The sequence below is a fragment of the Hylobates moloch genome, unplaced genomic scaffold (assembly GCF_009828535.3).
Source record: "Hylobates moloch isolate HMO894 unplaced genomic scaffold, HMol_V3 SCAFFOLD_23, whole genome shotgun sequence".
Classification (NCBI taxonomy): Eukaryota; Metazoa; Chordata; class Mammalia; order Primates; family Hylobatidae; genus Hylobates; species Hylobates moloch.
The window spans coordinates 6,656,512-6,800,690 of record NW_026652298.1 but is presented as its reverse complement, the minus strand read 5'-3'; the positions used below and the strand labels follow the sequence as shown (position 1 = coordinate 6,800,690).

Here is a 144,179-nt window from a genome sequence, read left to right as displayed (position 1 = left end):
GGAGGAGGCCAACCTGTTTTATTACAACCAACTCTTCATGACTATGAAACCATCTCCATGAGAACTAATGCAATCTTGCAAGGAAGACATTAATCCCTCTGAATGACCCCATCACCTTTTAAGGGTCCCACCTCTCAACACCATTACATTGGTAATTGCATTTCAACCTGAGTATGGTGGGGACAAACCACACCCAAACCATAGCACCACTTCTACCCCACCAGGCGGTCCTTTTCCACCCACCAGCAGGGAAGGTAGTAAACACCAAGGCCTGCCTACAGGGGTCTTTATCTCAGATACACTCAGGCAGCACCCAGGGGTCACACGTGGCCACCTGCTCAGGCTCTGAAGGTTCTTTCTTTATCTCTTTTTTAGACTATTTATCTTCCCACATATTTTGCTTCTCTTCCTGGCTCCACACCCTTTTGTCTCTGTAATCAGATTAAATTCAACCACCCCTGATTTTTAGCAATCATAGCCTGCCACAACTAGCATTTGTTCATTAAAAAGAGTATGTGCATTTCTCAAAGCAAAGTGAAGAACTGTCCTCGGTGGGAAAGTTCCTCAACAACAGTTATGGATCCTAATGCTGCCTCTCTCCACAACTGGAGTGGGGAAAACCTACAAGTCAAGGGTCCTGTGATTCTTACTATAGACAGCAGAGTTACCATGAAACCTCTAGTACACCCTAGGAAATTCCATATAAAAACATACAAAAACAACAACAACCCAAAGAAAACCCCTGAATTATTCAGTCAATGATTATGTATTAGTTTGTTTTCATGCTACTAATAAAGACATACCTGAGACTGGGAAGAAAAAGAGGTTTAATTGGACTTACAGTTCCACATGGTTGGGGAGGCCTCAAAGTCATGGCAGAGGGGAGCAAAAGGCACTTCTTACATGGCGGCGGCAAGAGAAAATGAGGAAGATGCAAAAGCAGAAATCCCTGATAAAACATCAGATCTCGTGAGACCTATTCACTACCATGCGAACAGTATGGGGTAAACCACCCCCCATGATTCAAATTATCTCCCACCGGGTCCCTCCCACAACATGTGGGAATTATGGGAGTACAATTCAAGATGAGATTTAGGTGCAGACACAGAGCCAAACCATATCATTCCACTCCTGGCCCCTCCAAATCTCATGTCCTCACATTTCAAAACCAATCATGCCTTCCCAACAGTCCCCCAAAGTCTTAACTCATTTCAGCATTAATCCAAAAGTCCAAAGTCTCATCTGAGGCAAGGCAAGTCCCTTCTGCCTATGAGCCTGTTAAATCAAAAACAAGCTAGTCACTTCCTAGATACAATGGGGATACAGGTATTGGGTAAATACAGCCATTCCAAATGGGAGAAATTGGCTAAAACAAAAGGATTACAGAGCCCATGCAAGTCCAAAATCCAGCAGGGTGTCAAATTTTAAAGCTCCAAAATGATCTCCTTTGACTCTGGGTCTCACATCCAGGTCACACTGCTACAAGAAGTGGTTCCCATGGCCTTGGACAGCTCTGCTCCTGTGGCTTTGCAGGGTACAGCCTCTCTCCCAGCTGCTTTCAGGGACTGGTGTTGAGTGTCTGCGGCTTTTCCAGGCACACAGTGCAAGTTGCAGGTGGATCTACCATTCTGGGGTCTGGAGGATGGTGGCCCTCCTCTCACAGCGTCACTACACGGTGCCCCAGAAGGGACTCTGTGTAGGGGCTCCAATCCCACATTTCCCTTCTGCATTGTCCTAGCAGAGGTTCTCCATGATGGCCCCGCCCCTGCAGCAAACTTCTATCTGGGCATCCAGACATTTCCATACATCTTCTGAAATCTAGGTGGAGGTTCCCAAACCCCAATTCTTGACTTCTTTGCACCCCAGGCTCAACACCATGTGGAAGCTGCCAAGGGTTGGGGCTTGCAACCTCTGAAACCATGGCCCAAGCTCTATATTGGCCCCTTTCAGCCATAACTGGAGCAGCTGAGACACAGGACACCAAATCCTTAGACTGTGTGCAGCATGGGGATCCTGGGACCTGCCCACAAAACCATTTTTTCCTCCCGGACCTCCGGGTCTGTGATGGGAGAGGCTGCCACAGAGGTCTCTGACATGCCCTGGAGACATTTTTCCCCATTGTCTTGGGGATTAACATTCAGCTCCTTGTTACTTATGCAAATATCTGCAGCCAGTTTGAATTTCTCCTCAGAAAATGGGATTTTATTTTCTATCACATTGTCAGGCTTCAAATTTTCCAGACTTTTATGCTCTGCTTCCCTTTTAAAACTGAATGCCTTTAATAGCACCCAAGTCACCTCTTGAATGCTTTGTTGCTTAGAAATTTCTTCTGCCAAATACCCTAAATCATCTCTCTCAAGTTCAAGTTCCACAAATCTCTATGGTAGGGGCAAAATATCTCTTTGCTAAAACATAACAAGAGTCACCTTTGCTCCAGTTCCCAACAAGTTTCTAATTTCCATCTGAGACCACCTCAGCCTGGATTTCATTGTCCATATCATTATCAATATTTTTGTCAAAGCCATTCAACAAGTCTCTAGGAAGTTCCAAACTTTCCCTCATTTTCCTTTCTTCTTCTGAACCCTCTAAACTGTCCCAACCTCTGTCTATTGCCCAGTTCCAAACTTGCTTCCACATTTTTGGGTATCTTTTCAGCAACACCCCACTCTACTGATACCAATTTACTGTATTAGTCTGTTTTCACACTGCTAATAAAGACATACCCAAGACTGGGAAGAAAAAGAGGTTTAATTGGACTTACAGTTCCACATGGCTGGAGAGGCCTCAGAATCATGGTGGGAGGTGAAAGGCACTTCTTACGTGGTGGCAGCAAGAGAAAATGAGGAAGATGTAAAAGCAGAAATCCCTGATAAAACCATCAGATTTCGTGAGAACTATTCACTACCATGAGAACACTATGGGGGAAACTGCCTCCGTGATTCAAATTATCTCCCACCCTCTCACAACATGTGGGAATTATGGGAATACAATTCAAGGTGAAATTCGGGTGAGGTCACAGAGCCAAACCATATCAGATTATTACATTAAAAGGTCCTACATGGGTCATAGTATTGAGTTAGCTGGTAAGAGAGACCAAGAAGGATGAGTTACAGTCCCTACCTGAGTCTTATAGTCCAAAGAATGGAGTAGACAGGATTCTCAATTTGGTTTCTCAATTCTCAAAATGTGGTTTCCAAACCAGCAGCATCACATGGAATCTTGGGAGAGATACAAATTTGCAGACTCTAGGCGAGACTTACTGAATTGAAAACTCAGGGTATAGTCAGCAATCTGTGCTGTAACAAGATCTCCTAAAACTCTCATACATGCTAAATTTTGAAAGCTAGTACAGCTGACACTTGAAAAAAATTGAGAAACTATCATACAAATGCACAGTCTATATTACAAGGCAGTGCAAAAGTAGGTACTTGCTTTGCCTGAGCTACAGCTCAGGTCTGGAGAGCATGGTTTTGTTGTTTTATCTTAGCCACCAGGTGCTTTCCTCACATTTCACAGGCTTGGGATGTTGGCAACAGAGTGAAAATGTAATGGCTAATAGTGTACAAGACTCATGCAAGTTTTATTTTGCCTGGCTATGTGATATAAAACCACAGGACTGCAGGACCTCAGGCAATTTGCTTTCTTTGTTGCACCAGAGGGCTCCAGTGGGCTCAGAGCTGACTTCTGATGGGCTTTGAAGTAGAGAGCAAGCAGCTGGAAATTTTTCTTTTTGGAGACAGGCACTAGCCAGCCTTTACAGATCTGCTCCCCAATTCTATTTCCATTAAAGATAGACTGGATAATTCAAACTAACTCTTCTCCTGAATTGAATTTTTAAAAGCTGGATGAAATATACAAAAAAAAATTGTAAAAGGATCAAATAGCAAGAGAGTGAGGAATTATTTGGCCATGATCTAGTAAAATATAAAAATTCAGAGAGAGGGACCCACACCTGGGCTGCCTTTGTCCTGAAGAGACAGATAAAAGGAGAGCAGGACTTTTGACACCTTATGAGAAAAGCAGGGGGAAAGGCAGCATCTAGACCCTGTTAAAAGGGGACTCCAGTGCTTGGGGTTGGTATGCTGAGGGCTGCATCCTAGAAATAAATGCAAACTGCAATTAAACCTGCTCTCACTTGCAGTCTGACTGTATGTCATTTGTGTGGCCCACAAAGTCTCAAGCCCTGCAATTAAATTGATGTGATCCTGGATTGTACTTCCAGGTACCTCCAACACCTAGCAGAAGCAAAAGAAAATTCTCCTTGGGAAAAAATATATTCTAGGCCTCAAATTATTTCTACAAGAAATGTTTTCAAAGACAATGGTCCAACACCCAATAAAATATAACCAGTCCTCAAAGAGACAGTGCAACATGAACAACAACCAGCACAAATGGCAGCAGAATTGTACACACAGCTAGTCCAGATAATGAAATTATGAGACACAAACTATAAAACTACTATAATTAATGTGCTCAAAGAGATCAGAACAAAAACTGAATGATTTCAGCAAAGAACTGGAAAAGGTAGAAAGTTACATTGCAGATTTGAAAAGGAAACAAGTTGAAATTCAGGAACTAAAAAATACAACAACCAAAAGTTGAAACAGTGTAGTGAGTTATCAGCAGAATAGGGGAAGCTGAAGAAAGAATTAGTGAACTGGAAGATATGTCACAAGAAATAGAATGAAACACAGAGAGTAAAAGGAATGGTATGTAGGAAGGAGGATAAGAGACATAAAGGCCACAGTGAGAAGATCAAAGGTAGGTTAAATTGGAGACCCAGAAAAGAGGAGAGACAATGGGCCAGAGCAGATATGCTCAGGTGACTTCCCTTTTCTGTCAGACAAGATGATCACTTTCATGGGGCTCTTGGGAGTGATTCCACACTACCACTTAGTGGCAGACATTGTGCCTGAAGGGGTTAGAGAGGGACCAATAGCATTTATCCATTTCAAATAAATATTTCTTCAATCAATACAATCGAAATGCTTCAAATACTTACATTATTTTCTCATGACTGCTTCAAATAATAAATTTGACACCAGTGCTTAGTTACCACATTATCCAAAAAGAAACACTCTAATTAAATGTATCATGCAGGGCCAGGCACAGTAGCTTACACCTGTAATCCCAGCACTTTGGGAGGCCAAGGTGGGAGGATCACTTGAACTCAGGAGTTTGAGACCAGCCTGAGCAACACAGTAAGACCTCATCTCTACAAAAAAATACATAAAATTAGCCAGGCGTGGTGGTGGACACCCATGGTCCAAGCTACTATGGAGGCTAAGGTGGAAGGATCACTTGAGCCCTGGAGGTTGAGGCTGCAGTGAGCTGATATATATATAATATAATATATATTATTATATATTATATAAAATAATAAATATATATATAAATTCATCGTGTACATTTATATACTATGTCTGAACAAATCCAGAAGACTGGGAGAAGGGCTTTGCGAGACTTGATTTGAATGGGTATTATCAGCTGAATGAGCACAGTTAAGAAATCTTTTGGTGGCTGTACCTGAAGGGAAAGACAAAGGAGGATCCAACAGCACAGTCTGTCCACTGTCCTCACAATCAGGTACCCAGGACTCAGGACTGGACTCCATCCTGAGATGGCCTTCTGGCAGAAGCTATAGGAACTGCAGACCGCTTTGCTACACATGAGACAGAGGATAGTTCAGAGGTGGCAGTTGGCAGCCCCCCAGTTCATCAAGGAACACAGCTTGGCAATTGTTCAGTCAAGATTTTAAGAAATGAAGCAATCAGTAAGCAACTCAGGAAGAGCAAGCAAAGAACCCTGGGCACACCTTCCAGGGGAGAGCCTGCAGCAGAGGCAGGAGCCATTGTGAAGCAAGTGTCCATTGGCACTTGAAGTGGATACCCAAGCCTGTGAGTAGTGAATTGTTATTGTCCATTTAGCTTCTTCATAACTCATGAGCAGGTGAGTCCTAGTAACATACAGGTGAGATATTTAGGAATCACCATAGAAAACTGAGATCCCTGGGAATGTTGTTACTGTAGTGTATTTACTCTGCACAGAGACACAAAGATCAATTGTTCATCTGACCAACTTTTCCCTCCAGAATTGAATGCGACATTAAAACACAGAAATACCGCACAGCCTTTATTTTGTGCTCAAAACACTGTCAAAGGCAACTCCTAAACAAAACAGAAGGCTGTGGAGGAATAGGATCCACAATGTACGTAGAAATTTCTCACTCAGTTTTTATTTTCTGTTGTATTTTAGAAAAAGTCTAATGCAAACATGAGGCCAAATTCTGGTGAAATACAGTAAAACAGCCATTTAAGCATGTTTATGCTATAGATTTCAGTTTTAGGCCAATAACTTGATAAGAATGATTTAGTTGTTTAAAACATGGCACTAATGTGTTCTGCCTTTAGGGCATGTCAAAACCTAAAACATCACCAGAAATAAGATGTTCTATACTAATTAAAAGGAATAGTGCTCTTAGTCGAAAAGAAAATTTGTGATTTCTAAAGGAAAAGGTACATGGATTAAATGAGTTCTTGCTGTTTTTTAGTTTTGACAAAACAGTTTATTTTAGATCTAAACATCCCACTGCCATACTATGAGTCTAAAAATTTTTGTATATTTTAACTAGAAAGAGAAACTAACCAAAAATAAAGAAGATAAACAGATTCACTCAATAAAGTCTCATTTTCCAAGCAAAAATACAGGCAAACTATATAAAAAAAAGGCAGAAAAAGCAAAAGCCTAAAATGTTTGCAGTTCCAACAGTTTCAATGTACCTAAATGAGTGTTTGTAAGAAAAGGAAGGTCTTGCTATCCAACGAGAAGAGCTCAAGTCAGGTGGCTCCAAAATTCAGGTGGCTCAGCTCCTATCCCAGTGATACAAACAGCCTTCAGCCTAAGGAGCTGATTGTAAATGAAGACTGATCACATTTGGCTCACACCTGAGCACGGTAGCCATGTTCTATTCTAAGAGGCACACATACTAACCCATTTCATCTTCACAACAACTCTATGAGGGAGGCAGTGTCATGACCCCTGTTCTACAGGTAAGGAAGCCAAGGCACAAGAAGTGTGCCCCCTGCCTGTCTCATAGTGGTGGGCACCAGGCAGAAGCCTCTAGTCTCTCTAAGTCCTCCAGAGCAGGGCTTCCCAAAGTTTGGTCAATGCACCTGCCCCGGGGGGAAACCATTTGTTACTGAATTGTTTCTGGTAGTAATGCAATGTTTTTTTCAAAACAAGAGTAAAAGTTTATTTAAAAGCTTTAGAACAGTGAGTAAAGAAAAAAAAAAGAAAAGTACAACTTAGAAGAGGGCCAAGTGGGTGGCTTGAGAAACCAAGTGTGCCAGTAATGGTAAGTCTTCTAAAGCTTTGATAGCAATTTGACAGACTATTATATCTGTTAAAATCAAATAACTTTTTAAGTGGGGCTTGTATTGGATTTTTTCATTTCATTTTTTACGAAGGCAAAAATTTGTTTTCACACAAATATCAGTCTGTGATGGATTGGGAATTTTGTTAAAGCTGTTCCTCCACCACAGAGAGTGTGAGGAGCCCTGATTCCAAAGCTCAGCGACTGCCCAAGTTCAGTGCTGATGAGAAGGACCCGACATCCCAACTGTCTTCAGTAGGAACCATTGCTAACGGCAAAGCATGTGTCCCAGGACAGAGCCACTGCCCCTCAGAGAAGGTTTAGGGGCTACAGGAGTTAGTGGTGCAGGGTACGAGGTTGGCCATCTCCTAAGTCCTCTTTGGTGACCCCAAAATTTCCCCCACTAGTGTGTGTGGAAAGTTAGAAATAAATTGTGCTTCAGCTGCTTGAAGAGCCCTCATTAGAGCATGAATACTAACAGTGACTCTGACAAGGTCATCTAATGCCTCCCCTGTCCCTTGGGTAGGAGAAACATGAGGAGACAAGGTACCATATTCCCCAGGAACCATAGCATCCTGCTGTGTGCACCTCCAGACCCATTGCATTAGTCTCTCTGATCCCAAAATGCCTCTCTCAGTAAATATGCTTTTTGTGTTCATCCCTCTTGTAAGGCAGGACACAAATGCACCAACCCTTCTCCTCAATCCAGCAGGGAAGGGGGAGTATGATGAGGACCCTCAACATATGAAGCAGGAAAGGCTTAATTTGAGGCCCAAAATGGGGCTGCAAAAGTCCCCCGCACCTCAGGGAAGGGATAAGGAAGACAAAGCACAGACACACTGAAGCCAGTATCTCTCCCACTCTGCTTTGTTTTCCTAGAAAGTCAGTCCCAAATAAACTATGATGCAGCTGTTGTGTCTCCACGGCCACAGCTCACCACAAAGCCTTACGTTTACAGAACCATAGTGGAAAAGGTTTCAGCTGAGGCACTGGGGACAACAGGGTGCATTTTTTAGTGGATGAGGCGGGAGGAGGCTTTGGAGAGGAGTCAGCTAAGGCCAATAATACGAAGACATGGGTTGTTATGTTTCATGGAAAGTGACAGAGAAAACCCAGAGAGATTATTCAACACTTACAAACTAAAACCAAGATCATCTATTGCTACCTTTAAGAGTCATGGCCTGAAAGGAAAATACCACTGCCCCTGCTTGACAGAGTAGTGATAGCAATAAGGCAAGATTAATATTAAGGCTTATAGCTCTTTATAATTCACAAAGAGTTTTTGCACACATTATCTCATTAACCCTAATATCATCCCAAAAAAAACAAGCAATGAGTTTGATTAATCCTCTTTGAAAAGTAATAATTAGTAAAAAGGAGAAAACTTAAGGCATTTTGCCAACTGTCTTGACCAAGATCACACTGTCAGTAGGTGGCAGAGTGGCAGCTGGCACTAGGACATCAGATTCTTTTTCCAGGGCAGTTTATGAGTCAGCTATTGACATGGTTTGGCTGCATTCCCACCCAAATCTCATCTTGAACTGTAGTTTCTATAATCCCCACGTGTCATAGGAGGTACCTGATTGGAGGCAATTGAATTAAATGGGGGCGATTACCTCCATGCCGTTTTCGTGATAGTGAGAGAGTTCTCACGAGATCTGATGGTTTTATAAGGGGCTTTTCCCCCACTTTGCTCTGCACTTCTCCTTGCTGCCATCATGTGAAGAAGGATTTGTTTGCTTCCCCTTCCGCCATGATCGTAAGTTTCCTGAGGCCTCCCCAGCCATGCTGAACTGTGAGTCAATTAAATCTCTTTCCTTTATAAATTACCCAGTCTCAAGTATGTCTTTATTAGCAGAGTGAGAATGGAGTAATACAGCTACTTAATTCAATTTTACTCATTTCTTGGCTTATGTGTCCTAGGAGGTCTCATTTTGTCAACTACTGTGAAGTCACTCTGACTTGGAAAATAAATAATGATATTAATGTAACCTAACCAAGTACCTATTACCATACTAATTGGAACACACCAAAAATTGTGTGTGTGTGCATGTGTGTGTCTGTGTAGGTCTGCTTGGCATAGTCTGTATAATCTATCTAGCAACTTTTTACTGGATCAGAATTCAAAATTGACTCATAAAGACCTTTATATCAACGTATTTTTGATAACTATCTGATGAACGAATGAATGAATGTCAGAAGGAATACTAGCAATGATCTAGCCTGGATGTTCACATCCTGGGGAGCAAACCAGAATTACCTGGGGGTCCCCCAACTATTACCACCACCACCACATGCAAATGCACACCAGGGGCCCACCACTGGAGACTGTGAAACTACCTTTGCAAAAGTTACAACATTGAGAAAATCATGACAGTGAAAGAGACCTGACCTAACCAACTCCATCTTGCCTTTAACCTCCAAACAGCCCTTGGTCATTCCTGGGCATGGGCCGAACTAACTTTGGGAGAAATTTAGTTTATAGTTCAAATGATAATAGTGCTTCCCAAAATTAAACTACCTTTGCTAAACTAATAAAAGGCCACAAGTTTAGGATTATGAGAGGGGCTTAAATTCTGCTAAATGTAGGCATAGTTAAATGATTACCAGTCACTGTTCCAAAGGACACAAGAATTGCAGTTTCCCCAATTATTAGAACCTAAGATTGGCCTTTTAAGATGTCTTTTCAGCCTTTTGCATGTCTGACAACTGGATGACTCCACCTGGACAAGCACCTCCTCTGTGGCCCCCACCCAGAAGTGGACTCAGCGCATGAGAACTGATTTCCCCACTCCCCTGATTGCATCCCCAGCAAATCAGCACAGCTCACCCTGCTCACCAAACTATCCTTGAAAAACCCTAGCCTCCAAATTTTCAGGAAGGCTAATTCTGGTCTCCCGTTTAGCTGGCTCTACATGTATTAAACTCTCTCTATCATAATTATCCTGTCTTAGTAAATCAACTCATCTGCGCAGTGAGCAAGAAGAACCCATTGAGCAGTGTAATTAGTCAGGGCTCTCTGGAGAGACAGGACTAATAGGATAGATGTATATATGAAAGAGAGTTTATTAAGGATATTGACTCACACAATCACAAGATGAAGTCCCACAATAGGCTGTCTGCAAGCTGGGGAGCAAGGAAGCTAGTCCAAGTCCCAAAACCTCAAAACTAGGGACACTGACAGTGCAGCCTTCAGTGTGTGGCCCAAGGCCCAAGAGCCCCTGGCAAACCACTGATGTAAGTCAAACAGTCCAAAAGTTGAAGAACATGGAGTCCGACGTTCAAGGGCAGGAAGCATCCAGCATTGGAGAAAGATGAAGACGGGAAGACTCTGCCAGTCTAGTCCTTCCACATTCTGCCTGCTTTAATCTAGCCACACTGGCAGCTGATTAGATTGTGGCCACCCAGATTGAGAGTGGGCCTGCCTCTCCCGATCCACTGACTCAAATGTTCATCTCCTTTGGCATAGACACAGCCAGGAACAATAATTTGCATCCTTTAATCCAGTCAAGTTGACGCTTAATATTAACCATCACAGGCAGTTACAAATGTGATCTCGTAAAAGAATATGGGGTATGGTGATCTAGTTGCTTCAAATCAGATTCAGAGGTGCACTTCTAGGCTCACTTCCAGGCTCACTTCTTCATTTTACAAATGAGGAAACAGAGGTTACATGGTCTGTTCAAGGCCACACAGCTCATAGCTAAATGACACCATAACCCAGTACTCTGGGCTCTGATGGCACCTCAGCAGCACTTACCAGAAAGCATCACGTGGTACCAAGGCCCATATGAGTCCTAGCTGAAAAGCGCCATCTTCTTGCCTATAACAGCTATATTTGACCACTTCATACAAGCAAAAGGCAACGTGCCTTCTTCCCCCGCCCCCCACCAACTTGGATAAATTATGCAAAGTTTTACTTTGAAAAAAATAAAAAATAATAATTTAATTATGCAAAGATATCCCGTAAAGAAAATGTGGTACATATATACCACAGAATACTACACAGCCATATAAGAGAAGGACATCATATCCTTTGCAGCAATATGGATGACGCTGGAGGCCAGAATCCTAAGTGAATTAACACAGGAACAGAAAACCAAATGCGGCATGGTCTCACTCATAAGTGGGAGCTAAACGCTGAGCACACATGGGCATAACATGAGAACAATAGACTGCTAGAGGCGGGAGGGAAGAAGAGGGGCATGGGTTGAAAAACTACCTACTGGGTACTATATTCACTACAGGGCTGCAATATACCCATGTAGAAACCTGCACAGGTACCCCCTGAATCTAAAAAGTTGAAATTAAAAATTAATAAATAAAATTTATATGTATATGTATATGTGTATATATATATATATATATATATATCCTGGGTACTAATTCCCAGAGTCAGCAGAGACAATAGGCTTAGGTGATTTAGAATAAAATATCCAGCCAAACAAAATTTAGCCTCTGCCTATATGGAACGTCCCTCAGGACAGTGCAAGGTCACCCCCGTGAACATGCTTACTTGAATAGGACCCCTAGAGTTCTCCTATCACCTGGAGGGCAGGAGGAGGTCTTGGCAGAATCTGTATTAACTTAGAGACTGATACGGTTTGGCAGTGTCCCCACCCAAATCTCATCTTGAATTATAGCTACCATAATTCCCAATTGTTGTGGGAGGGACCCGGTGGGAGATAATTGGATCATGGGGGCAGTTTCCCCCATACTGTTCTCGCGGTAGTGAGTAAGTCTCGGGAGATATGTTGGTTTTATAAGGGGAAATCCCTTTTGCTTGGTTCTCTTGTCGCTCTTGTGTGCCTTTCACCTTCCGCCATGATTGTTAGGCCTCCCCAGCCACGTGGAACTGTGAGTCCATTAAACCTCTTTTTCTTTATAAATTACCCGGTCTTGGGTATGTCTTTATCAGCAGTGTGAAAACAGACTAATACAGAGACCCAGAGGGTGGAGACCTCCAGCTCCTCATCCCTCAGGATGAAGGAAGTGAGCTGTTCAAGCCGCCTGTTCCCTGACGAGGTGCGTGGTTTTGGAGATCAGTGTTAGCAGTCTTTGTGGGAGGCACTAGGAGGGCTCCCTGTAAGAAGTCCAGAGTGCGGAAACACTGAGTGTGGCTGTGAATGTGCTCCATGAGAAGACGGCAGATATCGGAACGTGTGGAGGAAACTGAAAAGTAAAGACAGCGTAAAGATTGAAACTACCATTCAGGTAAAAGCAGCCTGACAGCAGACATCCCTTTTTAGAGGATGTTTAACAAACACATCACGTGTTCGGGAAAACAATCTTTCGGCCTTACTAAATTTTGTGCAGACGCTCTTCCGAACGGTGGTTTGCTGCCCCCTAGGGTTCGTTTTTTATTTAAAAAGTTTAACACACCCTGATTGGAGTCTTTCCTTTTCTTCTCGGCGTCTCCAAAGAGAATCATCCTTGACTGTCACTGCAATAGCCAAATTAAACCACAAATTATGTGAGATTAAAAGCATGGGTGTTTTTATCAACACAGAGCCCCTACATGACAGTTGTTTAGAACAGAAACATGCTCTTTTTGCCTCTCCTCCAGCCACCACCCACTCCACTGCCGTGATCAGTAAGGTGGGAAGGAATCCAAAGGGCCGTAGGACAAAGCCAGAACCACAAAAGTCACCCTTTCTGTCCCTCCAGCAGGGACTTTTTAAGGAGAGGGCAACTCCCTACCTGAGGGAAGCCATTAGCTATCCCGGAGGTTTCCAAACTGGTTACTAGGGGAGCAGTGTCTAAAATACATAGTTCTGAGTCTTAGCTCCAGCGCTGTCTTTTAAAACATTTTATGTTTTTATATACAAAAAGCCTTCTTGTATTAATTCTTTGTATTTGCATTTTAACAATGTGCGTATGTCATTCTATATATAAGTTAAAATTACTTCTTTAAGAAAATGACCAATATGGCATTTCTTGTTGGACACCAAATTTAAACATTTTTATATATGCTGCTCTATTAGGCAAAGGTGATACTGATGCTTTCTCTGACGCCAGGGAGTTTCCAAACCTTGGAAAGCTCTTTGGCCCCCTCTGCTGGTGAGTGATACACTTGTAAAAGAATATCAAAGTCCACTACTGGTGCCTTAGCTAAGAACCCCACCTAAGCTGACAAACATTTGTTGAGGAGTTTCATTTCTATGAAAGATCCCATTAAGCTCTCTGGGTGTGTTCTGCATTCACTGCCTAAGTCAGAGGAAGAGCCGTTTCCATTTCATGTTTCTGTAAATTCTAAAGGCCTTTTCTTTCTTCAGCCAATATTTTCATATGCTCAACCAAAATCTTTTCTGGAACTCAAAGATGCCTTTCTCTCATGCTGGAACTATAAATAAAACACCAAATACAGGTTGAGCATCCTTTAGTCGAAATTCTTGGAACTGCTTTGGACCAGAAGTATTTGGCATTTCAAAACGTTTTGGGTTTTGGAATTCTTACATTACACTAGCTAAGCATCCCCAGTAGGAAAATCTGAAATGCCCCAAGGAGCATTTATTTTATGCTGGTCAGCATTCAAAAAGTTTTAGATTTGGGGCCTTTTGGATTTCAGATTTTGAGACTAGGCATACTCAATATGTAGTAAATTTGTGACTTTTTCTTGCTTATCAGGTAAGTTCCAGGGGACAGAAACAAGCTCTCTGAAGACTGTCATTAATCTTTGCTGTCCGAAGCTACCTTCTCCATCTCCTGCTCACCTGGGAGGACTCCCTGGAGGAAGCCAGGAAAGGTGAAAATCCACGTATCTCTTCACATTTAGAGAACAAAGGGAATTCAAGAACAATTTTATGGATTTTCTTTGTTTTTTATTAATTAAGACATGCCTGTTTTAAATTAGACAATAATTTTTTAAATATCCTTCAGATTATAAAATGTAAATTGTCATGGCCTCTTTTAAAGGCAATTCTACAGAATATACTGTAGTCTCTCTTTTTTTTTTTTTTTAAGTTTTTGTAGAAATGAACTCTCACTATGTTGCCCAGGCTCGTCACAAACTCCTGGCCTTAGCAATCCTCCTGCCTCGCCCTGCTAAAGTGCTGGGATTACAGGCGAGAGACACCACACCGGGCCTGAATCTACTTTAAAACTATTTTTCAAATGTCATACACTATTACCCAGCAATTTTACTAGTGGTGTCTCTCCTAGAGAAACATAAACATGCGTTCAAGGAGGCTTGTACACGAGTGGCCCCTGTGGCACTGTTTCTAATAGCTAAAAAATAGAAACAGTCTTAACTGCCCATCAGTAGAGGAATGGCTAAATAGATGGTTATTTGCTAAGGCATCCTATGCAGCAATTAAAAAGGGATTCGAGAGTTTACATGTACTAACGTGGACACATAACAAAAAAGAAAACCACTGTGGAGTGAAAAGGTATATTATAGAAAGATCCATACAACGTGGTATCATGTATTTTAAAAAATTCTGAATTCTCCCCATGTACATGCAAATACATTCTGAATACTCCCCATGTACATGCAAATACATTCTCCCCATGTAACCATGCAAATACATTCTGAATACTCCCCATGTACATGCAAATACATTCTCCCCATGTAACCATGCAAATACACAGAAAATCTCAGGAAAACCACATATAACAAGGGAGGGAAGAGGGCCGGGAGTGGTATTTAATAGGGCCAGCCTTGGCTCTAAAGTTTTGTTTTCAAACGTAATGGCTTTGTTAATTACTTGAGTAATTTAAAAAGGTAACGACCTCTCTACCGTCATCCAATCACATCTTCCCAAAAGTAATCACTTTTAAGAGGCTTTCATAACTTTCTCTGTGCTCATACAAAGATACACAAATACAGATGTGTTAGCAGCAGTGAACCCATATGGGTCTGCGGCAACTCAATTCTTGCCTCCTCAGAGCAAAGAATACATCCAAGGAGCATAAGGCAAGTTTTTTGAGCAGGAGTGAGAGTCTATTATAAAAGTTTTAGAGCAGGAATGAAAGGAAGTAAAATACACTTGGAAGAGGGCCAAATGGGCAACTTGAAAGATCCAAGTGCCGTGTTTGACCTTGGACATGGGGTTTTATATATTGTCATGCTTCTGGGGTTTTGTGTCTCTCCTCCTTTGATTTTTCCTTGGGCTGGGCTGTCTGCATGTGCAATGGCCTTCCAGCACTTGGGAGGGGCTGCATGTGCAGTGCACTTACTGAAGTTGTACACATGCTCATTTGAGGCATTTTTCCCTTACCAGTCAATTGTTCCTAGAGGAAGGTCATATACCGGTTAAACTCTGCCATTTTGCCTCTTAGTGAACATGCTTGAGCCCACTCTTCCAACTCCCAAGATCTTATTAGGAAGCTGCTGATCACTAGCTTCAGGTATTTTCTATCTGTTGGAGACTGCCTTCCGCTGGCACCGCTGTGGTCAATTATTATTGTAGAAAGACAGTTTAACAACCACCTGGCCATCATCTGATGGTCGCCTGACATTCCTTTTGGGGGGCTCTCCTGCCTTGCTCATGTCTGCCTAGCTACCTACCCTCACATATGTACATTAGGAGCATGTTGTTTAATTTCCATGTGTTTGTATAGTTTTCAAAATTCCTCTTGTTGTTAATTTCTAGTTTTATTCCATTGTGGTCAGAGAAAATGCTTAAAATTAGCTTAATTTCGGCTGGGCACAGTGGCTCACGCCTGTAATCCCAGCACTTTGGGAGGTCGAGGTGGGTGGATCGCCTGAGGTCAGGAGTTCGAGACCAGCCTGGCCAACATGGTGAAACCCTGCCTCTACCAAAAATACAAAAAATTAGCTGGGTGTGGTGGCAGGCGTCTGTAATCCCAGTTACTTGGGAGGCTGAGGCAGGGAGAATCACTTGAACCCAGGAGGTAGAGGTTGCAGTGAGCTGAGATCGCGCCATTGCACTCCAGCCTGGGCAACAGAGCAAGACTCCATCTAAAAAAAAAAAAAAATTAGTTTAATTTCCTTGGATGTTTCAAGACTTGTTTTGTGCCAGGCACAGTGGCTCATGCCTGTAATCCTAACACTTTGGGAGGCTGAGGCAGGCGGATCACTTGAGGTCAGGAGTTTGAGACCAGCCTGGCCAACATGGTGAAATCCCATCTCCACTAAAAGTACAAAAATTAGCCGAGCATGGTGGCACATGCCTGTAGTCCCAGCTACTTGGGAGGCTGAGGCAGGAGAATCGCTTGAACCCAGGAGGTGGAGGTTGCAGTGAGCTGAAATCACACCACTGCACTCCAGCCTCGGTGACAAAACGAGACTCTGTCACAAAAAAAACAAAACAAAACAAAACAAAACTTGTTTTGTGGCCTAATATATGGTTTATCCTTGGGAATGATCCAAGTGCACTGTAATGGGGCCTATCTCTGTCTTTAGCTCTAATAATATTTGCTTTATATATCTGGGTGCTCCAGCGTTCAGTGCATGTAGATTTAAAATTGTTATATCCTCTTGCTAAATTGACCTCTTTATCATTATATAGTGACCTTCTTTGTCTCTTCTAATTTCGCCTTAACATCTATTTTATCTGATATAAGTATAGCTACTCTTTCTCTTTTTTGATTTCCATTGGCATGGAATATCTTTTTACATTCCTTTATTTCAGGCTATTTGTGTCTTTATAGGTAAAGTGTGTTTCTTGTAGGCAAGAGATCACTGGGTCTTTTTTTTTTTTAATCAGTTCAGCTATTCTATGTCCTTTAATTGTTTAGTCCATTTACATTCAATGTTATTATTGATAAGTAAGGACTTACTCTTGCCATTTTGTTATTTGTCTTCTGGTTGTTTTGCAGTCTTCTCTTCCTTTTTTCTTTCCTTTCTGTCTTCCTTTTAGTGAAGGTGATTTTCTCTGGTGATATGATTTAGTTTCCTGCTTTTTATTTTTTGTGTCTCCATTGTATGTTTTTTGGCTTAAGGTTACCAAGAGGCTTGCAAATACTATCTTATAAACGATTATTTTAAGCTAACAACTTAACACTGTTTGCATAAACAAACAAGCAAGCAAAAGAAAACTAGTAAAGACTGATGCCTTAACTTCATTGTCCCACCTTTTTTTTGTTGTTTGTATTTACATCTTATTGTACTACCTATATTGAACAATTGCTGTAGTTATTTTTGGTGGGTTCATTGTTCAGTCTTTCTACCTAAGTGTAGTTTATACACCACAATTACAGTGTTATAATGTTTTGTGTTTTTCTGTGTAGTCACAATTACCAGTGAGTTAAGTACCTTCAGAGAATTTCTTATTGATCATTAGCATGTCTTTCTTTCTGATTGATGTACTCCCTTTAGCATTTCTTGTAGGACAGGTCTGGTGTTGATCAAATCTCTTAGCTTTTGTTTATCTGAGAAAGTCTTTATTTCTCCTTCATGTTTGAAGGATATTTTCCCCAGATATACTATTCTAGGATAAAAGGTTTTTTTCCTTCAGCACTTTGAATGTGTCATGCCACTCTCTCCTGGCCTGTAAGGTTTCCACTGAAAAGTCTGCCATCAGACATATTGGAGTTTGATTTTATGTTATTTGTTTCTTTTCCCTTGCTGCTTTTAGAATCCTTTCTTTATCCTTGGCCTTTGGGAGTTTCATTTTTAAATGAAGGTAGTCTTCCTTGTGTTAAATCTGTTTAGTGTTCTATAACCTTCTTGTACTTGGATATTGATATTTTTCTCTAGGTTTGGAAGGTTCTCTGTTATTATAGTTTTAAATAAACTTTCTACCCCTATCTCTTTCTCTACCTTCTCTTTAAAGTCAATAACTCCTAGATTTGCCCTTTCGAGGCTATTTTTTAGATCCTGTAGCCACGCTTCTTTTTTTTGTTCTTTTTTCTTTCATCTCCTCTGACTGTGTATTTTCAAATAGCCTGTCTTCAAGCTCACTAATTCCTTCTTCTGCTTGATCCATTCTGCTGTAAAGATACTCTGATGCATTCTTCAGTATGCCAATTGCATTTTTCAGCTCCAGAATTTTTGTTTGATTATTATTAATGTATTATTTGAGACGGAGTTTCACACTTGTTGCCCAGGCTGTAGGGCAATGGCATGATCTCAGCTCACCGCAACCTCAGCCTCTCAGGTTGAAACGATTCTTCTGCCTCAGCCTCGCGAGAAGCTGGGATTACAGGCATGTGCCACCACGCCCAGCTAATTGTGTATTTTTAGTAGAGATAGGATTTCTCCATGTTGGTCAGGCTGGTCTCAAACTCTCGACCTCAAGTGATCCACCCACCTCGGCCTCCCAAAGTGCTGGAATTACAGGTGTGAGCCACTGCGCCTAGACAATTATTTTTAATTAGTTCAATGTATTTGTTAAATTTACCTGATAACATTCTAAATTAATTCCTTCTCTGTATTATCTTGAATTTGTTTGAGTTTCCTCAATACAGCTATTTTGAATTCTCTGCCTGAAAGGTCACATATCTCTGTTTCTCCAGGATTGCTCCCTGGTACCTTATTTAGTTCACTTGGTGAGGGGGTCATATTTTCCTGGCTGGTATTGATGCTGGTAGATGTTCTTCAGTGTCTTGGCATTGAAGAGTTAGGTATTTATTGTAGTCTTTGCAGTCTGGGCTTGTTTGTACCTGTCCTTTTAGGAAGGCTCTCCAGGTATTCTAAAGGACCTGTGTGTTGTGATCTAAGCTGTATCTGCTTTAGGGGGCACCCCAAGCCCAGTAACACAGTGGTTCTTGCAGACTCATAGAGGTACTGCCTTGATGGTCTTGGATAAGATCCAGAAGAATTATCTGGATTACCAGACAGAGACTCTTATTCTGTTCTCTTGCTTTCTTCCAAATGAATAGAATATCTTTTTGCTCTGAGCCACCTGCAGCTGGGGGTGATGTGACACAACACCCCTGTAGCCACCACCACTAGTACTGCACTGGGTCAGACCTAAAGACAGCTAGGTCTCACCCAAGGCCTGCTGCAACCACTCCCTGCCTATGGCCTATGTTCAAGGCCCTGGAGCTCAAGGTCCTGGGGCTCTACAATCAGCAGATGACAAAGCCAGACTGGCCTATGCTCTCTTTAAGGCAGCAAATTCCCTCAGGCCCCAGGTAGGTCCAGAGATCCCATCTGGGAGCCAGGGACTAGAGTCAAAACCTTTAGGTGTCTACCTGGTATTTTACTGGACTGTGGCTGAGCTGGCACTCAAACCACAAGATGCAGTTCTTTCTACTCTTCCCTCCTCTTTCCAAAGGTAAGGGAGCCTCCCCCAATGATTACCACCAACACTGGCCCACAGGGAATACTGCCAGGCCACCACCAATGTCCCCTTAAGGTCCAAGTGCCTTTCAGTCAGCTTGTGGTGAATGCTGCCTGGCCTGGGACTCACCTTCATGGCAATGGCTCCTCTCTGGTCCAGGGCAGTTCCAGAAATCCCATCCAAGAGTCAAGTCCTGGAATCAGAGACCTCCAAGAGCTCATTTGTGTTCTACTCTCCCGTGGCTGAGCTGGTATGTAAGGTGCAAGACAAAATCCCCTTTGCTTTTCCCTACACTTTTCTCAAGTAGAAGGAATCTTGCCCTGTAGCAACCATAGCTGGGAGTGTTGCTCATTCTTGCCTGAAGCCAGCAAGTCTCAGAGGCTCACCCAAGGCCCTTGATGTAGTATCTGGGTATTGCTGCTGGTAATTCAGGGCCCAAGAGCTCTTCAGTTAGCAGGTGATAAATCTTTCCAGGACTAGGTCCTCCTCTTCAAGGCAACAGGTTCCCTTCTAGCCCAGGATGTGTCTAGAAATGTCATCCAGGAACTAAGGTCTGGAAAGGAGACCTCACAACTCTGACTGGTACCCTATCCTGCTGAGCTGGTTTCTGAGATGCAAGACAAAGTCCTCCCCATTCTTCCCTCTCCTTTCCGCAAGTGGAGGGAAGTGGTCTGTTTTGGGACTGCAAACTGTGCAGCCTGGGGTTGGGGGAGGGGTGATGCCAACACTCCCTTGACTGCCCAGGTTGGGGTCTCAGTAGATCACATGCTCCCTTAGTCCACTGTCTCAGCCCAGTTCAGCACTAGAACTCACCTAGGAGTTTCAGTCCTTGTGGCCTAGACTGCCTTTCAAGTTTACTTAGGGCCCCAGAACACTTTAGACCACAGTGGCGAGGCTTGCAGGAACTCAAATTCGGATCCCTGGGATCAGCAATTCCCCTCTGGTTAGGTCTGATTTAAATTCTGCCTCTGTGGTGGGCATCAGCTGAGTTTGGTCCAGTTTTGTTTTCTGTTATAATAGGGCAGCACTGAGTTCAATGCCTCACAAATGCTGCAGTCTCCCTCTCCCAAGAACATCAAAACACTTGCCACACCATGCCACCACTGCCAGGGGTTGGGGGAGGAGTGGCTGTATTAGTCCATTCTTGCACTGCTATGAAGAACTACCTAAGACTGGGTAATTTATAAAGAAAAAAGGTTTTTTGGCTGCATAAATATCTTCTTTTGAGAAGTGTCTGTTCATGTCCTTCGCCCACTTTTTGATGGGGTTGTTTGTTTTTTCTTGTAAATTTGTTTGAGTTCATTGTAGATTCTGGATATTAGCCCTTTCTCAGATGAGTAGGTTGTGAAAATTTTCTCCCATTTTGTAGGTTGCCTGTTCATTCTGATGGTAGTTTCTTTTGCTTTGCAGAAGCTCTTTAGTTTAATTAGATCCCATTTGTCAATTTTGGCTTTTGTAAAAACACATGAAAAAATGCTCATCATCACTGGCCATCAGAGAAATGCAAATCAAAACCACAATGAGATACCATCTCACACCAGTTAGAATGGTGATCATTAAAAAAAGTCAGGAAACAACAGGTGCTGGAGAGCATGTGGAGAAATAGGAACACTTTTACACCGTTGGTGGGACTGTAAACTAGTTCAACCATTGTGGAAGTCAGTGTGGCAATTCCTCAGGAATCTAGAACTAGAAATACCATTTGACCCAGCCATCCCATTACTGGGTATATACCCAAAGGACTATAAATCATGCCGTTATAAAGACACATGCACACTTATGTTTATTGCGGCACTATTCACAATAGCAGAGACTTGGAACCATCCCAAATGTCCAACAATGATAGACTGGATTAAGAAAATGTGGCACATATACACCATGGAATACTATGCAGCCATAAAAAATGATGAGTTCATGTCCTTTGTAGGGACATGGATGAAACTGGAAACCATCATTCTCAGTAAACTATCACAAGGACAAAAAACCAAACACTGCATGTTCTCACTCATAGGTGGGAATTGAACAATGAGAACACATGGACACAGGAAGGGGAACACCACACTCCGGGGACTGTTGTGGGGTGGGGGGAGGGGGGAGGGACAGCATTAGGAGATATACCTAATGCTAAATGATGAGTTAATGGGTACAGCACACCAACATGACACATGGATACATATGTAACAAACCCGCACATTGTGCACATGTACCCTAAAACTTAAAGTACAATAATAATAAAAAAAAGTTTTAATTGACTTAAAAGGTTCTGCAGGCTGTACAGGAAGCATGGTTGGGGAGGCCTCAGGAAACTTACAATCATGGTGGAAGGAAAAGGGGAAGCAGACACATTTTACATGCCAGAAGAGGAGGAAGAGAGTGAAGGGGGAGGTACTACACACTTTTTTTTTTTTTTGAGATGGAGTTTCGCTCTTCTTGCCCAGGCTGGAGTGCAATGACACAATCTCAGCTCACCACAACCTCAGCCTCCCAGGTTCAAGCGATTCTCTTGCCTCAGCCTCCTGAGTAGCTGGGATTACAGGCATGCGCCTCTGTGCCCAGCTAATTTTGTATTTTTAGTAAAGACGGGGTTTCTCTATGTTGGTCAGGCTGGTCTCAAACTCTCAGCCTCAGATGATCTGCCTGCTTCAGCCTCCCAAAGTGCTGGAATTACAGGCATGAGCCACCACGCCTGGCCTGCTACACACTTTTAAACAACCAAATACCATGAGAACTCTATCCAAAACAGCACTAGTGGAATGATGCTAAACCATTGGAAACCACCTCATGATCCAATCGCCTCCCACCAGGCCCCACCTCCAACACTAGGGATTACAATTCAACATGAGATTTGGGTGGGCACACAGATGCCACTAATATCAATGGCATTAATGATTCAAGATCATTTTTCCTATGTCTTCAGTGCCTCTTTCAGTGATAAGAAGTTAAAACCAGGTATTGTGAGTGCTCACCGGATTTTTTGTTCTTATGAAGGTGTTTTTTTACACAGATAGTTGTTAAACTGGTGCCCTTGTTGGGGGAATGATAGGTGGAGCCATCTGTTCTGCCTTCTTGCCTGTCATCTTTTTAAATTTTGCAATTTTTTGTGATCTTTCTCATTCTAAATATTCTCTTCTTTTGTGATTTTTGAATTTTCCTTAAAGAGAGACCCCCAAAATGCATACATTTTAGGCTCCACAAAACACATATCACCCCAACAAAACTGGGATGGCATATTCATTTTATATAGTTGCTTTAACAAACTACCACAAATTTAGAGGCTTAAACAATACATATGTATTATCTCATAGTTGTGTAGGTCAAAAGTCCGACAGGGGTCGCACTAAGCTAAAATTAGTGGCAGGGCTGCATTCCTTCTGGGGGCTCTAGGGGAAAATTGGTTTCTTTTTCCAGATTCTACAGGTTTCCCCCATTCCTTGGCTCATGGTCCCTTTCTCCATCTTCAAAGCCAGCCACAGCAGTTGAGTCCTCACATCATACTGAGAGGTGACAGTGTGCTGGCAGTCCTCACAGCCCTCGCTCGCTCTCTGCGCCTCCTCTGCCTGGGCTCCCACTTTGGCGGCACTTGAGGAGCCCTTCAGCCCACCGCTGCACTGTGGGAGCCCCTTTCTGGGCTGGCCAAGGCAGGAGCCGGCTCCCTCAGCTTGCAGGGAGGTGCGGAGGGAGAGGCGCCAGCAGAAACCGGGGCTGCACGCGGTGCTTGCAGGCTGGCAGGACTTCCGGGTGGGTGTGGGCTTGGCGGGCCCTGCACTCGGAGCAGCCGGCCGGCTCTGCCGGCCCTGGGCAATAAGGGACTTAGCACCTGGGCCAGCGGCTGTGGAGGGTGTACTGGGTCCCCCAGCAGTGCAGATCCACCAGCACTGCGCTCGATTTCTTACCGGACCTTAGCTGCCTTTCAGCGGGGCAGGGCTCGGGACCTGCAGCCCGCCATGCCTGAGCCTCCCACCCCCTCCATGGGCTCCTGTGCAGCCCAAGCCTCCTGGACGAGCGCCACCCCCTGCTCCACGGCGCCCAGTCCCATCCACCAGCCAAAGGCTGAGGAGTGCAAGCACACCGTGCGGGACTGGCAGGCAGCTCCACCTGCAGCCCCGGTGCAGGATCCACTGGGTGAAGCCAACTGGGCTCCTGAGGCTGCTGGAGATGTGGAGAACCTTTATGTCTAGCTCAGGGATTGTAAACACACCAATCAGCACCCTGTGTCTAGCTCTGGGTTTGTGAATGCACCAATCGACACTCTGTGTCTGGCTACTCTGGTGGGGCCTTGGAGAACCTTTGTGTCGATACTCTGTATCTACCTGATCTGATGGGGACGTGGAGAACCTTTATGTCTAGCTCAGGGATTGTAAACGCACCAGTCAGCGCCCTGTCAAAACAGACCACTTGGCTGTACCAATCAGCAGGATGTGGGTGGGGCCGGATAAGAGAACAAAAGCAGGCTGCCCGAGCCCCAGTGGCAACCCGTTGGGGTCCCCTTCCACACTGTGGAAGCTTTGTTCTTTTGCTCTTTGCAATAAATCTTGCTACTGCTCACTTTTTGGGTTCACACTGCAAAGGTCTGCAGCTTCACTCCTGAAGCCAGCGAGACCACGAGCCCACCGGGAGGAACGAACAACTCCAGACGCGCCACCTTAAGAGCTGTAACACTCACCGTGAAGGTCTGCAGCTTCACTCCTGAGCCAGCGAGACCACAAACCCACCAGAAGGAAGAAACTCTGAACACATCCGAACATCAGAAGGAACAAACTCCAGACACGCCGCCTTTAGAACTGTAACACTGACCGCGAGGGTCCGCGGCTTCATTCTTGAAGTCAGTGAGACCAAGAACCCACCAATTCCGGACACAATATCACTCTGGCCTTCTGTGGTTATATTTCCCTCTGACTCTCCTGCCTCCCTCTTCTGCTTCTGAGGACTCTAGTGATAACATTGAGCCAACCTAGATAATCCAGGATAATCTCTATTTTAAAATCAGTTGATTAACCATTTTAATTTCATCTGCAGTCTTAATTCCCTTTTGCTGTGTAAGGAAACATATTTACAGGTTTCTGAGATTAAGATAATAGATTATTTGGGGGCTTTTCTTCTGCCTGTCATTGAGGGTGTAATCCTGGATCAGGCATCTCCACACCTACACCCACACCTGTACCCACACTCATTCCCAAAGGAGGAGGCCATCAACAGAAGTGAAAGATAAACTTCAGGAGATAAGGCAAGGTGTGACTGGGTGAGAGAGAGAGACCTGATGACACTGAGATCCTGACTCCACCTCCTGTTCTACCTTGCTGTTGATCAACTTCCTTGGCCACTTGAGCAAGCTCAAGTTCAGTTCCTGTCACTTGCTACTAGCAGAGTCCTGATTAATACAGCAGTCATTCATTGAGAATCAGCTATGTGGCAAGACTGTGAAATATCTTACAAGTACTTGTTTTTACTGCTTATAACTACTCTGAAAAATATTATTTTTTGCATTTTAAAAATGAAGAAATCAAGGGTGAAGTACCTTGCCCCAGGTCATCCACTGAGGCTCAAATCTAAGTCTTCCCAATGGATGTTGGCAGTTTATACAGTTAGCCCTCTATATCCTTGGGTTCTGCATCTGCTAACTCAACCAACCATGATTCAAAAATATTATTTAAAAACCAATGAAGGAACAACAAAAAATAATATAAGTTACAAATATAACATTACAACCATTTACATAGCATTTATATTGTATTAAGTAGTATAAGTAATCCAGAGGTGATTAAAGTATATGGGAGGATGTATATGTTATATGCAAATCCTATGCCATTTTACACTGTTACTTGAGCATCTTTGGATCTTGGTATCTGTGGGGGTCCTGGAACCAATCTCCCATGGATATCAAGGAAGGATATTGAAAATGAACCTCCTCCTCTGTAGGTTTCTTATTTCTAGAAGTCCTCCACTAGCGTTCCAGCAACTGTGGTTGCCTCAAGGTCTGTCCTGTGCTTCTTTAAGCCAAAAAGATTGCAGGTTTTCTCTTGGGGTTTTAGCTGTTCCTGATTAAGGCTTGACTTAGAGGCCATGAAAACAGGAAACTCAGCTAATGCCATTTATTTCTTCCAGGGCCAACTCCCCGCCTGATTTTGCTGGGTGGTCTCTCTCCAGTACACCACTTCTGACTTCTCAAACTGTATGACAAACTGCAATTTGAATGTCTTAAATTCAACATCCAAAGCTGAACTCTTTTCCCCTGCCCCCAAAAATATACTCTTCTTTTTGAATTCTTATCACAATGGATGGCACAACCATATAAGCCAAGTACAGTGCAGGCATCCTTAACATCTTCACTCCCTTACCAACCAAACCCTATTGATCTGTCTCCTTAACATCTCAACTTACTTCCACTACAATGACCTTACTTCTTTTTCATTTCTTTCTAGTAGTATTGCAACATTTTAACTGCCTCCCTGTTTCTTAGTTTACCCCCTCCAATCTTTTCCTTTTTTAATTTTTTAATTTTTAAAAATAATAGAGATGGAGTCTCACTATGTTGGCCAGGTTGGTCTTGAACTCTTGGCCTCAAGCAATCCTCCCACCTTGGCCTCCCAAAGTGCTAGGAGTACATGTATTAGCCGCTGTGCCCGGCCCAGTCTTTTCTTCATACTGTGGCCAAAGTGTAACCTTCAGTAGTTCCTCGGCCTCCAGGAAAGCATTCCAGATGTTTAGTTAGAGTCTCAAGGTCTCTACCTGCCTTTCCACCTTTTTTTTTATTCTGTATTTTTTGTTTTGTTTTGTTTTTTGAGACAGAGTCTTGCTCTGTCACCCAGGCTACAGTGCAGGGGTGCAATCTCAGCTCACTGCAACCTCTGCCCCAGGGTTCAATTCTTATGCCTCAGCCTCCTGAGTAGCTGGGGCTACAGGCGTGTGCCACCATGCCTAGCTAATAATTGTATTTTTAGTAGAGACAGGATTTTGCCATGTTGGCCAGGCTGGTCTTGAACTCCTGGCCTCAAGTAATTCTCTCACCTCAGCCTCCCAAAGTGTTAGGATTACAGGTGTGAGCCAATGCAACCAGCCTTTCTAGCCTTTATCTGTTCCTCCACATACACTCCTCCAGTGCCATTCACACACTAGCCCCTCTATTGAAACACCCTATCTCCCACCAAATGGCTAACACCTAATTGTTCTTCAGAACAAGGATCAGATTATTTTCCTTTCCTTTTTTTTTTCTTTTTTTGAGACAGGGTGTCACTCTATTACCCAGGTTGGAGTGCAGTGGTGCAATCATAGCTTACTGTAGCCTCTAACTCAAGCAATCCTCTCACCTCAGCCTCCTAGGTAGCTGGGACTACCAGTGCATGCCACTGTACCAGCTTGAATCAGATTCTTCTATTGACTTGCTTTTATGCGTGTCATAGTGCTCATGATGCTGCCTAATTAACTTTGCTGTCTCCTTACTAGATGAAGAACTTCGTGAAGGATGGGCCTCCTTTTTCAATATCTGTGTTCCCAAATACAAAAATATTCCCAGATACACAACAGCTGAAATTACGTATTAGAGTCCATAAATATTTGTTGAGCAAATGAATGAAACAAAACGTTTAAATAATGGAAGAGTGGCCATATTGTAAATGTAAATGTACTTCCTTGGTGGATGTCTCCACCCCAGACTTTTCCTTGGTTACAGAATTTTAGTTCTCCTAACCTTCACTTTGATGAACCTCCAATATATATATATATGTGTGTGTGTGTGTGTGTGTGTGTATGTATATATGTATGTGTATATATATACACATGTATTTATATGTGTGTGTATATGTATATATATACACACACATTTATATACACACACATATATATATCTCCAGGTTCTTCACATATCCTTGAACCTGAATCAAACATCCCTAAAGCAAGTATCTCACTCATGGTTCATTCCAATATAGTGGCCATTGATTGAATGATCTGAAAGACTTTTTTTTTTTTTTTTTTTGAGAGAGAGTCTTACTCTGTCACCCAGGCCGGACTGCAGTGGGACTATCTTGGCTCACTGCAACCTCCGCCTACCAGGTTCAAATGATTCTCCTGCCTCAGCTTCCCAAGTACCTGGGATTACAGGTGCCCACCACCACGCCCGGCTAATTTTTGTAATTTTAGTAGAAACAGGGTTTCACCATGATGGCCAGGCTGGTCTCAAACTCCTGACTTCAAGTGATCTGCCTTTCTTGGCCTCCCAAAGCGCTGGAATTACAGGCGTGAGCCACCATGCCCAGCCTGAAAGACTTTTAACAGTTTGGAGAGTAAAAGGAACTCAATACATCTGCAGTATGTCATTCAATTTGCCAAATTCCTAATCATAATTTGGAAGAGCACCCACATTTTTCATATATCTCAGAGTTCCCTTTGAATATGGCCACCCTCACTCTTTTGATTACAAGTACATGCACCTATAAATTCACGAAGTAAGAAAAAAAAGTGCATATATTTTGGAAGAGGCATAACAAGAAAAAAACACTAAAACTAAATGAAAATAGAAAATACAAAAATATGCTTGACATTCCTAATACGAAATAAGTATCTGCTCTCAAAAGAAATGCAGATGCGTAAGGAAGTAAAGTATGTAAAGTCTTGAGTTAAAGATTGGAGATAGCTTAAGAACCCTGCCAGGTATATAACTCATTTCTCTTATCTAAAAACTAACTAATAATGAGAAGCACTTAACATTTTATGGCAATGTGAAAGAAATGAAAGAGTATGATAGATTGGTCGGCTCAATGAATCTAGTGAAAAATTATATAATGAATAGAATAATTTCAACCTGTATCAAAATAAAATAGGAGATGGAGATGGAATTCATCCAAATAATTTGTTTGACATATGCAAGATAATTTGAATCATAAGAAAAGTATTTTTAATACAAAATGGCAACTAAAATCCAAACTGGGCTCAAGGTTCTAAACTAACACATGCAGTATTTTTTTCTAAGTTACTTTGCAATATAATGCCACCTGAGGGCACCAAAGCATTAAAAATCTTTTTGTCATATTTTCTGCTGAAATAAAAAGTTCAAATTCTTTCAATGAACATTCATTAAGCAGTTATATGTTTTTTTGGTTTTGTAGAAACAAGGTCTCGCTATGGTGCCCAGACTGATCATGAACTCCTGACCTCAAGTAATCCTCCTGCCTCAGCTTCCCAAAGAGCTGGGATTAAAGGCATGAGACACCACACCCAGCCACTGTTATGGACAAGCATCTGTAATAAGGACACAGAGATCAATGAAACATAATCACTGGCCTTGGTCAGTGAGGTCAAGATGTGAAGGGGGTGGCCTTAGTGCCACAAAGGAGAATGTCATGGTTTGAGTTACTTATTGTCATCAGGTATAAGCACATCCAATCTCATTGACAGTGGTTCTCCAAGTAGGGCCCAGACTCCTAGAAGTTGCTGAGATCCTCTTGGGGTTGATTAAGGTCAAAAAAAATTTCATTATAATAGTAAAATATTTTTGCTTTCATTTTTTTAATGCATGTAGAGTGGTATTTTCCAAAGGCTATATGACATGTGACAATGTGGTTGCTATGCTGATGATATGGTTTGGCTTTGTGTCCCCACCCAAATCTCATCTTAAATTGTAATCTTGTAATCCCCACGTATCATGGGAGGGACCTGGCAGGAGGTAATTGAATCATGGGGGCAGTATCCCCCCGCCGTGCTGTTCTTGTGACAGTAAGTTCTCATGAGATCTGATGATTTTATAAGGGGCTTCCCCCTTTGCTGGGCACTGATTCTCCTGCTGCCCCGTGAAAAGGTGTCTTCTGCCATGATTGTAAGTTTCCTGAGGCTTCCCCAGCCATGCGGAACTGTGAGTCAATTAAACCTCTTTTATTTATAAATTATCCCATCGGGTATTTCTTCACAGCAGCATGAGAACAGACTAATACAGCTGACTAATGGAATGTATGCTTCTAAATTGTGTTTTTAAAGAACTCTCCAAGAGAGTAAATTTAGGATATAAATTTGTGCACTTTCAGAGATTGTTTGTTTTCTGTACTTCCATAGGGCTCTTACAAACTATCTTCAGTAATATCACTATGATTTCTGTAACCTTTTTGTCCAACAAATTGTTATTTTGAAACTCAGAAATTTTTCTGAGTTTCTATAGAAATAACACTATTTAATACACGTTGATGTCTTATTTTGCAATATTTTAAAATTCTTAGAACTTTTCTAATTCTTTAATTTTTACCTAAAATATTTCAGTTTAATATTTTATACTAAAATTAGCAGTCAGGCACAGTGGCTCATACCTGTAATCCCAGCACTTTGGGAGGCCAAGGCAGGCAGATCACTTGAGGTCAGTGTTTGGGACCAGCCTGGCCAACATGATGAAACCCGTCCCTGTTAAAAATACGAAACTTAGCCGGGCATGGTGGCACATACCTGTAGCCTCAGCTACTCAGGAGGCTAAGGCAGGAGAATCACTTGAACCTGGGAGGTGGAGGTTGCAGTGAGCCAAGATTGTGCCACTGCACTCCAGCCTGAGTGACAGAACAAGACTCCATCTCAAAAAAGATAAAAAAATAAAAAGTTAAATTAGCAAAAATAGATTTTTATTTTTATTATAGTTAAGAAGATAAGTAAGCTAAAAATAAAGATTAGAAGAGGCCAGACACAGTGGCTCACGCCTGTAATCCCAGCACTTTGGGAGACCGAGGTGGGTGGATCACCTGAGGTTGGGAGTTCAAGACCACACTGACCAACATGGAGAAACCCCATCTTTACTAAAAATACAAAATTGGGCGTGGTGGTACAGGCCTGTAATCCCAGCTACTCGGGAGGCTGAGGCAGGACAATTGCTTGAACTCGGGAGGCAGAGTTTGCAATAAGCTGAGATCACACCATTGCACTCCAGCCTGGGTAACAAGAGCGAAACTCCATGTCAAAAAAAAAAAAAAAAAGAAGACGACTTGTTTTCTCAATCAATAGCTGCACCATCAATATCTAAAAATGTTCAAAGAATGAAATTGACACCACAGTGTTTTCTAACTCATGGGAAAAGGGAATTTACTTCAAATAAACTGGGAAAAACTATAAATAAACAAAAAGTATGAGGAAAGCTATTGTGATGGTTAATTTTAGATAACTTGTCAAATTAAAATTTTAGTTGCAAACATGAAGACTCAGTTAATAGCTCATCTGCAGAATTGTACTTGCTTTACAAATGGGCAAATCTACGTATGTGGCTGAACTTGCTGTTTTACTTGTATTCATGTGATGTCAGCACCAAACCATTATCAAAGAATATCTTCTTTTATGTGAATACTTGTCAACAAACATAAGTGATGCTGAAATAGTCAAAGCACTAAATAACCTTTTTGAATCACAAGGTGTTTTACTGAAACAATTGTGTCAAACGTTTGCACTGATGGTGCACAGGAAATGGATAAAACTGCTGGTGTCTTAACATGAATCAAAAGTATTCATGATGGCACCAAAGAATATTAGTAGTCATTGTATTTCTTAGTGCCCAGGTATTTAATAGTAAAGGAGAAAAAATGCCAGCTTCACTTACAGATGTTCTGTATAAAACAGTAAAAATTATTAATTGTATTAAGTTTCAAACCTTGGGAACATCTTTTTCATATTCTGTGTGATGCAATGGGACATACACCTAAAGCTACATATTCTAGGTCATATTACTCATATTTTGCTATTTAGAAAGCATGAAGCAAATAAATTACACTAGAACATCTAAGGGAGTAGTTTACATGACTTGTGACATTTTGATGAGTTGCAATAAAAAAATGACAATCTTAAAAGTATGAGTCAACATGGCCAGGCATGGTCTCTCACACCTGTAATCCCAGCACTTTGGGAGGCTGAGATGGGCGGATCACCTGAGGCCAGGATTTGGAGACCAGCCTGGCCAGTGTGGTGAGACCCCATCCCTACTAAAAATACATACAAATTAGCTGGGTGTGGTGGCACACACCTGTAATCCCAGCTACTCAGGAGGCTGAAGCACGAGGATTGCTTGAACCCAGGAGGTGGAGGTTGCAGTGAGCTGAGATCATGCCACTGCACTCCAGCCTGGGCGACAGAGCAAGACCCTGCCTCAAAAAAAAAAAAGTACGAGTCAACAAATTTCGTGTACTTAAAACTATAAAACCAAAATTTAAAAGGCCATTACAGTCATCTTGGTCAAGATTTTCCCAAATGCAAGATCCTCCACAATATCTAAGAAGATTGGTCACACATTTCCTGCTGAAACACCACCACTACTCATTCCCTTTTAAGAAAATCATTTTTTAAAAGAATTCTGGTAGAAAGATTATTTTTCCCTCAGCGAAGTGGAATCTGCGTCCTTTCAACATGCTTGGATCACCCCTCGTTGCATTCCTCTTCAATGCAACCCAGCCTGCTTTGAGAGATACGCAGAAAATGTAACTTCTCCCTATAACAACTTCCAAGTCAAAACTTCTTGATTTGATATAGTGGAAAGAACATTGCTATAGAACATTGCTAGATTTGGAAGCAGAGCGTTTGAGAGGTGATTAGGTGGCTAATCACTTTGAGAGGGATTAGTGCCTTTTTACTAAAGGAGACTTTGGAGTCTTCCCTCACCCTTCCATTAGGTAAGCAAGTGAGTCTTCTTCAGACGCTAAATCTGCTGGCGTCTTGATATTAGACTTTCCAGCCTCCAGAACTGTGAGAAATAAAGTTCTGTTGTTTATAAGACATAGACGTTACGGAATTTTTGTTATAGCAGACTGAATGGACTAAGACAAATACTGAACTGGGAAATTAGACCTCCTTCAAGTTACAGCGCACTCACACCTGCAAGGTGACTTTGAGCAAATTACTAACTTCCTTGAGTTTCCGTTTATGAAAATGGAGAATAATAATTCTTTCAACCACACCCCAGCAGTTGGTGCAAAGCTCACTGGAGAATATGTTTAAAACTTGTTGGCAAACATAAAAATAGTGTTCATCCATGCAACATACATTTATTTAGAAAGACACCTTGCTAGATTTCTTTCCATGGAGCCATACAGAATTTTAAAAAGCTACTATTGCTGAGCATTGACTATGTGCCAATGGCTCATTCACGGTTTCACCCGTTTTATAAAAAATTCTTTCCAACAATTTAATGGCATAGCTCAAACAGTATTCCATTTTATACCTAAGGAAACTGAGGCACATACAAGCCAGGTAACTTAACCCAAGTCACACAAAAACAACCTAGTTAGTTCCTCTTTTCCTAACATCCCTTCAAATACTGGAAGACAGCTTTCCTACCTACTGACTACTTGCTTTATCTTTGGGGACCCCTGCACACACATTTGTCTTTTACTCAGAAGAGCCTGGCCAGAGGCCTGGCTCAGAATCCTGGAGTCAATTGGTCACTGGACCTTTTGAGACCCAAGGATGCCTCTGCTAATCAGGTTCAGCAAGACAAACATCTGTGAAGTAAATGCAACCCAGCCTGCATTGAGAAATACGCTAGGATAATCTAACCTCTGTTTATAACTACCTCCAAGTCAAAAAGAAAGGCTTGAAAATTTGTCAAAGTTAGCAACTGCAATTTCGGCAGAACATTTGTACACCAAATAGCTAAATCCCAAGGCTAACAACCAGTGTTTTTTTTGTTGGTTTTTTTTTTTGATTTGGAGTCTCACTCTGTCGCCCAGGCTGAAATGCAGTGGCACAATCTCAGCTCACTACAACCTCCGCCTCCCGGGTTCAAGCGATTCTCCTGCCTCAGCCTCCCAAGTAGGTGGGACTACAGGCACCCGCCACCACATCCAGCTAATTTTTGTATTTTTAGTAGAGACAGGGTTTCACTCTGTTGGCCAGGCTCGTCTCAAACTCCTGACCTCAGGTGATCCACCTGCCTCGACCTCCCAAAGTTCCGGGATTACAGGTGTGAGCCACCTCGCCCAGCCTCAGTGTTAGAGTGTTTATTTCTCACTAATGTCACATCGTAATAAACAAAAGTGATTTTTATTTTTTCACACACTAAAACTGGATCATCCAAATGACTATTGGATGACTACCTTCATAGTAGTCACTTTGATGGGCTCTGCATTTATTTAATAACACTCATCATAGTACCAGGCACACAGAAGGCATTCGGTCAGTGTAGGAATGATTCTGGTAATGCTGCTGTTGCTTAGAGCATTTTTGGAATTATTCTTCTGATGTGTCTTCTGAAGTCAAAACATATTTTAAGTATCTTGTCTGTTTTTTGTTTTTTTAGTTTATTTTTTTTTCTTGTTACATCTTAAATATCTTTAATAGTAGCAGTTCTTGGCCTTAGAGGACATGGCTTAGCAAATTGTAAAATTATTTCTCCCATTGTGAAACAAACCACAGAAAACTACATTAAACATATAAACTCATTACATTTTTAGAAATGGCAAAAGCACCTATTCAAAAAGAAGTATTTTTTCTGGACACAAATTTTCAGGTACTGAGAATATGCGTAGCTATACAGAAAATCCAAGGCTTGTCTTCCCTGGACTTAGTTATATATGGAAACAGATGTAGATAAAATAGAGGATGTTTCTTGAGGCAGGACCACACTTTTTATATCTTTGGGTGTCTTCATCCACTAGCACTACAGTTTGTTTATAGTAATTGCTCAATAATTAATTAATTTTCAGTATAAATTACTTTGGACAGGGAATAGAGAATAGGCTTATTAAAAGAGATAGAAATTACTTATTAGAACCTCATCTTTATTTGTGAGGTCTAAAATTATGTGATAGCGTATTATTGAGGGACTGCCTTAGGCAATGTCTCTACTTCAGGTCAGATCCTTGTTCAACCTTTCCCCCATCCCAATATGCCAGGAAGTTTGCCTCTTTCATTACTAACATATACTCTTCTAGATGACTCGTCACTTAAAGTGACACCTGAATGAAGTATTTACAAGTTTTCCCTCCTCCCTTACCCTGCAGTTTTAAGCAATTATATGTATGGATCTTAGTGTTACTTAAGGGTCTTTAAACAGAAGAAACATTAAGACTGATATTCCAGTTCTAACATCTTTGATGGCTCCCCACTGCTTGCGGGATAAAATCAAAATTTGGTCAAAATGGTAGAGGGTCCTTCATGACTTGGCTCCTGCTGTGTCACCAGCCTCATTTCCCTTTCCTCCCCTTCCACCTATACTGAACTCCAAAAGGTTTCCTGAACCCAACGGGCTATAGCGTGCCTATTGTTAATCAATCATTAAGACCAAATGATGACATCCTCTGGAAAGCTTTCCCTGAGCTGTCCTACTATGCTGTATGCTCTGTACACAGCACATACTGAAAAACTCATTGCAGTAGTCTGTCCTACGAGGTTGTGATCAATTTCAGCACAAGGGTTACCTTTATTCTTTGTACCCTCAGTACAAGGCCTAGCCTAGCAGGCCCTTATTTACTGACTTGATTGCTTTAATCTGGTAAAAGGAGAAAGATTTATACAATCTAAAGAGAAAGCAGAATATTGTTTTAATCTGGAAAGTTGCAGTTACAAGAAATATTTACTACCAAAGAAATCACTGATCACATTTTAATGTAACTAGTGAAGGCCTTCTCTATTTACTCATCATCATGGATCAGATCCCTTCTCATGGAGGTTGGACTGACTGGGCTATTTGAACTTCATTTAGCCCTGCCTCTAGCTAAGTCTAGGAGAGTTCTCAGTGCTTCCTGCAGCAACTTGTTCTTTATTCTTTTCTATGGATTTAGATATCATGTGGTACCTCTGGAGTGGTTTCACTGGCTGAGGACAGTGTTTCCTAATTCCTAGATTTCAGGTCCAGTACTCTGACTTCACATCTTTGCCCCATCACAGAAATCTTTCCTTCATCCCCACCCTAGAAAGAATTTGAGTATTGCCCTCTGTGCCTAGTTGTTAGTCTGAAGCATGTGTTACTGATAAGATACTAACTTCATCACCTATAGCTTTCTGCTATCTGAGCTATTATGTCTCACCAGCATCTACTCAACTTTAGTACAAACCCCAAAATTATAGCAACCTGATGCCTTCTCAAGGCAACTTCAATACCAAACCTTGGCCTCTTGTTTCAAAGCTCTTAACCTGTTTTATTATTTCCTGTTGCTGATAAAGTGATGCCTCTAATTCTCAATTCATGTTCATAACAAAGTGATGAAATGCTCTTCGCCAACGTCTCCACTTTGGAGAAAAATGAGCTATAATTTCCACCAAAGGCAGGCAAGGGTCTTCTGTTAAAATAAATGGTCCTTATTACTGTTGGCACAATCCAATCGAGGAAAAAAGACAGTTTTTATCCTCATAAATACTCAAAGCAGAGAATGCTGGCAGAGTCACAGAAGAAATTACCTCACTTTTGGAGGAGAAAGGGAAGCAGGTCTGTCCTTTGAAAACTATCTCCATGTTTCACAAGTTTTCCCACTTTCTCTGTAAAAGTCTCTATATTGCACTGATAAATTTGCACTTCTTTCCTTGTGATTTAGGACACACTATATTTTATCCTGTGTGGACACATTACGATCATGTTTTACAAACAGGAAACAATTGTCTTAAAAGTTAAGTTTACATTCAGAATGTCTGTATTAAAAGAAAAAAAGTTAGGCTTTCAAATATTGCCCCACAACTGGGCAGGACAGGGGGAAGCATTTTGCAAGACTGAAAAATCACACAGGTAATCGTATAAAGATCAAATATGACAACTCAACTTTCACTTTCCTTGAGTTTCCAAAGGCCTAGTTTTTAATGTTTATAATGAGGACCAGCAAACTGCTGTCCCTACTCAGCTGGTTTTATTGGAAAAGACACACCTACCTGTTTACTGTCTGTTGCTGCATTGGTACTATTAGTTGAGTAACTGGAACAAAAATCACATGGTCTAAAATATTTACCATCTAGCCCTTTACAGAAAAAGTTTGCCAACACTCAGTTTAGAAAATAATCTTCAAAAAAGAAATTGCAGACATCTCACTTCTCAGTAGCCAAGTTCTTCTCATTCTGTCAAATGACTCACTCTAATACTCAATAAACCAAAATAACTTTTAAAAAGCTAAACAATGTCAGGACATTAAGTCCAAATTTGAGGGAGAAAATATCTCTTAACCTCACCAAGTCAACTTCTCATAACGCAACTGTACCTCCTTATTACAATATACAGATTGACATTTCATTGTTTTCCCTTCTGATAGTTTTTGCTTCTCTCCACCCATTAAAGAAAACCACATTAGGGTCGGGCGCAGTGGCTCACGTCTGTAATCTTAGCTCTTTGGGAGGCTGAGGTGGATCAGTTGAAGCCAGGAGTTCGAGACCAGCCTGGCCAACATGGCAATACCCCCATCTCTATTAAAAATACAAAAATTAGCCAGGTGTGGTGGCACATGCCTGTAATCCCAGCTACTCGTGAGGCTGAGGAGTAAGAATAGCTTGAACCCGGGAGGCAGAGATTGCAGTGAGCCATGTTCATGCCACTGTGCTCCATCCTGAGCAACAGAGTGAAACTGTCTCAAAAAAAAAAAAAAAATCAAATGGCATTAAGGCTACAACAAAATTATATTCCCTAGTGAGGAAAGGTACATTCTGGCATCTAAGTAAAAATTACATACATAATCATACACAAAAGCTGACACAAACATACAATCTCATTTGCTCAAGATATCAATGTCTACCAGACAACCAGTTTTAGGATATCAAGTGCCCAATTTTAAAAAGGTTAAGTAACTGAAGTAAGGCAAAAGAGTTATATACTCTTGCCAGACACGGTGGCTCACGCCTGTAATCCCAGCATTTTGGGATGCTGAGACAGGAGAATTGCTTGAGCCCAGGACCGTTTGAGACCAGCCTGCCTGAGCAAAGTAGCAAGACTCTTGTCTCTTTAATAAAATTAAAAAGTGAGGGGAAAAAGTTATATACTGTTGTCACAATTCTCCAGCCCATTATCTTTTTTCACCTTTAGCATTCCAGAAAACGAGGAAAAACCTTGAAATGGAGTGCGAGTATCAAGTTAAGCCCTTGCTTAATTATGTGCTTACCTACCTTATTTCCACAAAAAGCATAAAGTGATATGACTAGCAAAGGCAATTCTATTTTGAAAGATTTGAAAGCATGGAAACCCATTCTTCCAATTAGTTCACAGGACTATGACTTACCATTAAAGTTCAATGATTACATTTCAGATCTCTGATAAAACTCATTTTAACAGCTGAATAAAATCAAGCTTAGGTCATAACTGAACTTAATGCCAAACAAAGCAGACATAAAACAGTTGTAATTTACTGTGAGAACTCAAACGGATGTTTCACACTATTTACAACCACTTAGAATAGTACCTGCCTATTTAACAGCAGCTAATTTTTTAAAAAATAGGTACTGCCTGCTACTGGGAAAGGTCCAATTGAATTGTCACTAGTAGCAAATTAGCTAAATTTATGGAACACCTACTGTGAACCAGGATTTACACCAGGTGCTTTTCATTATTGTTTTCATCCTCACAATAACACTATCGAATAGATATTAAGTTGCCTATCTGGATTAAAGTCACAGCTAAAGCCGTGCGTAGCAGCTCACACCTGTAATGCCAGCACTTTGGGAGGCCAAGGTGGGCGGATCATGTGAGGTCAAGTTTGAGACCAACCCGGCCAACATGGCAAAACCCTGTCTCTACTAAAAGTACAAAACTTAGCTGGGTGTGGTGGTCACTCCTATAATCCCAACTACTTGAAAGGCTGAAGCATGAGAATCGCTTGAACCTACAAAGCAGAAGTTGCAGTGAGGAGAGATCACGCCACTGCACTCTAGCCTGGGTGACAGAGCAAAACTGTCTTTAAAAAATAAAAAAAGGCACAACTAAAAAGGGGCAAAGTGTAGTTTCAAGCCCGAGTGTGACTACTTCCACCATACTGTACGTTAATACATTGTAACTGGTTGCTGGACGCAGTGTCTCATGCCTGTAAATCCCAGCACTATGGGAGGCATAGGCAGGCGGATCACTTGAAGTCAGGAGTTCGAGACCAATCCGTCCAACGTGGCGAAACTCCATCTCTAAAAATATGAAATTTAGCCGGGCATGGTGCTGCGCACCTGTAACCCCAGCTACTTGGGAGGCTGAGACATGAGAATCACTCAAACACAGGAGGCAGAGGTTGCAGTGAGCCAAGATCATGCCACTTACACTCCAACCTGGGCGACAGAGTAAGGCTCTGTCTCAAAAAAAAAAAAAATGGGTTTTGGGGGCAGGATTTTTAAATATTCAAAAGCCCAGGCCATGCCCCAGTCTAATTAAACCACAATCTGGGGTGTTGGTGGGGGCGGGGGATGGTTGACACACTGGGGAAGCTCCCCAATGATACCAATGGTGTAGATAAGTTTGGGGCCCACCACTACACATGCTCTTATATATTGCAAGTTAGGACACTGCTGCACTGAACATGCTTCAGCAGTGTCCTTCAACCAGACCTAATGATATATTATAATACATTGTACCTTCAATCATTGTGCCAGAGTAGTTCTACAAAACAAATATTCCATATGGGTAGGCAGAATGAATTTAAAGTGTAAGTTAACTGTACAAGTGAACAAAAATTCACAATTACAAAACCTCTTAATTACATTCTCAAGTCCTAAACTACAAATTTTTCAGGTCCACGTGTCCCATAACTATATATATTTATATATGACAAAAGTCTCGCTGTCGCCCAGGCTGGAGTGCACTGGTACAATCATGGCTCACAGCCTCTGCCTCCCAGGTTCAAGCAATTCTCCTGTCTCAGCCTCCCAAGTAGCTGGGATCAGAGGCATGCACCACCACACCCAGCTAATTTTTGTATTTTTAGTACAGACGGGGTCAGATGGGGTTTCACCATGTTAGCCAGGGTGGTCTTGAATTCCTGACCTCGGGTGATCCTCTCGCCTCAGCCTCCCAAAGTGCTGGGATTACAGGCGTGAGCCACTATGCCCAGCGCCACAGTTAAATATTAAAACAACCACAGCTCTCCTCTGAGTCCCATCATTTTAAGTGCAAGCATTCAGCCCTGCCTAAAGAAAAGAAATATTAAGTAGCAAAACAAAAACCAGAATCTGAAGCATCTCTGCAGCATCTGGAGGCTTTCAGGGGTTTTTCTATTGCTTGATATGTCCTGTCATTCCCCTAACAGCCAAATAACTTTTATAACCTCAGGAAACATAACCATCTAAAAGTTAAAATATCCAACTCTTAGTGATAATCATTTAAAAGCCCTAGTAACACATCCCTTATCGTGTAAGCCAAAATAAAAATCTCACTTTATAGAAATATTTCACAAGTGTGTATCCTTTCTACCCTAGTTATCTTTTTTTTTTTTTTTTGAGACGTAGTCTCACTCTGTTGCCTAGGCTGGAGCACAGTGGCACGATCTCAACTCACTACACCTCTGACTCCTGGGTTCAAGCGATCCTCCTGCCTCAAGATCCTATGAGTAGCTGGGATTACAGGTGTATGCCACCACGCCCGGCTAATTTTTGTATTTTATTTTATTTTTTTTTTTTTTTAAGTAGAGACAGGGTTTCACCACGTTGGCCCAGGCTGGTCTCTAACTCCTCACCTCAGGTGATCTGCTGACCTTGGCCTCCCGAAGTCCTGGGATTACAGGTATGAGCTACTGCACCCAGCCTACCCTCATCATCTAGATTCAACTTAGTTTGCATGATTATGGAGCATGTATGTAGACTCTAATATCAGATTAGGGATGATGACAGATAGGGTGTTAAAACAAGTTATTTAACAGATTCCTAAATTTAAAAGGTTTATATAACCACATTCTAACAGTATATATAAACACTAGCAAAAAAGGACAAAGTATTTTGGGGGAGAACAAGATCCTTTAACATACTGAATTTTGTTAATATAAATCTGATTAAGTCAAGCTTATTTTAGATTAACACACTATTTCAATTTTAATAGAAATTATCTGCAGAAATATTCTAATCCTTATACTAAAATCAACCAAATAGTTTTTGAAATGCTATTTTAAATCGTTACCTTAAGAATTTTGCTCATTAATTACATTTTATACCAAAATAAAATGGGAGGGGTAGAGAATTAGTGACAGGGACTTAAAAGGAACCAAGAAATCTGGGGGAATAATAGATTGTGTTCACTTAGTTGTAGGTCAAAACACTGTAAACTGTATGTTTTACCTGTGTGTTCAAGTCAATTTATACCTCAATAAAGTGTTAAAAATAAAAAAGCTGCAGAAAAGATGAGTTTGAAACAGCCATATTTGCTTTTCAGACTTCCATGGCCTAGTTCTGAGTTCAGCAATTCCACATTAGATCTATAACTAGTTTCTGTGCTTGTAGGCTCTCTTTAAAACAATATGGTCCAAGCTGTTTATCAGCTGCCCATTATTTAGAGAGCAAGCTAAAACTATGTTAAACTTTAACTGTTCTCCTAAATTACGTGTATGGCTCCAACCCCTCATAACCAAGCTTATTAATGTCATTAACTTAATGCATAGAATAACCATACCACTGTACTTTACCATATTTATAAGGAGTAAATTACTAAACACATTCCATATCACAATGCATGAAAGCACAATAAACATGAGTTAACTGCTGGTAAATGGGAATTAAGGCAGAAAAAGCTGAGTATAAGAAAGATGCCAAAAACCAAAATTACAGAATCTTTTCTGAAAGTAGAAAACACAGTAAGGTGGATCTCAAATGTAAACCACATTCCTCAGGTTCCTTCTAGCTTGTTTTTGGAAATACAGGTTGTATCTGATAGATTTCATTAATCTATTAAGCAAATAGTACAATCTAAGAGTCTCAAAGACATTCAATATGTGATACCGATAGCTTTGTCAAAGCATGCTTTACATTCTCCTGTGGCTAATTCTAACTACATTTAACTTTAGCTGATTAGATTGAATTGTAACAAATTATATAGTAAAAACCTTATTTTAAGTATAAGGTCTATTTAATATTTTATTACCGTTCTAATTCTTCCTCAAGTTTTGTGGGAGTGTGCTAGTGCGTTGTTTTTAATTTCCCTGTCACCACCAGTCTCAGTGGGAACAAAAAAAAAAAAAAAAAAAAATACAGTTTCTGGTGAAAACTGGGGAGTCCAGGTAGGGTATTTATGCAGAAATAGCAAAAACACTGCAGCCATCTGAGAAAACACCGTTTTAAAAAACAATAAACACTTAAGATTAGATCTGACATAAAACCTCAAGTATTTTGCTCTAAGATTATGCTCTTTACAATTAGAATATATTTAAACATAAGGGGGAACTAAAAGCAAATGGGGATAAACAAAACCAGAAAAATCAAAATACAAATATACAGAGCCAAAATACTATTTTCGTCAGCAGCAAAACAGAAACAATTCCAAAGTTAATGTGCAAATGAAAATAAAGTCGTTAACAGTCATTCATTTAATAAACTTGTGTATTTGATATGAAAACGCTTATCTTTCCTTTTCTGACCTCGGAAAAGTAATCACCATCTTTAGTAAGGTATTACTTTTAAAAGTATGACTTTAACAAGTGAATAAAGCATGTTTAGAGTATGTTTATGTTTAGAAACAATACCTTGAACACTACAGAAAACAACAATATTCTGAAAATCCAGTTTATTTTCCATGTCGTGGACAGATCCAGTCAGTGTGATCAGTTTTTCTGCGTGTGTAATAATTTATCAAAATAAGTTTTCTCACAAGACTCTTTTTTCATCAACTCTGAAAACCCTGGTCTGACAATATACCCCAATAAAGCTTTTGAAAATCACCTCTTAAAATTTGGAAGAAAATGTGGCAAGTCTTTTCCTGTAACATTTACTGCACTACAAATGGCTAAAGAGCAATTTATGGTTTAAAAGGTGAATAGTACAACAGCTGAGTTCAGGAAATTGTTTTAGTGCACTTTGCTCCAGTTTTAGCCAACATGCTACATTTTCCTTTTTGGTTTTTTTGTTTTGTTGTTGTTTTTTGGGGGGAGGAGAGGGGGACCGCACAAAGTGGACTTGAGGATTTCCATTGTACGAAAAAGATATGACTCTGCAAGCAAAACAGTGTAAGCTGCCTTTTTTCTTAAGACCTGGACATTTTAAGACAGAAGCTTTGCAAAACATTACACAATTTTTTATTATTAAATGAGAAAATCTCATTTGTTACATCGTCACATTGCTAGTCAGAGAAATGTTGCAGTGATGAAGAAAGTCAATGTTGGACCAACCCAAGTCCTCATTCCTACAACATTCATTTACAAAGAAATAATGTTCAACACAGCCCAACAAAACATTCTTGGTTCTCTTCATATTGAAGTCCCCCAAAAAAATCCTCTTCTAATGGGGTATTTCACTACATAAATTATAGTTCTTCATTTTTACAATTCACCCCAAACTGTATGAGAGATGTATCACACTAAGATTTCTAAAGTTGTTAGGAAATCCTTCACACATCGTCGTCATCTGATGTATCACTGCTACTTGTCTCTGTGTCATCATTCTCAGTTGTGGGTTTGAAAGTGCTGTTCTTCCACGGTCCAAACTTGAAGTCACAGATCAGGCCATTTTTCAAAATACCATTTTTTCTCAGACCATTCTTCTGTAACTAAAATGTTAACATCAAAATAAATAAATTATCCCTCAAGAGTTACAAACCTACTGTAATAATACAAGCATGAATATAATAAAATTGTATTCTACCCCAAAAACTCCACAAGTAATGGTATTTCCGAAAAAATTCTGGATCCAGACAAAGTAGATGTGGGTAGATGTGAGTAATAATTGTCACACTGATTAAGGTACTAAACTTTCCCACATTTTTATTGCCTCAAGTGACAACTGTAATAAATACCTTCAGGGACTTACCAGAATATAATCAGAAACCATTAAGCTGTATCTGTTATTTTTATTATTCTGACCTAAATTAATACACCCCCCCAATCTGCTTTGTTCATAGTATGTAAAGTAGAATGAGGTATATAAAGTTACAAAATCGTCTCGTCTAACCAGAGATGAAGATATTAGAAAAAATACAGTTCTCTATTTCTGAAAATGAGAAATCAAAACTAAAAGGTTGGTAATAAGAATTGAGTCAAAAGATCATCAAAGAAGAAAAAAGATAGTTGGCCAAAATCAGAATCAACTTAAGGACAGAAAACAAGCCCAGTGTAGTGGCACAAGCCAGTAGTCCCAGCTGCTCAGGAAGCTGAGGCAAGAGTATTGCTTGAGCCCAGAAATTTGGGGATGCAGTGAGCTATGACCGGCCACTGCACAGAGTGCAGACCCCACACTCTGATGACAGATGTGAGATGACAGAGTGAGACCCCAACTCTTTAATAAACAAATAATGGATTTGAAAAAAAGCATCTCAACTTCCTGACGCTCTAACAAAAATTCCCTAATACTCTTTCAGAAAGGTAACCAGGGAGACATTAAGCAAGATGTTTTAGAATATGAAATACTCTTGTGCAAAGGATAAAAGGTGAAGTTACTTAAGAAGCTACTAACACTCTCTACTTCTTATCACTCTTGCTCCTCCCCTAAAAAAGCCAAAAAAAAAAAAAAAAAAAAAAAGGTCTGGAAAATGACTAATCATAGACATCACTTACACTAACTATTGTACACCCAATAGTTTAAAGAAGTCACTATTGCAGACTTCTATAAAGTCAGTTTAACCAGGTGCAGTGGTTCCTGCCTGTAGTCCCAGTTACTCCAGAGGCTAAGGTTGGAGGATCACTTGGCACTCAGGAGTTCTAGAGGCCAGCTGGACACCATAGCAAAAGCCTGTCCTCCCTCTTTTTTAAAAAAGCAATTCTGACCTATCATGATAAATTCCTAAATGTCCCCCACGCCATGCTTACATATATTTATATTGTTCTAAATAAGGGCAGTGTAAAAGTGAAGTTGTATGATTCAGGTTTTCTTACCTGTTCACTAATAACTTGGAATTCTCTCATTTCATCCTCAGTTAAGGGAGCACATGTTTCATCATTTTCACTGTCTTCCTGCCAGCCCATTTCCTTTAACAATCTGAAAAGGAGAGGAAATTAAGTTTAATGTAAAGCTTACCCTGAGTAGGACAGTGTCATTTATATTATGCATAAGAAAACATGATCCAGGATCCATTATACAAAGACCCCAAGACACATCAAAAGGATTTTTGAGCTCAGGCTTTGAATATCTTTCTGAAAATGAATAAACAGGTAAGATTAATAAACTGATATTAAAATTAGAATGAACTCCTTGACTGCTTAATCTTTGGTGTCAAAGGCTCTTCAGGCTGGAAACTTTTAACAGATTTGTGAAGCAAATCTGCTAAATTCTTATACTAAAAGTAACAGCAATATCTCCACTTTTTCTTCAGTACCACCGTATTTCTGACTACTCATTAGGTTTTCTACTTGGGCGGTCATCAACACTGTAGCAATAGCTACTTCACTTGATTGGGAAACCTCCAAGCTTGTTTCTTATATGGCCACATATCTTGCATTGATATGAAAGGGTTTGTTTTTAAAAAATGAAATCCCTAAGTACTTCTGTTACTCCTACAAGGAGTCTTCAAAAAGTTCATAAAAAATGTGTATCATGGAAAAACTATGCAAGAATTTCAAGAAAAAAATTCTGCACCAAAATAAACTTGTGCTAACTTGTGATAACATGTTTCAACAGAATCTTGTTTAAGGCATCACAAAGGGTAAGACATCAGTTTGGGAAAAGCCCCTATCAGATCAACATGAATTCTGCTAAAATCAAAGCAAGAACAAATACCAAATTTATGGCGAAACTTGGGTGGAAGAATAATGAAATCACTGATGCTTTACGAAAAGTTTATGGGGACAATACCCCACGGAAACAAGAAATTTCAAATAGATAACTCATTTTAAGAAAAGATGAGGTGATTCTAAAGAGATGAAGCCCTCACAGAAGCAGCAGATCATCTCCATCAATTGACAAGGAAAAAATTAATCTTGTTAGTGCCCTAACTGAAGAGGACTGACTATTAACAACAGAAATAGCCAACACCACAGACAAGACATCTCACTTGGTTCAGCTTACATAATTCTGAATGAAAAATTAAAGTTGAATAATTTCCACTCAATGTGTGCCCAGACCATCTGCAGACAAAAATAGAGCTTTCAATAGAAAGTTTAAACAAGTGGGATCAAGATTCTGAAGCACTTCTTCAAAGAACTGCACATGGCTTTACCAGTATGATCCAGAAGACAAATCACAATCAAAGCACTAGCTACCAAGAAGTGGAAGTGATCTGCTCAAAGCAAAAGAGGACCACTCAAAAGCAAAGGTCACGGCAACAGTTGTTTGGAAGGGATAAACACCAGTAACATCTGCTTATTATGAGAGTGTTTTGAGAAGGAAAGCTAAAGCTTTAGCAGAAAAATGCCTGGGAAAGCTTCACCAGAGAGTCCTTAACCACAATACTCCTGCTTATTCCTCTCATCAAACAAGGGCACCTTTGCAAAGTTTCAACGGGAAATCATTAGGCATCTACCTTTCAGTCCTCATTTGGCTCCTTCTGACTTCGTTTCCTAATCTTAAATTTTAGAGGGGGCCCATTTTTCTTCAGTTAGTGTAAAAAAGACAGCACTGACACGGTTAAACTGCCAGGGTCCTCAGTTCTTCAGGGATGGTCTAAATGACTGGTATCTGCTTAAAAAAGGGTCTTGAACTTGATGGAGTTATGTTGAAAAACAGAGTTCATAGTTTTTATCATTTAATTACATTGTTCCACAAACGCTGAAGTCCCCTTATTTACACCTACTCATCTTTTAACTTGCGCCTGCTACACATTAGCTGCTTATAGACTTTTAGACCTTTTTTCAAAGAGTCTCACTATCTGAGACCTTGAATAAAACGTAACATGGTATCCACATTTTACAGATGAACAATCAAGATCATATAAGTAAAATAACTTGCTTACTTGAAGGCAAAGACAATTTTGGTTTTCTGTCTCCCAAATTAATATGTGTTGCACAGCACCTAGTTGCTTCTGAACACAAATGTCACAGCATTAATCATTTCTTCTTTCATTCCTTTTAGCCACGACTTCTTCCAATGCACTATCTTTACTCTTTAATCTGGATGGCCTCCTTTTGGAATAGCATTTCCATTCACTTTTACCACTCAATGCCACCTAATACAGAGACTATTAAATCTAGACTAGCAAAATGATCTAACTGCTCTTTTGCTGGATCCAAACTTTTACCTGTTTTACTTTTATAAACTGAATCGTAACTAAGCAATAATGCAGATGGAAAAAACTATCAACTATTATGAAAGAGAATATAACAGAAGGCAAGTATTTCTACTTCTCCACCAGAGGCTGTAGCTTTTAACTGTTCCTGAAATAGCTTTCAAAATAATCTAGTCGAGCATAGTGGCTCAACGCCTGTAATTCCAGCACTTTGAGAGACCGAGGTGTGAGGATCACTTGAGCCCAGGGGTTAAGACCAGCCTGGGCAACAAAGTGAGACCCCATGTCTACAAAAAAAAAAAATAAGAAAAAATAAAAACAATCTGTGTTTCCCCTTTCCCCCATAAACATACAAACATGTGCCACATAACTATATTTTGGTCAGACAACTGCACATATGATGCATAATCCCAATGAGACTGTAATACCATTTTCTTACTGTACCTTTGTATATGTTTAGATATGCTTAGATATACAAATACATACCACTGTATCATGATTACAAATACTATACAATATTCAGTACAGTAACATGCTATATAGGTTTGTAACCTAGAAATAAGTCTACACCATATAGCCTAGGTAGGTAGTAGGTTATACTATCTAGTTTGTTTAAGTACACACTATGAGTTTCACGCCATGACAAAATCACCTAACAACACATTTCTCAGAATATATCCGTCATTAAGCAATGCATAACTGACTATATTACTGTAACCCTTATCTGTACTTTGCTTTTTCATTTAAATTATTCCTTCCCACTCTCCTTCAAACTATTGCCAAATCATCCTGATACCGGTTTCACAACTACTATCCTCTGATAAATATTTTCGGTGGCTTCTCACTTTCTAAAGAACAAACTCCTTAACTGTGTTTGTGCCACGGTCACAAATTTAAATTCCTCAGTAGAGAAAATCTAGGATTAGAAGTTAGAAGACCTGGGTCACAGTTCCTACTCTATCACAAACCAAGTATAAGACATCTCTAAAGTCCTGCCTTTTCAATATGATCTTTAACTTCAGTGAATAAATTGCCCACTTGTGTCGAAATATCCCACTTAATACCCTTAAAACAAACTAGGTATATACACCATTCTAACCATGTCTTTACATCCCTTCTTTTTCCAAAATACTATCTAGCACGCTTGCCCTTATTTATGTCTAACCCTTTCAAGATTTAATTTAGGTCCCAATTAAATCTTTGTGACTAAGGCCAGGTGTGATGGTTCATGCCTGTAATCCCAGTAATTCAAGAGGCCAGGGCAGGAGGATTACTTGAGGCTAGGAGTTCAAGACCAGCCTGAGATATAGTGAGACCATGTCTCTAAAAAATAAATATTTATACAAATAACTATTTTAAAAACAAAGAAAGAAAGAAACCTCTGACTGGTACCCAAGTCATAATGATCTCTATCCCCAAACCCTCTGAATTTCTTTGGCATTTACTTCCACTAATTTGGTGCTTGCTTAAACAAGTTGACAACTGTACCCCTCTGATGTTGAGGCTACCCTCAATACCCTGATAAAGTTGCTAAAACTTGACAATGAAACTAAGAATGATCTATGTGCCTCAGTATTGAATATTTCATATTTTAATATTTGAAAATAATTATCCTTAAAAAACCTATCACTGGCCAGGCGCAGTGGCTCACACCTATAATCCCAGCACTTTGGGAGGCCAAGGCAGTGGATCATCTGAGGTCAGGAGTTCGAGACCAGCCTAGCCAACATGGTGAAACCTCGTCTCTATTAAAAATACAAAAAATTAGCCAGGTGTTGTGGCGGGTGCCTGTAATCCCAGCTATTCCGGGAGGCCAAGGCAGGAGAATCACTTGAACCTGGGAGGTGGAGGTTGCAGTGAGCAGAGGTCACGCCACTGTACTCCAGCCTGTGTGACAAGAGTGAAACTCCATCTCAAAAAAAAAAAAAAAAAAAAAAAACCTATCACTGCCCCATATTATCAAATTCAACTGATATGAGTATTTATATGTATATAACTTAAGAAGTCACAAAGTTTACAGAAAATATGAAGCAATGGAAAAGAAGTAACATTCCATTTTGACAGAGAAAAAAAAAACCCTAAAATCTAAAAGAAGCCATTAACTCTCTTAGCTTAGAGTGGGGAAAAAGGTGTTGATATGTCTTTGAAACATTTACAAACACATATTCTACTTAAACAGTCAAGGAAACTCAAACTAAGAAATTTAAATAAAAACAGTTCCATATCAACTAGCACCTTTACTTCCTCCCTTTTCTGTCTTAGGATCTTTTTCAGCAAGTGCAACATTTCTATAAAACTATCCCTCTATTCCAACTAGCTGCTACCAAATCTGAAATCTTGAATCCACAATTTTATTCTATTCTTGGCAAATAACAAAATGTTCTCATTGTTTGCCCCCTTCATCTTCATGTCCGCACTAGATAATGGTATTCCTATGCATAACTAATTCTCTCTTTTTATAGTTTAAACTATATGGTTTAGGGGGAAAAAAACTTGGTTAAAACTTTTAAAGTAACCTAAATATAAAAGTATCCACTGTTTTAAAAAGACAAAAACAATGTAATCTATAAAGTCTCAAAAAAAAATTAAAACATATATACTAAAATAATCATTCAAGTAAGTCATTACTGATACTATCTCTTCACGCAGTATGGGGTGTTTTTTTTTTCCCTTCCCTCTAGAGCTTACTCCAATTTAGGATGTTTCTGTCTTTTATATATTTTTTGAGATGGAGTCTTGCTCTGTCGTCCAGGCTACAGTTCAGTGGTGCTATCTCAGCTCACTGCCACCTCACCTCCTGGGTTCCAGAGATTCTTGTGCTTCAGCCTCCTCAGTAGTTGAGAATACAGGCACACACTACCATGCCTAGCTAATTTTTGTATTTTTAGTAGAGATGGGATTTCACCATGTTGGCCAGGCTGGTCTCAAACTCCTGGCATAAGTGACCCACCTGCCTCAGCCTCCCAAAGCGCTGGGATTATAGGCGTGAGTCCTTGTCCCCAGCCGGATATTTTCATCTTGATTTGCCTTAGTTTCTAAATCTCATCTTCTCCATTTTCTCCTGTTAGTAGTCACAGAGAACCAAATTCTGTCAAGTTATGAGACTAAAGTCTCTCTTCCATAGTCTTCCTAAATGAAACAAGAAGCCACCAAAATGCTTCCTGCACTAAATATCTGCTTTGCAGATTAAAAAAATAAAAGTTAAAACATTAGATATGTCTATTAGGGGTTATAAGAAACATTTTCTAAAGGTATGGGCCAACTGTTCTTTTGCTAAGTACTGAAGAGAAATCGGAAGACAAGTTATTAGGTGACAACTTTCTCACTATGGCCTTAATGGATAGATTCTGTGAGTTAAAAAATCTTTTATCTGTATTCTTTTACTGCCTATGCTCTATCTCCTTAAGAGGCAACTCATCTTTTACTATCATTAGAATATCTGATATGTTTATGTTTTATTGTTTTATTCTCCTTTCTACACACACGCCTTTTCTCTTTCTACCAATTGTGTGACTAGAAATATTTCAATGATCATTGGTGAGAGTGCAAATTACCGGAATGTTTTTGGATAACATGGCAGTAGCTGATTATTTTAAATATGTATGCCATCTGACCAATTAAATTCACTCCTAGTAATCTGTTACCTACACATTTATACAAATATTCAAGAATATAAATATAAGGATGCTGATAACAGCATTATTTGGAATAAGAGGGGGAAGAGGAAAGAAGAGAGAGGAAAGGGGAAGAGAGGAAATGGGAGAGAAAGGGAAAGAGAAGGAGAGAAAAGAGAGAGAGGACGTGAACACATATAAATCTTGATCACAGGAAAATAGTTTCACAATTTATAGCCATACTATAGAAGAGTGGCTTCAAATGGCAGAGGGGGGAAAACAAGGTGATTCACTAGAATGATCGAAAAAATTCTGAAGTATCTATTTATGTCCATCTTTTTAAAAAAGAATTCATGTTTGCTAAATTTTTTCTATTTTGACGTTTCAGCCATCACTCAAGCCTATCAGTCACAAGTCATAAACTGTATTATGTGGTAGCGTGAAGTGCCACAATTTGGGAAGCAATAAAAATAGTGTGGTTATTTATTCATCTGTTCACATTAAATGTACAATAAATTATACTTTGAACAAGTTAATTTATAGATATTATCTGATTAAGTTATTTATAAATTAATCTAGCTAAATTAATTCTCAAATGCAATTATCACCAGCCCAATAAATTATTTTAGGAGAAAGGTCCAAATACAAAACTTACTCTTTTTTTTTTTTTTTTTTTTTTTTTTGAGACAGTCTCACTCTGTCACCCAGGCTGGAGTGCAGTGGCACGATCTCGGCTCACTGCAACCTCTACCTCCCAGATTCAAGTGATTCTCATGCCTCAGCCATCCGAACAGCTCGGATTACAGGCATGCACCACCATGCCCAGCTAATTTTTGTATTTTCAGTAGAGACAGGGTTTCACCATGTTGGCCAGGCTGGTCTTGAATTCCTGACCTCAAGTGACCCGCCCACCTTGGCCTCCCAAACTGCTGGGATTTCAGGCGTGAGCCACAACGCCCAGCCTACAAAATTAAATGCCTACACATTCACATACAATAGTTACAGCCACATTTAAGAAGCAAAACAGGACATGATTTGGAGAAGGAAAACAAAAATAACCACGAAGATAAAGTAATAATATATGATTAAAGACAGAAAGATAAAGATTTATTCTGAAGGAGCAATCTAAGGGAAAAAAAGCGGGGGGCGTGGGGCAGGGCTGGGCATGGTGGCTGTAATCTCAGCACTTTGGGAGGCCAAGGCAGGAGGATCACTTGAGCCCAAGAGTTTGAGACCAGCCTGGGTAACATGGCGAAACCCCATCTCTACAAAAAATACAAAAGTTAGCCAGGCATGGTGGTACGCACCTGTAATCCCAGCTGTTCCAATGACTGAGGCAGGAGCATCATTTGAGTGGTATCAGTGAACCATCACTGTGCCACTGCACTCCAGGCTGGACAAGGGAATAAGACCCCGTGCCTCAAAAAAAAGAAAGAAAAGAACGAAAGAAGATCTAGCCAGGTGTGGTGGCTCACGTCTCTACTCCCAGCACTCTGGGAGGCCGAGGCAGGAGTATCACTTGAGTCCAGGAATTTGAGATCAGCCTGGGAAACACAGTGACACAGTGAGCGCTCATCTCTACATTTTGTTTTGTTTTGTTTTGTTTTTTAAGGGAGCAGGTATAACCTTTGGCAGGAGAAATATCAACTAAACTATTAAAACATTTGAAAAAATTAGAAATAAAAAGTAAAATTAAAATATTCCTCAAAAAAACTATAGATTTACAAAACAGGTAGAAAAATACTGCAATATTTACTTCCCTCATTCATTTAACAAATTTAAGCAAAGTAATCTGCCAAGCACCATTCTAGGTGCTAGATACAATAGTGAACAAGATGGACAAAATGTTTGGCCTCATGTAGCTTATGTTCTTAATTAAAATAGAAGTTGAAATTAATAAATAAATTCCACAAAAGATATCCAAGAGGAGATATAACCCAGTTTTCCACTGTCTTAGAATTAAATGAGGTTCTAGAAGAACTGACAAAAAGTCAAGTCAATCGACTGGGCTGTTAATAAATGTAACTTAGCCCTGAGCTTGCTCTTAGAAGATGTAAGACTTTTTAAGTTAAAAAAAAAAAAAAAAAATCAGTTTATACAAAGCAATTACAGAATAATAATATGATAATCTAAGGGTATAAACTATTAACTTTCTTTGCTTTCGTAGTTTTTAAATCCTTTAGTTATGCCAAACCATATGGTTATTTAAGGAATACAGTAAGGGTATGTCATTTCTGCAAAAATACCTGCTTTTAACTACAAAAAACAAAAATAAATTCTAGATATGAATACTCTTCAATTCTAAGAGATCACTATTTTTTAAAACGCTTTAGACTACCCTGATGGAAGCAAAAAGTGCTGTTGAAAGTTTACAGCAGGCTGGGAGCTGTGGCTCACGCCTGTAATCCTAGAACTTCAGGAGGCTGAGGCAGGTGGATCACTTGAGGTCAGGAACTCAAGACCAGCCTGGCCAACATGGTGAAATCCCATCTCTACTAAAAGACAAAAATTAGCCAGGCGTGGTGGCGTGTGCCTGTATTCTCAACTACTGAGGAGGCTGAAGCACAAGAATCTCTGGAACCCAGGAGGTGAGGTGGCAGTGAGCCAAGATCGTGCCACTGAACTCCAGGCCTGGGAGACAGAGCGAGACCTGTCAAAAAAAAAAAAAAAAAAAAATTTACAGTAAAAACTAAATTACTGGCTGGGCACTGTGGCTCATGCCTGTACTCCTAGCACTTTGGGAGGGCGAGGTGGGAGGATCGCTTCAGCTCAGGAGTTTGAGACTAGCCTACGCAACATAGTGAAACCCTCATCTCTACAAAAAATAGAAAAATTAGCTGGGTATGGTGGTGCACACCTGTGGTCCCAGCTACTTGGTAGGCTGAGGTGGGGGGAATCACTTGAGCCTGGGAGACAGAGGTTACAGTGAGCTAATACCGCACCACTGCACTCCACCCTGGGTGACAGAGTGAGACACTGTCTCAAAAAATAAATCACATATTGGGACAATTCGCTATCCACGCGGGAAAGGATGAATCTGGACTCCCACCTCACATCATCCAGAAAACCTGCATAAACCATACAAGGAAAAAAATGAACTACATCAAAATTAAAACTTTCTGCGCTTCAACGGGTACCACTGAAGCCGTGTATGGTGGTGCAAGCCTGTAATCCCAGCTACTCAGGAGGATCACTTGAGACCAGTCTGGGCAACATAGGAAGACCTCATCTCAAAAGGTGCCTGTGGGGGTGGGGTGGGGGTGGGGGCAGGGTGGGGGTGGGTGGGAGGTGGTTGCACTACTGAGAGAATGAAAAAACTCACAGAATGGGAGAAATTATCTGCCAATCATATATGAGACTTAAATATATAAAGAACTCTTACAACTTATTAAGAAAATGTATTTTTTAAATGAGCAAAGTATTTATACAGTTATTTCTCTCCAAAGAGGATAAATGGCCAATAAGCACATAAAAAGATACTCAACACTATTAGTCATTAGGGAAATCATACTTCACACCCACTGGAATGACCGTAATCAAAGATAGATGGTACCAAGTGTTGGTAAGAAATCATACCACAAAAAGAAATCATACTTCATACCCACTAGAATGACTGTAATCAAAGATAGATGGTACCATGTGTTGGTAAGAATGTGGAGAAACTAGAACCTTCTATATTGCTGATGAGGAAGTAAAATGACATAGTCATTTTGGAAAATAGTTTGTCAGTTTCTAAAAATGTGAAACACAGAGCTATCATATGTCCCACCAATTCAACTCCTAGGTATCTACCCAAAAGAAATAAAAACATATCCACACAAGAACTTATATATGAATGTTCACAGCAGCATTATCCAAAACAGTCAAAAAGACTGGACTAGAGCCTACTGTTAAAAAAAAAAAAAAAAAAAAAAGAGGTGGAAACAACTAATATTCATCAACTGATAAACAAAAAAGCAGTATAGTCATATAGTGTACTATTCAGCAATAAAAAAGGAACAAAGTACTGACGTGCTTACAATGCAAATAAAACTTGAAAATATTATACTTAGTGAAAGAAGCTAGACATCGAAAATCACATACTATATTATTCCACTTATATAAGATACATATACAAGGCAAATCTATAGAAAGAATAGTAGCTGCCTAGGACAGAGTGCAAATGAAAAGTAAATGCAAATGAACAAAGGGCTACCTTGAATATATTAAAAATCATCTGTATATCATAATGGGTGAAATTTATGGCATAAGCTGTATTTCAATAAACCTGTTAAATCACATAAAAACTCTGTAATATTGAAATCTCGAATACAGAAAATGCTGAGGAAAAAGTACAAACAAATACTAGCCTGTGTTCTGCCTCAAGTGAACTTGAAAGAACATCAGTTTGTGGGAAGGTTGAAGACCGAATGATCTGCTGGGAAATCACTGAGGCATTGCCATTCTCTTGAGGAATTTCATTTTCATCGAAGTTTCGGTTTATATCCCTTTCTTGGTGAGTACTATTGCTGTTATGTAAATTAAATGAGTCGTCATCCTGATTTTTAGAGAGTTAAAAAAAAAAAAAAAAAGAATGAGTTCTAAAGAATACAGTTATCAAAAACTTTTAATAGATCCTAACTAAGCTTCCATTGAAAATACATAAATGTGGCCAGGCACAGTGGCTCACCCCTGTAATCCCAGCACTTTGGAAGGCCAAGGCAGGTGGATCATCTGAGGTCAGGAGTTTGCAACGAGCCTGGCCAAAATAGTGAAACCCCGTCTCTATTAAAAATACAAAAAAATAAGCTGGGCGTGGTGACACACGCCTGTAGTCCTAGCTGCTTGGGAGGCTGTGGCAGGAGAATTGCTTGAACCTAGGAGGCAGAGGTTGCAGTGAGCCAAGATCATGCCATTGTACATTGTACTCCAGACAAGAGCAAAACTCTACAAAAAAAACCAACAACCATAAATGTAATACTTATAATTGTTAAATTTAGGAATGAAAAATTAAGCCAGGATGGATATCCAAAGCTTTCTTACCCTAAGTATTCATATCTATACAACAAAGGCAAAACTAAAAGCACGAAGGCAGGCAAGAGAGAAGTAAAAGAAAGCAGATATAAACAAGAACGCTTTTTAAATGTATTTTTCCACAGAAACTATAGAATGAAGCAAATCTACTTTAGAAATGAAGTCATGGCCAGGCACAGCGGCTCACGCCTGTAATCACAACACTTTGGGAGGCCAAGGCAGGCGGATCACCTGAAGTCAGGAGTTCAAGACCAGTCTGGCCAACACGGTGAAACCCCGTTTCTACAAAAAATGAAAAAATTAGCCAGACATACAAAAAATACAAAAATTAGCCAGGTGTGGTGGCACACGCCTATAATCCCTGCTACCAGGAAGGCTAAGGAACAAGAATTGCTTGAACCTGGGAAGCGAAGGTTGCAGTAGCCCAAGATGATGCCATTGCACTCCAGCTTGGGTGACAGAGTGAGACTTTGTCTCAAACTAGGAGGAGGGGGGAAGAGGGAAGGGGAATGGGGGGGGAAGGGGAGGGGAAAAGGGAAAGGGAAGGGGAGGGGGAGGGAAGGGGAAAGGGAAGGGGAAGGGGGGAAGGGGAGGGAGGGGAGGGGAGGAAGGGGGGAGAGGTAAGGGAGGGGTGGGAGGGGTGGGGGGAGGGGGAAGGAGGTAAGGAGGAGATGGGAGGGGAGAGGTCAAGTCATTATTTATGCAAATGGCTTTCCAAGTTTCTTTCCAAGATGATTCAAATGTATTCCAAGGTCCTAATACATGCTCAAATATTTCAATGACATATCAATGTCAAATCAAGTATTGCTATAAATTCAATTACCTTCTCTGAGCCAGCACGGCTTTCATCTTCATGTTCCTCTTCTACTCTGTCTCTTTTCAATGCTTTCAAAAATTCACTCTTCTTATCAGTGCGCATTCGTGTCAGTTTGGTTAGACGAGGCTGCTGATTAAGTTTGTCAACAGGAGAAGAGGAATTTGAGCGATTACACTAAGAGGAAATTCAGAAATACTGATAAATATATAGCCAAGGAATCAATGTCAACGTAAAATTCACTACTACCACAGCTTCCTATTTTACCTTTATTCACAAAACAAAATTGATTATAATGTCTATGTTAAAGTCTACTCTCTATCCCTGTTTTTTCCCCTACTGAATGAGTCAACAAAAGAATTTTCTTATCCCACAAACAATGAAGGTCTGATAATACTCAGAACTATGATTCTAAATTAGGTGTCTAAATATTATTTTATAAATGCATCCTAGAATTGTTTAAACTTTTCTATAATACACAGAAGAGCAGCTTTTCAAACTGTGTTACACAGAGTTCTAGAGTTCGGTAACTGCTCCAATAAAATCTATTTTATAATTATTTATACACATACATAGGGTTTATCAGAGTGGATTTCACCTGGGAAAATGTTTGTGAGACGGCAGGGAGGAGGGGAGAAATAATCCTTTTGTTTTTGGTTCTTTGGTGTTTTGACAGTGGAACACAAAACAGAATGTTAAAACTCTGTGTCATTTGGATTATTAGTCACGGAAACAAACCATAATAATGCTTACTTATTAGCATTAATGTTTGTATATTATAACTAATCTTAGCAGAATTAACCAGCTAGGAATGCTAGTCCTTCCCCCAAAGCTCAAAAATTCTGTATCTGAGATTGTAAATAAAAAACAGTATATGAGGGGTTCCAATACAGTACCCAAAGCAATTTCAGGTATAATAATATAAGTGTTACGGGTGTCCTTTGACACTAGACTGGTCAGAGAACTCCCTGTTCTGGGAGTTTCAAAACCTTGATCAAATGAGAAAGAAATACCTGAACTACCAGGTACTCCCAGTCAGTACAGTAACAATACACACCTTTCTCTCTTATTCCTCCTTTCCCCCCAATCAGTGTTAACAGTAATAAAATGTCCATCATCCCCAAAAGAAGACATTATACAATACAAATCCTCATTAGTTAAGTTCAATCCTACAACGTAACTATCACAAGTATCAAATAACATTGCAATTTTCATAATTATTTTCTTAAAAATTACTCTTGGTCCAGGTGTGGTGGCTCATGCCTGTAATTCCAGGAACTGGGAAGCTGAGGAGAGAGGATCACTTGACACCAGGCGTTTGAGACCAGCCTGGACAACATAGCGAGATCCTCGTCTCTACAAAAAGTAAAAAATTAGCTGGCCCAGTGGCAAGCACCTGTAGTCCTAGACAATCAGGAGACTAAGATGGGAGGATTGCTTGAACCCAAGAGGTCAAGGCAGCAGTGAGCCACAAATGAGCCACTGTACTCTGGCCTGAGCAACAGAGACCCTGTCCCTCCCACCACCCCCAAAGAAATTATTCTTTATTAGGATGTTTGGAATTCCACCCCCATCCCCACTCTGCCACCACTTTTGAGATAGGGTCTCACTCTGTTGCCCAGGCTTGAGTACAGTGGCACAATCACAGCTTGCTGCAGCCTTGACATTCCCAGACTCAGGTGTTCCTCCCACATTAGCCTCCCAAGATCTGGGACCATAGGCACATACCACCAAGCCCAGCTATTTTTTTAAGTAGAGACAGGGTTTCACCACCTGTCTCTGGTCTGAAATTCCTGGGCTCAAGTGATCCTCCTGTCCCACTTCCCAAAATGTTGGGATTATAGGAATGAGCTACCACATCCAGCTGGAAATTTTCATTTAAAGTATTTTAAATGATTCCTACTTTCCCAAAGTGCAAAACTGGTTAACAAATGAAGTATATGAATCCAGTTTTCTGAAGGAATGAAACTCATTTTAATGTATTCATTTAATGAGTTTCTACCTTTTATTTACTGTTAAATTATCATAATTAAAATGTTACATTCCTCAAGTGTAATTTTTAATGTCATACCTCTTTCACTGAATTTGTTGATGGACTGAAGTTCTTGGCAGTTGATTTAAAAGCATTAAAGTTGCCAACACCAAATGTGGACTCATGAGGGAAAGAAGTTCCAACTTTATTTTCTTTTGTTTGGCTTTTCCATTGTGTAGGCTAAAGAAAAACACACAAACATTAATGGCTATCAAAAACAGGTTACAGGAGAAAGACAAAAACAGTGAATATTATAAAACAAAAATGACTACACTAGGCTCATAAAAACTATTTTTGTATCACATTGCATTATTCCTACATAGTTCCCTGTCCCTTTCTTTTTCAACAAAATAAAAACTGAACATTTAGGTATCTAACTAAATTACTATTTTTCCAAAGCTACATAAACATAAACTTGGGTTTCTTTCACTTGAGAATAAGAAACATTTAAGTTTCCAAAACCTAAAACTGACCACCAGGTAAAACAGCATTATATATTATCATTAAGCAAATATATCACAAATACATCCAGCAAAAAAAAAAAAAATTGTAAGTTTCACTTACTACTGCTAAAACAATAAAACCACACACACGCACACACCACATCAAAGATAATTAAGAGCACATAGGGGTCAACTCTTGCCACCTAGAACTCAGCATCCCACGAAGTACCTCCATACACACTTCGAATTCTTTAACATTTCCCCCCATAGTACATAAATTGGTTATCAACTCAAAATTTACATTTGTGGTAATTTAGAACTTACTTTTGTAGGTGGAGCAGCAGGTTTAGGGACTAAACCTTTATAAACACTTGGACCAGTTCCATTCTTAACTGGCTGTGACGGAAGATTTCCTACTACTGGGAATCCAGATAGCTGTAAGTCTTTTGAATTACCTTTCTTAATGACCAGCATCCTTGGAGCTCTAGATTTAGGATTCGGAGGATATTCTGCATAAATAAAGCACGACCAAGAGTCACTCACAATTTCAAATTTTAGTATAGAATAAAACCACCAAAAGAACAGTATATTCCAATTTTTTTTTTTTTTTAAACTAACAGCTGCCTCCTGGGTAAAATAAACTAAAAAAGTACAAACTATAAAGTTCCAACTGAACAAGTAAAGCTAAAACATTATCCCACAGAATACAGGAAGAATTGGGCAATGTCAAGTAATACAGATAAATTCTGCTACATAGTGGCTCAGAATGTTAAAACCAAGACAAATTATATTTTAACATGCCTTGCATTAACTATAAAAAATTGCAAATTTCAACCTAATGACTCTTAAGATTTAGAATATAAAATACATTTCTATTTTCCCTTCCCCATTTGAAGAGAATAAAAATTTCAATTTTTTCATCCTTTTTACTCCACTTACAAAGTTATTACCAATAAGCGAGAAATTACATTCCTTTTATTTCTAAATACTTCAGTTATGACTGAGAGAATTCTATTTCACAATATCAATTCATTCATGTATTTACTGACCATTTATCTACATTCAAAGCATTATATGAATGCAGAACAACCAACTCAATCCTGATTTCTGAAGATAAATACTACGAATAATTGCTAAAGGCAGACTTTTCTCAAAACTACTGCAGTTGCCAAAAATAACTACTATTCCTATAATTTAATCAATGTGTGTGTGTAATCAAACAGACGTTGCAGTGAAGTCTTTCTTCCCTTACAAAAACTTTTAAAAGCATCAATTTCATAGCTGGAAAGTTTAGAATAAATTAAAATAAGTTCTCCACATTAAATAAGCTCATGTGAATTAGTGAGCTGGGTAGATATCTGTAATGATTCCCTCCTCGAAAACTAAATCAAGCTTCCTCATGGATCATCTCAAAACCCAAAACTAAATATGGACTCCTAGGGAAACCTGGAGGGACTCTCCAGTTCATGGGAGGATTCAAGCTCTCCAAAAGATAAAGCCGGTATGGTGCTTCACCTATTGAAATGCTAAAGGATAAAAAGAACAAGGGCTTACAATAATCTGAGAAAACGTTCATCTTTCCAAAAATTAAACACATGTTGACTTACTAGGGTAAAGATTTAAACTTTCTGACAGTCTTAAAAAAGCCCAATATAAAGGGCTAAAAAAGACATCTTCTGGCACACAAAAACACACAAAGTATTACTACTAAAGTATAGCTTTTCTGATATTACACAATAAAGTTAACAAAACAAAAACAAATAAAGATCTCAAACAGGCCGTGCATGGTGGCTTAAGCCTGGAAACCCTGCACTTTGGAAGGCAAGGCGGGCAGACCATGAGGTCCAGAGTTCAAGACCAGCCTGGCCAACGTGGTGAAACCCCGTCTCTACTAAAAAATACAGGCAGACCACGAGGTCAGGAGTTCAAGACCAGCCTGGCCAACATGGCGAAACCCCGTCTCTACTAAAAATACAAAAAGGAATTAGTGGGGCATGTTGGCACGTGCCTATCCCAGCTACTCGGGAGGCTGAGGCAGGAGAATCACTTGAACCTGGGAGGCAGAGGTTGCAGTAAGCCGAGATCTCACCACTGCATTCCAGCCTGGGCCACAGAGCAAGACTCCATCTCAAAAAAAAAAAAGATCTCAAACAAAGAATAGTAAACATGAGGACTGTACTCAACAATGTAAGATTTCCAATTATTTTTGGTAAACAGATGATAATGGCATGGATAAAGTATAAAAAAAAATTCTTGACATTAATAAAATGTGAGAGAAAATCTTAGCATGTAACTCAAAATCTAAATTGAGTAAAGCCCAGGAATCTGAGGAATGATCAGTGCTACAAAATGTGAAAGGTAATCTCATCTGAGAGGAATCCAGGTGTTAAAGCAGGGGCAGTTCTATCACTATACTACAACTAAGTAAGTTTAAACATGGCTAACAGAGACTTCTAGTTCAATGTGGCTAAGCACACAAGTTTATCTTCTTCTAGATTCTTCTATTAAAATTACTATAAGGGAGGAAACCAAACACAACTATATAAAATAGGAGTAGAGTCATCAGCAAGAAAATGATTTCAACACACATTTCTAGACAAGTAAATAAAAAGTTTCAATTTAGAGTGTACACAAGGGAACCTAACAGCTTAGGAGGACCTCATCTACCATGTAGAGCCTCAAAGAGATCGGGACTTGAAAATGCCAGATATGGCAGAAGGCAGAAATACAACTTTGACAGATAAAAATATAGTAATTCAAGAAAAGATCCTTACTAATTCTAAAGAATGAACTTTAGGCAGAAGGAAAATGATCCAATGTGGAAAGCTGAAGATATAAGAAGAAATAAAAATTTTTATAAACGTGAAGGTATCAGATCCAGGAAGTAGGCTAGGTGTGGTGGCTCATGCCTGTAATCCCAGCACTTTGGGAGACCAGGGTGGGAGGAATGCTGGAGTCCAAGACCAGCCTGGGCAATATAGTGAAACTTTGACTCTACAAAAAATTTTTAAATTAGCCAGCCACAGTGATGTGCACCTGTAGTCTCAGTTACTTGGGGGGCTGACACAGGAGAATCCCTTGAGCCCAGGTTGAGGCTGTAGTGAGCTGTGATGGCACCACTGTACTCCAGTCTGGGCCACAGAGTGGGACCCTGTCTCAAAACAAAAACAAGGAAGCAGAAGAGATAAAAACTAGATAGGCAAGTAGATATACTGTCTTTAAGCCTCCATGTAGTTCCTAAGTACAAATTTCACCTTCCCTGAAACCGGATTCCTAGATGCCTAGGAGTAAGAAATATTCTGGCTAGTTCCTCAATGAGGTCTTCAGTACAAAGAATGATGAAATATCCCATAAAGAAGGAAAGTGAAACCTAAGAAATCATTCACAGAAGAGTAGGTAGCAGAGTAAGAGATGACAAAAGTCCCTGAAGAAAGATGATAGGGACTGAGAGGAAAGGGGAGGGATATACCGTTATTGTGCTTATTAAGAATTCATATTAGGCCAGGCACGGTGGCTCATGCCTATAATCCCAGCACTTTGGGAAGCCGAGGCGGGTGGATCACGAGGTCAGGAGTTCAAGACCAGCCTGGCCAATATGGTGAAACCCCGTCTCTACTAAAAATACAAAAATTAGCCGGGTATGGTGGCAGGCGCCTGTAATCCCAGCTACTCAGGAGACTAAGGCAGAGAATTGCTTGAACCCGGGAGGTGGAGGTTGCAGTGAGCCAAGATCACACCATTGCATTCCAGCCTCGGCGATAGAGTGACACTCCATCTAAAAAAAAAAAAAAAAAAAAAAAGTAATTCATATTAGGCCGGGCACAGTGGCTCATGCCTCCCTCAACACTTTGGGAGGCTGAGGCGGACGGATCACAAGGTTAGGAGTTTGAGATCAGCCTGGCCAACATGGTGAAACCCTGTCTTTACTAAAAATACAAAAAGTTAGCCAGGTGTGGTGGCAGGCCCCTCTAATCCCAGCTACTCGGGAGGCCGAGGCAGAAGAATCACTTGAACCCAGGAGGCAGAGGTTGCAGTGAGATGAGATCACGCCACTGCACTCCAGCCAGGGCAACAGTGCGAGACTCCATTTAAAACAATAATAATTCATATTTAGGCCAGGCATGGTGGCTCAAACCTGTAATTCCAGCACTTTCGGAGGCCAAGGTGGCATGGATCACTTGAGCCCAGGAGTTCAAGACCAGGCTGGGCAACATAATGAGACATCATCTCCATGAAAAATTTAAAAATGAGACAGGAAGATCACTTCAGCCTAGGAGGTTGGGGTTGCAATGAGCCATGATCACGCCACTGCACTCACACCTGGGGGAGAGAGCAAGACCCTGACTCAAAAACTACAAAAAGAATTCACATTTAAATATTACAGAAGAATACGTACTTTTGTACCAGATTTATCAGAATTTGAATACTAGCTCCAACCTTACCAGTTGTATAATCTTATATAAGTTACTTAATCTCTCACCTATAAAATGAAAAACAATAGCTCTTGTCTGGGATTTACTGTGGAATGTTTCATATTCAAATAATTACTAGAAAAAAATACAAAAAAGCCATATACTGTCACTAGCATAGGATTCCAATTACAATTCAAATTAAAGGTGCCCTTTTACAAGAATTTCAGGTTGCTTAACCTGGAATTAGATAGCAGGGGGGAAAAAGAATTTTAGGTTGACTCGTAAGAGTAAGAAAAAGAAAAACTTTAAGATAGACATGATAAAACCAATTTATGTCCTGTGTAACAACTCTGAATAATCAACATAAACCTGCTCATTTAAGAAAAAGAAGTGTTCTTAATGGTAACAATAACCTGTAAGTAATGGAAGAAGGGATGTGGAACTAAAAGGTAAGAATTAATTTGCATCATGTATCCCCATTTTATATTATTTAAAAATTGGCTCATCTATTCATAGATTTTCTCCACAAATTCTCCTAGGAAAACCTTGTCAAGTATTTAAGCTCTCAGTCAAACATCATCCAATGTTTACTTTCTGACTTGGTTAACTATATGAAGAAGACCCCCAATGTCTACATTTTAAAAGAGAAAACTTATATATTGATGAAAGACCTTAATACCTATATAAAAGAATGAGAAAGTAAGTGACTATCTTCTGTAAGTGTCATGTGCTTATTACGTCAACCTCACCTACACAGGTATTCTCATGTTCAAATTTCAGAACAAATGAAGGCAAATGTGACCTTTAGATTTTCTTAACATTATTTCCCTCTATCCTCGCAAATAAATGTAGCCTGACAATAACTGACCTTTTTATTTTTGTTTTTGTAGAGACAAGGTTCACTATGCTGCCCAGGCTGGTCTCAAACTCTTGGCTTCAAGTGATCTTCCCACCTCGGCCTCCCAAAGTGCTAGGATTACAGGCCTGAGCCACCAATCCTGGCCCTATAATTGACTTTAAATATTAAATATCACCTTTATTGTCTTGTTATTCATGCTCTTCCCATACCTATGAATGTAAGAATTAGTTTTCTATAAATGCAGTGATGACAGGGAACTGGCCCAATTCTCAGGAAGACAAATTAGAACAAAAATACTGCCACATATAATACAAAGTAAATTGGCCACACAGATAATTCAGAGTTGACATTTCAATTCCTCACCTCTTTCCTTTCACTACACTCTCCATATAGCTACCTTCTACATACATGAAGTTTCTGACTCAATCATTTAACTACTTCATTCTTTGACCCACTACCTAGAAATTCATTTTTGCCTTCTAACAAATCTACACCTAGAATCTCCTTCATTTACTGGATTTGAACAACATAATTAGCTGACATTTATTAAACACCTGTGACATGACCAAAGATTTTTACATAGCAGACAATTTAACCTTAACAATGCTTTTTTTTTTTTTTTTAAATGGGAGACAGAGTTTTGCTCTTGTTGCCCAGGCTGGAGTGCAATGGCGCGATTTCAGCTCACCACAACCTCCGCCTGCCTCAGCCTCCCGAGTAGCTGGAATTACAGGCATGTGCCACCACACCCAGCTAAATTTGTATTTTCGGTAGAGACAGGGTTTCTCCATGTTGGTCAGGCTGGTCTCAAACTCCCAACCTCAGGTGATCCACCTGCCTTAGCCTCCCAAAGTGCTGGGATTACAGGTGTGAGCCACCATTCCTGGCCCAACAGTGCTTTTCTCATTATACTTTTTGTGGTCATCCTCACCTCACAGATTAATAAATTCACTCAGATTAAGAAATCTGCCCAAAATCTAAATAATCAATAAGCAAAAGATCTAATGTTAGCCACATCTGATTCTGAACTCAATATTCTTCCACCATTATATTAATGAAGAAAATGGAAATTGTTCCTGTGGCAGATATTTCAAAATGTTTACCATTCCAACTCCACTAGTAAACCTACACTGGATGGTTGGGGTAAGAGGCTTGTAAGTGTGCACTATACCAAGTGATGTCAAGAGTCATTATCACATTGATGCCAGTTACTAATTTAGTTTCCTATTATTTTGACAGAAGAGGTAAATTTAATGTATAAACAAAAGCATGTAGCCAAGTGAAGGGTAATCAGTATCTGAATTAATCAAGTTTTCATTTCTTTCTTTAAAAAAAGAGTCTTGCTCTGTTGCCCAGGCTGGAGCGCAGTGGCACAATCATAGCTCACTGCAACCTGGAAATCATGGGCTCAAGCAATACTCCCACCTCAGCCTCCCAAGTAGCTAAGACTACAGACACACACAACCACATCCAGTAAATTTTTTATTTTTTATTTTTGTAGAGACAAGGGTCTCCTTATGCGAGCTCCTGGCCCCAAGTGATACCCCCATCCTGTGCTCCAAAAATGCTGGGATTACAGGCATGAGCCACTGCACCCAGCAAGCTTTCCAATTAATTTGAAGAGAAAACTTAGCACTAACACAATAGTATATACACAGACCAAATGCAAAGACTCTATAACATAGCAATTTAAACAAATTCCTACTGTGAACACTAGTTTTAATACCAAAAAAAAGTTTAAAATCATTTTTATAACAATTGGTGCTGTTTGAATGTTGTTGGTTTTTAATGTTTGTTTGGAGATGGAGTGTCTCTTTGTTGCCCAGGCTGGAGTGCAGTGGCGCGATCTTGGCTCACTGCAACCTCTGCCTCCCCAGTTCAAGTGATTCTCATGCCTCAGCCTCGAAAGTGGCTGGGATTACAGGCACACAGCACCACGCCCAGCTAATTTTTGTATTTTTAGTAGAAACAGGTTTCACCATTTTGGCCAGGCTGGTCTTGAACTCCTGACCTCTGATGATCAGCCCACCTTGGCCTCCCAAAGTGCTGGGATTACAGGCATGAGCAACCACGCCCAGCTGGTTTTTAACGTCTTTATTTTATTAACAAATCTATTTCGGTTTACAATACCATGAGTTTCAGTCAAATGAGTTTCACTAACTGTTATAATGTATATCAACACCAATCGATATGGTATTTTCCCTTTAACGGGGGCTCTCAACGTTATTCATATAAAGAACATGCTTAAAGAAATGCACTTCACAAATATCAACAATTTCCATGGTGAACAAGTAATTCAAACCAAATAAAATGTACTTGAGTCAAGCTGTATCAAGCTGTCTACTCAAATCCTATTAATTTTCCCTTTTCAACCTTGAACACATGTTGTACTACTTTTTTCTTAAAACACTATAATTTCAACAACTGTTTTCCTATGAGACAGATATTTTTAAAAAGTCATTTCAACATACAAAGCAATTCAACAGAATACTGTCAAAAAAATTCCACGAAGAATTTTGTCTTCCTTTAATTCTGTTTACCAAAGTTCCTATTAATAAAATGAATCCCATTGGCTTTCATCATAATTTAACTCACTGGATGCAATTATGTCACTCAATCTGTATGCTTGTGGCAAATATTGGAATTCTCTAGAAAACAACCCATTTGTATTAACTGGTCACTAATTTGCTTTGATTTAGAATGTTCAACAAACCAAAAGAACTCTGAGCAATGAAACTTCATATTCTTAAGTAGTATATCAAATGTGAGCTAAAATCAAGAAAGTTCATCAAACTACCAAGGAGCTGAAAAAATATATAAATGCTGAGTTGCAAGAAGACCATGCTTAAGCTAATTACTAGTCACTGAAATTTCTCATTTCTTAATATCTTAAGTAAATGTTAAGCTCTGCCAATAATATGTTGCTGACATAGTCACTGACACAAAAACAGTCATCCATAGGACTTCTGAAAACACACGATCAGTAGCAACTAATTTATTTATTTATTTATTTATTTATTTTTTGAGACGGAGTTTCACTCGTTGCTCAGGCTGGAGTGCAATGGCGCGACCTCGGCTCACCGCAACCTCTGCCTCCCAGGTTCAAGCGATTCTCCTGCCTCAGCCTCCCAAGTAGGTAGGATTACAGGCATGCACCACCACACCCAGCTAATTATTTTTAGTAGAGATGGGGTTTCTCCATGTTGGTCAGGCTGGTCTCGAACTACCGACCTCAGGTGATCCGCTTGCCCTGGCTTCTCAAAGTGCTGGGATTACAGGCATGAGCCACCATGCCTAGTCGCCACTAATTATTCATGCAACTCAACTCAATTGCACACTAACACTTGAACATACATCACTCTTTCTTCCTCACTCACCAAAGAAATCAAACAATTACATTATTTTTAAACTCTCATAGGCAGCTTGAATTCCTGTTTCAGTTTTAAATTATTAACAGCATGGAGATGGACTATTTAATAACCATTAATTTTTATGTACCTAATAGCTACAATCCTGGTTAACATAAAAACACTACTGAAGTCACAGATATAAGCTGCATGAGGGTGTTTCCAGTAAAGCCAACTAGGTTCTAAGCAGAATTCAATTTATGTAGCTATGTTATAAATCACTTAATTACATTCCCCGCAGGGTACTTCTCAAATTGGGGCATCATGTTTAAGTCTGCCAGTTTTTGATCTACAAAATTATAGTTTCAGGGACAAATTGCTTTTTTTTTTTTTTTTAAATAAATATTGTATTTTCGTTAGTAAATTTTTACTTACCTGGAAGGAAGTAGCACTAGAAAAGTTCTATTGAAGTCTTTCCTAAAATTCTCTTGTCTTCCTCAGGAACATAGCTATTTTAAATGTTGCAATAGGGAAAACAATACTTGGGAACCCAGGGGGGGAAAGTGAGAGAGGAATAGTAAAGTGTGATACAATGAGAGTTTCATTGTATTCCTATGGGAAGTACTGGGAATTTAACAATTAACCATTCCACAATTAACCATTTTCTTTTTTTGTTTATGCAGACACATTTCTTAGTTTACCTAAACACAGTAAAGAGTACATCTTCCTTTTGAACATCTTTTCAACTAGTACTCAAAATCCTTAGACCAACCCTGAAACAGTAGAACCAAAATCTTCATATTAATACATTTTACTCTCATTATTTTCAAATATGTCTTTGTCTCTAAATCATTTCTAAGATTATTAAATCAACCCAGGATCAGTACCAGTAGTATCTATAGATAGTTTTATATGACAAACGCTCACTGGCATTCTTGATTTTTAAAATTTACTTTCATTCTAATCAAATCCAAATTATTCCTAATTTCTTAGAGATTCTATTTAACACCTTCCAGGTGGTTCTATATTCTTATGCAATCAGTTGTTCCCAGAAAAACTGAATAATAAGGAAACATACCTAAGAGAGGAGCTTGGGAGATTTTTTTGGTTGGGTATGTGTGTGTCTGGGCGTGTAGGCCTGGGGAGAGTGGTAGAAATACTAATTTGCAATACAGAAAAAACAATGCCATTCACATGGTTCTAACAAAAGTGTCTGACCACCCCCACCCCCACCCTCAAAAAGCCCTTAAATAAAGAGGAAGATCAAAAGAAAACAAAATAATTCCCGAGTTTCACCTCATACATACAATATAGCACAGGAAGTGGCAAAGTTTAAAATAATGCCTTTACTGTTAGGACTAGTATGCTGTCAAAAGCCACAATCCTTTTGTTTTAGTGAGTTGATTTCCAATAGAAAAATACAAATGAACATGTGTTTAAGTTCCAACATGGATTGAGCACCTCTGAATTTAGTATCAAATGATTAAATTTATTTTTCAGATGTCAAATCTTAGTATAAATTTTTCCATTATTTTAAACTTCACTTGAATCTTTAAAAAGCTGTCTAAATTGTACTCTATGAGTTCAGTTTAATCTTCTGTAAAATGCTAACAAATTGAACTGTCAGCAGTCTTTTAAAAAAAAAATGGGGGCTGGGTTATTACTAGAACTCTCATTAAGCTTTGAAAATCAGAAATCAGAGACAAATAATTTCAAATATAGACTAACTCCACAAGCAAATTTACACAATTATCTGTAACAGTCTATACATATATGTGTATATATATACATAACCATTTTCATAGGTAAAAATATTAACTTCATGTCACACTATGATCAGAAGTATTTTCAGTTAAAGTTTTCAACTTTGAACAACTAAAAATTAATTTAAACTCAGTTTTTGTTTCTTTACATTATCCAGCTGCTCTCAAAATGGTATCAATTCATTACACTAACTTATTATCATTTAAGTCATATTCAAGTTGAGTATGTTTAATGATACTAACATGTGCAAATCAACTACTTCAAATCAAACTCTTCTATTCCAATCCTTTTTAAAGATGAGTGTTACCTTTTTTGTAGCTAAGCACATCAAATACAAATATTTTAAAAAGAAAGTTTTATTCTATCCTGCTCTCTATTTTAAAAAACACAAAAAGTGAAACCTATAAATATCAATATTTTGTGCCCCTCAAATATAGATAAAAAATTACTTACCCCACACACCTGCAGCTAAAGATTTATTGTGATTTGGTTCTCTCTCATATTCAGGATTTAAAGACGGCTGGAAGAAAGGTGGAATAAACATTTCACATTTTAAAAATAAATCCTTTCAAAGCAATCTCAGAATCATACATGTTGTAACTGATAAATCAAATATGACCAACTCTTAGCTACAGGTTAAATGACCCTAATCTGAAAAGCTACAAAATCTGAAACTTTTTGAGTGCCAGTGTAACACTCTGCCTACTCACTGAAGTACTTGGATTTTGGATTTTCAGAAACAGGATGCTGAAATACTAAATGTAAAATCTGAAAAAATTCCAAAATCCAAAACACTTCTGGTCCCAAGCATTTCAGATAAAGGGCATTCAGCCTGTATTAAAGATGAATTACTCATAAACCTTACTTACTCTCAGCTTACTCTGCTAACCATTAAAATAGTTACTATCTATACTAATTGCTGGTCAGAGAAAACAAGAGTGTGTTTAAGTTTCCTTATCCGCAACTAAGAAAAAAGTCAGGGTTAAAAAACAGGCTACTCTGCCTATGGAGTAGCCATTCTTTATTCCTTTATTTTCTTAATAAACTCGCTTTCATTTAAAACAAAAAAATGAAAGAAAAACTCAAGAGAATGGAGGTCTCTGCATCAGTCTAAGAAATAATCCCTCCTTAGCATAAGATCAAGATCAGAGAAGAGGAAAATCAGACCAACTTCTTTTTTTTTTTTTTTTTTTTTTGAGATGCAGTCTTGCTCTATCACCCAGGTGGAGTGAAGTGGTACGATCTCAGCTCACTGGAACCTCCGCCTCCAGTGTTCAAGTGATTCTCCTGTCTCAGCCTCCCAAGTAGCTGGGATTACAGGTGAGCAGCACCACGCCCAGCTAATTTTTGTATTTTTAGCAGAGACGGAGTTTCACCATGTTGGCCAGATGATCTCCAACTCCTGGCCTCAAGTGATCCACCTGCCTCTGCCTCCCAAAGTGCTGGCATTACAGGAGTGAGACATCACACCTGGACTAATAATAATTTTAATTTTTTTTTTTTTTTTTGCATTATAGCAACACATGTTTATTGTCTCATAGCTCTGTAGGTCAGAAGTCTGGGGTGGCTTGACTGGTTTCTCTGCTTCAGGTTTCACCAAGCTATAATCTGTGTTGACAGCATGGGTTATAGGGAGATTCACTCAAATTGTGGGCACAATCCAGTTTCCTGTAACTGTAGGACTGAGGTCTCCACTTCCTTGCTGGCTGTCACCTGGGAACTTCTACTAGCTTTGAGAGTCCTCTTTTTAGCTTTGTATCTGGGCAACAGTATCTCAGAGCCAGTGATGCACATCAAATCCATCTCACATTTGAAAGCTCTTGGATTTCCTTTTCTGCTGCACGTCTGACTTTAGCTAGAGAAACTTCTCTGCTTTTAAGGGCTCAAGTGATTAGACTGGCCCCAATAATTTTAATTTTTTATAAAAACTTTGTAGATAATGGGTCTTGCTATGTTGCTCAGGCTGGTCTCAAATTCATGGCTTCACTTGAACCTCCCACTTCAGCCTCCCAAGGTGCTGGGAAAACAGGCTTGAGCCACTGAACCTAGCCCCAATTCTTTTTTTTTTTTTTTTTTGAGACGGAGTCTCACTCTGTCGCCCAGGCTGGAGTGCAGTGGCGTAATCTCGGCTCACTGCAAGCTCCGCCTCCCGGGTTCACACCATTCTCCCGCCTCAGCCTCTACGAGTAGCTGGGATTACAGGCGCCCGCCACTGCGCCCAGCTAATTTTTTGTATTTTTAGAAGTTGTCATCACTAGTTAACACATGCACTATCAAAGCCAAGTCCAAATCTGTATTTCAACAAGTGATATTCAGGATTATTAAAAACAAAAGCAAGATGAGCATTGAATGAGTGCTCTAAAGCTAATCTTGGTAGATGCATTTATCCTCCAAAATCCTAAATTTCCAGTATTCTATCAGGTATTTTTCCTAGCACACAAACTGCCTCTTTTAAAGGAGGTACATAATATATATTAAATAAAATGAATTTTAATATAAATATTTTAATCACCTAAAAAATGATTACTAACACTGTACTGAGATTACTGTAAAGCAAATATACATGCATACCACCATGATTCCTTCAGAAATACAAACTAAACAGAATTAAGATTTTGGCGGTGGTTACATGTGCATAGCATCTTTAAAGTATACTATTAGAAATTACACTCTGCCAAGTCTAGGATAATAGCCAATGACAACCACATCTTGAGAATGGGGGTGGGATATGAAAATAATAACAGCAATTAGTTTTTGAGTGCTTACTATGTGTCACACACAGTTTTGAGTAATTTAATTGTATTATTAATTTAAACCTCACAACACTATGAGAGTACTATTACCATTCTCAGAGTTTGTTTATATAGTTGATCCTTGAACAACACAGGTTTGAACTATGCAAATCCACTTATATCTAGATTTTCTTCCATCTGTGCCACCTGAGACAGCAAGACCAACCCCTTCTCTTCCTCTTCAGCCAACTCAACATGAAGACAAGAATCAAGACCTTTATGATGACCCACTTCCACTTAATCAATAGTAAATATATTTCCTCTTCCTTATGACTTTAGTAACAGTTTTTTCTCTAGCTTACCTGTAAGAATACCGTATACAATACATATACAAAATATGTGTTACCTGTTTATATTATCATCAAGAGTTTGGTCAGCAGTAGGCTACTAGTAGTTAAGTTTTTGGGGGAGCCAAAAGTTATAAGCAAATTTGACTTCAAGGGGGGATCAGTACCACTAACCTGTGTTATTCAAAGGTCAACTATACTGTAAAATTTCAATGTTATGATTATTAAGTGGAAAAAACAGATCACTAACATGAGAATACAGAGTAACTACAAAGTCACTTGGTAACAGGACCTAAGAGTAATCTTTTATTTTTCTATTTCCCTCACCACTCCCCGCCCTAAATCCAATCTATCAAATTTTTCCTCTTACTGAAACCTTCCATCCAAAATACTTCCAAATCATATCCAAAAACTATTTATTTTCATTTATCTCAACTACCCAGTTCAAGCCATCATTTTCTCCTGAACTATTCTCTTTTGCTATAATTCGTTCAAGACCTAAGAACTGTAAAAACTAACATTGCATTACATGACTCCTCTCTAAACCAGCTTCACATTAACCTTGTAATTAAACCAAAATTCTATACTTTGATGACCTGCAAAAATTCCATTCAATTTAAATCCTTTCCTCTCTCTCTAACCTTGTCTAATACTAAACTACTCTTTACCCATACTAGCCTTTTACCCCTTAAACATAACAAGATTGGCTGGGTATGATGACTCATGCCTATGTTAGAAATGCTTGTTCTTTGGTGCCGTAAATAAATAGCACTTGAACATAAATTTAATTTCCTCGGCAAGGCCATTTTTACTTTCTGCAGAAAGGACACACTCGCCAGCAGTTTTGCCATGAGAGTACACCGAACAAAGGAGACAGGGTCATTTATAACTTGACGCATCTACTTTACTGCTGTGTCCAGTTTCTACTGGCTGGAACAGGACTTCACATTCTGTATTCGTTCTGATTGGCTAGCAACTTAGAACTTTTTAAAAGTTTTTAAACTTTTTAAAAGAGGCAAAGGCAGAGGAGAACAAAGGAAGGAGGAAGTAACTTGTGGAATGCTGAGAAAGGTAAAAACACCTCCAAATAAGGAAGAACAGGCTATGACTTAATGCCTGCTTGGACTAGTATAAGCATGCCAAGGCAAATATTTAGGCTTAATTGTAGGAGCTAAGAATAAGAACATAAAGTACATTGATTTCTTTATTACAGCTAGCAGAAAATTAAGAATGTCAGCACAAGTGTTTGAATAAATATTGCTTCTAAGAAGAGTTACTAATGATTCTTAATTAGACGAGGAAGAAAGTCTCTTTGAAGAAGAACCTCTACTTTACTTTTTACACCTATAATCCCAGCCCTTTGGGAGGCCGAGATCAGAGGACTAGGACTACTTGAGGCCAGAAGTTCAAGACCAACCAGGTTAACATAGTGAGTTGGGTGTAGTGATGTGAATCTGTAGTCCTAGAGGAGCTACTCAAGAGGCTGAGACAAAAGAGGACTGCCTGAGCCCAGAAGTTTGAAGATGCAGTGAGCTATGACTGGGCAACTGCACTCCAGCCTAGGCAAAAGAGTGAGACCCTGTCTCAATTCTACCACCACCCCCCACCCTGATACACACAAACATGAAAAAAATAAGATAGACCAAGGATGATCACATCTTGGCATGAGCTATCTCTCTCTTCCTTTCGGTCTTAACAAAAGCTCGCTGCTTATCAAGTATGTTCCAAATTAAATGTCACTTCCCGTCTAAATTCACTACAAAATATTACTTGCTTAGAGAACAGAAACTTGGTAAGAGTAAGGGCTTTGCCTATCTCAATCCAGTATGTATTGCATGTGCCAAGAACACCAGCTGACTCAGACTCACTCATATATACTGAATAAGAATTGACAATGAATATATAAAAAGATAAGAGTGCAAATTCTATCTAGCTTTTAAATTATCAAGAATGAATCACAAGAACTAGATAAATATGACTGTACACTAAGTCAATTTTTCTGTAATTTAAGAAATACAGTATTTTGGCCAGGTGCAGTGGCTCAGTGTACAGTGGCTCAGTGCATAGTGGCACAGTGGCTGTAATCCCAGCACTTTGGGAGGCTGAGGCAGGCAGATCACCTGAGGTCAAGAGTTCAAGACCAGCCTGGCCAATCTGGTGAAACCCTGTCTCTACAAAAATATAAAAATTAGCCAGGCTGGTGGTGGGTGCCTGTAATCACAGCTACTGGGGAGGCTGAGGCACGAGAATCACTTAAAATAGCACTTACAGAAACTTCATTTGTATAAAAGTCATAAAAAACTTACAAAATCCTCAGCTTCAAACTGTTTGCGCTCTCTCTTGTCTTCTTTCCTCCCGGTTTCATTGTCGGGTATGTTGTTTTCATGCAGTCCTTGGCTTTTTCCTGAATGGAAAATACTGCTACGAGAACGGGAACTTCCACCATGGTATCCACCTCGATGATTTATGTTTTCTGTACCATTTCTTCCATGTGTACGCCATCCATTTTTTTCTTTCCTTCCAAAGTTACCTTTATTTGATAATAGCAAAGTAATATAAATCCAAGAAGAGAGGCTTAAAGATTGAATCACATCAAAACATTCTTTAAAAATCATAAAGAAAATTAGCCATAAACATCATTCCTTAGCAAATTTTACCTCCGTTAGGACGTCCAATAGCAGAATCAAAGCCATCTGAAGAGTTGTGTCGTCGACGATTCACATCATAACGATTCTCTGTCCATGCGAAGTTTTCAGAATGCTTCTCAAAATTCAATGACGACTGAAACAAATTATAAAAATACAGGTATTTATGAAACCTAAATATAACTTTAAAAACTAGTAATACTCCAACTTCACTTATTTCCAAAAATTTTAAATGGTTAAGAAAAACATATTGCAGTTATTTTCAAGATATTTGATAATTGGGTAACTATGTATAATGGATTCACCAATGGTCCATTTTCTTCTGTCTAATGGAAACAAGCACATGTTCTTAAGAGTTCGACATCTTTTTTTCCAAAAAATATAAAAGGTAAAATGCCACTGTATGGAAAACAAGTTAAAATATGATGTTTCTCGTATAACAAAATGTTAAGTCTGTATCATACACTACTTGATATAAGTTTTCACTACAGCTCAGTTTCCTTCTACATCAGAGAAAAATTGTCAAATGAATCTTCAGTTCTAAGACCCTTAAATTTACTTCCATATTCTTCTTCCCCATACCAAGTGTTTTTAAAAAGCTATCAAAATAAAAGAATGTACAGTAAGTATTCCAAAAAGTTAGAAACACAGAAAAGTTCTAACAATGTATAAAAGTCACTAGCCCCAAATATTACTCTACTAATCTGATAAAACCACAATCAAAACTTCCAACAGTTTTTTAAAAGAATTTAATTATAGGCCAGGCGCGGTGGCTTACACCTGTAATCCCAGCACTTTCGGAGGCCAAGGCAAGCGGATCACCTGAGGTTGGGAGTTCGAGACCAGCTGACCAACATGGAGAAACCCCGTCTCTACTAAAAATACAAAAAAATTAGCCAGGCATGGTGGCACATGCCTGTAATCTCAGCTACTTGGGAGGCTGAGGGAAGAGAATCGCTTGAACCCAGGAGGCGGAGGTTGCAGTGAACCGAGATCACGCCATTGCACGTGAGAAGGGACGGGACGGGATGCGACGCAATGGGACGGGAAGGGAGAATTTTAACAAGTGGTCTCAGTAATCTAAAACGAAAATGCATGAAAATGATCAAAAAATGTTTGAAAAAGGCCAGGCATGGTGGCTCACGCCTGTAATTCCAGCACTTTGGGGTACCGAGGTGGGCAGATCACCTGAGGTCAGGAGTTCGAGACCAGACCAGCCTGGCCAACACAGTGAAACTCCATCTCTACAAAAAATACAAAATTAGCCGTGTGTGGTGGCACATGCCTGTAGTTCCAGCTACTCGGGAGGCTGAGACAGGAGAATTGTTAGAACCCGGGAGGCAGAGGTTGCAGTTGCAGTGTGCCGAGATGACACAACTGTACTCCAGCCTGGACGAGACAGAGTAAGACTCCGTCAAAAAAAGAAAAGGAAAGGGAAAGAAAAAGGAAAAAGGAAAAGGAAAGGGGAAAGGAAAGGAAAACAGAGCTCTATAAATCAATACAAATAAGGACAACCCAATGGGGAAAACATGAGTAAAAAGCCAGTTCTCAAAATATAGAAGAGCCACAAATCACATGAAAACATAGCCAGGTTCTCTTGTAATCAAAATGCAAGATTAGAACAAAGTTGGCACCTCTTGCCCATTGGCCAATATATAATGACAGTTAAGGGTTGAGAAGACAGACAACTCTTTTTTTTTTTTTTTTGAGATGGAGTCTCGTTCTGTCGCCCAGGCTGGGGTGCAGTGGCACGATCTTAGCTCACTGCAACCTTCACCTCCTGGGTTCCAGCGATTCTCCTGCCTCAGCCCCGTGCCAGCTGGGATTACAGGCACCCACCACCACGCCTGGTTAGTTTTTATATTTTTAGTAGAAACGGGGTTTGATCATTATTGGCCAGGCTGGTCTTCAACTCCTGACTTCAAGTGATCCACCTGCCTTGGCCTCCCAAAGTGCTGGGATTATAGGCGTGAGCCACTGCACCCAGCCCAGACAATTATTCATTACTGGGTTAGAAAACATACACATACATATATGCTTACTTACTTCTCTCAGTAGGGAGAGAAATGCACATGTATATCTGTACTTATATTTGTCATCTTTTAAGTCTTTACGGTTAGTTTTTTCAGTCTTGCATGTATTTCAATAGATTTATTCTAGCACCTTATAGTATTTTAAAATTTTTTTTATATTATGCCCCAGAACTGAGCAGATGCCATTTATACTGCAAATATTTTTCTAAGCTTATTTTTTTAAATTTCCTTAAAAAAATTTCCCCCGCTGAAATCTGAGTAAAATAACGGAGGGGATCTTTTTCCCCCTTAGAGACAGATCTATGTTGCCCAAACCAGACTCGAACTCCTGGCCTCAAGTGATGCTCCTGCCTCAGCCTCCTGAGTAGCCAGGACTATAGGCATGCACCACTGCGCCCAGCTTTGAGATACAGATACAGATATAGACTTTTTTTTTTTTTTTTTTGAGATGAAGTCTCGCTCTGTCACCCAGGCTGGAGTGCAATGGTGCAATCTCAGCTCACTGCAACCTCCGCCTCCCAGGTTCAAGTGATTCTACTGCCTCAGCCTCCCAAGTAGCTGGGACTACAGGTGCCCACCACCACATCTGGCTAATTTTTGTATTTTCAGTAGAGATGGGGTTTCACCATATTGGCCAGGCTGGTCTCGAACTCCTGACCTTGTGATCTGCCCGCCTTGGGCTCTCAAAGTGCTGAGATTACAGGCGTAAGCCACCATGCCCAGCTAGCTTTGATATTCTAAAAAGACTATATAGGTGGTTTTAATCAAGTATTTAAACATATAAAGAAGTAACTAAACAGAGTAAGTGCTTGTTACTATTTTAAATATTTTTTAAAGCCTTAAGTCTTTGTTGCACTATCTTGTATTAGTCTTTTATCTAGCAACTTTATTTCTGGTAACCTTAATTCTTACTTGTAGCATGTCTGTTGGGATTTTTTTATATGGACAGTTACTGTTCATAAATAATACCAGTTTTCTATCTTGCCCTTTAGTCCTGTTACCTGTATTTCTTACTCATATTTTACTATGCTGTCTATATGTCAGAGTCTTTCAACAGTCTGGGATTTTATTATCTGTGCAAGCTAACAAGCTAGCCTGGATACTGTTTCATGGATGCTGGCAAAAGACATGAGACAAATTATTGAGACTTTATTACTCATGGCACAGCAAGCAGCATAAGCATGATGTTGGCACTGGTTCTGTATAGCCCCCTAAGACCTTTGGGGCTTGACAGGGAGGGGCCCAGGTGGATGCTGCCCTTGCACTGAGTTTGGCAAATCAACCACATTTATAAAGAGCTTGGTCTTTGTCCCTCAATGTTGCTTACTGCAAACAACCAAGAAATGGCCCATGAAAAGTGTAGTCAAGATTTTGCATTCTTGGCATACAAGCAAGAACGTGCAGGGGGCTGGATGCAGTGGCTCATGACCATAATCCCAGCAATTTGGGAGGCCGAGGCAGGTGGATCACTTGAGGTCAGGAGCTTGAGACTAGCCTGGTCAATATAGTGAAACTCCATCTCTACAAAAAATACAAAAATTAGGCCAGGTGTGGTGGCTCACGCCTATAATCCCAGTACTCTGGGAGGGTGAGGTGGGCAGATTACCTGAGGTCAGGAGTTCAAGACCAGCCTGGCCAAAATGGTCAAACAGCTCACTAAATACACTAAATTCACTAAAAGTACAAAAATTAGCCGGGTATGGTGGTGGGTGCCTGTAATCTCAGCTATTCGGGAGGCTGAGGTAGGAGAACTGCTTGAACCTGGGAGGTGGAGGTTTGAACCTGGGAGGTGGAGGTTGCGGTGAGCCGAGGTTGCATCACTGCACTCCGGCCTTGAGCAACAGAGTGAGACTCCATCTCCAAAAGTTAAAAAATAATTTCAAAAGAATACAGGCCAGGCACGGTGGCTCACACCTGTAATCCTAGCACTTTGGGAGGCCGAGAAGGGAGGATCACGAGGTCAGGAGATTGAGATCATCCTGGCTAACACGGTGAAACCTCGTCTCTACTAAAAATACAAAAAATTAGCTGGGCGCGGTGGCGGGCACCTGCAGTCCCAGCTACTCGGGAGACTGAGGCAGGAGAATGGCATGAACCCAGGAGGCAGAGCTTGCAGTGAGCAGAGATCACACCACTGCACTCTAGCCTGGGCAACTGAGCGAAACTCTGTCTCAAAAAAAAAAAAAAAAAACAAAAATTAGCCAGGCGTGGTGGTGCACACCTGTAATCCCAGTGACTTGGGAAACCGAAGTATGAGAATTGCCTGAACCCGGGAGGCGGAGGCTGCAGTGAGCTGAGATCGTGCCACTGCACTCCGGCCTGAGTGACAGAGCAAGACTCAATCTCAAAAAAAAAAAAAAAAAAAAAAACCAGCAAAAATGCTCAGAGCCCAAGATGAATTGCCTCTCTCAATGATCTACCCATCAGCCCTATACACTCTTGGCTGAATTTGAATTTTCCCATTATTATTCCACTGTCAGGAACTCATATTAATTTTCCTGACAGAGACTAGAACCAAATTCATTTAATTGGTCTTATACAGCATTTAAGTCTATTATCAACATCTCAAGTGAGGTCAGGACCCAGCCAACTGAATAAACCCTGGAAGGAGGAACGCTGGTGGAGGTTGGGGACCACCAATAAGTAATTTTGCCAGGATATGGTCTAAGGCCATGATTATCCATTACAGTTCATTAACAGGAATTTAAACCGACCTGACTGTTGGTGTCATTCATTAACAATTACAGGGGCAACAAATGGGCCAAAAGTTACCCCTCATTGTCAATAGAGAGATCTCCTATATCTCATTCTCTCAAATAAAAACCAACCACCCCAAGGGACACAGGTCACTCCAAGATCTGTTATTAAACTTGATTTGGATTACTGTTAATAGCTTAATTCAGAAACATGAACAGTGTCTCAAAGTAACTGGAGCCTCAGTTGCTACACATGTAGTAACTTTCAGGTATCTGGATAAGCATACGGATTGTTATTAATCATAATGTAACAAGGTTGCATGGATCTGAGTGTTCAAATGCAGATTTAGGAGCTGCCATTGATGGCATCAGGAGTAGCAGGATAGCTGACTGCCCATGTCCACATCAATTTTTCCGAAGTTCAAAGCCTGTGGACAGAGGTGACAAATCTAGCAGTGTGTCAGTGTCATCTCCTCCAGTTGCTGTTTGACTCAGGCAGTGATGCTGCTTCAACGGTACAGAGAGGGCATTAATTGTTCACCTTTCTGTACCTCCTGGGGTAATGTGTTTCTCAAGCGTTGGGGTGGTCTGCCCTCCCTCCACAGCCATGAAATTGGTTAGTCTTGTGTCTAGCAATCTTAATTCTTACTTTGTAGAATCTGTCGGAGTGTTTTTTAATATGGACAGTTAACTGTTCACAAATAATACCAGTTTTTTTTTGTTTTTTGTTTTTTGTTTTTTTTTTTTTTTGAGAAGGAGTCTCGCTGACTCCCAGGGTGGAGTGCAGTGGCACGATCTCGGCTCACTACAAGCTCTGCTTCCTGGGTTCATGCCATTCTCCTGCCTCAGCCTCCCGAGTAACTGGGACTACAGGCGCCCGCCACCATGCCTGGCTAATATTTTGTATTTTTAGTAGAGACGGGGTTTCACCATGTTAGCCAGGATGGTCTCGATCTCCTGACCTCATGATTCGCCCACCTCGGCCTCCCAAAGTGCTGGGATTACAGGCGTGAGTTACCGTGCCCGGCCAAATAATACCAGTTTTCTATCTTCCTTTTTAGTCTTATTGTATTTCTCACTCATATTTTACTGTGCTGGCTATATGTCAGTCTTTAAAGTACAAGAGCTGTGACTTCACTTAAGAAAATAAGAAAATCTCCTACTTGAACCTAGACTTTTCATCTGGGGGGGTAAGATGTGAATGAGATGGGGGCATTTTTATGTAATTTGCAGTGATCCGTTGTGTCCCCTACCTTGGTTCTCAATGGATACTGTAGGGGGAGAGTAGGTGAGCAGTTCACTCAAGCAAATGGTCATTGTCTTCATGATCTAGGATGTCAACCCAAGAGAATCTAATAAGTTAGAATTACTTAGATTCCATTTTGGCCAAGCTATCACCCTGGGGTTATGGCCTGGACTTTAATTACTCTTAGAGGAAAGCAACATCATGTCCAGGGATGGTCAGGTCACAATCCTGAATTTTAAAACTACAAACTGGGTACAGTGGCTCACGCCTATAATCCCAGTGCTTTGGGAGGCCAGGAGTTCAAGACTAGCCTTGGCAACATAGCAAGACCCCATCTCTACAAAAAAATTAGCTGGGCATGGTGGAGGCACACCTGTAGTCCCAGCTACTTGGAAGGCTGACTAGAGAAGATCATTTGAGGACAGGCACAGTGGCTCACGTCTGTAATCCCAGCACTCTCGGAGGCTGAGGCAGGTGGATTGCCTGATGTCAGGAGTTCGAGACCAGCCTGACCAATATGGTGAAACCCGATCTCTACTAAAAATACAAAAATTAGCTGGGCGTGGTGGCATCTGCCTGTAGTCCCAGCTACTCCGAAGGATGGAAAAGGAGAAATGCTTGAACCTGGGAGGCAAAGGTTGCAGTGAGCTGAGATTGTGCCACTGCACTCCAGCCTGGGAGACACAGAGAGACTTCGTCTCAACAACAACAAAAAAAGGATCACTTGTGCCCAGGAGTTCCAGGTTGCACCAAGCTATGATCACACCACTGTACTCCAGCCTGGGCCGTAGTCTGAGACCCTGTCTCTAGAAAAAATTTTAATTAAAAATATAATTTAAGGCCGGGCGCGGTGGCTCATGCCTGTAATCCCAGCCCTTTGGTAGACCAAGGCGGACAGATCTTGAGGTCAGGAGATCGAGACCATCCTGGCTAACATGGTGAAACCCCATCTCTACTAAAAATACAAAAAATTAGCCAGGCGCGGTGGTGGGCGCCTGTAGTCCCAGCTACTCAGGAGGCTGAGGCAGGAGAACGGCATGAACCCGGGAGGCAGAGCTTGCAGTGAGCCGAGATAGCGCCACTGCACTCCAGCCTGGGCGAAAGAGCAAGACTCCGTCTCAAAAATACATAAATAAACAAAATAAATACATATATATATAATTTTTAAATATATATATACATAATTAAAATGTCTACATTCTCACAATTTCTCATTTCTTTTACACCAATTACACCCAGAAGTGACTATGAAGAGATTTCTTTAGTTATGCTGCATTCATTGACCAAACAGCCTTACGGAGGTGCGAGGAGGTAAGGAAGTAGAGTTTTAACTTGTTTTGAGCTGAATTTTGAGGAGGCTCTTCTAGTACTTCACAGTACCAGATGTCTGTGGATGGTAGAGAGCATGGAATGTCCACTGATTATATTGAATATTGATCCTGCAAGGTATTCTTGAAATCAAGTTTCAACCATGGTAAGGTACCACTGATAGCACCAAGAATTGGAGCTAATCTGAGAAACTTCTGGCAAGAGTATAAAGAAAATAGTTACAGAGGCCGGGCACGGGGGCTCATACCTGTAATGCCAGCACTTCGGGAGGCTGAGGTGGGAGGATCACAGGGTCAGGAGATCAAGACCATCCTAATACAGTGAAACCTGTCTCTACTAAAAATACAAAAAATTAGCTGGGCGTGGTGGCACACGCGTGTAGTCCCGGCTACTTGGGAAGCCGAGGCCAGGAGTTCAAGACCAGCCTGGGTAACACAGTGAGACCCTGTCTCTAAGGGGGAAAAAAAACTTAAGGAAATTTTTTAAATATCAAACAAGCTGCAGAAAAACATTTGCAATATAAATGGCATCTGCTCAGTTCTGGGGCACCATATGAAAAAAATTTTAAATAAAAAATATAGTCAAACATAACCCAGTATGAAAGGAGCTATAAATCACTAAGAAATAGACTACATAAGCAATTATGAGAAAAAATTTCTAACACAAAAATATGCTCCATCATCAAGTGATGCAAATCAAAACGAAATATCATCTTGTCATCTAATTTCACAAAAACGTAAAAATGAAAACATCCAGTGTCACCGAGACTGAAAAGCGGCCCCCCTCCCCATAAAACTGTAATGGGATTATAAGTAGATGCAAACATTTTGGAGAGCAGTTAGGCATTATCTACCAAAATGTACAAACCTTCTGATTCAGCAATTCTACTGCTAGAAATTTACCTTACCATTATACTCAAGAAATGCTCAGATATTTCTACAGTCTAGTCCATTAATAGGTAATTAATTACATAATCCACGTAGATCCACTCAACAAAAGTTTATACAGCCACTAAAAAGAGACAAATTTCCTATGACTGACTATAGAAAGACTCTAGAGATGGGCCGAGCGCGGTGGCTCACGCCTGTAATCCCAGCACTTTGGGAGGTCGAGGTGGGCGGATCACAAGGTCAGGAGATCGAGACCATCCTGGCTAACACAGTGAAACCCCGTCTCTACTAAAAATACAAAAAATTAGCCAGGCGTGGTGGCGGGCGCCTGTAGTCCCAGCTACTCGGAAGGCTGAGGCAGGAGAATGGCGTGAACCTGGGAGGCGGAGCTTGGAGTGAGCCCAGATGGCGCCACTGCACTCCAGCCTGGGCAACACAGTGAGACTCCGTCTAAAAAAAAAAAAAAAAAAAAAAAAAAAGAAAGATACTAGAGATGGTATCCTTGGAAAAAAAGGGAAAAAAAACAGTTATTTCATCTGTTTCTCCAAACTGCGATAAAAATATACTCTGGTGTATGCATAAAAGTATCTTAGCATTTCACTTCTGAAACCTAGTCTACTATCCTAATAATCAAGAAAAGAAAGTTATTAAACTGATGAATTTTTGAAGTCTGATACATATGGCTTCCTATTCCAGCTCTAGTATGTCTCAGCAAATTAATCTCTCAACCTGAGTTCCCTCATCTGTAAATGGTGGGGCAGGGGGAGATAAGAGTGTCTACCATCTTAAGATTTTTGTTACCTTTATATAAAGTGTTTTATTACAACAAGTAAGGCAGAGACCATCTCCATCCATTCCCTCTTACACTACCTTTCTTTATGGACTGTTTTTAAAAATAGTTTTAAGGCCAGGTACAGTGTCTCAAGCCTATAATCCCAGCACTGATTTCAAGACCAGCCTGGGTAACATAGTGAGACCCTGTATCTTACAAACAAACAAACAAAAAAAAACAAGAAAACAAAACTAAAATTGAAAAAAAAAGTTTCATTTAAAATTTTCTCTAAAGCCCAGAATACCTAAATAAACAATAAACCAAAAAATCTACACAGTAAACCTTCTCCATAGAAGTTTCAATGAAATCTGGCTATGTACCTTCAAAAGAGCAAAAATCAAACTAAAAGTTTCAATGAACTCGACTAGCAGTTTGACTGAATTTTCTGATCCTTTTAGCCTAAAAGTATAAATAGCCTACATTTTCATCACAAGCTGACATTGCTTACATTGTCAAAGCAAAGTTTTGGTACAGTAATACTAATCTTTTTAACACTGCCATAAAAGAATCAAAAAATGCTACTATTATACACTATAGAGAAAACTACAGATTATTGAATAAAAATATGAAAATGTATTCATCATAGTAAAGTTCCACCACAACACTTTTTATTTTGTTTAAAGAGAAAAAAAATCTCCAACTTTCTATTTCATACCATTCATCTACCCTTTTAACACCACGCCCCCAAAATCTTTCATCAAAAAATTATGAAGATACAGCATCCTGTTTACAGGGATTATTTTGTCATCCTTCCTAACATAACAAACGGAATTTGCTAGTTATCTAAATTTTTCAATATCTGTTCAATATTCTTTCAGTAATACTTTCAAACTGCTGGTCAGGACCTATTAATAAATGATAAGATCAGTCACAATTGGCATTTTTTAATGGAATAAAAAAAAAAACCAGAAAATCACAAAAGAAAACATTAGTGCACCATAGGTATATGAAATTTGTTTGTTATATCTACATGAAAATGAAAAGACTGTGTAAAATATCCTTCTCACTACAGGTCACAATCAACAGTTTAAAAGTCACTGCCCTAAATAAGAGATTTATACTCAGCCACATGCAGTTTAAATTTTTACCACATGATGGGGCTAAAGTTCTACACATCTCAAAACTACTGCCATACAGTTCTGGAAACATTTTTACCCTTAATTCAAATCTTTATGTCATCTTTTCAAACAAAAAATAAATACTGCCATTTAATTTAGAGAATGCAATACTAATTAATGTCTGTTCCAATTACTCAGAACAATATTAAAAAGAGAAATAATGTGGGTAAACAAAAGTCTATGGCAGAAAACAAGAGGTTAATTACAAATAGAATTCATAAATGATTCTGAGAAAGAATAAGACAGAAAAGGTATAATAAAAGTATCACTAGAAAGTATCGTGTTTGTTAAAACCACTTTGGGCAAAAAAACAAATCTCAAATACTGCTAGTTAAGAGTTTAAATTGGGTGGGGTGCAGTGGCTCGTGCCTGTAATCCCAGCACTTTGGGAGGCCGAGTCAGGTTGATCACCTGATGTCAGGAGTTTGAGACCAGCCTGGACAATATGATGAAACCCCATCTCTACTAAAAATACAAAAATCAGCTGGGTGTGATGGCAGGAACCTGTAATCCCAACTACTTAGGAAGCTGAGGCAGGAGAATTGTTTGAACCTGGGAGGCAGAGGTTGCAGTGAGCAGAGATCACACCACTGCATTCCAGCTTGGGCGACAGAGCGAGACACCATCTCAAAAAAAAAAAAAAAAGTTTAAATTGTCAACTATTTTCTAAAGCTAATTTTTAATTAGAAGAATTCAGAATTTACAACTGGCGTTCCAAATTCTAAGAGTAAAATCATCATCATTATGAGGGCCTATACAAATTAATCAAGTCAGGTCCAAAAAGCATTAAGAATTTCAATGCACGTTAACAATTATCAACCAGGCTCAATGGCTCACATATGTAATTACACTTTGTGAGGCCGAGGCAGAAGCATCTCCTGAGCTCAGTAGTTCAAGACCAGCCTGGGCAAGATAGTGAAACCCTGTCTTTATTTTTTTTAATTTTTTAAATTACCAATCTTAACTTCAAGTTAACATTTAAATGAAGACAAGAAGTACTTACAAGCTTTTTTTAATGTTTTGTGTATCTTTCCAGATTTTTTTTTTTGAGACAGGGTCTCGCTCTTGTTGCCCAGGCTGAAGTGCAATGGCACGATCTCAGCTCACTACAACCTCTGCCTCCTGGGTTCAAGCGATTCTCCTGCCTCAGCCTCCAGAGTAGCTAGGATTATAGGCACACGCCACCAAGCCCAGCTAATTTTGTATTTTTAGTAGAGACAGGGTTTTTCCATGTTGGTCCAGCTGGTCTCGAACTCCCAACCTCAGGTGATCCCCCTGCTTCGGCCTCCCAAAGTGCTGGGATGACAGGCATGAGCCACCGCACCCAGCCCAGATGCTAATTTTTATTACTGTGCTTTATGTTAGCTATGAAATCGCTTAAAAATTACAAGAAGTCTCACATTTATTTCAGAGAAATGACAAAAGAGGAAAAGGAAACAAAGAGGAAAGCAGGAAACCCATATGCATCCAGGGAGGACTGGGGAAAATGCTGACTTAAAAGACAAATAAGAGCAGCTCGGTTGGGGGGAATTCCAGGGACCCACACACGAATGAGAAGGTGGCAGTCAGTAACAAGAACTGATTTCAGTGGCTTAATCAATAGAGGTCTCCATTCCCCAACAATTTCAAGTACCTTTTTTTTTTTTTTTTTTTAATTTTTAATTATTTTTGTGTGTGTGTGTGTGTGTGTGGTTTTTTGGTTTGGTTTTTTTTTTTGAGACAGAGTCTCGCTCTGTCACCCAGGCTGGAGTTCAGTGGTGGGATCTGGGCTCACTGCAACCTCTGCCTCCCGGGTTCAAGCGATTCTCCTGCCTCAGCCTCCCGAGTAGCTGGGACTACAGGCATGTGCCACCACACCCGGCTAATTTTTGTATTCTTAGTAGAGACAGGGTTTCACCATGTTGGCCAGGCTGGTCTCGAACTCCTGACCGCAGGTGGTCCACCAGCCTTGGCCTCCTAAAGTGCTGGGATTACAGGCGTTGAGTCACCATGCCCAGCCTCAAGTCCCTTTTTTACAGTCTATGAATTTGTACTCATTTTACAGAATTCCAAAATGAGTCCTATGGAAAGGTCACAGTATAGCAGATGCATCCTGGGTTCTAATCTAGGCTCACACTAATCAGCTATGTGAAAACAATTCAGTTAACCTTCCAAAATCTGTATAAGGTTTAGATGATCACTAAGATCCATCTTCAAACCCTAAAATTATATTCTATAGGAGAATTTTATAACTTCAGTGTATCTTTTTCAGCACATATGGCCAAAATTTATTAGGACCTGGTAAGTCCTTATGGGAGAACAAAATTCCAAATTATAAAATTGATTCCAGGTCGAGCGTGGTGGCTCACGCCTGTTATCCCAGCACACTGGGAGGTAGAGGCAGGCGGATCACTTGAGGTGAAATCAAGTTATCAAGTCCCTGTGACAACTCAAGTTTATGTTAATGGTCACTTCGACTGGGGCCCCCAAGAGTCTCAGCATAGGGCCAGTAACAGGAAAAATCAAGTGATTAGAGGGTACGAACTTTCAGCCCCACCCATAGACCAACTGCTGAACACATGAAAGTGCTGGAAGGGTAGTACACCCAGACAGGGCACGGAAGCTCCACACACCACACACCTCCCCTCACCTAATACCTCACCATTATCAATCTGTTCACCTGTATCCTTTATAATAAAATCAGCAAATGTGTTTCCCTGAATTCTTTGAGCCATCCCAGCCAATGTTCAGACCTGATGGGGGTGGTTGCAGAAATCCTGGCTTGTAACCAGTGAGGAGTACTGGTGACTGGGACTGGCTATTGGCCTCTGAAGTGAAGGCAGTCTTGTGGGACTGAACATTCAACCTGTGGGATCTGACCCTAATCCAAGCAGACAGTGTCAGAACTGAAATGAATTATAGGATACCCAGGTAGTGTCTGCTGGAGAACTGCTTTGAGGGGGAGAATCCAAATTATGTGGTTACAGAAGTGTTCTGTGTTGAGAGTAGAGGGAAAAAAGTGGGATTTTTTGTTTTTTTTTCTTTTACACAGGTCTTATAGTCTAGAAAAGCCAAAACACCTATAGGAATTACTTTCCATCAAAATGAACACAGCTTGCCTGAACCAAAAGTATAAATTACTATAAAAAAATTCACAAGTAAAATTAACTAGTATTTATGAGATATTTTTAAATAAACTCTTAATCTGTGAAATTTTTCATTTATTTAATTTACTTTTGTAGAGAGGCAGGGTTTCACCATGTTGCCCAGGCTGCTCTCAAACTCCTGGCCTCAAGAGACTCTCCGGCCTCAAGAGATTCTCCAGCCTCAGCCTCCCATGGTGCTGGGATTATAGGTGTGAGCTACCACGTCTGGCCCAAGAAAATCAATGTGCTTTTTCTGAAAATGGTTATATTCTTAATTATACTGGCTCTTTGCATTTGCGTTGTCTCATTATTTAGAGGCAAATATCTAGACAGTTACAGGTAGATCTTTGACCACTTGTAGTTGTTTTTTGTGTGTGTTTTTTGTTTGTTTCGAGACAGTGTTTCACTCTTCTTGCCCAGGCTGGAGTGCAATGGCACGATCTCGGCTCACCACAACCTCCACCCTCCCAGTTCAAGCGATTCTCCAGCCTCAGCCTCCCAAGTAGCTGGGATTAAGGTATGCGCCACCACACCGGGCTAATTTTGTATTTTTAGTAGAGATGGGGTTTCTCCATGTTGGTCAAGCTGGTCTCAAACTCCCGACCTCAGGTGATCCACCCGCCTCGGCCTCCCAAAGTGCTGCGATTATAGGCGTGAGCCACCACACCCAGGCAGTAGTTGTTTTATGTTTACATACTAGATCGTGCTGGAGGGAAGGCCCATCAAAAAGCTCCCCTAACAAAATAACTTGACCCAAAAAATTGTATTATGACTTTTTATCAGAATATGGCGCTATTTTCCTCTTTGCAGACTATTAAAGAAATCACTAGTGGCATATAATCTATAAAAAAAGCCCATTTCTAGCATCTGCTTCAAAAATTTATTCTTAGCACATTCTAAAAATAGACAATTTTAATAATTTGCAATCTCCTTGAATGTCTGTAAATGTACCTGTAAAAAACTATTCTATTTTTATTTATGTAAGTTAAATCAACATTCCTTAGTGAGTCCTAATATATAACGATATTGCAAAATTCACATTATTCCTGAAATTTTAGTCAGTGAGCCATTCAAGTCTTATTTATGTGGAAAAAAAAGCGTTCCAGATATATGAAAAGGCTTTGAAAAAATGTTTATAAGGAGAAAGTAAAGCAGGTTATCAGAAGAATGGTACAGAAACACGAAGTTTACAGATTTTCTTACATAAATGTTTCTTCACTTGCTATGTGCCCTTAGAATAATTTTCAGACTTTTAGTGTTTTTTGTTTTGTTTTGTTTTTGAGACAGTCTCACTCCTTCACCCAGGCTGGACTGCAGGGGCACGATCTCGGCTCCCTGCAACCTCTACCTCCCGGGTTCAAGTGATTCTCATGCCACCGCACCTGGCTAATTTTTGTATTTTTAGTAGAGACGGGGTTTGGGCCATGTTGGCTAGGCTGGTCTCGAATTCTTGACCTCAAGTGATCTGCCCACCTGTGCCTCCCAAAGTGCTGGGATTACAGGTGTGAGCCACCATACCCGGCCACGGTGTTTTGTTTTTTAATCGTTTTCCCCAGTTGTACTTGTTCAGACTAAACCTCAATTGCAAGAGTCTGTAGCACTTGAGCTACAACCAACCACCCTCCCCACATCCAATCTGGGCAGCTGTAATCAAGAAGACAGGTTTCTTCCCCCCTCTCAACTCCTAAACAAGGGGGATACACCTTACTGGGAGAGGCAGACTGTCAACATTTCTCACCCTCTCCAATTCCAATTGAAGAAGTTAAATTTCTGATAACTACTACAGTCAAGAACTCTGAAGCTCCTTTATTCCACCCAACCCCCACTCACGGAATGAAGGCTCTACCCCAGGTTCATCAGCCCAAGAACACTGAGGCCCTAATTGCTCTTGCTCCAGCTATCTAATAGGGCAGTAGTTTCACACTGGGAAAACTTAGAAGATTCAGGCTATTGCTCCACCTAGCCCGTGGAGTAATGACTCAAAGATTTTGCCAAGGGTAAGAAGCAGTCTCTCAAAGGAACTAACTTTATTCAAACACTAACAGCCCTCTCAGAAACAATGGAGATACTGGTAGTAAGAAAATAAGAGGCTCCTCTCCATGAAAAGCAATAAGCTGAATAAGCAATAAGTAGTTTCACACTGGAAAAACTTACAGAAGATTCAGGCTATTGCTCCACCTAGCGCATGGAGTAATGACTCAAAGATTTTGCCAAGGGTAAGAAGCAGTCTCTCAAAGGAACTAACTTTATTCAAACACTAACAGCCCAGAACCACTGGAGATACTGGTAGTAAGAAAATAAGTAGCTCCTCTCCATGAAGAGCAATAAGCTGAATCACAGGCCAGCTAGTTCTGAATGAACCTGAGAAACAGATACGTATGGAGAGCCCTACTAGGGTCAGAACCAACCTCAGGAGACTGGGCCTCAAAACTACACTTATCATAACTAAACTGGATCAGAGCATGGATCAAATTTAGGCCCCTCAGGCATTAATGAAAACAGTAGAGCAGTCAGCTGGGAATTAATGGAGCCTAACAGATGGGTTTGATATCAAATGAGGCAAACAGCTTTACAGAAAGATGGGGAAAGACACAGAAAACTCAGATAAATCACCCTCATCCCAAAGTGACTGTGCACAAACCCTTTACTCTGCACCTCAATCATTTTACTTTCCCTCATAAAAGAGATCAATATTTAAAATGAGTACAGCAGGGACTAAGAATAATTCTACATCACCACATTCATGGAATTATGAACAAATTAGATAATGTTCAGCAAAGCACTTTGTGAACTGAAGTACATCATGTATGGTGAATATCATTAACAAGTCAATCCATATAAGAGTAAAAAAACAGTATAGAAAAAGGTAAGATGCTCTGTTCAAAGTATATGACTGGTAAGAATTAAAATCTGTGAAACTGATTACTACAAAAGACAACTTTGAAATAAATGGCTTAGTATACGCTGATGGTATAATAAAAACTGACTTGTTAACTAACAGAACAGGCTGGGCACGGTGGCGCATGCCTGTAATCCCAGCACTCTGGGAGACTGAAGCAGGCAGATCACTTAACGTCAGGCATTAAGAGACCAGCCTAGCCAACATGGCAAAACCTTACCTCTACTATTAATAAAAATACAAAAATTAGTCAGGCATGGTACCCACACCTGTAATCCCAAATACTGAGGAGGATGAGGCAGAAGAATCACCGGAACCCAGGAGGTGTAGGCTATAGTAAGCCAAGATCATGCCACTGCAATCCAGCCTAGGTGACAGAGCAAAGCTCCATCTCAAAAAAAAAAAAAAAAAATTTAATAGAGCCAACAAATTAAATAACTTAGATGGTAATATAAATGTTTTGGGTTTTTGTTTTTGTTTTGTTTTGAGACAGTTTCGCTCTTGTTGCCCAGGCTGGAGTGCAATGGCGCGACCTTGGCTCACCGCAACCTCAGCTCACCGCAACCTCGGCTCACCGCAACCTCTGCCTCCCGGATTCAAGTGATTCTCCCACCTCAGCCTCTTGAATAGCTGGGATTACAGGCATGCGCCACCACGCCTGACTAATTTTGTATCTTTAGTAGAGACAGGGTTTCTCCATGTTGGTCAGGCTGGTCTTGAACTCCTGACCTCAGGTGATCCACCCACCTCGGCCTCCCAAAGTGCTGAGATTACAGGGGTGAGCCACCGCACCCGGCCACAAATGTACTTCTCTGCAAAGATATTATTACTCCTCCATGACTTAATTACATTTGTGTAAAAAATGAATGCAAGAGAAGCAGACAGAAAGAAAGATGCAGAAAGAGTACCTTTGTTGATGATGGTGGAGTAGGGAAATTAAGCCAGGCTGGAGCAAAGTCATGCTGCGCCATTTAGGTCCAGTCTCTCCAACTCAGTGAAACAAGGCTTCAACACCTCATGGCAAGTCCCTGTCATATAAAAATGGAAGGAATTAGACCTGCAGCTCCTGGCCAAAAATTATCGCCTTTATATTACAATGATCTTACTACTTACTACTATAGGATTCTATTTATAATGAAAATCTAGAAAAGACAAAACTATAGTGATAGAAAATAGATCAACTTGGAAGGGGGATGACCAAGAAAGAAGAGGGAATTTTCTGGGTAACTGAGTATTATCTTGATCGTGGTGGTTATTACAACTGTACCCATTTGTCAAACCTCAAATTATAAACTTAAAACTGGTTTTTTCATAAAGTATACCTCAGTATAGCTTTTATTAAAAAATCAAATAGACAACTAGACATCAAATGTTTCCTGATATAACCCAAAATGAAATACAGAGTACCATCTATGATGTAGTCTTGTGCCCACCTAAAATAAAATTTGAAATCTGATTTAACTACCAATTAGCAGGACATTCAAGATGGAGAACAAGTTAAAGGACGTCTGGGGGAAGTGATAATCTAAAGGTTAAATGAGCTGGTTTCTACAACAAATAGTGGCTTTTAATGGGCAGATGAACTAAGAATCCTTTATGTGAACAAATCAACCTAAAAAAAAAAAAAAGAAAATTATGAAACAATCAGAACTTTGAACATAAGCTGGATATTATTAAATGGCACTAAGGAATAATCACTTTAGATGTGATAATGGTATGGTGGTTATGATGTTTTAGAAGGAAGACATAGGCCAGGCGAAGTGGCTCATGCCTGTCATCCCAGCACTTTGGGAGGCCGAGGCGGGCAGATCACCTGAAGTCAGGAGTTTGAGACCAGCATAGCCAACATGGTGAAACCCCATCTCTACTAAAATAAAAAATTAGTTGGGCATGGCGGTGCGTGCCTGTAATCCCAGCTACTTGAGAGGCTGAGGCGGGAAAATCACTTGAACCTGGGAGGCAGAGGTTGCAGTAAGCCAAGATCACACCACTGCACTCCAGCCTGGGCAACAGAGCAAGGCTCCCTCTCAAAAAAATAATAAAAAAAAAAGACATATACTCAAATCTTTACAACTAAATTGATGATACATCTGGACTGTTTTAAAATAAACCAGGGAATGGGCCAGGCGAGGTGGCTCACGCATATAATCCCATCACTCTGGGGGAGCTGAGGCGGACAGATGGATCACTTGAGGTCAGGAGTTCAAGACCAGCCTGGCCAGCATAGTGAAACCCTGTCTCTACCAAAAATACAAAAAAAAAAAAAAAAAAATAGCTAGGTGTGGTGGTGTGCGCCTGTAATCCCAGCTACTCAGGAGGCTGAGGTAAGTGAATTGCTTGAACCCGGGAGATGGAGATTGCAGTGAGCCAAAATAGAGCCACTGCACTCCAGCCTGTGCAACAAGAGCAAGACTCCGTCTCAAAAAAAGAAAGAAAAAGAAAAAAAAAAAAAAAAAGAAAAGAAAGATTAAGAGTAACCAGATATAAAAAACAAATACAATTAGTTAAAACTGACAATGTAAGTGATAATGTTTAAATGCTCATATGGGCTGAGGGAGAAAAACTCTGATACAACTTGAAAACCTTAAGAGGAATTCCCATAAAACACTCATGAAACAAAATACAGGTTTTAAGACTATGTCTAACCAAAATATACTGCACATCACAAAAATTCAGGTATTCAGAGTCCTATTTATTTCTATTGGCATTAAATGTCAAAGTCTTGTGGAATAACAATGAAAACTAAGGTGTTTTAAAATTTATAAAAGATTTTTATCTTTTAACATGAAGTTAAATACTAAACGGTGCTTTGTGATACACACTTTTCCAACAACTTCCCAGCCAGAAACTTTAGAGAACTTAACCAAAAATGGGCTTGGCTTGGCTCACGTATAATCCCAACACTTTGGGAGGCTGAGGTGGGTGGATCACAAGGTCAGGAGTTCGAGATCAGCCTGGCCAAAATGGTGAAACCCCATGAAAATACAAAAATTAGCAGGGCACGGTGGTGGGCACCTGTAATCCCAGCTTCTTGGGAGGCTGAGGCAGGAAAATCACTTGAACCTGGGAGGCAGAGGTTGCAGTGAGCCGAGATCGCGCCACTGCCCTCTAGCCTGGATGACAGAGCAAGACTGTCTCAAAAAAAAAAAAAAAAATTAAATTAAAATTGATAAATTTTCAAAAAGGCATATCATACAAAATGGTAAAAAGTTACGTAATGGCCGAGCATGACGGCTCACGCCTGTAATGCCAGCACTTTGGGAGGCCGAGGTGGGCAGATCACCTGAGGTTGGGAGTTTGAGACCAGCCTGACCAACACGGAGAATCCTCGTCTCTACTAAAACTACAAAATTAGCCGGGCGAGGTGGTGCATGCCTGTAATCCCAGCTACTCAGGAGGCTGAGGCAGGAGAATTGCTTGAACCCGGGAGGCGGAGGTTGCAGTGAGCAGGGATCGTGCCATTGCACTCCAGCCTGGTCAAGGAGGAAACTCCGTCTCCAACAACAACAACAACAAAAAATCCCTGGAGGCAAACCACTAAAATCACCTATTCATTTCTGCAATGTCTTTATATTAACTTTAATTTAAATCTAGTTCTTAAAGTATGGGCCTGGTGTGGAGGCTCACACCTGTAATCCCAGCACTCTGGGAGGTGAAGTGGGAGGCTCCCTTGAGCCCTGGAGTTTGAGGCCAGCCTAGGCAACATGGTAAGACTCCCATCTCTACAAAAAATTTTAAAAAATAGCGGAGTGTGGTGGTCCATGCCTGTAGTCCCAACTACTAGGGAGACTGAGGGAAGAGGATTGCTTGAGACCAGAAGTTTGAGGCTGCAGTGAGCTATGATCACGCCACTGTACTCCAGCCCAGGTGACAGAGAAGATCCTATCTCAAAAAAAGAAGTTAACTCATGTTCTGAAAAAGTATTTAAAAAAAAAAAAAAAAAGCAAGTATATAAAGGCTAATTAAAGTTTCACAAATTCCACACCACTCGTCTTAACTGCACTGTGCCATCTGATTTTGTCTCATCTTCCTTTCCCTGTGTATGTTATGGGTTGAACTGTGTCCCCCAAGGAACAAGATTTGTATGTTCCAAGTCATAGCCCCCAATACCTCAAATGTAGCAATATTTGAAGATAAGGTCTTTAAAGAAGTGATTAACTGCAAATGAGGCAATTAGAGTGGGTTCTATTCCCATTAGACTGTGCCCTTTTAAGAAATTTGGACACATGCACAGATAAAAGGACCATGTGAAGAGGCAGCAAGCAGGCAGTCATTTGCAAGCCAAAGAGAGAGGTCTCAGAGACAACCAACCCTCTGTTGATGCCTCTATCCTGAACTTAGAACCTCCAAAACAGAGAAAATAAATGTCTGTTGTTTAAGCCACCCAGTCTGTGGTATTTGGTTATGGCAGCCCTAGTAAACTACAAACAACTTTAGAAATAGACCAACTAAAATGTTTATGTATTAAATATTTCCTTTACACATACACAACAACCAGGTACATACAGGAGACAACTACCCTCCCCACCAAAAAAGGCAAATCAACAGTCCTACTAACAACTCAGGAGTCAGGATTCCACAGCTTATTAGAAATCTTCTACTGGCCCCCCACTACTAACTTTGACTGGCTTACTGGATTGTTATATCTGAAGGTCCCATGTGGACATAAAGAGTTTAAGATACACAAATACTGCTAGTATGAAAACCCTAATTTTTTTCTCTGTCACCCGATTTACAATTTATTCATGACATCCATGAAGAATAAAAATTTCCCCAGGAGAAAGCTGGTTCTGAAAACAATAAAACCTAAGTGTACATCTTTAAGTGCACATGCCTGACTTTTTTTAAAAAAAAAGATTATTCTTCAGACTGAAAAAGAACACACTTTGACAAAAAATACACAAATAGATGAGACTTTTTTCTCTTTCTTGTTATGTTTTATTTCTGACCCTACCAAATTTGTGCCACGTTTTCAAAGAAAAACTTACTCAAATTGATTTTGTCAGAATAACAAACTTACTGGTCTTTAAAATGATTTCAGAAAACTTTAAAATAAGCTTTAAAATCACAAAGACCATCAAAAACACCCAAAATCAACCAATAGCTAAGGAATTCTAACTACAACCGAAGTACAGAGTAAAAATCCTCAATGAAATACTAGTAAACCAAATCTAGCAGCATATTAAAAGGATTAAACACCATACAAAGTAGTATTTTCCCAGGAATGCATGACTGACTCAACATACAAAAATCAATCAATAATACACCACACTAATAACATGAAAGAAAAATACCAAATGATCATCTTAATTGATGCAGAAAAAGCATTTGACAAAATCTAGCACCCTTTAATTATAAAAATACTCAACTAGAAACAAGAAGGAAACTTGCTCAACCTGATAAACAGCATCTATAAAAAAAACCACAGCACATCATCCTCAATGGTGAAAGACTGAAAGCTTTCCCCTTAAGATCGGGAACAAGACAAGAATGCCCTGCTTTCACAAGCTCTATTCAACACTGTAGTAGACGTTCTAACCATAGCAATTAGGCAAGAAAAGAAATGAAAGGCATCCTGAGCCACCACAGTGCAAAGCACCTGTAGTCCCAGATACTTGGGAGCCTGGGACGGGAGAAGTGCTAGAGCCCCGCAGTTTGAGGCTGTAGAGTGCTATAATGGCACCTGTGAAAAGTACTACACTCCAGCCGGGTGAACATAGTGAGACAGTGTCATATCTTTTTAAAAGGCATCCAAATTGGGAAGGAAGAAGTAAAATTATTCCTATTCACAGATCACATGATCTTATATAAATTCTAAAAAGTCCAGAAAAAATATGTATTAGAGCTAATTAAATTCAGGAACGCTGCAAGATACAAGATCAACACACAAAAACAGCTCTTTGTGTATACACTATTAACAATCCAAAAAAGAAATTAAGAAAACAACTCAATTCGCAGTAAAATCCAAAAGCATAAAATACCTATAATAAATAAATATAACCAAAAAAATGTTAAGACTTGCACACCAAAAACTTATTAAGACAATGCTGAAAGAAATGTTAAAAGACCTAAACAGAAAGACATCCCTGGCCGGGCACAGGGGCTCAAGCCTGTAATCCCAGCACTTTGGGAGGCCCAGGCAGGTGGATCACATGAGGTCAAGAGTTTGACACCAGGCTGGCCAACATGGTGAAACCCTGTCTCTACTAAAATAAAAAATTAGCTGGGCATGGAGGCAGGCACCTGTAATCCCAGCTACTTGGAAGGCTGAGGTAGGAGAATCACTTGAACCCAGGAGGCGGAGGTTGCAGTGAGCCGAGATCACGCCATTGCACTCCAGCCTCGACGACGGGGTGAGACTCTGTCTCAAAAAAAAAAAAAAAAGAAAAAAGACAGACAGACATCCCTGTGTTTGAGGACTGGGAAACTTAACATTGTTAAGACAGCAACACTACCCAAACATGATCTACAGATTCAACGTAATCTCTGTTAAAATTCCAACACTCGGCCAAGCTACAGCGGTTCACGCCTATAATCCCAGCACTTTGGGAGGACGAGGTGAGCGATCCCTTGAGCTCAGTGGCTCAGGACCAGCCTGGACAACATGGTGAACCCTGTCTCTACTAAAAATAAAAAAGTTAGCCAGGCATGGTGGCTCGTACCTGTGGTCCCAGCTACTTAGGACACTGAGGCGCAATGATCACTTGAGCCTGGGAAGTGGAGGTTGCAGTGAGCCAAGATCACACCACTGCACTCCAGCCTGAGCAACAAAATGAGACCCTACTGATATGGAAGGAGGCAAGGAAGTGCTGGGAAGGGAAGGGCATGGTCCCTGGCTAGGGCTCTGACCCCCTGAGAAAGAGTAAGACCCTACTGATACGGAAGTGGGCAGGCAAGCGCTGAGAAGGGAAGGGCATGGTCCCTCGCTAGGGCTCCATCCCGGGTTCTGTGCCCACGGACCTAGGTGAGGACAGGCATTTCTGTTTTCCTGCCCAAATGGTGCATTTCCCAAGACCACTCTGCCAGTCACACCCCCACCGTGTGCCTATAAAACCCTCAGAGACTCTAGTAGGCAGAGACACAAGTGGCTGGGCGTCATCGAGAGAGACATATCGGTGGAAGAACACAAATAGCTGGATGTCGAGGGGAGCATGCCGGTGGAAGACCACACTGACAGAGAGCAGGCTGGCAGGCCACTGACCAAAGAAGGGCGTGAGGTTTGGCTGGGTTTGGCTGGTGCAGTCAGAAAAGAGCCCAGGTCACTAGGCTGCAGGACTCCAGGGGAAAACACCCTCCCACTCCATCTCCCTCCTGGCTTCCCATCCATCTGCTGGAAACTTCCACTCAATAAAACCTTGCACTCGTTCTCCAAGCCCACTTGAGATCTGATTCTTCCCATACACCAAGGCAAGAAAGCCCTCTGTCCTTGCGATAAGGCAGGGCGTCTAACTGAGCTAACACAAGCCACCTACTGATGGCTAGACTAAAAGGGCACCCTGTAACACATGCCCACTGGGGCTTCAGGAGCTGTAAACATTCACCCCTAGGTGCTGCCGTGGGGTCGGAGTCCTACAGCCTGCCCTGTCTGCATGCTCTCCCTAAAGATTTCAGCAGCGGGGTGCCAAAGAAGCAAGCCACACCCCCATCACACGCCCTGCAAGGGGGATAAGAGAACTTAGCACTGTTTCACTATTTCAAAAAAGAAAAACAATCCGGCCGGGCACGGTGGCTCACACTTGTAATCCCAGCACTTTGGGAGGCCGAGGCGGGCGGACCACGAGGTCAGGAGATCGAGACCACGGTGAAACCCCGTCTCTACTAAAAATACAAAAAATTAGCCGGGCGTGGTGGCGGGCGCCTGTAGTCCCAGCTACTCGGAGAGGCTGAGGCAGGAGAATGGCGTGAACCCGGGAGGCGGAGCTTGCAGCGAGCCAAGATCGCACCACTGCACTCCAGCCTGGGTGAGAGAGCGAGACTCCGTCTCAAAAAAAAAAAAAAAAAAAAAAAAAAAAAAAATCCAACACTTTCTTTTGTGCAGAAATAAAAAAGGCCATTCTCAATTTCCTTTGGAAGTGCAAGGGGCCCTAAACATCCAAAAACAATGCAGAAAAAGAATAAAGTTACAGAACTCACACTTCCCTATTTCAAAACTTACTTTACAGTAATAGTGAGCTGGCCATTTGTAGATCTTCTTAGGAAAAATATTCAAGTCCTTTGCCCATTCTGATTATTTTTCAAGACAAAGTCTCACTCTATCACCCAGGCTGGAGTACAGTGGCACTACCATGACTCAATGCAGCCTCCACCGCCTGGGTGCAAACGACCCTACCACCTCATCCTCCCAAGTGGCTGGGAATATAGGCATGCCCCACCACACCCAGCTAATTTTAAAAATATTCTTCGTAGAGATAGGGTCTATGTTGCCCAGGTTGGTCTCAAACTCCTGGAATCAAGCAATCCTCACACTTTGGCCATAGTGATCAAAACCGTACTATGGCCTAAGAACAGACATATAAACCAGACATAAGCCCACACATCTATATCCAAGTTATTTTCAACAAGAGTGCTAAGATCATTCAATACGGAACTGTCTTTTCAAAAAAACAGACCGAGACAACTAAATAGCCATTGGACCCCCCTACCCAAACCATATACAAAAATAAACTCAGCTGGGTGCAGTAGCTCACGCCTGTAATCCCAGCACTTTGGGAGGCCAAGGCAGGTGGATCACTTGAGGTCAGGAGTTCGAGGCCAGCCTGGCCAACATGGCATCGTTGTAGGTGCCTGTAATCCCAGTTACTTGGGAGGCTGAGGCAGGACAATAGCTTGAACCCGGGAGGCAGAGGTGGCAGTGAGCCAGGATCATGCCACTACACTCCAGCCTGGGCAACAGAGCAAGATTCTGTCTCAAAAATAAATAAATAAAATAAACTCAAAATAAATCACAGACCTAAATATAAAAACAAAAACTATAAAACTCTTAGAAGAAAACAGGGAGATAAAGCTTCCTTACCTTGGATTTGGCAATGAATTCTTAAATATGACACCAAAACCAAGAGTAACAAACAAACAAACAAAAAAAACTGAACTTCATGAAAATTTAAAACATGTGCAAAGAATATTATCTATAAAGTAAAAAGACAACTGACAGAATAGAAGAAAATATATGCACCTCATATCTAATAAGGTCTAGTATCCAGAATATATAAAGAACTCTTACAACTCAACAACAGACAACTCAATTTTAAAATGTACAAAGGGCCAAATGCAGTGGCTTTGCCTGTAATCCCAGCACTTTGGGAGGCCAAGGCAGGAGGATCACTTGACCCAGGAGTTTGAGACTAACCTGGGCAACAGAGTGAGTCCCTATCTCTACAAAAAATTTTTTAAAACTTAGCCAGGTGTGGTGGGGCACACCTGTATTCCCAGCCACTCAGGAGGCTGAGGTGGGAGGATCGCCTGTGACCAGGAGGGGGGTACTGCAGTGAGCCTTGATAGTGCCAGTGCATTATAGCCTGAGTAGCAGAACAAGATCCTGTCTCAAAAAATATATAAATAAAATAAATAATAAAATAAAAATGGGCAAAGCACTTGAATATTTCTCCAAGAAGATAAACAACTGGCCAATAACCACATAAAATATACTCAATATCATTAGGGAAATGCAAATCAAAACCACAATGAAATACTAGTTCGCTCCCATTAGAATGGCTATAATCAACACAAGAAAAAAAAAACAGGCCGGGCGTGGTGGCTCACGCTTGTAATCCCAGCACTTTGGGAGGCCGAGGCGGGCGGATCACGAGGTCAGGAGATCGAGACCACAGTGAAACCCCGTCTCTACTAAAAATACAAAAAGAAAAATTAGCCGGGCATGGTGGCGGGCGCCTGTAGTCCCAGCTACTCGGAGAGGCTGAGGCAGGAGAATGGCGTGAACCCGGGAGGCGGAGCTTGCAGTGAGCCGAGATTGCGCCACTGCACTCCAGCCTGGGCGACGGAGCGAGACTCTGTCTCAAAAAAAAAAAAAAAAAAAAAAAAAAAAAAAACAGAAAATAAATGTTAGCAAAGATGTGGAAAAACCAGAACCCTTGTATATTGCTGGTATGAAGGTAAAAGGGTTCAACAACTGTAGAAGTTTGGCAATTCCTTAAAAAGTCAAACACACAATTACCACAACTCAGAAATACCATTGCTAGGTATATACACAGAAGAATTGAAAAAGGATGCTCAAATTGTTGTACACCAGTGTTCAAAACAGCACTATTCACAGTAGCCAAAAGGAAGAAACACCCCAAATGTCCATCAATAGACAAAAGAACAAAATGTGGCATACAAAATGAAATCTTAACGATCAAAAGGAATGAATTACTAACACATGCTGAGTATAAACGTCAAAAACAAAGATAAGCCAGAGACAAAAGATCACGTTGTATGCCTCAAGTTTTAAGAAGTATCCATAACAGGTAAATTCATAGAGACAGTAGGCCGGGCGCGGTGGCTCACGCTTGTAATCCCAGCACTTTGGGAGGCCGAGGCGGGTGGATCATGAGGTCAGGAGATCGAGACCATGGTGAAACCCCGTCTCTACTAAAAATACAAAAAATTAGCCGGGCGTGGTGGCGGGCGCCTGTAGTCCCAGCTACTCGGAGAGGCTGAGGCAGGAGAATGGCGTGAACCCGGGAGGCGGAGCTTGCAGTGAGCCGAGATTGCGCCACTGCACTCCAGCCTGGGCGACACAGCGAGACTCCGTCTCAAAAAAAAAAAAAAAAAATTCATAGAGACAAAAAGCAGATTGGTGTTACTAGAGACTGTTGGGAGGGTGGAATGCGGGTGACTGCTTAGAGACAGTTTTCTTTTGGGGTGATGAAAACATTCCAGAACTCAACAGAGGTAGAGGCTTGAAAACACTATGAATGTACTAAATGCCAATGAATTGTATGGTTTGAATGATTAACTTTATGTGATATTATTTTTACTTTAATAAAAGTAAGTAGAGTACTATATTATAATCTCTTGAAGAAATTAAAAAACATAAATCCAGATAAATATAAATGTATGTAAATTTAGGAAACAGGTTATTCTATAATTTCTAAGTACCTCGTCCCCCCCAAAAATTAATTGCAGCTTTGCAGTGAAATAGCCTGGCAAATGCGCCCTTAATCAACAAATCAAAGTGAACAACACCAGTAACAGAACAAACTGATATTGTGTGCCTGAACAAAACAAGCACCACTTACTTCTGTAATATTCTAGACCAAAGGTAAATAACCTGAATCTAAACATGAGAAAAGCCAAATCTGAGAGACACACTAATATAACTGACCCAAAATTTTCAAAAGTGTCAGGTTTAAATTCAAGGAAAATAATTTTTAAAAATCAATCAAGCCAGGCAAAGTGGCTCATGCCTATAATCCCAGCACTTTGGGAGGCCCAGGTGGGGGGATCGCCCAAACCCAGGAGTTTGAGACCAGCCTGGTCAATGTGGCAAAATCCAATCTCTACCAAAAAAATACAAAAATTAGCCAGGTGTGGTGGTGCAGGCCTGTTGTCCCAGCTACTCAGGAGGCTGAGGCAGGAGGATGGTTTGGGCCTGGGAGGTGGAGGTTATAGTAAGCCAAGATTGAGCCACTGTACTCCAGCCTGGGTGACAGAGCCAGACTGACCCAAAAAACACCAAAACAAAACAAACAAAAAAAAACAAGCTGTAAAACATGTTTATTCTATTTTTGAGTCATGTTTTTAACTTTTAAAAACTATGATTTTTATTCTACTGAATTGTTTGCTTCAGTTTTAACATAATTAACGAAACTTTATTAATACTTAGTAGACATCTACTGCATGCTAAGTGATCTACAGACTTCCCTTGTTGATTCTGATTCAATGGTACTTAGGCATTGCATAGAAATCTTTTTTAAAATAAATACTAAGAGTTACGGGTCATCAGATAAGGATGGTAAATGCCCTACTATTCAAAGAAGAAAACAACCTAAGGAACATGGCCTCTAAAGGTAGCAAAAATTCTATTGCTTCCCTATTTTTTAGATGTTTGGTCCAGAAAGAAGTATCCAATGTCTTATCTGTTAGTTACCAAGCTATCTGTTTACAGATCACATGATCTGAAATATGAAACTGCATTCATAAATTTTTAAGAAATCTAGGTTATTAGAAAGTCCCAACATTTGAAAACTTCCATTTCAATGTTCCTCTTATCTTAAATTTGTTAGATTCCATCCTCTTCAGTTTACCTCTTAAGCTGTCAGCACCTTTCTATGCTCTTTTTCTTTTTTTTTTTTTTTTTTTTGTTGTTGTTGTTGAGACAGAATCTTGCTCTGTCACCCAGGCTGGAGTACAGTGGTACAATCTTGGGTCACTGCAACATCCCGCTTCTGGGTTCAAGCAGTTCTTGTGTCTCAGCCTCCCAAGTAGCTGGGATTACAGATATGTAGCACCATGTGGGCCTGGGTAAATTTTTTTGTATTTTTAGTAGAGACAGGGTTTTGCCATGTTGCCCAGGCTGGTCTCGAACTCCTGTCCTCAAGTGATCTGCCCGCCTTGGCCTCCCAAAGTATGAGGAGTACAGGTGTCTATCTGTTAAATTATTCCACATGAAAACTGCTATAAATGTATGTAAGTACATACATACATACATATACATAAATATGGTACGTTCAGCCTCCTAAGAAAAATAAGGTGAAAAAAGCATTATATTCTGGAAACAAGTGCTTTTAATTCTCAATTTTTGAGACATATTAAAGATGCAACACACAAAATATAATTGAAGTTCAAAACTTACAATGAACTTAACTTTCATATAAACTTCACTACCACAAGAAAACAAGCCTTACTCTCCATAAGGTAAACAAATTTCTACTTATTGAAGTTCTCTTTCCTCACAAACTGAAGCCAACTGAGTCATCCCTGAAATTTATTCTAACAGCCTATGGAATCCTTCTTTGTTTTAAAGATTAGCAAGTTTTAATTTAGAAATATATTGCAAACAGTATGAACTCATTGGGATAAAATTTAATTTAAATCAACTCATTTATTGAATAGCTATTAATAATATGAGCAATATGGCCTAAGCACTGGAAGATACAAGGCATAAGAGAGGGCATTCCTGCCTCTAACAGCTTACGATCTAATAGCATTAACAAATAACTGTAATACAATGTTGCTGCCTCAAATCCTCTTAGAAGTGTAGACACAAGCAATTTTTTCTCTGAAATATTTACCAAAGAATGTCATCATTTCAAGGGTTCAAATGATAGATAAGCTTTAAAAAAAAAAATATGCTGCTGGGCACGGTGGCTCATGCCTGCAATCCTAGCACTTTGTGAGGCTGAAACAGGCTGATCACTGTAGGTCAGGAGTTCGAGACCAGCCTGGCCAACATGGTGAAACCCCGAGTCTACTAAAAATACAAAAATTAGCCAAGCTTGGTGGCATGCGCCTATAATCCCAGCTACTCAGGATGCTGAGGCAGGCGAATCACTTCAACCTGGGAGGTGAAGGTTGCAGTGAGCCAAGATCAGGCCATTTGCACTCCAGCCTGGTGACAAGAGTGAAACTCCATCTCAAAAAACAAAAACAGAAACAACGCTGGAGCCAGGCCCAGTGGTTCACGCCTACAATCCTAGCACTTTGGGAGGCCAAGGCAGGCCGACTGCTTGGGCCCAGGAGTTTCAGACAAGCCTGGTCAACATGGCGAAACCTCGCCTCTACAAAAACTAGCCGAGCGTAGTGGCATGCACCCGTAGTCCCAGCTACTAGGAAGGTTGAGGTAGGAGGATCACCTGAGCCTGGGAAGTCAAGGCTACAGTGATCAATGATCGCTCCATTACACTCCAGCCTAGGCAACCAAGTGAGACGCCATCTCAAAAAAAAAAAAAAAAAAAAAAAAAAAAGCCAGACTAACTTAAATTTTAAAAAGGCAGAATTATGAAAGATTAAAGTAATTTGCCCCTAAGCTACAAGAGCCAATAAATGACAGAAACTAGGCAATGTGAACCTAGGTCCCCCTGCCTCAAAAGCCCACTTTTTCACTACAGTATCTGTCTCAAATGTTCCCACAGCAATTACTGAATGTTAACAAACCCATTCTCCTGACCTCCAAAGACATTTTTCAGAAAGTAACCAAATAACCCGTCTTCAAGACCTGTTTAACAAGTTAATGAAATTTCTGCGTTGCACTACAATATCCATGTGTTTTAATATAAAAAAGAATGTTTACTGACTATCAAGTAAAATAACCTTACAGCAAGAGGCCACCTTAGGTGTCGGCTACCCTAGGTGTTTCTTAAGCAATTTGTATAAAAAAACACTGCTGAACTATGTAAAATCCTACAGATGGCTTAGTTCAACATGGACAAAAATAAGGCTACATGACTATGGTATTATCAAAAAGAACTATCTGGCCAGATGCAGTGGCTCATGCCTATAATTCCAGCACTTAGGAGTTCGAGACCAGCCTGGGTGACACAGTGAAACATCATCCCTACTAAAAATTTTTCAAAATTAGGAGACCAATTTGAGTAATAACTCCATCTCCCGTGTGGCATGGGCAGCAATGCATCAATTAAAGTCTTTCTTTACTGGGAAAAAAAAAAATTAGCTGCACATGGTAGCACACACTTGTAGTCCCAGTTTCTCAGGAGGCTGAGGCAGAAGGATCACGAGCCTGAGCAACAGAGCAGGGCCCTGACTCAAAATGAGAAATACCTGACAATTACCTCATACAATACAGAATTTAACTTTTTAAAAAACAAGGCTCATGGCCGAACACAGTGGCTCATGTCTGTAATCCAAGCACTCTGGGAGGCTGAGGAGGGCAGATTACCCAAGATCAGGAGTTCGAGACCAGCCTGGCCAAGATGGTGAAACCCTGTCTCTACTAAAAATACAAAAATTAGCCAGGCATGGGCCAGGAACGGTGGCTCAAGCCTGTAATCCCAGCACTTTGGGAGGCCGAGGTGGGCGAATCACGAGGTCAGGAGATCAAGACCATCCTAACACAGTGAAACCCCATCTCTAATAAAAATACAAAATAGCCAGGCGTGGTGGCTGGCGCCTGTAGTCCCAGCTATTTGTTAGGCTGAGGCAGGAGAATGGCGTGAACCCAGGAGGCGAAGCTTGCAGTGAGCCAAGATCATGCCACTGCACTCCAGCCTGGCCAATAGAGTGAGACTCCATCTCAAAAAAAAAAAAAAAAAAAAAATTAGCCAGGCATGGTGGCAGCCACCTGTAATCCCAGCTACTCAGGAAGTTGAGAATAGCCTGAGCCCAGGAGGTGGAGACTGCAGTGAGCCAAGTTCATGCCCCTGTACTCCAGCTGGGCAACAAGGGTGAGACTCTGTCTCAAAAAACACAAAACAAAACAAAAAACAGGGTTCATATACTAGAATCAATAATTACCAATGAGCTGCTAATGTACCATCCCTTAAGATACAAAAGTAAGTTTTGTTATTTAAAATTTTCAGGCCAGGCACAGTGGCTGACACCTGTAATCTCAGCACTTTGGGAGGCCGAGGCGGGAGAATCACAAGGTCAGGAGTTCGAGGCCAGCCTGGCCAACTTGGTGAAACCCTGTCTCTACTAAAGATACAAAAAATTAGCCAGCCATGGTGGCGCATGCCTGTAATCCCAGCTACTCGGGAGGCTGAGGCAGGAGAATCACTTGAACCCAGGAGGCAGGTGGCAGTGAGCCGAGATCGTGCCATTGCACTCCAGTCTGGGAGACAGTATGATACTCCATCTCAAAAACAAAAAAATTCGAACTTATTTACTCAAGACACAGAAACTACAATGCTTTATGTTTTGTTTTAATTAAGCAGAAAATGAAATTACCTTCCCAAGGAATAATATAGAAAGAACATGGAATTTATCATCGTTTCTCCCTGCCTGCACCCGTGCCTTGGCCAGCAGCATAATTCTAAAACGAAAGAAAGAAAAGGAAGGAAAGGGAAGGAAGTGGGGGGGGCGGGGAATGGAGGGGTGGGGCGAGATGAGGTGAGGCAACAAAGTCACTTTAAGAATGGGCCACAGAGCAAGACTTCGTCTCAAAAAAAAAAAGAATTTCAAGTAAGGGCCAGGCACAGTGGCTCATGCCTGTAAACCTAGCACTTTGCGGTGGGTAGATCACTTGAAGTCAAGAGTTCCAAAAGAAAAAAAAAACCATTGTTAAAAATACATCTGAAACCACTCGGTCTAGTCAACCAAACACCACTTAATATATTCCAGGTATACCTAAATTAAAGTAGTATTGAACAGCACACAGCAGTATGAGAAATCAGAACTTAACCCGGCAGGCAAGGGAAGTATTTAGAAGTTTTAAAGTGACAATTATATATCTGGTAGTATGCTTTCAGAAAATAAATCTTGGGGGAAGGGATAGCATTAGGAGATATACATAATGTAAATGACGAGTTAATGGGTGCAGCACACCAACGTGGCACATGTATACATATGTAATAAACCTGCACGTTGTGCACATGTACCCTAGAACTTAAAGTATAATAAAAATATATATATATAAAAAGAAAAGAAAAGAAATCTCAGCAATGTGTTAAAGGAAGGGGAAGTGTCACCTTTCAATTCTTATCTCCTTCAGCCACTTTCCTTTCCAGGGCTAACCCAATACACCACATTACTGGTTTCCCCTGTATCCCTATGGCTGCTCCTCCTCAGTCTCATCAGGTTCTGCCCATCCCTAATGTTCATATATCCCAATGTCTAGTCCTAGTTCTAACACTAATAATATATAAAACAGTAAGTCAAAAACTATAAAAAATAGAAACTAAATACTATGACACAGCTGACTTTTGTTATATACAAAACAAGAATATCACTAGTTTTACTTCACAGGAGTATGATTACATACAACTATTTTGTATGTTAAAAGAACATAAATTGATATAGTAGTACTCTGAAAGAACACAGAAAAGAACTGTACTAAGTGTACCCTGCCATTGTAAATGTACTCTTTGATTTTGTTTGAGAAATATTTATTGGAGTCCAAATCATGATTAATTCATATTAAATCCTACTTTATCATCATGAGATATAGTAAGATTTTTCCTGTTTAACAGATGCCTATTACCTAAAGAAACAAAATACTTTTAAGCATAAAATTATTGCAACTGCAAAGCCAAACAATATATTCATAACTGGAAAAAAACAAAATGTGAAATAAATGACACTGACGTACCAAAAAGAGTTAAATAATTACTACACTGACGTACCAAAAAGAGTTAAATAATTACTAATAAATATTTATTTGAGACAGTCTCACTCTGTCACCCAGGCTGCAACCTCCACCTCCGAGGTTCAAGCAATTCTCCTGCCTCAGCCTCCCGAGTAGCTGGATTACAGGCACGCGCCACCATGCTCGGCTAATGTTTGTATTTTTAATAGAGACAAGGTTGCACCATGTTGGCCAGGCTGGTCTCGAACTCCTGACCTCAAGCAATCCGCCCGTCTCAGCCTCCCAAAGTGCTGAGATTACAGGTGTGACCGCACCCGGCCTAATAAATATTTATAAATAACTATAAAAAACTAAGAAAACTATGGTAACCACTACCATAATAGAAATATAAAAATACTCGATTTACACAAGATACTGAACTTGTTTATTCTGTTCATTAGTACCCATTACAAATACAACAGGATTTCAAGTTCATGATGGCATCCTGACTTCAAAGATCCCATTAAAAAGGCAAAACAAAGGAGTTAAAGAATAATAAAGGAATAAAACTGTGATAATGAAAAGGCCATGAGCCACTTCATGAAATTTTTGGAATGACATAAATGAAAGCATAATAACTGATGAAACTAGACAATGAAAGCCAAGGCCTAGAATACATGTGGAAGGTAGAATACAGTGGGAAGCTGATCTGCTCCCTAGAATGCTGAAATGATTTGGGACTGCAAAACTGCAGATACAAAGGACGGCAGAGTGGGAAATGGGATTGAAAAGAAGTAGCTGAAAAACTTGAATGCACAATTGTCTACATGAATATAAGCAAACACATAAACATAACGACACCCAAACAAAAAGGAAAGGTAGATTCTCTCAAACACAAATAAGGAGCTAATATGGGTTCTGGCACCAAAAGATATTTGGCTTTTCAGGGTCCTAGAACATTGACAGCCGTCCCATAAGCACTGCTCACATACACATAACTCTCAACTTTTTATTGCCTCATTCTTAAATATGTACTAATAATCATCAAACATTTTAAGCAAAGTAGCAAATGAAAGAGATCATTAAAAAAACTATTAACAAAAAGGAAACAAAGAATTTGAGAAATAACTAGCAAGATAAATGAATTTTTCAGAACCAAGGACAAAGAACAACTTCTAGAAAGAAAACATCTGCCTGCAAATGAAGAAAAAAATAAGACATCAAGCAAAAAAAATTGAAGCAGGCTGGGCGCGATGGCTCCCGCCTGTAATCCCAGCACTTTGAGAGGCTGACGTGGGTGGATCACCTGAGGTCAGGAGTTCTAGACCAGCCTGGCCAACATGGCAAAACCCCATCTCTACTAAAAATACAAAAACTTAGATGGGCATGGTGGCGGGCGCCTGTAATCCCAGCTACTTGGGAGGCTGAGGCAGGAGAACTGCTTGAACCAGGAGGCGGAGGTTGCAGTGGGCTGAGATCACGCCACTGCACTCCAGCATGAGCGACAGAGTGAGACTGTCAAAAAAAAAAAAAAAAAAAAGCAAAATGATATCCTTTTACAATTTTGGGAAGCCTAGGGACTGCTTCAGGAGAGTTCCTGCTCTGAGCATGGAAATAAAGATTCTATAATGATTCTTCTCCTCAAATGGAGGAGGACAATGTGTAGGAAAGCCTTGTAAACTGTAAACTACTATACAAATTACTTTTTTTTAAAAAAAAATGGGCTAGGTGTGATGGCCAGGCAGGAGGATCACTTGAGGTCAGGAATTTAAGATCAGCCTGGGCAATATAGTGAAACCCTGTCTCTACTAAAATTCAAAACAGGTCGGGCGTGGTGGCTCACGCCTATATCCCAGCACTGTGGGAGGCTGAGGCGGGCGAATTACTTGAGGCCAGGAGTTCGAGACCAGCCTAGCCAACATGGTGAAATCCCATCTCTAATAAAAATTAAAAAACTAGCCAGGCATGGTGGTGCACTCCTGTAATCCCAGCTACTTGGAAAGCTGAGGCAGGAGAATCGCATGAACCCAGGAAGCAGAGGTTGTAGTGAGCCAAGATCGTGCCACTGAACTCCAGCCTGGGCAACACAGCAAGACTCCGTCTCAAAAATAATAATAATAATAAAATAAAATTCAAAACAATTAGCCAGGCATGGTGGCACACTCCTGTGGTCCCAGCTACTTTGGGGGCTGAGGCAGGACAATGGCTTGAGCCCAGCAAGTCGAGATTGCAGTGAGCCCTGATTGTTCCACTGTATCACTCCAGCCTGGAAGACAGAGCAAGACCTTGTCTCCATAAATAAATAAATAAATAAATAAATAAATAAATAAATAAATAAATAAGTAGATCATGACACTTTTATTTAAATCCTAGTCCTTTTAGCACCATGAAAGCAAATTTGTTCAGTGGTTATTTGCCATTTATAGCATCTGATGCTACACAACACAAAACAGGTGGAAAACAAAGGTGCACTAAGGTAATGCTTATCCTGAAATTACCAAATGTGAAATCCACCAGATTAAATTTCTCTACTATGAATTTCATAACAAATTAATTCCATAACTGGTTACTTGGTGTTGAAACTCCACATCAGTAAAGAACAATCGAAAGAAGTCTTGACTCTGAGGCCAGGCATGGTGGCTTACACCTGTAATCTCAGCACTTCTGGGGAAGTTAAGACGGGAGGATCACTTGAGGCCAGAACTTTGAGACCAGCCTGGCCAAAAAGAGAGTCCTTGGCTCTACAAAATACTAAGAAAATAAAAAAATAAATCTCGACTTTAAAAACTGAAAGTAGGTAGGCAGAGATAGAAAACGCTGACAAAAAGTAACCATCATACGGAAAACGAAATACCGAGAGCCTATATGCAGATATCATATTGACTTTTACATATCTCAACTGTTGCAAAAAAAAAAAAAATTATTTTTTATTTATTTATTTTTTTTGGAGATGGAGTTTCGCTCTGTCACCGAGGCTGGAGTGCAGTGGCGCGATCTCAGCTCACTACAACCTCCGCCTCTCTAGTTCAAGTGACTCTTCTGCCTCGGCCTCCAGAGTAGCTGGGACTATAGGCGCACGCCACCACGCCCGGCTAATTTTTGTATTTTTAGTAGAGACGGAGTTTCACCACATTGGCCAGGAGGGTCACGAACTCCTGACCTCAGGTGATCCGCCCACCTCGGCCTCCCAAAGTGTTGGGATTACAGGCACTCACGAGCCACTGTGTCCAGCCAAAAAACGTATTTTAATATTCATTTCACAAATAAAAAACCTTTGGGCTTAAAGAGGTTGTGCCTAAGTCATCACGGCTAGCTCCTAATGAGCTTCAAATACAAGCAAATACATCTTACTCCAGTCTTTTTTCATCTACATTATGGTACAGAATTCAGTTTTAAAACTACACCTTCGCTAACTCCAACAAAATAGGCTTTATAATTTGCATGTCTCAGGCTAATCAACTTCCTAGAATTAGAAAGTAATTAATTAAACAAAATGTTAATAAAATTTCTAGGCCAGACGTGGTACACTTTGGGAAGTCAAGGCAGAAAGACCATTTATGCCCAGGAGTTGGAGACCAGCCTGGGCAACATAGGAAGACTCCATCTCCACAAAATATACAAGAAATTAGCCAGGCATGATAGCATGTGCCTCTAGTCCCAGCTACTTAAGAGACTGAAATGGGAGGATCACTTGGGCCCGGGTGGTCAAAGCTGCAGTGAGCTGTGATCGTGCCACTGCACTCTAGCCTGGGAAATAAACCCTGTCTCAAAAAGAAAAAAGAACTCAATAGAAAAATGCGCAAAAGATATAAACAAAGTTCAAAGAAACTGATCTTATACATGGAAAATTTTTATTCTCATTCAAAAAAAAAAAAAACCCATCCTCAAAAACCTAAAAACAGAACTGCCATATGATCCAGCAAGCCCACTGCTGGGTATATGTCCAAAACAAGGGAAATCAGTATATGGAAAAAGATATCTGTATTCCTATGTTTACTGCAGTAATATTCACAACAGCCAAGATATGGAATCAACCTTACTGTCAATCAACGAATGAATGGATATAGAAAACATGGTATGTGTATGGCTATGGAATATTATTCAGCCATAAAAAAGAACAAAATCCCAAAATCCCGTCATTTGCAACAACAAGGATGGAACCAGAGGACAGTATGTTAAATGAAATAACCCAGGCACAGAAAAACAAATACTGCCACATTCTCTTATGTGGGAGGTTAAAATGAACTCACAGAGAGAGGAGAATAATGGTTACTAGAGGCTGGGGAGTGGGAAGGTTGGTGAGATAAAGAGCGGGTGGTTAGTTGGTACAAAAATAGTTAGAAGGAATAAGATCTAGTATTTGGTAGCACAACAGGGCAACTACAGTTAACAATAATAATATATTTCAAAATTAACTAAAATGGAGTTGGAGTGTTCCTAATATAAAAAATTATGAATGCTTAAAGTGATATTCCCACTACCCTGATTTGGTCATTACACACTGTATGCTTGTATCAAAATATGTGCTCCTTAAATATGTGTAACTATTATGCATCCATAAGTAGAAATATGTATTTTTTTACACAACGCAAAAATGCCAAACAAAAAGGTCTGATACACCTCATTAGCACTAGAAATTTACATTGGTACACCTCTATGGAAAACTGGGCATTATCCCAAATTACACTCAGAAATTCACTTACAGGAATTTGCCTTATATTTACGAGAACTATTCACTAGCGCTACTCATGAAACAAAAACCAGAAACAGGCTAATGTACATCAATAGAGGTCTAGTTATACTACCATTCAGCCAATAAAAAGAATGAGGTAACTTTACACATATTAATATGGAATAATGTTCTCAGTTCATTAAGTAAAAAAAGACTGTAGAGCAGGGTAGACATGATGCTACTACTTGTATTAGAAAGCAAAAGAATGTGGTTTTATATACATCTCTAAAATACCTAAGAAACTAACAGTGGTTTCCGCAGAGGGGAACTGCTGAGAAACAGGATTAAAGGGGTGACTTTCCCCTAAACCTCTTGTGGTACACCTTTTGTAATTTGTGTGCATAAATTCAAAACAATTTTAAATCTTTTTTAGTCTGACTCAATTTTACTGTTTCCTGAATAAACTGTGTTGTTGTTTTTTTTTTTCAAATCCTTAAACTCTTAATCCATTTTTTTTCTGAAACTGAGTTAGGCTGAAGACCAATCATCCCAAGCACAGGAAACAAGTTCCAACAATTAATTTTTTAAATGTGCCTAACCCTACGAACCAGATAGCACTAACAAAGACAGAATACTTTACATATATATATATATTTTTTGAGACAGGGTCTCACTCTATTGCCCAGGCTTGAGTGCAGTGGCATGATCTTGGCTCACTGCAACCTCCACCTCCTGGGCTCAAGCGATCTTCCCACCTCAGCCCCTCAAGCAGGTGGGACTACAGGTGCAAGTCACCATGCCCAGGTAGTTTTTGTATTTTTTTGTGGAGATGGGGTTTCATCATGTTGCCCAAGCTGGTCTCAAATTCCTGAACTCAAGTGATCTCCTACCTCGACCTCCCAAAGTGCTGGATTACAGGAGTAAGCCACAGCACTCGGCCTAGGCAGTTTCTTTCTGAGATGGAGTTTTGCTCTTGTCACCCAGGCTAGAGCACAATGGCTCGATCTCGGCTCACTGCAACCTCGGCCTCCCAGTTCAAGCAATTCTCCTGCCTCAGCCTCCTGAGTATCTGTGATTACAGGCACTCGCCACCATGCCCAGCTAATTTTTTTATTTTTAGTTGAGACAGCGTTTCACCATGTTGGCCAGGTTGGTCTTGAACTCCTGACCTTAGGTGATCCACTCGCCTTGGCGTCCCAAAGTGCTGGGATTACAGACATGAGTCACCATGCCTGGCCAGCAGTTCCTTTAACATTCAACTCATTTAGTCCTCATCCCATCCCCAGGAGGTTGATGTTACCTTCTTTTCAAAACAAGAAAAATAAGTGTTTATATAAATGCGAAGTCCATTTTAAAGTTCCCAAGGTCATATAGTAGCTGAAACTCTTAACTACTCTGGATACATATACATACTATAAGTAACACAGGATACATCAGGCAGAAATCTTACCTAACACAAAACATTAGCCTTCGTAATACACATATTAACTCCTAATGTATTTTTTTTTTGAGACGGAGTTTCGCTCGTTACCCAGACTGGAGTGCAATGGCGTGATTGCAGCTCACCGCAACCTCTGCCTCCCGGGTTCAAGAGATTCTCCTGCCTCAGCCTCCTGAGTAGCTGGGATTACAGGCATTCACCACCACACCAGGCTAATTTTGTATTTTTAGTAGAGACGAAGTTTCTCCACGTTGGTCAGACTGGTCTCGAACTCCTGACCTCAGGTGATCCACCTACCTCAGCCTCCCAAAGTGCTGGGATTACAGGCGTGAGCCACCACACCCAGCCAACTCCTAAATTTTAAGTTTTACTCAGGCACTGTCTTACACGACTGCTGTGTCAAAAAGTACAAAATACAGGTCTCAATCACCTAGACAGGTAAAAGATGAGCAGTTTGAGCTACCACTGCAATCTAGCGCTATCCCCAAACAGACTACTGTCCTCTCAGCAAATTAAGTACTCAGAAGTACTTAACAGGAAGTACTTAATAGAAATGTGAAACTACCAGTCAAGTTAAAAGAAAAAAATTAAGGCACCCAGCTCAGGTAAGTGCATTTTTCAAGTAGTTTTCAATCTAGCCAGTGTTCCAGAAACAATTTCAACACTCTCCTGAGAATACTCACCTGTAACAGCCTCAAGTTTAGCATCCTTCTAAGAGCTTCAGTAAATAAGGTCCTTGCGAGGGATCTATAACATGTTTTTCTTACACAGAACGAAAACAAGATCACACAGGTAAACTCTGTAACACCAAAAATAATTAAAGCTCTGTGGACATTTATCTGCATTAGTTTCCTCCTCAAAGACACACTACAAATGAACTATCATGGTCTGATCTCTGAAAACTTAAATTCTGCTCATATATTTCAAAGCCACTCCTTAAAACCTAGATAGGCCGGCGTGGTGGCTCACGCCTGTAATCCCAGCACTTTGGGAGGCAGAAGCGGGCGGATCATGAGGTCAAGAGATCGAGATCTCCATTCTGGCCTACACAGTGAAACCTCGTCTCTACTAAAAATGCAAAAATTAGCTGGGTGTGGTGGTATATGCCTGTAGTCCCAGCTACTCAGGAGGCTGAGGCAGGAGAATCACTTGAACCCAGGAGGCGGAGGTTGCAGTGAGCTGAGATCGCACCACTGCACTCCCGCCTGGTGACAGAGTGACACTTGGTCTCAAACAAACAAACAAACAAACAAAACCTGAAGATAAATGTATTTTGTTTCTTTGAACCTGAGAGCAAAAATTACCTAGGTTTCAAGCCTTCTGACTCAACAGTTCAAAATCAGGGAAATTTTTAAAGGCAAGGGTCACAGTAAACAAATCTTTATGAGATGAGGCAGTCCCTTCAAAAAGCTAAGAGCAAGGCCGGGCACGGCGGCTCACACCTGTAATTCAAGCACTCTGGACAGCAGAAGCAGATGGATCACTTGAGGTCCGGAGTTCAAGACCAGCCTGGCCAACATGGCGAAACCCGCCTCTACTAAAAATACAAAAATTAGCTGAATTAGCCAGTCATGATGGCAAGCACCTGTAATTCCAGCTACTTGGGAGGCTGAGACACAAGAATCACTTGAACCAAGGAGGCAGAGGTTACAGTAGGCCAAAGTTGTGCCACTACACTCCAGCCTGGGTGATGGAGAATGCCTTAAAAAAAAAAAAAAAAGAAAAGAAAAGAAAAAACAGCTAAGAGCAGCCAGGCACAATGGCTCACACCTGTAACTCCAGCACTTGGGGAGGCCAAGGCGGGCAGATCACTTGAACCCCAGAGCTCCAGACCAGTCTAGGCAACATGGCAAAACCCGTCTCTACCAAAAAATACAAAAATTAGTCAGACGTGGTGGTACGTACCTGTAGTCCCAGCTACTCGGAAGGCTGAGGCGGGAAGATTGCTTGAGCCCAGGAGGTCAAGGCTGCAGTGAGCTGTGATCATGGACCACACTCTAGCCTGGGTGACAGAGCAAGACCTTGTCTCAGGAAAAAAAAAAAAATGCTAACAGCAAATCCAAAGCCAGTCTTGAATCTAGCAGACAAAAAGCTCACATAACAAATTATTTAATTCTAGGCACATAAAATAGCTTTTTTTTTTTTTTTTTTTAAACTGAGACAGTCTTGCACTGTCACCCAGGCTGGAGTGCAGTAGCGTGATCTCAGCTCACTGCAACCTCCACCTCCTGGGTTCAAGTGGTTCTCCCGCCTCAGCCTCCCAGTAATTGAGATTACAGGTGCGTGCCACGACGCTCAGCTAATTTTTGTACTTTTAGTAGAGATGGGGTTTCACCGTGTTGGCCAGGCTGGTCTCAAACTCCTGACCTCAGGTGATCCACCTGCCTCGGCCTCCCAAAGTGCTGGGATTACAGGTATGAGCCACCATGCCTAGCTGATAAAACAGCTTCTAAATGACATGACAACAAATCAACCCTCCTATAATCCAACAACAAATTCCACCTAGTCCCCAAGGAGTTAAAAATAGCTCTATAATAAAAACAACCATATACACCCAATCCCCCCGCTAAAAAAAAGGCTAAATTATTTATAAATGTTAATAGTTCTTCTACTGTGCAAATAAGTGCACTGAGACTACAACAGTAAACAAATGAGACAAGGTCCCTGCTTTCAAAGAGCTTATGTGATAAAGACAGGCACAGAGTAAACAAGATAATTATAGGCTGTGCTTTAAGTGAAATAATACAGAACAATAAGAGAAATCAGAGTATTGACTAGAGTGGCCCACTTTACACAGAATGGTTAGAGAATCTCAGAGGTTAGGTTTGAGCTAAAATTGAGCTGACAAGGGAAGAACAGAGAAGAGGGAACAAATATAAAGAAAAATGTCTCATGTGTTCAGGTAAGAGAAAGAAGGCCAATGGGCCAGTAAGGCAGTAAGCAAGGTTCCAGAGAAGGAGAGGGAACAAATAAACAATGCAGATCCTTGCAGGCTATGGAGTATGCATGTTATTTTTAGATCCAATGGAAAGACATTAAAGGGCTTTAAGCACAATAATGACACAATCTTGAATATCATTTTTAAAGGATCACTCTGATCTGTGAATAATGAACTAGAGTACACAATGGTACAGCAATAAACTTAAAAGGCTACCACAGTAGTTCAAGTGAAAAAAGAAAGTGGGCCGAGCGCAGTGGCTCAGGCCTGTAATCTCAGCACTTTGGGAGGCCAAGGTGGGTGGATCACCTCAGGCCAGGAGTTCGAGACCTGCCTGTCCAACATAGTAAAACCCTGTCTCTACTAAAAATACAAAATTAGCTGGGCTGGGCATGGTGGCTCATGCCTATAATCCCAACACTTTGGGAGGCCTAGGTCGGCAGATCACCTGAGGTCAGGAGGTCAAGACCAGCCCGGCCAACATGACAAAGCCCCGTCTCTACTAAAAACACAAAAATTAGCTGGGCATGGTGGCAGGCACCTGTTAATCCCAACTACTCAGTAGACTGAGGCATGAGAATCACCTGAACTGGGAAGTGGAAGTTGCAGTGAACCGAGATAGTGGCACTGAATTCCAGCCTGGGGGACACAGCGAGACTGTCTTCCAAAAAAAAGACAAAAAAAAAATTAGCCGGGTATGGTGGTGCATGCCTGTAATCCCAGCTACTTGGGAGGCAGAGGTTACAGTGAGCCAAGATCACATCATTGTACTCCAGCCTGGGCAACAAGAGCGAAACTTCGTCACAAAGAAAGACAGAGGCTTGTACAAGTCTAGTAGCAGTGGGATATAAATGAATACTTTTAGGAGATTTTGAAGGTAGAACACATAATTTGCTAATGGATTAGATGGGGGAAAAGAAGAAATCCAAAGATGATTCCCACGTGTTTTAGCTTAAATAAATAGGTAGCTGGTGGAGCCATACTGAGATGAGAAAGAACAGAGAGAGTATGGGGCTAGGAAGTAAGACTGTAGTTTGCCTTTTATTTTTTTTTTTGAGACGATATCTCGCCCTGTCGCCCAGGCTGGAGTGCAGTGCCACGATCTCGGCTCACTACAAACTCCGCCTGCCATGTTTAAGCAATTCTCGTGCCTCAGCCTCCAGAGTAGCTGGGATTACAGGCACCCACCACCATACCCAGCTAATTTCTTTTTTTTTTTTTTTTTTTTAAGTAAAGACAGGATTTCACCATGCTGCCCAGGCTGGTCTCAAACTCCCGAGCAATCCACCTGCCTCAGCTTTCCAAAGTGCTGGGATTATAGACGTAAGCCTCTATGTCCAGCCTGAGTGTAGCATTGAACGTTAAATTTTACGTGTAGAGGATTCAAGACGGCAGTTAATTTATAAGCCTGGAATATGGGGAGAAGATCTGAACTGGAAATTTAAACTTGAGATCATTTGCATAAATATACCTTTTAAAGCTATGGTATCGTATCACAAATTACAGAAGTATTATCCCAAGAGTGGAATGCATGTGCTTCAACAATTTTTTTTTTTTTTTTTTTTGAGACAGAGTCTCATTCTGTTGCCCAGGCTGGGATGCAGTGGTGCGATCTCAGCTCACCGCAACTTTCACTTCCTGAGATCAAGTGATTCGCTCGCCTTAGCTTCCTGTGTAGCTGGGACTACAGACATGCACAATCATGCCCAGCTAATTTTTGTATTTTTTTGGTAGAGATGGGGTTTCGCTATGTTGTTGCCCAGGCTGGTCTCAAACTCCTGACCTCAAGTGATCCACCCACCTCAGCTTCCCAAGTGCTGAGATTACAGGCATGAGCCACCAAGCCCACCTCGATAATTTTAAATCTGTCATATATACATATATATACATACATATTATACACACACAAATACATTATACATATATATATATATCTGGTTTCTGCTTCTTCTGTCCCTTCAATTTATACTTACCTATGTCCTCCAATTCATAATCTCTCCCTCCTGGTTGATCATATGATATGGTCTTCAACCACTACCACCTGTGACCAGCCACAACACCATTGTCTGTATTATTTTACAATTTCAAAGCATTTAGCGTTCATTATTTCACTTGACCTTAATAACAACTCTGTGAGGCACTATTTTATAGAGCAAGAATTAAGTCATAAAGACTATGTTGGCCAATATCACATAGCTATTATATAATGTAACAGATGGCATGAAACCATAATTCAAATTCAAGGACTCTTTTTATTCTGTATTCACAGAACTTCACTGCAAACTACATGGACAGAGGAATCTTACATTTTTGCCTTGTTCACTAGAAAATCCCCAGCACCAACGATACCATAGGCATTCAAACATTTCCTGAGGCAAAGGAAATCTCTAGCACATAATTAGCACTCGAGAGAGAAGAGTCCCAAATCCACTGTTGAGATAATATATCATAGTAAATAAGTTGATACTTTTACATCCTACTTTCTTATTTCCAGTATACAAATGTTGTCATTTTCTAAGTATGCTCAAGTATGAATTAGATATCTAACATTTCAAGCCACTTAAAAGACTGATATACAAATTCAAGATGACATTATTTTGCAACAGGTCTTACTTCACACACCCACAAAAACAATTTCCCTGTTGCTCCAAATTTCCTATAAAATATTTTAGAAAATGTAAGACATCCAATGTTAAAGCAGAAAAAAAATCAAATACTATTTATGGACTAGCATTCCATGGAATTAGCATAATACATACACACACACACACACACACACGTGCACACACACACACACACACACAAACTTCTCTCTCAATGAGTCCAGAAATAGACACACATAATTTGATTTTCATCACAGAAATTTCAAGGTGATTCAATGGGAAACAAAATCTTTTCAACAAATGAAACTTGCACAACTGGACATTTACATGGAAAAAAATGGGGGGGTGGTCACAGTGGCTCTCGCCTGTAATCCCAATACTTTGGGAGGCCAATGCAGGAGGATCCCATGAGTCCAGTAATTTGAGACCAGTCTGGGCAACACAGTGAGACTCCGTTTCCACAAAAAAAATTTAAAAATTAGCCAGGTGTAGTGGCACACACCCGTAATCTCAACTACTCAAGAGGTTGAGGTAGGAGGATCGTTCCAGCCCAGGAAGTCAAAGCTGCAGGGAGCTGTAATTACGCCACTGCACTCCAGCCTGGGTGACAGAGCGAGACCCTGTGTACCCCACCCCCCAAAAATTGAACATCTTTTTATCACACCACATGCAAAAAATTCAAAATGAATCAAAGACCTGAAAGGTAAGAACGAAATTACAAAACTAGAAAACAGGAGAAAACCCTATGACCTTGGGTTAGGCAATGATTTCTTAGGACACAAAAGCACAAACCATGAAAGAAAAAAAAAAAATTTTTTTTTTTAAAGAGGCAAGGTCCCACTCTGTCACCCAGACCAGAGTGCAGTGCCGCAATCATAGCTCACTACAGGCTTGAACTCCTGGGCTCAAGCAAACCTGCCACCTCGGTCTCTCAAGCAGCTGAGGTATGCCACCATGCCCACTTAATTTAAATTTTTTGGAGAATAAGCTTCTTACAGTATGTTGCCCAGGCTGGTCTTGAACGTCCAGCACAAAAGGATTCTCCAGCCTCAGCCTCCAAAAGTACTGAGATTAAAGGCATGAGCCACCAGGCATTTTATTTCAGTATTTAAAATTTTTGCTCTTCAAAAGACACTGTATCAAGAAAATGAAAACAAACCACAGTCTGAGAGAAATTATTTGTAAAGCATGTATCCAAAATATATGAAGAATTCTCACAATTCATTAAGACAACCCAATTTTGTTTCTTTTTTTTTTTTTAAGACAAGGTTCACTCTCATCGTCCAGGCTGGAGTGTAATGGTGTCATCTCCATTCACTGCAACACTCTACCTCCTGGGCTCAAGCCTCCTCCGGAGTAGCTGGGACTGCAGGGGGCACGCCACTGTGCCAGGCTTACTTTTACACTTTTTGTAAAGACAGGGTTTCACCATGTTGTCCAGGCTGGTCTCAAACTCCTGGGCTCAAGCGATCTGCCCACCTCAGCTTCCCAAAGTGCTGGCATTACAGGCATGAAGCACCGTGCTCGGGCCCCAGGTTTTTTTTAAACAGGCAAACTATTTGAACAGACACTTCACCAAAACACACGGAAAAATACTATCATTATTAGGGAAATGCAAATTAAAGACATAATGCTAATTCCAACAATACACAATAGTTAAAATTTAAAAGACATAACCAGCCAGGCGTAGTGGCTCACGCCTGTAAGCCTAGCACTGTAGGAGGCTGAGGTGGGCGGATCATCTGAGGTCAGGAGTTCCAGATCAGCCTGACCAATATGATGAAACCCCACTTCTACTAAAAACACAAAAATTAGCCGGGCATGGTGGCATGTGCCTGTAATCCCAGCTACTCAGACGCTGAGACAGGAGAATCACTTAAATCCAGTAGGCGGGGATTGCAGTGAGCCGAGATCGCACCATTGCACTCCAGCCTGGGCAACAAGAGTGACACTCTGTCTTAAGAAAAAAAAAAAAAAAAAAAGACCTAACCAAAGATGGTTGCCAAAAACAAATTTTACAGAGGGCTGGTGATAACAACTAACACGCATTGCTGGTGGGAAGGCACACAATTCACATGACCCAGGCAGTTCTGCTGGGGATTTTCATATGAGAAATGAAAACTTAAGTCCACACCAAGTCCTATGCACAAGTGTTCCTATTCACTTTATTTGCAACAGCCGAAAACTGGAAACAAACAAAATGTCTCTGAACGAGAGAATAGATAAACAAATTGTGGTATAACCACATAAGACAGTACTATTTAGCAATAATAAAAATCAACTAAGATGTCCCCATAGGGAGTTAATAAATAAAATGAAATAAAAAGATCAACTACAATACATGAAACAACACACATGAAAGGCTAATCCACTGTAAAATTCCTTTGACATTCCGGAAAATACCCAATACGAAAGGACTTCGATACTAAACAGACTGGGACTTTACAGGGACTGAGGATGATGGGTGAGGACACAAGGTAACTTTTTGGGGTGATGAAAATATTCTATATTCTGATTGTGCAATTACACAACTGTATACACTTTAAAGAATTTTCTTGTTATTGATGCAGTTTGGATGTCTGTCCCATGAGATATCCAATAAGATCCCCAATGTTGAAGGCGGCACCTAGTGCCAGGTGTTGAATTGTGCAAGCGGATCCCTCCTGAATGGCTTAGCACCAACCCCTTGGTGATGAGTTCTTGCTGATAGTTCACCAGAGAGCTGTTTTAAAGAGTGTGTGGCACCTCCCCCCTCACTCCTGCTCCCTCTTGCCATGTGACATGCCTGCTCCAGCTATGCCATTATTCTAAGCTCCCTGAGGCCTCACCAGAAGCCAAGCAGATGCCACTACCAAGCTTCCTACATAGCCTGCTGAACCAAGAGCCAATAAAACCATTTTTCTCTATAAATTATCCAGTCTCAGGTATTTCTTCAAAACAACACAAAAACAGACTAACAAAGTTATGTACATTACACCCCAATAAACTTAATTTTTTTTACCCTTGAGAGTGTGTCTCAATCTGTCACCCAGGCTGAATTGCAGTGGCACGATCTCGGCTCACTGCAACCTCCATCTCCCAGGTTCAAGTGATTCTCCTGCCTCAGCCTCCCAAGTAGCTGGGATTACAGGTACGCACCACCATGCCCGGCTAATTTTTGTATTTTTAGTAAAGACAGGGTTTCACCATGCTGGCCAGGCTGGTCTCAAATTCCTGGGTTCAAGGGATCCACCAGCCTTAGCCTTCCAAAATTCTGAGACATAGCAGAAGCCTGTCTCTACAAAAAATAAAAAATTCGCTGGACATGGCAGCACTCACCTGTGGTCCCAGCTACTTAGAAGGCTGATGTGAAAGAAAGGATCACCTGCGTCTGGGAGGTCGAGGCTACAGTGAACTGTGATGGCACCACTGCCCTCCAGCCTGGGTGACAGAGTGAGACCCTGTCTCCAAAAAAAAAGGAATTCATATCCCCCCCATATTAAAAAATATTAGCTATCAACTCTTGAAATGTTAATTTTAATACAGAAGCATAAAATAGTATTTCCCTTATACTACACTTTCACCGTAATTTTTTTTTTTTTTGAGATGGGGATGTTCTCGGCGCATAGGCTAGATTGCAGCGGTACAACCATAGCTCACTACCATCTTAAATTCCAGGACTCAAATGACCCTCCCACCTCAGCCTCCCAAGTAGCTGGGACTACAAGGCGCACCACTGACCTGGGCTAATTTCTAAATTTTCTGTGCTGGATTACAGGTGTATGCCACAAACCAAGCCCAGGTTCTCAGTTTCGGAGAAAGGATAACTTAAGAGTTGTACATATGTATGTATGTATGTATGTATGTATGTATGTATGTTTTTATTTATTTAGAGACAGAGTTTTTATTCTTGTCACCCAGGCTGGAGTGCAATGGCATGATCTCGGCTCACTGCAACCTCTGCCTCCTGGGTTCAAGCAATTCTCCCGCCTCAGCCTCTCAAGTAGCTGGGATTACAGGCATGTGCCACCATGCCCAGCAAATTTTTTGTATTTTTATTAGAGAAGGGGTTTCACCACGTTGGTCAGGCTGGTCTTGAACTCCTGACCTCAGGTGATCCACCCGCTTCGGCCTCCCAAAGTGCTGGGATTACAGGCATGAGCCACCATGCCTGGCAACTAAGAGTTTTAAAAACTTATTTTTGCATAAAAAGTGTAGGAAAAAAATTTAAATATGGCTTTAAAATATAATTTGAAAACTGAATTAAGAATTAAAGGGGGCCAGGCGCAGTGGCTCATGCCTGTAATCCCAACAGTTTGGGAGGCCAAGACAGAAGGAACACTTGAGATTAGGAGTTCGAGACTAGCCTGGGAAACATAACAAGACTCTCTACAAAACAAAAAAAATTAGCGAAGCATGGTGACATGCACCTGTAGTCCCAGCTACTTGGGAGGCTGAGGCAGGAGGACTGCTTAAGCCTAGGAGGTCGAGATGGCAGTGAGCCGTGACTGCACCACTGCACTCCAGCCTGGGTGACAGAGTGACACCTTGTCTCAAAAATAAATAAATAAGAATTAAAGAGAAGAAGCCGGGTGCAGTGGCTCACGCCTGTAATCCCAGCACTTTGGGAGGCCGAGGCAGGTGGATCACGACGTCAGGAGTTCAAGACCAGCCTGGCCAACATGGTGAAACCTCATCTCTACTAAAAATACAAAAATTAGCTAAATATGGTGCCAGGCGCCTATAATCCCAGCTACTCGGGAGGCTGAGGCAGGAGAATCACTTGAACCCAGGAGTTGGAGATTGCAGTGAACCGAGATCACGCCACTGCACCCCAGCCTGGGCAACAGAGTGAGACTCCATCTCAAAAAAAAAAAAAAGGCCAGGCACAGAGGCTCATGGCTATGATCCCAGCATTTTGGGAGGCTGAGGTGGGCAGATCACTTCAGGTCAGGAGTTCAAGACCAGCCTGGCCAACATGGTGAAACCCCATCTCTATTAAAAATACAAAACTTAGCCAGGCCTGATGGCAGGTGCCTGTAATCTCAGCTACTAGGGAGGCTGAGGCAGAAGAAGCGCTTGAGCCCGGGAGGCGGAGGTTGCAGTGAGCCAACATCATGCCACTGCACTCCAGCCTGGGCAAGAGGAAGACTCCGTCTCAAAAAAATTAATAAAATAATTAAAGGGAAGAAAATGGAAAGACCAAAAGCACTGTACCCACCAAGCTGTGAACAGAATAATAACTAAAGAACAAGAAACTAAATGACGTATCTTGTACATAAAAAGATGCAGAAACTAGCAATTATTTGCAGGGTTATACAGCAAATCTGTTAACTATTCTGATGGGTGGGACAGCTGACAAAATGGGAAAAGCAAGCAGGTAAAAACTGAAAAACAGAGTCACAACCACGAAACAGTTTACCAGTAAGTATTAACATTTTGTTTTTCAACATTTCTGTTGAAGGTAATGGACCTACTTTCCAGAAAAATGCATTGAAATGCCCACAAAATTATCAATTTCAAAGAATTCTCAGAAACCACTGTCTCAGCCGGGCACGGTGGCTCACACCTGTAATTCCAGCACTTTGGGAGGCCGAGGCGGGTGGAACACCTGAGGTCAGGAGTTTGAAAAGAGATGTATTCCCTGCCTCCGCACCCCCCCCCCTTTTTTTTTTTTAAATGTTCCCTAGGCTTTTTCAAACTCCTGGGCTCCAGTGAGCCTTGTGCCTCAGGCTCCCAAAGTGTTAGGATAATAGGCATGAGCCACCATGCCCTGCCCCCTCACCCCTTTTTTAAATAGTATTTTGTATGTCAGAGGTTCTTTTTGAGACAGTCTTGTTTTGTCACCCCAAGCTGGAGTGCAGTGGCGCGATCGCAGCGCCAAAAATACCGAGGCGTCTGGCCTCTTCTCTTTAATTCTTATTTATTTTTGAGGCAAGGTGTCACTCTGCAACCCAGGCTGGAGTGCAGTGGTGCAATCACCGCTTACTGCCATCTCGACTTCCTAGGCTCAAGCAGTCCTCCTTCCTCAGCCTTCCAAGTAGCTAGGACTACAGGCGCATGTCACCATGCTCAGCTAATTTTTTTTATGTTTTGTAGAGAGAGAGAGTCTTGTTATGTTTCCCAGGCTAGTCTCGAACTCCTAATCTCAAGTGTTCCTCCTACCTTGGCCTCCCAAACTGTTGGGATTACAGGCATGAGCCACTGCGCCTGGCCCCCTTTAATTCTTAATTCAGTTTTCAAATTATATTTTAAAGCCATATTTAAATTTGTTGAGGAGGGTGGATCACCTGAGATCAGGAGTTGGAGACCAGCCTGACCAACATGGGGAAACCCCATCTCTACTAAAAATCCAAAAATTAGCTGGGCATGGTGGTGGGCACCTGTAATCCCAGCTACTTGAGAGGCTGAGACAGGAAAATCGCTTGGACCCGGGAGGCGGAGATTGCAATGAGCTGAGATTGTGCCATTGCACTCCAGCATGAGTGACAGAGCGAGACTCTGTCTCAAAACAAAAAAACCCCCAAAAAATCTTTACATCTGCATTACACTTCACAATTTACAAAAACCCTCCATATACATTTCCATCAATTTAATGAAGAAACAAAGGCCTAAAAAAGTTAGGTGAACATACAGTCACACAGGCATTTTTCTAGATATTCCATATCCTAAACCAAGTTCCCTTCCAAACCCTCAGCCATGACCCTTTTTCTACATCACCTTACCCGGATCTAAACTGTTACCTAAACATTGATAGATCTAAACATTGTTACCTAAACATTTGATAAACATTTTTATCAAAAAAAAACAGAAAAGATGGTTTGGTTAAACAAAGTTAAATAATCTGACCAGGTGCAGTGGCTCATGCCTATAATCCCAGCACTTTGGGAGGCTGAGGCAGGTGATCACCTGACCTGAGGTCAGGAGTTCGAGACCAGCCTGGCCAACATGACAAACCCCCCATCTCTACAAAAAATACAAAAAATTAGCTGGGCGTCGCAGCGGAGACCTGTAATCTCAGCTACTTGGGAGGCTGAGGCCTAAGAATCACTTGAACCCGGGATGCGGATGTCACAGTGAGCGGAGATCGTGACACTGCATTCCAGCCTGGGTGACAGCAAAAGTCTCTCAGAAAAAAAAGTTAAATAATCTGGCCTGGTTTTAAAATCTATCCTCACTTGCTTATTTTACTTTCAGATTAGAAGTCCTCCTCAATTATCCCTTTCTTGTAACTCTCCCCAGTTTTTTTTTCCTACTCACTCTTCCTGTTCTTTCTCCATTACTCTTCCCTTCCTCAATTTTAACATATCAGCAGCTTCAAGCACAAAAATCCATGTAACTATTTCAACTCAAAAACAGAGACAAGGGGCCGGGCCCAGTAGCTCACACCCATAAACCCAGCATATTGGGAGGCAGAGGTGGGCAGACACCTAAAGTCAGGAGTTTGAGAACAGCCTGACCAATATGGTGAAATCCCGTCTTCTAAAAATACAGTATTAGCCAGGCCTGGTGGCACATGCCGGTAATCCCAGCTACTCAGGAGTCTGAGGAGGCAGGAGAATTGATTGAACCGGGGAGGTAGAGGTTGCAGTGACACAATTGCACTCCAGCCTCGGCAACAAGTGTGAAACTTTGTCTCGAAAACACCCCCCCCAAAAAAAAAAAGAGACAAGGTAAAATAAAGCTATGCATTTAGCTCCATGTCTGGGGAAACAGGCTATGGGTGAAAAAGAAAAATACAAGGCCAGGTACTATGGCTCACGCCTATAATCCCAGCACTTTGGGAGGCCAAAGCAGAAGGAACCCTTGACCTCGGGAGGTCGAGGTTGCCTGAGCTACAATGGTGCCATTACACTCCGATCTGGGTAAGAGAGTGAGACCCTGTCTCAAACACACAGACACAGACACACACACACACACACACACACACTTAATTTTAGCTAACCAAAAATATCACCCAAATAGTTACTAGCAAATAGCAAAACAGTAGTATCTCTTAGTTTATTTCCAAACTCCATTAGCAGTCTGTAATCAACATCAACCAAAGAGAAGCAGTACATGAAAAAAAAAAAATATATCAAAGATAATGTTCAAATAAATGAATTAGTGAAGTAAAATCCCCAAGAAGGCAGTGTAAGTATGGCATAGTGCTGAGTATGTGCTCTGGAATCAGACCGCTTGAACATTTATTTGGTCAAGATTACAATTCTAAAAAAGTAACTTTCTCCCAGTCTCAGCCTCCCGAAATCTTAATTTTCTCATGAGTACCACCACAGTGACTATAACAGTACTTTCCTCACGGGATTAAGAATTAAAATATGCCACATAAATTACACAGCAAAACATATGACACCATCATCATCTATAAATGCTAGCCACTATGATTATTATTTTTAGACCTACAGTTTAAAAAGGGAGAAAAAAGGAAAATATAAAGAGTAGAAAAGATAAAAAGAAAAGTGGTGTAACTCCTAGGGAAAAGCAGCAGTCCAGCAATGGTTCCAATTACCAACAGGTGGAACTATTTCAATCTCCAGAAAATAAAATACTGAAAATATCTGTCAAAACGTTCAAGTAAATCTGTCCTTCAAGAACTGCTGTAAGCAAAGTTGACAAATGTTATAGACTATTCACAGATTAAAGTTAATTGTTAAAAACTCTGATCTCTGGAGTAATCTTTATCCTGACACTACTGCTTAGGGTAACAATATCAGTAATGGCAATTTAGAAGAAAACAAGGCTGGACGCGGTGGCTCATGCCTGTAATCCCAGCACTTTGGGAAGTGGAGGCGGGTGAATCACCTGAGGTCAGGAGTTCAAGGCCAGCCTGACCAACATGGTGAAACCCTGTCCCTACTAAAAATACAAAAAATTAGCCTGGCGTGGTGGCCGGCACCTGTAATCCAAGCTACTTGGGAGGCTGATGCAGAATCGCTTGAACCCAGGAGGCGGAGGTTGCAGTGAGCCGAGATTGCGCCACTGCACTCTAGCCTAGGCAGCCAACAAAGCAAGAGTCTGTCTCAAAAAAAAAAAATCACGAATAACAAATATTATGTAGTTTTCTAGGAAGAATGATCGTTTGACTCCAGTTCAACTTAATCATATTTAAGATGCATATTCTTAAGTAACTTGAAAAGTCATTGAATTGAGGAATGAACAAAATACAGGCTCTCCCAAGTGCAAGGGTGTGGAATGTTCTCACCAATTTTATAAATCAAGGTAGACACTCAATTAAAATTACTACACACAGGTCTGACAGAGAAAACACATATAACCTAGTCTATTATGACAAAGGGAATTACTGAACTCTCTAATATCAATTTCAGAGAAGAAAAACTCTCTATTTTACATTTACTACCACTTTCTATGGGAACTAGCAGGATTCAACAATTATTCGTTCAAAATAAACAACTGACAAGTTATTATGTTAGGCCATCTTGGTAAAGGGTTCAAAAATTGCAACCTCAGCCGGGCGCGTGGGCTCAGGCCTATAATCCCAGCACTTTGGGAAGCCAAGGCGCGAGGATCACCTGAGGTCAAGAGTTCGAGGCCAGCCTGACCAACAAGGTGAAAACTCGGGTCTCTACTAAAAGAAAAAGCAAAAATTGGCCAACCATGGTGGCGGGCACCTGTAATCCCAGCTACTTGGGAGGCTGAAGCAGGAGAATCGCTTGAACCTGGGAGGCAGAAGCTGCAGTGAGCCAAAATCATGCCATTGCACTCCATCCTGGGAAACAAGAGCGAAACTCGGTCTCAAAAAAAAAATTAGTCTTTCGTCTCAGAAAGACAATTAATTGAAATACCCTCTAATTTTAGTTATACTCATGTGTTCACTAATATTAATTGCCTAAAAATTAAATTTTGTCATTAGTCAAAAAGGAAAAAAATTAAATTTTAGTGTATCTCTTTAAAAAACACTAAATGCCTATGATTCACTGAAAAATTAAATGTAGTAACTAATGGTAACTAAAAACACCGTTTAATCCTGAAAAATACGAACATTAAAAGGTAACTCTCCCACCTGTCAAAACAATTTCTATTATAGCAATTAATAATTCACAACTTTAAAAAAAAAGCTTTGCTTATAAACTTAGGCCAGCATAACCTCTTGAGTGAAAAAAAAAAAAAACGTACAGTCATATTTTCTTAAGTTATTTTAAAGGTTCTTAATTCAGCTTGCTCAGTTCCTCTGAGCTTCTGGTCCTGGTAATACCGTCTTTTTTTGAAAGTAAAGAAATAATTTGAAATACAAAGCCATTTCAACAAAACGATTTCAAAAACTTAATTTCTATAACGGATTAATATGTTAGGAACAGCTATGGCTTACAATAAGCTAGTTCATGAAATACATTAAGAACTACTATCTGTAATATGACCAAACTATGTAACTCCAAATGCAACACTAAACTGCATTTGGAACGCGGTCTAAACTCACATTTGGAAAGTCAACTGGCTATCACGACACATGCATTTAGAATGCAAACTGGCTAGGAAGACACGTGGTGAATCATTTGTAGCATTTTTTCCTACCTTTCTACCACTATGAATGAATCTTCAAAGCCTAAGGCAATATATACTGGCCATATGAATTTAGCTTTTTACTACAAAGCACAAAAACTTGTAGCTTATGACTGTTTGAATCTGAAAAATTCCTAAGCCTTAAACGTTTTTTCTCTATTTCAGTTTACTCAGACAATGGTTAATAGTTGTTTTCAGACTGTCAAGGAAACTGAAAACAAGCAATATTACTGCAAGAAACTGAAAGGCTTCCAAGAATAACGTAGGATAAACTCGACTCTCATTTCAGTTTACAAATGAACATTTGATTTGCTCACCATAATAGTACTTACAAATTCCAACAGGACTGCACAGGAAGGTGTTGGTTTTTTCTCTGTAATCTTTGTTTTCCAGTTTGTATTTTTATTTTGTATCCTCTGAAATAATATCGAAGTTCTTTGAAGATACTTAACCTACGACTATTTGACATAGAGTTACTTCAAGTCAGCTACCCATACTTCTGTTTTAAAGTTTTCATATGGCTATCTCCCGAATTAGCCAAGTTCTTTAGATTTAAGATCAAAGTCTTCTTTATTATTCCATGTACTTGCCACTGTTGGACTTGACCACTCCAGATGAAATATCCAATTTACGAGCCAAAAAGCAAAAACAAAAAGAAAATTTCACATCTGAAGAGCATTCCTAAACATCAGCATATACAGAGACACACATAGCTATCTCAATACTACCATGCTGCCGGGAAACTGCAACATCTTAAATTTCCACGTAAATAAAAGATAAAAGGAAAAAAACTCTGTATTCTTTCAATGTCTTCATTCAGAAAAAGTGTCCCATTGTGACATGAAAGAGCTGAAGTCAAAAATTCCTAAAACTTTCAATAAAGGTAAAAATAAACTGCCATGAAACTTCAGCAATACTCAGTCATTTGAAACTGCTGAAACTACTCAGTACACAAATCAACGTCTCTCAGTTTCGGCTGAAGAACCCCAACAACGGGGTGGGGGAAGGGGAGGCAAAAATTACCACCAGCTGAAATACTGTAACCAGTTATATAATCCGTTTGAACCAAAATACTGAAGAAATGCTGCCTGGGTCTCTTTTTAAGTAGCTTGCTGAATTGTTCACTATCAATTCACTTCATAGACGATTCTTGCCAATTTTAATAAACTTCTGGGGCAAAATTATCCAAAAACACTGTAAATCCAAAATGGCCACTTAAAATATCCGGGGCCTTCTACACAAAACCTAGAAGATGATCTTCATATCTGAGTAATTCAATCACCTGTAAAAGTTATAAAAAAAATTATATACTGAGTTTTGATTTTGACCTAAAAAAATCAATCCCCAACTTAAAAAGTCAACCTCTGGAGAGAAAATCACTTCTATATAACCCTACAGGAGCCTGGAAAAGGGCTTTACCCAAGCAAGCACCCGATAAAAGTCTACTGAATGAACAAGACATCGGAGTAGAGGGAGGGAAAAATGGTAGGTGACGGTATTACAGAGGGCAAGGACAGATTTCACCTGGGAAGGGGTGCAGATCCCATGTTGGGGAATTATATAAGCAAACCTTCTCATACTTCTCGAATAAATTTTAAAACTATGAAATTGGCACATAATCTTACAACAGATCTCCAACCCTCTTCGATAGACCAAGGAAAGCGAAGACAGGTGTGCTGCCACGGAGCATTAGCGAATGTAACTCAGAGGTAAGTGTAAAGAGAAAGAGGCTCCCTCCAAATCAGAACGTCTACTAGAGGAGGCATATTCTCCCCCCAGTAAGGCCAGAAAGGTGAACTAGAAGTAGGGCAAACCCGCTTCTTAAATTCTCCAGAGGAGACTTCCCCACTTCTGAGGGAGCAAAGGGCTAGAAAGTGTAGGTTCCGACTTCCTCGAATTAAGAAAACAGGTTTCTCCCAAAACTGAGGGGGTGGAAGGTAGAGGGGCCCTTTTCGTAAACCAAGGAATGGTTCTCTCCCAAAAGAGCACATGTCCCCTCAGACCCCACAGGACTCGGAGGAACAAAGTAGCCTTCCCCCGGGTCCACGGCAAGTGCCACGGACCTGGGAGAGGCGGGGAAAGCTGAGGCGCCGCTGAAGAAACCGCCGAAGGCCACAACTCGGCCTCGACTCCCTCAGCCCTGAGAGGGGTAGTGGTGCAAAAGCAGGCGGGCGTGTGCGAGAGGCCGGAGGAAGGAAGGCCGAGCACAGAGGGCGTCGGACTCGCTCTCAGCCTCCGCCAAACGCCAAACACCCCCCAACCAAGCCGCCGGGGCTAAACCACCCACCCCCTCCTCATAACCACCACCTCCGCTCCACCCGGGCCGAGTCAATAGCTAGAGGGGCCTATCTGCGCCTCCCTCCCCTCTCACTCCTTGCTTCTCGCCGCCCCTCCGTCGGCGGGCAGCCTCACACCTCGCGCCACCAACGCCGCTCCCGGCCTCTCAAACCCCAACACGGACACGGGCACTCCCCTCCTCCCCCGGGCTCGGGCGTGGAGCCTAGAGGACGGTGTTACCTTCTGCCCCACCAGAGGTGCCCCTGGCCTGGGGGTGCCGCTGCGCCTGATCCCGGGAGAAGGTTTTCGGTACTTTGAATAATCCCCTTTTGCCGCTTTTCCCTCCCCCACAACCAGTCTCAGTCCCAAAATGGCGCCGACCCGATCCGCAATGTTCTGGGCCAAGTCTCGCGAGATCGTGGACAGTGGCGAGGCGGGGAACTAACTAGACGGGTTGAGAAGGAGGGGAAGGCGGGGCGAGGAGAAGGAGGGAGAAAGGGTGTGGAAGAAGCGGTGCTAACAAACCTACTGGGCGGGACACCAGGAAGAGCGCCTCCACCAGAGAACCTTCTGGCCCAAGCAACCGCTCACGCCGCGGTCAAAGAAGCTCCGCCCTCTACGTCGGGCGCCTGGGGGGAGGGGAGAAGGCGTGGCTAAGGCTGGGGGCGGGGCTTCGAGGAGGCCCCGGAGCAGGGGCGCGCGGGGGGCGGTGGCTCCACGCGGTGACGTCAGGAGCAGCTGGAGTCGGGGATTACCCCCTGCTGCTGACGTGAGGACGGTGAACAATCGGGAACGTTCGGTGGAAGGGGGAATTCCCCGCCGCTCCCTGAGGAGCCCCTCCTCCCGCACCTCCCCCAGCCCGGGGCTGCCTCGGAGTCCGGGCTGGTGGGGCCGTGCAGAGGGCGAGAGGGGGGTGCTGCGCCGGGAAGCGGCCGCGCAGGCTCGAGTGGCGCGCGCCGTAGCGTCTTCCCCAGCTCCAAGCTCCCGAAGCCGCGCCGCAGCTTCTCCGAGCTTCAAGCTGCGGAAGACGCTGCGGCGCACGCCCTTCGCTGGGTACCCTGCTCGGGCCTCGCGCTCGGGCCTAGGTGAATCGGCGCTCACGAGGCGCCTATGCCCAGCTCTGCGCAGGCGGAACGTCTGCCGAGCCGGCGCCGGAGCGATAGGGCACGCTGAGGGGATGCTCCACCGTGGCGTGCGAACGCGGACTGTGTCGGGCATGAGAGGTGCACACGGGAGTCCTGCGGCGGGGGAAAGCAGACGTGCGGGGAGCCAAGCCCAGACTCTCAGAGGGTAGAAATGGCTACTAGGTATAATCGTGCTAATTATTTTTCTTTCTACTAAATCTGCAGTAGGTGAATTATTTCTACAGCCAGAGTATCAGAACCACAGAGCCCATTCGAGATTTTAAAAAATCAGTATTATGTCAGTATTATGGTGTTCACAGTTGTTTCTCTAATTGTGACACGTTTTCGCCTTATAACCGTAGCCTCATTTTAACACCTGGGAAGTTGGCATTCTAGGAGAAAGAAAAATCACATTTGTTGAGAAGGAAGGTGGGGGGAGGTTGTCTCAAAGAGGGAAAGTCTGGAAAATAAAGATATTTGGCTGTTCGCCCTCCCCTAAGCCACAAGGACTTCATAACGTAGAAATTTTATAGTAGTTGTACATGCATTATGGGGTTTGTAGTTTAATGGAATGTTTCTAAAAGATACCTGAAAAACGGGTGGAACGTAAACTCACCAAAATTTACTGTCCCCAACGTTTTGTTTTAATCTTTATCGGGAGTTGGCCACTTTAAGCAATTAATAATGCCCCTCTGCGGGGCAAAGCAAAGGGAATTAACACTTGCTGGATGCCTTGCCCGTGCCAGGCATTTTAATGCTTGTATCACCCTCTGGGGTGAGTACTATTTTGCAGATAAGGAAACAGGATGAGATTGACGTGTTTAACGTTGCAGAATATGGAAGTTGGGCGCCACAACTTGGCTGTACCACATTTAAACTCAAGTCTATTAGGGGCTTGATCCGCTTTCTTTTCTCTACACCACATTGTTTCCGTATAAGCAACTTATGTGTTGGCAGAGGACCTGCTCGTGCTTTTATTTGTAAGCATGATATCAAACCAAGAAAAAATAAAGGAAACAAAAAAAAACCCAAGAATAAAACTGATAACTTGGACACACAATTTGTGCCTTTCATGTGACAGAAGACACTATAAAGTCGAACAACTAGTAGTGAAACAGAGAAACAATTGTAATAAATCACAAGCAAGTTAATATTTATATTCGGTTACCATCCTTAGCGTATGTCTTATTTGCATAATAAAATATAAAGAGCTCTTACAAATTGTTAAGAAAAAGATAACACCCACTCTTTTAAAAAGTTGAGGGCGGACCGGGCGCGGTGACTCACGCCTGTAATCCCAACACTTCAGGAGGCTGAGGCTGGAGGATCACGTGAGGTCAGGTGACCAAAACAGCGGAAACCCCCTCTCTACTAAAAATATAAATATTAGCTGGGCGTGGTGGTGGGCACCCGTAGTCCCAGCTACTAGGGAGGGTGAGGTATGAGAATCGCTTGAACCCAGGAGGGAGAAGTTGCAGTGAGCCAAGATTGCACCACTGCACTCAAGCCTGGGCGACAGAGTGAGACTGTGTCAAATAAAAACGTTTAGCCTGGGCGCGGTGGCACAGGCCTGTAATCCCAGCACTTTGGGAGGCCGAGGCGGGCGGATCACCTGAGGTCGCGAGTTCTAGACCAGCCTGAACAACTTGGAGAAACCCCGTCTCTACTAAAAATAACAAAATTAGGCCGGGCGCGGTGGCTCACGCTTGTAATCTCAGCACTTTGGGAGGCCGAGGCGGGCGGATCATGAGGTCAGGAGATCGAGACCATCCTGGCTAACACGGTGAAACCCCGTCTCTACTAAAAATACAAAATAAATTAGCCAGGCGTGGTGGCAGGCGTCTGTAGTCCCAGCTACTCGGGAGGTTGAGGCAGGAGAATGGCGTGAACCTGGGAGGCGGAGCTTGCAGTGAGCCGAGATCTCGCCACTGCACTCCAGCCTGGGCGACAGAGCGAGACTCCGTCTCAAAAAACAAAAACAAAAACAAAACAAAAAATATATATATACAAAATTAGGCGGGGCGTGGGAGCTCTGGCTCACGCCTCTAATCCCAGCACTTTGGGAAGCTGAGGCTGGCGACTCACTTGAGGTGAGGAGTTCAAGACTAGCTTGACCAACATGGTGACACCCCATCGGTACTAAAAATACAAAAATTAGCCAGGCGTGGTGGTGCGCGCCTGTAATCCCAGCACTTTGGGAGACTGAGGCGGGCGGATCACTTGAGGTTAGGAGTTTGAGACCAGCCTGGCCAGCATGGTGAAACCCCGTTTCTACTAAAAATACAAAGAATTAGGCCGGATGCGGTGGCTCAGCTGTAATCCCAGCACTTTGGCAGGCGTAGGCGGGTGGATCACCTGAGGTTAGGAGTTCGAGACCAGCCTGCACAACATTGGCGAAACCCCGTCTCTCCTAAAAATACAAAATTAGCCGGGCTTGGTGGCAAGCGCCTGTAATCCCAGCTACTTAGGAGGCTGACAGAGGAGAATCACTTGAACCCGGAAGGTGGAGGTTACCGTGAGCTGAGATCACGCCGTTGCACTCCAGCCTGGGCGACAGAGGAAAAAAAATACAAAAAATTAGCTGAGCATGGAGGTGGGCGCCTGTAATCCCAGCTACTTGGGAGGCTGAGGCAGGAGAATTGCTTGAACCTGGGAAGCGAAGGTTGCAGTGAGCCGAGTGGGGCTGCACTCCAGCCTGGGCAGCAGAGCAAGCCTCCGTCTCAAAAAAATAAAAAAGGGCATGAACAAGCTAGTCGGGTGTGCGTGTATACATACATAACATATGGGGGGATTTAATAATTATGTGAAAAAGTATCCCACCTCACTAGAAATCAGAAAAACCGAAAATAAAATTAACAGTAATATACCACTTTCACATAGCAGATTGACAAAGATTTTAAAAGACCAAAAACCTAGATAAGGATATAAGGAATTGGCTGGGCGCAGTGGCTCACGCCTGTAATGCCAACACTTTGGGGAGGCCGAGGTGGGTGGATCATTTGAGGTCAGGAGTTCGAGACCATCCTGACGAGCATGGTGAAATTCCGTCTCTACTGAAAATACAAACTTAGCCGGGCATGGTGGCAGGTGCCTGTAATCCCAGCTACTCCAGAGGTTGAGGCAGGAGAATCGCTTGAACCCGGGAGATGGAGGTTGCAGTGAGCCAAGATTGGGCCACTGCACTCCATCCTGGGCAACAGGAGCGAAACGCTGCCTCAAAAAAAAAGAACAAGAAAAGAAAAAGAAAAAGGATATAAGGAATAGGCATTTATTTGCATTAACCATATCAAGAATGAAACTCTTGATATGTGCAAGCCTTTCTGGAAGACAGTTTGGCTTTCATAAAAATGTCAAAGCCTTTAAGACACCCTTTAAACAGTTATCTTACGTCTTGGAATTTATTTTAATAAAATAATACGAGGCCGGGCGCGGTGGCTCACGCCTGTAATCCCAGCACTTTGGGAGGCCGAGGCGGGTGGATCACAAGGTCAGGAGTTGGAGACCAGCCTAACCAAGATGGTGAAACCCCATCTCTACTAAAACTGCAAAAATTAGGCTGGGTGCGGTGGCTCATGCCTGTAATACCAGCACTTTGGGAGGCCAAGGCAGGCAGATCACAAGATCAGGAGTTTGAGACCAGCCTAACCAACATGGTGAAACCCCATCTCTACTAAAAATACAAAAATTAGCTGGGTGTGGTGGTGCACACCTGTAATACCAGCTACTCAGGAGGCTGTGGCAGGAGAATAGCTTAACCCTGGGAGGCAGAGGTTGCAGTGAGCCAAGATTGAGCCACTGCACTCCAGCCTGGGCAACAGAGTGAGACTCAGTCTCAAAAAAAAAAAAAAGAAAGAAAAATGAGAGGTAGATTACAAAACTGTATATATAATATCCCATTTTTGTCAAATAAAAAAGTATAATCAAAGGAAAAGTTTTGACAGACTAGAAACAATGTTAACAATGCTTATTTCTAGGTGGCAGACTAATAGAAGATCTTTATTCTTCATACTTGCTAAGAGCATATATCACTTTTGTTTGAGATGGAGTCTTGCTATCACCCAGGCTGGAGTGCAGGGACGCGATCTCCGTTCACAGCAACCTCTGCCTCCTGGATTCAAGCGATTCTCCTGCCTCAGCCTCCCAAGTAGCTGGAATTACAGGCATCCACCACCACACCTGGCTAATTTTTGTATTTTTGGTAAAGACCGGGTTTTACCCTGTTGGCCAGGCTGGTCTGGAACTCCTGACCTCAGGTGATCCACCCACCACGTCCTATCAAAGTGCTGGGATTACAGGCATCAGCCATCGTTCCTGGCCTACTTTTCTAATTATAGAAAGAAAAAAAGCTACATCTATGCTCACTCTGAGGGCACTACAAAAAATTTTAAGAAAAAGTTTAAGAAAAAAGCTACAGCCGGCCGCATTGGCTCACGGCTGTAATCCCAGCACTTTGGGAGGCAGAGGCGGGTGGATCACAATGTCAGGAGTTCGAGACCAGCCTGACCAACATGGTGAACCCTCGTCTCTACTAAAAATACAAAAATTAGCCGGATGTGGTGGCACATGCCTGTAATCCCAGCTACTCAGGAGGCTGAGGCAGGAGAATCACTTGAACTCGAGAGGCGGAGGTTGCAGTGAACCGAGATCATGCCACTGCACTCCAGCCTGGGCGACAGAGGGAGACTTCATCTAAAAAAAAAACACACAAAAAACAAACAAACAAAAACAGGTGGGGAGTGGTGGGATGATGTCAGCATGTTCAGCTTAGTTTTGAAATTTTTATTTTTTATTTTTATTTATTATTTTGAACAGGGTCTTACTCTGTTGCTCAGGCTGGAGTGCAGTGATGTGATTTCAGCTCACTGCAATCATCACCTCCCAGGCTCAAGGGATCCTCCTAGCTCAGTCTCCTGAATATCTGGGCCTACAGGCACATGCCACCACACTCAGCAAATTTTTTTTGTATTTTTGGTAGAGACAGGTTTTTCCATATTTGCCAGGCTGGTCTCAAACTCCTGAGCTCAAGCAATCCTCCCCACTCAGCCTCCCAAAGTGCTGGAGTTACAGGCATGAGCCGCCACGCCCAGCCAAATTCTCACTTTCTTTTGGAGATGTAGGTCTCTGTTACCCAGGCTGGTCTGAAACTCCTAGCCTCATGCTGTCCTCCTGCCTTGGCCTCCGAAAGGGTTGGGATAATAGGTGTGAGCCACTGCACCCAGCACTTCAGGAGTTATTATATTAACTGCTGGAGAATTTACTACATGCTTCTTTTTATTTAATTTAATTTATTTTTTCTTTTATTTATTTATTTTTTTTTTTGTAGAGACAGGGTCTTGTTGCCCAGGCTGGTCTCAAACTCCTGAGGTCAAGTAATCCTCCTGCCTCAGCCTCCCAAAGTGCTAGGATTAAAGGCGTGACCCACCACACCCAGACTTACTACATGCTTCTTAATCCAAAGAGATGCATGGGTTGACAAGTATTCCGCCCTGCTCCAGTTTTGGGTGGCCCAGTTTCCCTAATTGGCACTTCCACCTCTGTGCCTCTCCCTCTGTACTAGAAGGTATATGCAAGAACACACAGCATGATCACAATTACCAGCAAAATTTAAAAAATTTTTTTTCTAATATGTGACTTTCAAAACGCTGCCTCTATAAATGGCATTTATTATTTTAAACCTACAGCAAGAATGTAAACATGTAAATTCTTGTAGGTAAGGTGAAGAATATATTTTGTAGTGTTTCAAAAGAGTGGTCTATTTCAATAGGTTGTATCCTTTGTCTCTAGAAATGGAAAAGAATACAGGGAACCCTGGAGGTGTAGTTGATTCCCTGCACCTTGTGAAAGACTGGGTGACACAAGGAGAAACTCAGTCCAGCGCCAGGCTACTTTGTTCCTTCCTGATCCTATGTAAAATGAACATGTGGGACCATGGTTAGGAGTATTCTGTTTGTTATGTCCTCTAGAAAGGACAACGTACACTGCAACCCCAACTTCCTGTTTCTGTCTAATACACTCTGGAGTGAAAGGAATGAAGTATGGCCAATGAATGGTTGAAGAGAAGGGCAAACACAGGTGGTGGAATTTCCCTCTTATTTATCCTCTTAGGTGTGTTTCCAAGTTCATTTTTGCATAGCATCTTCCACTTTTAACTCCGGTTATCCATTTTAGGAAAGGAAATCCATCATATTTTTCAGAAACCTGATTGAATCCATAGCTTCCCAGTGTAACTAAGTGGCAACCCTCCTGACCACTCTACTTAAATGAATTAATATTTCTCATAACATTGAGTTTAATTGTCTAATGAGCATATAGGGATACAGACAAGCTAAATGACATGGTCAAAAGCCAATCAAAGGAAATGGAGATAGAAGTAAAACTAAAGATTTCTCATTTGGGCTGGGCTGCATGGCTCACACCTACAATCCCAGCACTTTGGGAGGCTGAGGCAGGAGAATCCCTTGAGCCTAGGAGTTTGAGACCAGCCTGGGCAACATGAGAAGACCCTGTCTCTATTCTAAGAAACATTTTTTTAAAAAAATTTCTCATTTTGGTGTCTAGTATTGAGCTTTTAAGTTTCAGAACTAGAGTAGTCATAGATCAGTTCAACTTTAGTGACACTAGGACCTGTTTTCACACTAATCAGCTTTTTAAAAAATTCAGTCCAGGAGTGGTGGCTCATGCCTGTAATCCCAGCACTTTGGGAGGCTGAGGCTGGCAGATGGCTTCAGCTCAGGAGTTTGAGACCAGCCTGGGCAACATGGCGAAACCCTGTCTTTACACAAAATACAAAAATTAACAGGGTGTGGCTGCCTGTGCTTCTAGTCCCAGCTACTTGGGGGACAGAGGCAGGATTGCTTGAACTTGGGAGGTCAAGGAAGCTGCGGTGAGTGGCAGTGAGTGGAAATCGCACCTCTGCACTCCGGCCTGGGTGACAAAGTGAGACCCTGTCTCAAAAAAAATCCTTGTGGTAGTTTGCTGAGAATGATGGTTTTCAGCTTCATCCATGTCCTTACAAAGGACATGAACTCATCCTTTTTTATGGCTGCATAGTATTCCATGGTGTATATGTGCCACGTTTTCTTAATCCAGTCTATCATTGTTGGACATTTGGCTTGGTTCCAAGTCTTTGCTATTGTGAATAGTGCTTCAATAAACATACCTGTGCATGTGTCTTTATAGCAGCATGATTTATAATCCTTTAGGTATATAGCTAGTAATGTGATGGCTGGGTCAAATGGTATTCCTAGTTCCAGATCCTTGAGGAATTGCCACACTGTCTTCCACAATGGTTGAACTAGTTTACAGTCCCACCAACAGTGTAAAAGTGTTCCTATTTCTCCACATCCTCTCCAGCACCTGTTGTTTCCTGACTTTGTAATGATCGCCATTCTAACTGGTGTGAGATGGTATCTCATTGTGGTTTTGAAATCAAGCAAAAGTAATATGTTAGAAGTAAGGTCCTACTCTACTTCAAAATTAAACTTTTTAATTATTGTTATTATTTTGAGACAGGGTCTCACTCTTGTTTCCCAGGCTGTGAGTGACTTTTATATTTTTTATAAAGACTGGGTTTCACCATATTGCCTAGACTGATCTCGAACTCCTGGGCTCAAGCAACCCACTGCTCAATAAATTAGATATGATCCATGCTACCCTACTGTTTGTCTTAAAATGCTACTATTTTCACTTTAATAGACTCAGATTAATCTGGTTTCCACATAGCAGTGGAAAGAGCATGGGCTTTGGAGTTAGACAGACCTAGGCTTGAATCCTAGCTCAGTTCATTTCTGATTTATTTCATATTAGGTGCTGTTGCTGTGCTATCTGTTGCGGATACAGAAATGATTAGGATATAGTTCCTGCCTCCAAATTCCTACCACCTGAGGGATAAAACTGACAAAATATCTACACTCACTGCTGTATCCCACAGTACCTAGCAATAGTAGCCATTCAATAAATATTTGTCAAGTGAATACATTTCAAGATGTTTTGCTAGGTGCTATGTTAGAGGCATGTACAGGGCGCTGTGGGATGGCTTTTCAAGAAAAAGCTTTAAAAGCTGAGTCTGGTAAATTGAACAGAATTCCAGGGGGCGGGGGCCTTCCAGGTAGATGCTGTTGCACAACTAGAAGCACAAGGATAAAAATAAGCCACAAAGGGGCTGGGTGCGGTGGCTCACGCCTGAAATGCCAGCACTTTGGGAGGCCGAGGCAGGCAGATCACCTGACGTCGGGAGTTGGAGACCAGCCTGGCCAACATGGTAAAACCCCATCTCCACTAAAAATACAAAAATTAGCTGGGCATGGTGATGCACTCCTGTAATTCCAGCTACTCTGGAGGCTTGGTCAGGAGAATCACTTGAACCCAGGAGGTGGAGGTTACAGTGAGCCAAGATTATGCCACTGCACTCCAGCCTGGGCAACAGAGTGAGACTCCGTCAAAAAAAAAAAAAAAAGCCACAGCAGGGCATTTCCAAAGATGCAAAGAGAAATGACTGTTACCACTCAGGCTGCTGGGAACCCAGAGAGGGTTGAGATGGCATCACAAGGACCTCAACACTGCTAGGAAGATTAGATGTTTATCCTGGAGGCTTTGGAAAGTCTTTTAAGCAGGAGAAATACACGATTGGATTCATGCTTTCAAAAAAGCCTTCTTGTGATCCCCTGAAAAAGAGATAAGGAAAATGAGGCTACAGGAAGAGAAAGAAGCTACGAACCTGTTGCGGTAATCCAGGTGAAAGATGACGGTGGCTGGGACTCCCCTGGCCTCCTTTCGGTTTCTCCCACACACCATGATTCTCCCTGATGAAAATCATTATGCAAACTGTTTCTTCTGCCTGGAACACATGTACTCTCCCACTTTCTGTCTCCATCTCTTACAAGCTTTTAAGTCACAGCCTAAATGTCACTTTTATAGACAGCTGTACTGACTACCTACCTAGTTCCCCTACTCTCCCTTATTGCACTGATCATACTTATAAATTAAAGTTATTAATAATTTATAAGTTTATTTAGCTGGGCATGGTGGCTCACGCCTGTAACCCAGCACTTTGGGAGGTCAAGGCAGGAGGATTGCTTGAGGCCAGGAGTAGAGACCAGCTTGGCCAACATAGCAACACCCTGTCTCCAAAAAAAAAAAAATTTTCGCCGAGCGCAGTGGTTCACACCTGTAATCCCAGCACTTTGAGAGGCCAAGGCAGGCAGATCACCAGAGGTCAGGAGTTCAAGACCAGCCTGACCAACATGATGAAACCCTTTCTGTACTAAAAATACACAATTTAGCTGGGTGTGGTTCTGGGTGCCTGTAATCCCAGCTACTCTGGAGACTGAGGCAGGAGAATTGCTTGAACCTGGGAGGCGGATCAAGACTGAGGCAGGAGAATTGCTTGAACCTGGGAGGTGGATCAAGCCATTGCACTCCAGCCTGGGCAACAAGAGGAAGCTCTGCCTCAAAAAAATAAATAAATAAATAAATAAGATTATTTATTTAATATCTGCCTTACCCACTGCACTCTAGGTTTCATGGGGAATTGAATGAGTGAATAAATGAATGAGCAGAGAGTGGTGGAGCAACATAAACAGATTCAAGAATAGAATATAGAACTCAGAAAATGTGATGTTTCAACGTTTGTGAAGACAAGGCAGAAAAAAAAGTCAGCGATGACACCCAGTTTCTAATTTAGGCACTTGGGTGGCTGTTAATGGCATTCCCTGAGTTAACTGAGGCCCAAAAACAAGTTAGATGGAAGATGGAAATCATGAGTTCAGTTTGGGACATTGCGATATTATGAAATACATATTTGGGCCGGGTGCGGTGGCTCACACCTGTAATCCCAGCACTTTGGGAGGCCGAGGCGGGCGGATCACAAGGTCAGGAGATTGAGACCATCCTGGCTAACACGGTGAAACCCCGTCTCTACTAAAAATACAAAAAAAATTAGCCGGCCGGGCGCGGTGGCTCACGCCTGTAATCCCAGCACTTTGGGAGGCCGAGGCTGGTGGATCACGAGGTCAGGAGATCGAAACTATCCTGGCTAACACAGTGAAACCCCGTCTCTACTAAAAATACAAAAAATTAGCTGGGCGTGGTGGCGGGCGCCTGTAGTCCCAGCTACTTGGGAGGCTGAGGCAGGAGAATGGCGTGAACCCGGGAGGCGGAGCTTGCAGTGAGCCGAGATTGCGCCACTGCACTCCAGCCTGGGCTACAGAGCCAGACTCCATCTCAAAAAAAAACAAACAAAAAAAAACCCAAAAAACAAAAAAAATTAGCCAGGCATGGTGGCGGGCGCCTGTAGTCCCAGCTTCTCGGGAGGCTGAGGCAGGAGAATGGCGTGAACCTGGGAGGCGGAGCTTGCAATGAGCCGAGATAGTGCCACTGCACTCCAGCCTGGGCAACAGAGCGAGACTCCATCTCAAAAAAAAAAAAAATACATATTTGGTCTTGTCCCAGCTTCCTGGCATGCAACCCTTAAAATCCTTGAAATCTCTAAACTGGTAAGTGTCTTTCTGTATGCTAGT

At 41.1% G+C, this 144,179-nt stretch overlaps 1 protein-coding gene across 10 annotated transcripts; it reads right to left on the bottom strand.

Annotated features, from left to right (window-relative positions):
• Nucleotides 1-42,142: 42,142 nt before the first annotated feature.
• Nucleotides 42,143-133,152, bottom strand: GPBP1 (GC-rich promoter binding protein 1). 10 transcript variants are annotated; one of them, XM_032145530.2, is made up of 13 exons: nt 133,064-133,152; nt 130,594-131,543; nt 91,840-91,959; nt 74,776-74,899; nt 74,425-74,648; nt 69,493-69,559; nt 68,354-68,413; nt 58,982-59,166; nt 58,254-58,394; nt 56,192-56,359; nt 54,705-54,892; nt 44,457-44,559; nt 42,143-43,135 (listed from the first exon to the last, which is right to left on the bottom strand). In XM_032145530.2, the coding sequence occupies exons 3-13, from the start codon at nt 91,900-91,902 to the stop codon at nt 42,977-42,979; spliced, it is 1,482 nt and encodes a 493-aa protein (XP_032001421.1). In that variant the 5' UTR covers nt 91,903-91,959; nt 130,594-131,543; nt 133,064-133,152; the 3' UTR covers nt 42,143-42,976. The 10 variants fall into 10 exon arrangements, with proteins under 10 accessions (XP_032001421.1, XP_032001423.1, XP_032001424.1 ...); XM_032145532.2 differs by having other exon boundaries at nt 133,068-133,084; XM_032145533.2 differs by lacking the exon at nt 133,064-133,152 and adding an exon at nt 132,779-132,989 and having other exon boundaries at nt 56,192-56,314.
• Between the last annotated feature and the right edge of the window lie 11,027 nt (nt 133,153-144,179).

Coding starts and splice junctions, on each gene's coding strand:
- GPBP1 (XM_032145530.2), bottom strand. CDS start 91,902: ATGGCGCAGCATGACTTTGCTCCAGCCTGGCTTAATTTCCCTACTCCA. Junction 68,414..69,492: donor TTTAGCTGCAGGTGTGTGGG/GTAAGTAATTTT, acceptor CACTCTCCCCAG/GCCTACACGCCCAGACACAC. Junction 43,136..44,456: donor TCCAAGTTATTAGTGAACAG/GTAAGAAAACCT, acceptor TTAACATTTTAG/TTACAGAAGAATGGTCTGAG.